Source organism: Maylandia zebra, linkage group LG2, assembly GCF_041146795.1.
Source record: "Maylandia zebra isolate NMK-2024a linkage group LG2, Mzebra_GT3a, whole genome shotgun sequence".
NCBI lineage: Eukaryota > Metazoa > Chordata > Actinopteri > Cichliformes > Cichlidae > Maylandia > Maylandia zebra.
Window position 1 is genome coordinate 16,319,647 of NC_135168.1, and position 117,415 is coordinate 16,437,061.

At 38.9% G+C, this 117,415-nt stretch overlaps 2 protein-coding genes across 2 annotated transcripts; one reads left to right on the forward strand and one right to left on the reverse strand.

The window, feature by feature from the left end:
* Positions 1-15,597: 15,597 nt before the first annotated feature.
* On the forward strand, positions 15,598-107,974 carry rxfp1 (relaxin family peptide receptor 1). The gene is made up of 18 exons (XM_004553638.3): positions 15,598-15,899; positions 21,784-21,921; positions 83,064-83,147; positions 87,525-87,630; positions 89,553-89,624; positions 90,656-90,727; positions 91,029-91,100; positions 91,254-91,325; positions 91,487-91,555; positions 91,682-91,753; positions 91,983-92,054; positions 93,805-93,876; positions 94,910-94,981; positions 95,608-95,679; positions 98,031-98,260; positions 104,468-104,878; positions 105,121-105,339; positions 106,229-107,974. Exons 1-18 carry the CDS (start codon positions 15,857-15,859, stop codon positions 106,636-106,638), a joined length of 2,358 nt encoding a protein of 785 aa, XP_004553695.2. The 5' UTR covers positions 15,598-15,856; the 3' UTR covers positions 106,639-107,974.
* On the reverse strand, positions 99,625-104,479 carry LOC143420889 (uncharacterized). Its single transcript, XM_076889520.1, has 2 exons — positions 101,758-104,479; positions 99,625-101,642 (listed from the first exon to the last, which is right to left on the reverse strand). Exons 1-2 carry the CDS (start codon positions 101,785-101,787, stop codon positions 100,662-100,664), a joined length of 1,011 nt encoding a protein of 336 aa, XP_076745635.1. The 5' UTR covers positions 101,788-104,479; the 3' UTR covers positions 99,625-100,661.
* Positions 107,975-117,415: the final 9,441 nt, after the last annotated feature.

Below are 117,415 nucleotides of genomic sequence, written 5' to 3' on the forward strand. Positions count from 1 at the left end.
GCTGTTCATTTTGTCTTCAGGAATAAAGAAAGCAAAAACATTTCTTGACGGCTTCCACCAATTTGCAGTTTTGTAAAAGGACAGCATGAAATGAGATGGTTAGAAAAGCCATTTAAAGTGCAGCATCAGCAGCATTCACTCCTGCTGGTGTGGCTTCTTATGTCTTTCTGCTTTGCATTTTAAAGGGCTGCATTTCCCTTCTTCCTAATGGTCAAGAATGCTGTTGAAAAAAGTGACAAGTGTCACCAAAGTTCAAAGAAAATATAACAGATTAGCCTTGTGGTGCATGAAAGGGCTGTTAAGTTGAAACAGTTATAGTTTTTCAGTACACTGAATATCAGAGCCAACAGCAGTCCCCCTAACTCTGTTGTTTTATCATAATAATTATCAGAAAATGTCACCAGAGGTAGGAAATATGATTTTTTTCTGCACTGCACAATATATACTATTCTTTATATAGTTTATATGCTTTTCTTTATTCCTTTATATAGAGATATCCCAGGGCTATGGGCTATGAGTACATGTGAGCATTTTAGAACTGAAGCCATACTGGCTTAGCCATCTCCTGGATTAACAAGGCCAGCATCAGGTACATGGTGCATGGAACGCCATAACTAGGTGGCTGGTATAGTATACTGGAACATCTTTGTCAAGTGTGGCCAAAATGGGATACACTCACTGGGTGGCTCAGAATGATGGCGCCTGTGGGGCTTGCAGATATAGACAGACAAATTGATGATTTGTGGCTAACCAACAACACATGATAGTGATAGACAAGTAGAGGAAGTAGGGATAAATGTAGTCATACCAACTGGTAGCAACATTGGGAAGAAAGAGAGATTTGAGAAATGTCAAGAGCTGAGAGAGAAACCTGATAAGATGTAGAGGGTTGGGGCAACAGTGCTTGCTGTGGTAATCAGAACACTCATTGCAGTGACACCCCTCAAATTGGGCAATTGGCTCCAGCAGATCCCAGGAACAACATCCAAGATCTCTGTCCAGAAAAGCCCTGTCCTAGGAACACCAAAGATAATGCGCCAGAACCTCAAGCAGGCCTAAACACCGACCACAGTGATGGATGGATCGATGGATGGATGGATGGATGGATAAAGCTTTCTTTTTCAAATTAGGTTCTTGTGTTAAAAAAAAATAATCCAGCAGTAGTAATTTAACACTGGTGGTGCCTTTCTGTTTTGATCTGTTTGACCACAGAACAGTTTTCTGTTTTGTCTCATTCCCTTAGCCCAGAGAGGACAGCTTCATTTCTGTATCATGTTGTGGAAGTTTTCCATTAAATAACGCCTGCAGACGAGCTGTGAGCCGTTACTAACATTCTTTAATCCAAACACACAAAGAACAGAAAACCAAGCTTGTGGAGAGCCTACATGACCGCGGGGCAGGGTCAGCAGAGTCCCACTGAGCCTAGCATGGCTCTCAGTTAAATACCTTCTTCAGAAAAAAAAAAAGCAGTACATAGCTGTTTCAGACCTTAAGGTTCACACTCCCTTGCTACCTCCCAGAGTCCTCGAAGAGACAAAAGACTCTTCCTGTGGAGTGTCTGCTCCCCCCAACTTCCTTACTACACCCCCACCATTTGTCTTACTGTATGAGTGTCAGACATGTTAAACTCCAGTGGCACCAAGGCATTATACAATAAAATAATGTGATTAATACATAAGTAAAAGAAATTCCTATACAATCATTTCCACACATGACTTCTTTGCATGACAGAATATTTGTAGGTGGTAGGTTGGGATTTCGATAACATCTTTTGTAATGCAGCGCAATCTTTGAGGACCCAAAGATCATGGTCATATTGATTTTCAACCTTGTCCTTTGAATCTTTCAATAATATTATACATTGTAGATAATGAGATATTCAGTAAGTAGTTTTATATTGAGGAACATTATTCTGAAATTGTTCCCAATAAGAATGTAGACATGGTGTTCTGTATATTGATGAAATAATATACAAAATATCAGAGCCATCTTTACTTCTGAGAATTTTTGCCTCTCTAAAGGGCTTTTTCTATACCTCCATAACAACATGTCATGTAACTGATATGTTGCTCCAACCTTTTTTTAGGCATGTTGCGATCATCAAATTCTAGATGACCCCATAAAGGAAATAATAAAATACCAGTTTGATGTTTTCTGTATTTGACTGTGTTTTGAAATTTGCCAATCATTGTATTCTGTTTTTATTCACATTTACAGTGGTTCAGCTTTTTTGTTCCAGTTCATTGTCCTTTGCATATTTCATTGTGGTTTTCTTTAGTTTACTGTAATATTGTGTCTCACACGGGGATAGTTTAGATCACACCACAGAGAAAAGCTGTGAAAAAGCTGGATAAGACTGCGATGTGCTATTGAAAGCCAAATGATTTACTATAGGTTTTTGATTTGAAGGATAAAGTCCTTCATATCCATTGCCTAGGGTTCTTTTGGGACTTAAAATTCTATTGCTGGCTCAATGAGATTTCTTTAAGTGTAAAATTAAAAACAAAACAAAAAACTAGTGACGAAGTTGTTAAAATGCAACATGCACCGATTATAAAACACTTGTTGCTTGTTACACAGAATTTGTTTGATATTTTGACATTCCCTGAATAAGACCTATGACTACCTGTACTTGGTGTCAACATCAAATCTCCAGTCTGACAGTTTCTTCTTTCAAGGACACTTCAGCGGGGAATGGCTGAGCCACATGAGCTTCAGTCTCCATCTTATATTTGAAGGATGACTTCATGGCACCCTGCTGTTTTTTTCACACTCACCATCTTTTTTTTTCTCTGTTTTTCATTCAAACGTTTTGTTTCATATTTTTGAGCATACCAACCCAAGTGTATCAGCAATCTGTCACTGCATACAGGCTTCTCCTATGAAGACATTTTAAATTACTTTTAAAAATGTTATGAATGCTCTTGATGTGACTGTGTTTGTCTCCAAGTCCCATTTCACCCTCATGAATTTTAATAGTATTTTTTTTTCATTTAATGTAACATTTTGTGAAACTAAACTTTAGTGATTGAGATTTAGCATAATGAGATTTTTTCTTCTGCAAACATAGCTGCCTTCAATCTCAGGAATGTTTATGTAACAAACAATAAAATCTCCAATGAATGGTCACTTATTCAAACCTAGGCTTTTGCAAAGTGTATTATTTCCCATTTTTGATGTAGATGGGAAAAAACCCAATGAAAAATAAGAAGATGGCAGTTAGTCTTGTCTCTGGACTCATGCAAAGTGTTATATTGATGTCTTTGCTTTGAAATTATTGAATAGCTTAGAGAGAAAGTTGAGAAACTGTGTGAATTTCTTTTTGGCATTAAAAATGTCAAAATATCAAAAATATTACAATATTTTAACACATTTTCAAAGTCTAAGACTTACTTATGTTTAGTTTGTATTAATAATGATGATCCAGTGGGAAGAAAACAGTGAACATTACACAGCCAATAACCATTTTTCACTGAACATCTTTCCAGTTGAATGCAAAAGAACGCACTTGGAGCTGATGTTAAAATAATAATTATAAACTAGTAAGTTAATAAATAAGTAACATGTGCCAATGCCACAGTATAATACTGAAGGTGAAGGTTGTGCTGTTTTCCCCATCGCATGTATTTTCTCTCTGCACCTCATTGCTTTCTACTGTTTTTTCAAGCGTCTTACATAACAAAAACTACTCAACAAGATTATTCTATCTGACTCTCAGTAAGACAGATGGAAACGTGTGGTCAAAGATAACAATAACGGAGAACAGCAAGAGACAGAGAAAGAAAGACTCTGCGAAGAAGGTGATAGGAAAACTTAAAAAAGAGAATTTTGCACATCAAAGACTCCCTGTTGAATATTAGGTAGAAAGTAGAAGAGTACACACTTGCATGTGTGGAATACTTATGACTTATCTCTGTGAATCTTGCAACGTCTTCAAAAGCAGGTATGCCAGTTTTTTATATATTTAAGAGTATCACTTCTGTTCTCTTACAAGTGATTAAAGTACACATCGCTCACACATCGGGCACACTGATAAAACAGCAATTAGTGTAAATTATGACATTATGAAATGTAGAAAATGTCCTGTGATGGACTGCTTGTTGTAACCCACCCCTTGCCCAATGACAGCTGCAATATGCTCCAGCAACTAAATTGGTCTGATGTCTTATTGTCCTACTATCAAATAAGAGACGTTAATGATTTCTGGTTTTATAATTTGGGTTTCTAAAATTGTAAAAAGTGGCATTTTAAGGGCACAGTCAGTGTCCTTGTGTTCACTTAAGATTAATTCCTATGCAGAAAAGTGGGCTGAAGCTGTAACACAATGCTTTTAAGTGCACTGTTACTATTATGTCTCTTGTTGATAAGTTATAAATATTTTTAAATATGAAATATGACTGTTTCTAAATTTCAATGGTTTCCAAGAAATGTACTGCTGTCTAAACAAAAACAACAAAAGGCAACATCTTAGCTAAATATAATCATAAAGTAAAATATTTTTAGCAAAGCTACCATTAGCCATTTACCCTCTTAATAAGGACTTTGAGTTAGCAAGAGGGGGTATAATCATATAAGAGTGTCATATACTCTGCAAGATAGGTCATTCTCCAATTCTCTAAAGCTAGTTTATTATGCTAATATATCTTTACTTCATTCACTTTCATCTCTTTCTGAATCCTTAGTTTCTCACGGTACAAAAAAATATCAGCAAACTGATATAATTAGTTATTTCTTGGTCAGCTCAGATAGATAGATAGATAGTAGGGGTGCAACGATACACAAAATTCACGGTTCGGTTCGATACTTTGGTGTAACGGTACAAAAAAATTTTCATGCTTTTTTAATTTGTCATTTATTAAAATTATAAATATATATTTTAACTCAAAAGTACAGTTTTTAAATTTAATGTTGCTGAAACAACAAAGTAATAAAAAAATAAATCTATCTGATTGAGAAATCACTCATCTTTGGAAAAGAGAGTTTATTACAGAGAAATGGCTCTTTCCAAAATAAAAGCTATACTATACGCTTCTTCTGGGGTATACTCTCAGCAGCATATTAAACATATCAGGTCCCCATAAGGAGAATCATGTGCTAACGGCTGTCTAAATGACTCGGGTAAAGTTTGTAGCATGCGTGCTTGTTGTTTTTGTCTGCTTCCACTTGTCTTTGTACTAGGCTGATGTCGGTGTAAATGTGCAGTCATATTCGTTGTGTTCCCACTAGTGCTGTCAGCGTTAATCTGAAATAACGTTAACACCACAACACGGTAAATCTCCGTTAACGAGCTACCGCGGATCGCCCGTGCGTGGGGTTGGACGGCGTCAACACATTAACGAGTAAACTGCTCTAATGCAGTAGTTCCCACCATGCAACTGAGCAATGCATCCGACATACTGTTTTACTTTTGTCCATGATGCGCTTACCTTCAGGGTCATACTTCACATGAAGACCAAAATAGTTCCAAAGGCCAGAGCTGAATGAGGGTGGGGGAGGTTCAATTTGCCATGTTGCAACGAGCTTAGCTTCTGTCTTGCTAGCTTGCGCTGCGCTCAGTGGATCTGCGCTCAACAGTGCAGCCTAGGCAGAGTAGTCGAACGCAGATCCACTGAGCGCTCAACACAGACAGCATCGTCAGAAGAGAAATTGATAAAATACATTTAAAATTTTGTATTGTTCGATACATATGCGTACTGAACCGAAAGCACTGTATCGAACGGTTCAATATCGATACGAGTATCATTGCACCCCAGATAGATAGATAGATAGATAGATAGATAGATAGATATTGTTAATTCTTGTGATAACTCTTACAAGTGTGAAAGCTTATTCAGAGCTGCAATCTGACAGTAGATAAACTGCAGTGATTCAAATGTTTCACACTCACAGGCTCCAGTACAACTCTTGCTGCATGACAAATGCACCATCAGTATACATCAGTGGAGTTCTTTGGGTTTAACTGTTATCTACTGCAGGTCTTGATCATTAGTTCATTGGTGAGTAAGTGTTTTAGTTATTTAACAGAAACTATAATGAGAGGCATTCAGCCTATGTAAACAATGTAGTCAATAAGATACCAATGCTGTCAAATGTAAACTGTTATTGCATCATCATAAACATGTACATATGACATCCACAGCCCAATGATGATTTGGATGTGCAATTTGGAGTGTTCAATATGTCCAGTTAATTTGCCTAAATAGGGCAATTTGGCTTTCACGGTTGAGAAATAATTTGCAGTGGAGTCATTTACTCCCCTGCAGTTTGACTCATATTCTTCCATCATTAATAACCCAGAGGGCTGATTCTTTCTGTAGCCTTCCACATAAAAACAAGTGAAATGGTATATAAATACGAGGTCACATAAAAAAACTAAAAAAACAAAACATACCTTTCTTAAACCTGCTGTCAGGAAGTGCTGTTCTGATTGAATGTACTTTCAGATTAAATGTGGACAGTTTGGTTTAGTAATTCATGAGGCTGATCCAGTTCAACTAACTGTGTCCCAATTCATTCAATCTAATGTTTTATTTCTCAATTTATTGCAGATGTCTGTATTTTTACATGACAGGTCTCCAATCGACTGTGGCAATATTTATGACAATATTGATTCATACAAACCCATCTAGAAAATGTGAATATAACTGAGCTGCAGCAGGTCTTGATCAATACTGGTGATGATTTTCAGCCAGTTATCACTGATCAAATTATTAGATGTGGCAGCCAGCTGGAGCCATGTCAAGTCTAATTTCAGCAGAAGACTACAGTAAGTTTTTTTCTTTGGCCATAATGTAGATTGTGTTTTTGTTTTTTTGAGTAAATGTGAGTATGTTGTGGTTAAGGACCTGTGTTTGTTACTATTATTATGATATTATGAGAAAACATAAAGCCTTTAAATGTGTTAAATGACTAACAAAGCCAGTTGTGTAATAGAAACCTTGCTCTCTTGAGGTGTTTTTCAGATTCTATTATATTAATTGCATCTTTGATGTCTTAGATTCTTGCCTTGATTTGGGGTTTTTTTTTGTTATTCTCAAAACCAAGTTTAATAACTTGTGGGATTGTGGTGTCTTTGATTTCTAATTGTTCTAACAAGCTGTAATTGTTTTGCAAAACTATGTTCTGGTTAATGCTTCCATTGTTCTTTTAGTAGTTTGAGTTTGATTTATTTATAATCTAGTTATTAGGAAAGTTTGATGCTTGTTAAGATGGATTTTTGTTCTTGTGTTTTGTTTCTAGTTCTGACAGGGATGTCATACTGATCTGTTGTGGTGCAGAGAAAGCCAAGCATGAAAGTGAAGATGTTGAATTGACGGTCAGTATTTGTTCCTACCCTCACCTATGGTTGCAAGCTTGCGGATTCAAGCACCAGAAATCTGTTTTCTTCTAAGTGTGGCTGGGCTTTCCCTCAGACATAGGGTGAGAAGCTTGGTCATTCAAGAGGTTCAAGTTTTTTTTAGTTTAAGTTCTAAACTCTTGATTTCTATGTAGTTTCAGTTTGTGTTTAGTTCCTTTACTGTTTCCTGCATTGTTCTTTCCTTTGTCACATTGTCATGTTCAGTGAAAACCTGCTTGTCTCCTATTTTAGATATTGTCTTTTGATTTATTACAGTTTACTTTGAAGGATGGTTTGCCTTCGTGCCATGTGTTAGTTTTACTTGCCATATTATGATTGTCCTGATTGTTGTCACTTCTGTAATCCTTTTCATACCCATACATCCTTCGCCACCTGTCTTCACTATCCTATTAAACCCCCCATTTATACATGCCTCGGGCTTCTCTTTGATCATATTTTTCTTTTCCCTGTAGAGGAGCCTTTGTCCATTAACTAGTCCTTGTGTTTTCATATGATTCACTTGCTTTTTTGGACTCCTGGGAAGTGTATACCACAAAATAAGTTCAATACAGCTTTCTGTGTCATAACTGGCTTGGATATACCCAAAGGTTATTATCAACTTTCTTTTTTAACCACTGTTAAAAAGGGGCATTTCACATGTCATTTAAATTCTTGCACACAAAATGATCCCTGTGAGTGCAATCTAATCTAATCTAATCAGAGATGTTACCACGTAGTGATGATGATGATGTTGATGCTAAAATTCTGATATTAATGCTGCAAAAAAATAAAATAGATATTCTTGGTGAGTGTTCTGTGTTCTGGTAGCTGCAGTTCTAGCACTGTAAAAAAGACTTAACAATAGGTTAGAACCAATTATGACAACATAACTATATTTTCTGCACTTAGTTTGTGCTTAATTCAGTTGGTTTAGTAAGGTATGGTAAATAGGTTGCACAGAAAACATAGTCCCCCAGCAGAGAATCTATATTTCTATGAGTCTGTGGTGGCCAGTGCGATCCTCTATGCTGTTGCATTCTGGGGGAGCAGGCTGAGGGTCGCAGATGCCAACAGACTTAATAAACTGATCCGTAAGGCCAGCAATGTTGTGGGGATGGAGCTGGACTCCCTCAAGGTGGTGTCGGAGAGGCGGATGCTGTCCAAGATAAAGACAATGTTGGATAACACCTCCCACCCACTCCATGACATGTTGGTCAGTCACAGGAGCTCGTTCAGTGAGAGACTGAGATTACCGAAAAGCACCACTGAACGACACAGGAAATCATTCCTGCCTGTGGCCATCTCCCTGTACAACGCATCCACTTAACACACTGTTTGCTGCTACAACTACACATGTTTCTTTTCCAAATATTTATTTATAAGTGACTTATGTATGTATGTATGTATGTATGTATGTATGTATATATATGTATATATTGTACTATTCTTAGTTATCGTATTGTCTGTCTTGTCTTAATGTTGGTTTAAAATGGAGCACTGTAACAAAAAATAATTTCCCCCAGGGATCAATAAAGTATTCTGATTCTGATTCTGATTCTGATTTCGCCTATAACACAACATTTGAAACACAAAACATAACAGCCTCCCAGCTTTTCTCTGTGTTTAGCATAAGATACCATGTTGATAGCACCATGTTTTGTTTGGTGGGGTTTTTTTGGTAGTCAAGTAATTATTTTATGCCATGTTTCTTTATGTCCTGCATTTGGGCCCTCCTCACAATACTCTTCATGACAAACTCAGACTTCCTAGATGCGATGACTAACCACAAAGTAGTCCATTTTCTGTAGCAGATAACAGCATGAAAAATTCCGCAAAAGGGACCATCACACACATGTTTAAGAGGTCCTGTTTTATGGTGTAAAATTATGAAAAGAAAGCCACTGCATGTTTGTTATGAAGGGGTAAATAAGTTATTTTTGTATGAACCTGCTTTAGTGTCTGTCATTATAACAATAGATATAATTTTTTCATCACTTTCTTGGCTGGTTCTTTAACTCATCAAGAACACTCATACTTATAGACTGATAGTAGTCTTGACCACATCATGGTTGAATGTGGTGAGAGATAAAGTATTTCAGTTTACATAAACAGCTGTCCTGACAAAAGAGCCAGAGCTGCAGCACAACTCCTTTTATGACTGTGTTAGTGTCGTACTGCATGTGTTTCTTCTGTATACCAAAACTGGATACTGCATGTTTATGCTGTAAAATGGAGAAACTCTAAGCTACTACTGTTTCTGAATTTCCAAGAGCAGGGAGTACTACAGTTTAAACAAAGATAACAAAAGACAAGGAACTTAAGTAAATATACACAAAAAAATGCTTTCATTTAAAGTTCAATACTTTAGTTGATTTGTTTTGTTTTGGGGATTTTTAATAGCTTCTTCTCCCAAGTTCTACCAAACAAATTAATAAGTATATTCAGACAACCTTGCTATCTTGTGATGACAGTTTTAGTGTGAGTAATATTCATGACAAGAATTAACAACAGAATTGGAAAGAAGAGACAACGCTAATACCAACAAGCGCCGCAAAGTGCAGGTCACATAAGGCCAACCTCTAACACAAAACAAAGCTGCTGCTCGCTCAGCTCTTAAAATTATTTTAAATCTCACATTTTTTATGTGTCACTGGATTTCTTTCATACTTCAGTGTTTATCCAGGAAAAAGAATAACATGGCATCTATCATTTATTAGCTATACTGACACCACACAGCTTTATCTAATCAGCCCGCTGGGTTTTGAAAATGATCTCTTCCTTCTCATTGAAATTAGTAATTCAATTTTCAGCCTGATGAACACTTCTTTGTTCTGTAGAAGATAACAACTTCAGTAATTTCTTTCATAGCAAGAATGACAATTTCAGTGTGCCAGAAATCTTCTTGGTGAAAAAAGGCATTCAAGTTTCACAGATAAAGTTTTAAGGTCATTTTTGTGATACAGTACTTGTGCTCTATAATAACTATTTATCTTTTAATAGGCATTAGGGTCCAAACTCATTTTATACATATTATGGAATCATATTAATATTTTCCATATATTTATATATATTTAACATATATTTATATATATTAATTAACTTTTACAATAAAGGAAAGTCACACTGTAGAGCGTTTTAAAGAACTGAGGTTTCAGTTTTTAATGCACTATCAAACGAACAGCATTCTGATTTAAAATGTCATGGTGATTTTCAGATATCTATCCAACCTTTACCTCTTTAAAATTGACACAGTGTCTATTTTTTATAAACATTCCACCAAATCAATACATGATAGCACAGGTCCACAACCTGTTCTAATGCTTTTTCTTTATACCTGTAATTAAAATCAAGCGCATTACATCAGCTATGAACATGCTAGAATTCAGGTTTGATAATAGAATAGAAACTTCCCTGGGTTGCTAAAACACTGCTCTTCAAGTCTAAAATTAATTCTAATTAAGTTAACACTAAGTGGGAAATAGTGACTTCCCATCTGTGAGAAAGTATACATGCCTCCCTTAATCCCCCTAAATCTAAATATGTAAAATCAGGGCTTATCATGCACCCACAAAAAGCAACTAAGGGGAAATTTGCATACTAGCAAAGCATAAAAATAAATATGCAATTTCCTTTTCAAAGAACAGCGAAAAGATATGAAGATGAGTTCCTTGAGGAAGCCGTCAGTGGTGTAATGTAAGTAATTCATTGACTGCCAAAATATTACATAATGCTGCAGCTTGCCAAGCACCCACAGCGCTTGTTTGTATCTGATCTTACAGTCTGAGGCTTGTTAGAAACCACAACACGGTTAAAAACAAAGATATTTAATGCTGTCAATGCTAAGTGTTGTGGTATTTTCTTTAACCTCCTAAGACCCAAACTCTTCCACGACATGCATTTTTAATTTCTCTTTGATTTCTGGGCATATTGGGGCCCGATGAATGTATAAAACCAAGAATTACCAGATTTTTTTTACCTTATTTTTGTTTTTAAGAACAATAAGAGCCACATATGAGGATATTCGTTTAAAGTTTTGATAGAACAGCAGCAGTATAATGTCCTCGTAAGTGGATATCAGGCCCATGTAGAGCAAAATTGAGTATTTTGGTCTAAATAACCCAAAATGGGATGTCCACATATGTGGACGACAGGTCCTAGGAGGTTAACAACCTCAATTTTAAAAAAAAACCTTTAAAAGAATTCACCTTCCTGTTTTTAGAAGTACAGTAATGCTCAGCAATTCCAGTACACCATAGCAAATATTGTTTATTCTTTATTTTTCCTGTTTGATGAAGACTTCTTACTGAGGTCAGGGCTGGTTAGAGTTGGTAGGTGGCTTCTTCTGTCTTTTTTTCCCCCAAACAGCAGCAATGATTGCTTAATCGTGAATGGTGCTGCCTTTCTTTTTAATTATGTTTCTGAGTAGAGATGTAACAATCAATGTCAGCCTTTGGATCAATTAAAGTAACTATAATAGGTTTATTTAACAACTTAGGGACAGCAACAATGCTTCTAACAAACACAGTGCAACAATATCACCTATTTTGAGTCATGTTTCTGGTTGTGTGAAGTATACCATTGCGGTCATGCACTCATCATGGACTTGAATGTCATGATAATTTGGGGCTTTTAAAGATGTATTTGAACTTTCTTTTTGCCAGTGTGTAATGACTGTGCTGCGTAGCTCTTTAATGATTTAAACAAATAAATGAAGTGCACAAGTTTGATTTTGAAAGTTTCTCTAATCCACACAGTTCAAATGTATATATGTAGGCTCAGGTTTATATATAAATACCCACTGATATTTGGTTAAATTAACAAGTTACACCTTGACCACAGGTAGGTCAACAAGCTTTGGATATGATTCTGGCTGTATATTTGACTAGTCCTTCTGGTAGAATTGGTAGATTTATTTATATTGGTTGGTTTCCTGGCATGGACCCAGATTTTAAGCGCTGTCCACAAATTTTCAATAGGGTTGAGGTCAGGACTTTGGCTAGAAGGCCATTCTAGAAGCACAAGGTTAACCTTGTCTTGTCCATTCAGATAAAGCAGTTTTGATAATTGTCTTGTTGCAACACCCAAATATGTCCACATTTCAACTACCTAGCTGTTGATTTCAGGTGAAGTTGAAAAACTTGGAGGTATTCCTTCTTCATTATTCTATCCACTTTGTGTAAATCAGTGACAGCACCACTGGCACCAAAGCAGCCCCAGACCATGATGCTACCACCACATACTTGACAGTGTGTGCAGTGTTCTTAGGTTAGAAAAACTCAACCAAGCATACACCTTATTATTGTGGCCAAGTAGCTCAATTGTCTCTTCTGACCATAAAATCTTTCTCAAATTTTTTTTATTGGCTTGTTCATGTGGAAAACTACAAATTTCAGTCAAGCTTGAAAGTGTCAGTTTTGAAGCCTGTTTCAGTCCTGTCTTCATCTACTCACCCCCAAACAGCCGCGCCAGCTGTCCACTCCTCCCTGAGCCTGGTTCTGCTAGAGCTTTCTTCCTGTTTAAAGGGAGTTTTTCCTTCTCACTGCTGCCAGACTGCATAAGGGGTGATATAATTTGGGGGGGTCTCTGTTTTCTTTGTTTTATTAAAGGGTCTTTGTAGGGTCTCTTACAATATAGAGACCCTACACTGAAGGCTGGACAGTCCTGCCTTGAGGCAACTATTGTTGTGATTCGGCACTATATGAGCTGTTAGGGTTAGGGCCTTGGAGACCCATCCACCGACCCATCCAAGGTGTACTCTGAGTGGCAGGAGAATAATATGAGTATAGCGCCACCATGGCTGGAGATTGAGCAACACTAGAAGAGCATATGGGAGAAGGACACAACTCAAAGGTAATGCTCAGTGGCTTCATAGTTGATCTATGAACAGACCACAGCAACCTTACTGAACAGGACCCAGTAACCATCACAGCAGTAGACATCCAACAAAGTGTCTCCAGTATGAAGAATTGTCACCAGGCCCTGACATGGCTCACACCTACTGGCTAAATGCATTTGGCGAGCATCTGGCAGCACAGATGAACCAGCTGCTATTTGATGAGGGACACCCGGAATGGCTAACTGAAGGCTGGACTGTCCTGATCCCCAAGGATCCCCAGAAGTGACAGCTCCCATACAAAGGAGGCTCCAAACAACCATGTGCTCACCTCAGACAGCAGAAACCCAAGAAAGAGGAGGAAAAGGAGCAACCATCATGGAAAGACAGGCCACGGTATGTACCACCAGCAGACAAAGGAAGTGGCTGACATCCAGAAGTCCTTCCAGTGAATGGACAAAAGAAAAATAGATAGCACAGAGTCAGCACAGGAACAAGCTCTGAGCAGACGATCCATCGAGGCTCGGATCTATCACACCAGGCAAGACCCCAGGTGCAGGCTGTGTACAGATGTCCCTGGGGCAATCCAGCACATAACAGCAGGGTGCAAGATGCTAGCAGGCCTAACATCTAGCACGCCTTAACCAAGTGGCCAGCATACAGAAAAATCTGTGCCGAATATGGCCTGGAGGTCCAGAGGTCAAAATAGGAGATGGGGTGGTGGAGAATGGCTGAACTAAGATCCTGGGGGAGCTCCAGATACAGATGGACAAATTAGTGGTGGATAACCAACTGCACAAAGTGGTGGCAGAAGAACAGAAGAAGATGGCTGTAGTGATAGGTGTAGCGATACCAAATGACAGCAACAACAGGAAGAAGAAACACGAGAAGCTTGTGAAGTTCCAAGGGCTCAGAGAAGAGCTCGAGAAGATGTGGAGGATGAAGGTAACAGTGGTCCCAGTGGTAATCGGAGCACTAGATGCAGTGACTCCCAAGCTAGGCGAGTGACTCCAGTGGATCTCAGGAACAACATTGGAGATCTCCGTCTAGAAGAGCGGAGTCCTAGGAACAGCTAACATAATGTACCAGAACCTCAAGTTGACAGGCCTCTGGTAGAGGACGCGAGTTTTGAAGGACCCCACAGGGGCGACTGCCCACAGGGGCAACTTCAACTCTGTGATATTCAGCAAAAGGAAAAAGAAATTCTTTTTTTTAAAAATCTATATTAGCTTGTATTTTGACCCTGTTTGCATGAAAGAAAATGCAAAATAAATTAAAACCGGTGCACCCAACCCTTGTTCCAATCCGTTTTTTTAAGCCACTGAAGATGTACACTGTGCAATCATTCCGAAGAACAAAGAAACCAGTAAAAAAGCAGTTACTGGTACATGGAATAATTATTAGAAAAGTCAGTAAAAAGTAAGCCCAAAATTACCATTACAGTCATGCCCATGATGACTTCTGACTACAAGTAAGTCCAGGATTTCTTTTAGCTCAGGCTTTGGTCTCACAAAATGCATAAAACTAAGACTCTTTAACAGCTGATCCGTTACATTCACGAGTGTCTGTTTGCCATCAGGCACCAGGCAAGCAGCATACAGTTGGTTCATTGGGGAGTTTATTAGATGAAAATAGCAGCTGTGTCTTGAAATAACACTAAAGTGAGAATGAATCGGAACAGCAAGTCACTACCTTTTAAAGCAAAAGAGTGAAGCATGCGGTGAAAGACAAAATGCAGCCTGCAGTGATAATATTCACAGGTTCTTATTCATTCATACATAATTTATATTGACTTGTTAAAACACACAGACATTAATATGTAAATCTACCCTACATATAATATCTTGTACATCTTTTACACTGGCTTTAACAAGCACTACTAAAAGTATACTTCAACTTACAAGCAAGCTGATGAGTTGTTGTTATTGTGTGACGAACGGCGTTAAAGCTAATAATTAAATCTGATATTTCAGATATTTGTTTTGTCTCTAATTGCCGGTTAGAGACAAAACAAATTCTAATTCTTTCTCCTGGTCCAAACATACCAACTTTTTTTTTTTTATTTCTATAATACAGGAAAATGTTTGGTGTGTGTGTGTGGGGGGGTGATTCGGGGAAAATCGTGTGCGCTATCCCACACTCAGACGTTTTTTTCAGTGATCTCACATACACTCCTCTGATCCTACTAACACATGAATTGTCATTGAGGCTTTTGTAGACTCTGCAGGGTGCTGTGCTGCACAATTAAAGTTTAGCGCTCAGTACAAACACCTACTGATTACAAATTTGATCAGCGAAACCGATTATTGCTTTTGGACTTTAGCTGTTCCTCCTATTCAGAGACCCAGACTGCACCCCCACCCCCTTTTCTCCTGCGAGCGCCCTCTGCGCGCTGCACCTGTACTGCTGCGGCTTGTGCGTCAGAAGATGGCAACTGATTCTTTAGACCCCTCTGCTAGTGGAGATGGCTGCAGACCTAGTCGACTTTGCGAAGTGGCAACGGGTTCTTCTCTAGCTGCATCTGCACCGCACGCGTTTGACAGTACCTCGGTCCACGCGTTTATTACGTAACAGGAACGCAAGGGCAAACTTTTGGTGACATTTTTACGCACAGATTCCCAGTTTGTTTCAACCGCGCGATATTCAGCAAAAGAAAAAAGGAAAAAAAAAAAACCCAAAGCGCCACGATGCAAGTTTATATAGCTGTGGCATTCGCTTACGGAGTGTGGGGTAAGTTTAACAACTTCTTTCATCACGAAAATATGGTCTGGCTGTAGATAAGTTATCTTTTTTCAAGTGTTCCAAAATCTATTGTTTTTCACACCAATTTTAAAGGGAACATATTTTCTAATAATGTCTTTTAAGAAGTAGCCGCCGGGTAAATCCAAGTAAATATCTTTCACATAAGCACGGACAACAAAAAGGGTAGAGAGGGAGAGAGAATAGTGATTTCCAGGGTTTCTATCGAATGCATGACAGAAGATGTAGCAGGATAATTCTGTTGCTTTCACGATAGCTTGAATTGGTCGTATTTAAAATCGTTTTCGGTGCAATGGCTATTCCACCCACTAATAACCACCTCCAATATTATACAATTTAAGCTTATCTAAATGTGGACGTAATTGTAATCAATAAACATGCCCAGTTAATGTCTTCAGTCCCATTTCATGTTATTATGCATGTGGGTCTGAGGATTTTTGTTTTGCATGATTATTACATTTATTGGACTGCAGAGAATTTGCCATTTGTTCGATTTTTTTTTTTGGAATTATCTTCGCTTTTCTTAATCTAAAGCATTCATAATCTAATAAAACAGCAGTGCATCCACTACTGTATCGGTAACTCTCTGCTACTTGTGTGGCATCCTGTATTAAGGTTTAGAGCAGTGGGAAACCTAAAGGGAACACCGAGTTAAGTCTGCCAGTTGTTGTCGCTGAGTGTAGTCCAAGCGGAGCCACTGCAAAATGAAGGCACCGGCCAAGAAAATGTTTGGGATATTAATATCTCCCTGATATTTTAAACCTATTTAGTGCATTATTTGGACTGATCACACACCACTCCATGTTCAGCTGTAGGTTTGAGACAGACGTGTTGTTTGAGAAGAAGCTTTTAAGACTGTCATACAGCTTATAAACTAATGACAGCAGGGCAGTGATAACCTGTCCCAGGATTTTCTTTGGGATAATTTTCATTCCTTTCCCCCCATGACTGCTGTCTTTGGTTCCCTTTGTCTCTCTTAAGGTTTCTTTGCAATGACTTCTTGTTTGATTTTGATAACTTTCTGCGTTTTCTGTTGATTTTTGCCTCATTTGTGATCCTCTGTCCACACTCATTAATTTCACCTGCGTTCAATTAGCTCTCTGTGTATTTAGCCCTGTGCATCCTTTGTCAGTTGCAGACTTGTCTGTTTCCCTTCCGCCCCAGTGGTTCTGTCTCTGTGTGACTCCCCAAGGCTTTGTTTTCCTTTTTGATCCTTCCAAGTTATTAGTTAGACTTCATTTTGAGTATGGTGCTCACTCTACAGTGCCTTTTGGTGTGTAGAATTGATTACATTAATTAATGCCAGCTTTGTCTCCATCCTGTTTTCTTGTGTCTGCATTTGAATCACCTCTGAACTTTACGCTAAAACTAGTCATGGAAGAAATGAGCTGCATTTTCTTTGATTAGATTCTAGATACAACCATGCACTGGAAGACAAAATGTCTATACTGTGTGCTGTATTGTGAAAAATGGATCTGTCGCATCAGAAAACAGCCCATTAAGAGCATAGTTCGTATGTTGTCACAGTCAAACTGCTGATTGGCTTTATCCCAGAATCTCACAGAGCATTGCCACAAAGCTCTTTGGAACCATAATTCACAATCAGTCAGTAGAAACTGTTGGACCACATCTGTGGCAAATCATCTTCTCTGAGTTTTTGTCAGTGTGCTTACCTCTTTCCTTATCAGCTTTTGTGGGGCTGCAGCATGTTGAAACAATCCCAGAGACAGTCAATATAGTATAAGAGCTGTCTGAGTAGTTGCAGATCAATTTTAGAGCATATTTAATGAATTTTCTCACATTTCTTTCACTTGAGTCCATGTTTGAACTTGTTATTAAATGCACTATTATTTCATATGACATATATACAACATATAAGTAAACATATAAGACATCCATTTGCATAAATGTTGAATATTTGCAGCTGGTCTTTGATGCCAGCTGAAAAGTCAGGGATAGTTAGTTAGGAAAGTAGTGAAACTTCCCATTAAATTTTGGGGAATATGCATATGCATATTAAAGAGTTATTTCCTCCATTTTTTCTTCATTATGCTGTAACCCTAACAGCAATTATCCGCCTGAAGGGTTTATGCTCAAAGTGTAAATATCACACTTTTTTTTAGATGAGCAGCTTATCTGTAATACAAATTGCACACTCATCTAAGTGAATGTACTTGTGTCAGTCTAAATATTGAGGAACAGCATATTGTAGCTGAACGGTTACGTGCAAATATTACAAATAAACAATGTTAGACAAACAACTGATGAAACGAGCTGATATAAGAGTGTACAATTAATAATAGAATAATTTTCACTGTTATTTGTGATATGCTTTATTATTCTTATACTGTGTAGTACAGTCACTGAAATGTCCAGTCCTGAAGAGTGATTAATGGGATCATTGATTAGTTCATGTTAACTAAGAATATAAGTAAGTGAATGTAGAGAAACCTTATATGTGTCCTAGGAAAGTAAGCAACTGATTCTCAAATCAAGTTATAATTAAAGTAAAACAACAAAAAACCAAATAACTGTCATATTTATTGGTATTTATAATGGCTCTAGACCTTTATAAAGAATTAACCATGTGAAAAGTTTTTATCTAGCTAAATATTACAGTTTGCTAATTACTTGGTACTTTTTTTTTAATTTTCAGCTTACTGAGGAAGTAAACTGAAAATGTAAAGTTCTGAAATGGCTTGTTGTGGCTGTTATTTGTGGATGTCACTTTTAACCAGACAAGTTATCACCAAGGAATTCATATATCATCGGCAGCCAAGTACGTTCAGAATATTTAATTCTCTGTTCAGTTATTATGAACATCGGGCACTGGCAGAGGCACAACGATCACGTCCAGACACTATCAGCTGAAGTTTCTTTTTCTTGCGTGTTGCACACAAAACAAGGCAAGGACATGTTTTCGCTACAGTAAATAGTCTGGTTAAGGGGTGTCAACAGAGCTTGCAATAGGGGTTTGGCAGAGACAAGACCATTTAATATCCAGCAATGTGAGCTGAACATTTGGCTTCACGTATACAATTCCATTGGCTAATAGCTAGAAACATTTAGGGATAAAGTGTGAAAAGTTTAGTCAGTAAATAATCTTAAATGGTAATGCAACAGAAGCATTCCTCCATGTGATTTCTAAAGGAATATTCCCTGCAAGTTATCAGAAAACTTATGTTGTGCTATATATTTTGATTGTATTTTATTTTCTATTTAAAAAAAATCTAATCTAATATATATTATTACAGTGTGTGATACTGTCATACTTTATAGCTCTCCACTGTTAAAGAGAGATTGTGTGCTATGTTTGAATAAAGTAGAAGTCATTAGACATTAGGGGATTAGGGGTTATGTGTTCAGATGCTGGTTTTCAAAGGAGAATTTAATCGTTTACTTTGCAGCCTTTATGCTGCAAGGCTAGCAAGTCTTCCTGTCTGTCTATAGCGAGTCTTTTAGAGTTAACCAGAAATGAATGTGTTTGATCACCCTAGTTTAACCTGATGCAGATGCTTATGTGACATATTCTGCCGTCGCAGAGGAAATAAATTCATGATGAGCAAGGAGAAAATCAGCTGTCACAGATGATGAGCTCAAATTAAATGAAAATATAAACCCTTCCCTGCACAAGTGTCTCAGAAGGCTTCTAGAAACCTAGGTTAAAAGACTAAAAGTGATAACTACAAAACTGTTTATTCAATTCTGGAACAGTGGATTCAATTGAATCCAATGAATTAAATAAACTGCCTTTGCTACTCTGGTTTACAAGTTCAGCAGCAACTAAATATCTGATATAATTGCCTTTTACTTGAGCTTAAAAATAAAACATGCTGATACATTTTTGATGAGTGGCTCATGCTCATTGTCAAATTTGTGTAAATGCACTTCTTTTGAAAAGTTCATTTAAAATTACAGCCACTCATATTTCCTACACCACCTATTTAAGACTGTTGGCAGTTAGGTTAAGTGACAGCACCAGCATCTACAGGCAAAAGCTAACGTCTAAGAATTGCTTTAATTTTCATTCTTTGAGGAGGGAAAAAGCAAGAAGCCAAACATCGGAGATTTGGGTTATTCTTATTTATGTATTAGACTTTAAACACTGCCAGCATGCCATCTTATTGTGCTGCAGTGAGTAACTACTGATGTGTGAGATCTATGTTAGTATTCCCAAACTGATTTAAATTACAGATTGAACTGTAATTGAACTGAACTACAGATTAAACCCCCCTGGGTTTTGAAAGCTAAATTTTAATATATTGTTCATAATCCATCACTAACATGGTGATTTAGGAAGAATCAAGAAAAGACTGATAGTGTTAGAGAGTAATATGATGATTTTAACTGTTTTAAATATTAAGGGCATATGTTTATTTTATGATTGCAGGTGCTGCTAACCCTGCCTGGTATTAGCGCACTGGTGTTGTATTAGTTCCTTTCAGGAAAAACAAAAAGGAGGCAGAAATGTTGGGCACACCAGGTGTTATCAAAATAAAAAAGAGATTAAAATGATTTCCCAGCATTTTCAGCATAATGAAACTGTCCAGCTTGATGTATAAAATTCAGTGACTTTTACTCGACAGAATCTAATTTCATGCCATCAGGTTTCAAGATGTGAAGCTGATATGGTTTTGTTTTTTTCACAGAAAATAAAGTGTGAGGGGACTTTATTGTAAACATAATCAGAAATACGAGCATGTGCAGCATGCCATGAGTGAAACCTTTTGATTAGTTTCCACCTTCAGCTGTTCAACTTGTTTGATACCTCAAAGGTGCAATGTTTCAAGTCAGGAGCAGGTCTTTTAGGCCTGACAACATGAGGCATTGTTTATTATCCCAAAATATTATTTAAAGAACACACACAAACACATTATATAAATAAAGCACCTGCATTTACTTTACTTTAACAGTTTGCGCTAAGGGCAAGAGAAAGGATTGAAGAAAAGGAGTAGATTGTGATTATAATTGGGTGTCAGTCCAGGAATGCCAGTATAGGTTTAATCAGTGTTGGGAAGGTTACTTTTAAAATGTATTCCATTACAGAATACACATAACGGGTATGGCAGTCCATTCTCCCTGCAGCACGGACTACACTGCCTATGATGCTACATTCTTTAGAGCTATACCGGTAGCATTCTGCCTATTAGCTTAGCACAACAACAACAAAAAGGCGCTCTCTCACCCAGGAAACACGCAGAGAGAGAGAGAGTGTCACCCTGTAACCATGGCAACCATAACGCTGCCGCCTGGAACAACAGAAGATAGCTGTCAAACAAACCCAAACAGTCCTGACCCACCACAATATGAAACAGGGAAATACCGCCGTGTAATCCGTTTATTTCAACAAAGTAACTGTATTCTAAATACCACCTTTTTAAACGGTAACTGTAACGGAATACAGTTACTCATATTTTGTATTTTAAATACGTAACAGCGGTACATGTATTCCGTTACTCCCCAACACTGGGTTTAATGTATAACCTAAAGTTGGGCCCACATACTGTTTTTTGAACCAAAGGCAGACTCAGTATGTAATTTTAATAGTTAGAGTGCGAATGAAAGAATAGAGAAGACGTCCTTGTTTCATAAAGCCCATTTTACATTTGATGCAGGCACCAGGTAATATATTTTGTTCTGTCTCTGAAGTACATCAGTTATTTAAGATTGCTTAATGAAGTACAGCAGCTCGTTATGGATTGCAGAAAGAACAGCAGCCTGGATGTTCAGGAGCTCACAAAAATATCAAGATGAGGTTGATAGATGTTACATTTTACTGACACATTTGACAGGAATAAAATAGAGTATCAGAAACTTTCTATTCAATCATATTGCTTTTCTGCTTTGTTTACAGCACTCAATATGACAGAGGAGAGGAGGACTTGCCCACTAGGATATTTCCCCTGTGGGAACCTGACCTTTTGTCTCCCTCAGCTCATGCACTGCAACGGTATCGATGACTGTGGAAATCAAGCAGATGAGGAGAACTGTGGTGAGTCATTGTTTCTACTTGAACACTTGTTAATAAACTCATATGCCCTGATGCATACATCTTCAAAATACCAGCTCCAGAAAGCCCTTAGGTAATGGCTGACACATACACAGTGTTTGAGATTTTCCTGGTTTATTGGTTCATGTGATAAATTACTGGTGTAGATGCTATAAACACACACACTCATACATACAAACACCCTTGCTTTTGAGTAATAACCACTGCTACTGTATTAGAGAACCTTGCTGATGCAAGCTGTGATTTGTAAATGTACAAACTTAGCTTTCCTTGTCACCTGCTGGTGGCATGGGCAGTGGTATTAATATGCATGCTGGCTGCTGTTTTTTAAAATATGTTAATTTACATCTATGATGTACCTTCGAGTCCTGCACTGGTAAAACTCAGTACTGAACTCAACCCGACCTGGACCCAGAAGCAAAGGTTCAGAGCTGGCTCGTGGCATAAGGACTATAAATACAGCTGATGGGTGTCAGGATACAGTAGGAATGAAGAATTTTGCTCAGAAATAATCATTATTCATAACACTAAATCATTTGCATTTTATGCACAGCTGTCATAGTAGCTCTTAAGCATTATATAATATTAAGTTTGAACTATAAAGTAGTTCGACAAATTAAATTACGATGATAACTAACCAAACTCCTCCAATGTATATATTTTTAAGTGTGTTTCTCATTTGCCTCACCCATTGATTTCCTCCTCTGTCCATTTTTTCTTTATTAACCTTGAAATTATATATACACAGGTAGCTCCATGCCCTCCTGGGTTTTAATTGCACCTTAGAACACACATGCATCAACACTACAATGAGCGGGTGGAGGGAGGTTTGGAGTCTTCTCTCACCCCCGTTCTCTGCGGCCTGCTGGAGCGGGGCGGCTAGGAGGAGTTGGCCGTCCGACTGCGGTCTGGAGTGTGGGGCCTCCCTACTGCTGCGGAGTCGGGGCGGTCTGCCTCTCCCCACCGCAGAGAAAAGGGTAACACCACCTGGGTCTGGGTGCAGTTCCCCCTCCAGGGGCAAGGGTACCTAGACCCGGTTCGTAGAGTACGCTTGGGGAGTGTGATCGTGTGTACAGCGTCTCTTTATGTCTGTCTCTGTCACGGGTCTGGGTCCGTTGGACCCAGTATGTGGAGTTTCATGTTTTTGTTATTCCATGTTTGAGGTTATTATGTTTTGGTTTGCATCAGGGATTGTTTTCTTGTTCTCTTGTTGTGTTTATGATGGTTATGATGTTTATTATTTGAGGTTCATGTTTAAGGATTTGTTCTCGGTTGTATCTCACGTTTAGTTTAGTTCAGGTTCCATGTGTCAATCTGTCTGTCTCTCAGTGTCAGGTCTGCGTCTTGGTGTGGTGTTCTCATTTCCTGTTCTATTGTGAAGGTCTGGGTCTCATGTAAGTGTGTTCGGTTTTACCTTTGTCTCGTCTTGTTGATTATTCCCAGCTGTGTCCACCACCTGTGTGTAATTCCCCTGTGATTCTCTGTGTATTTAAGTCATGTCTTCCGTCATTGTAGTTGCTGGTCCGTCTGTGTTTCCACCCTGCTTCATCTGTGTGTTTCCCTGCAGTCAACCATCATCTGTTTCCGCCCGCTCTCATTCATGTCCAGGTTCGTGTTCTGTAGTTAGTTTGTTCCCAGTTTAGTTTAGTCATTGCTCCGTTCGCCGTTTGTCCATTTCCTTTTTGTGTTTAATAAACCACCCTCACACCCATACAAGTGCCTGCGTTTGGATCCTCCTTTATTTTCCACACGGCTCATCTCACTCGCCGTGACAGTCTCCACGTTGGTTGAGTGTGGAGTAAGTGCATATGAGAGCATGAGGGTGGGAATGGATGTTTGTGTCTGTGTGTGCCTGTATGTCTGTGTCTATATGTCAGGTTGGGTATCAGACGCCACCTCTCTGGGGACATCTCAGGCCCTCCAAGGTTTGGAGGCCTATCTCCACCCACCACCACTTCCCCTGCCAGTGGCGGACTCCCTCAGGTGTCGGTGCGTTGGTGGTTCCTTGTGTCTGGGGGTGGGCGTCCGGGTACACACCGGCTCACTCCTTGGCAGCCGCTTATCGGGGCCTGGAGCCTGGGGCTCGTTCGGGCCACTTCGGAGGTGGGGTGCCCCCGGCCTCTCGGGCTGGGGCTCGGTCACTCAGGCACAGCTGGCTGCCGGCGGAGCTCACGGGCGCGTCACTGCAACTCCCCCTGGCTTCTGCTCCGCGGCTGCTGAGTGAGCCCTCATCTGGGACTCTCCTCAGCTCTTACTGGGACAGTGGCGCGGCTGCCCCTCTGTTGGTCTTCCTTGGTTTCTTGTGTTCTGGGGGCCTCTGGATGTCTGGAGTTTTGATCTCCTCCATACCTGCTTCATACCCTGGAGGACGGGGCTGTGGCCCCCCCACACCCTCTAGCAGATCGTTACATGGAGAAACCTTTGGAATGCAAGCATGCTGATCCACACAGGTATGCACACAGGTGTACACATGGGTATTCACAGACGCGGACTACAGCTTTCTTGGCTGCTGCCTCAAAGCACATTGTGCGCTGTCTATCTTGCGTGCTGCACAATATCGTTTATTACTTAGTATCTACTGATATCTACTGCTAGCTAGTTTATTGTGATGGTGCCGTGTTTTTTTTTTTTTTTTTTTTATTATGTTGCACTTTGTTGTTTGCTTTCTCTTCTGTTTTTTTTCTCCATACAGGTGATCCAGGTGTTTTTTGTTTTTTTTTTCTTTCTTCCCCCCCTTCTCACCGTCTCTTCTCCCCTTTGGTTTTCTTTCTCTCCCTCTCTTTCTTTCATTCTTTCTCCCTGTCCTATCCCCCAGTCATGTCTGTCCCGTTTGTAGCAACTGTAAATAAAATAAATTCATAATTATAATAAAGGTCAATCAAATGGACCAATATGGCAAGGCCATGATGATCCACTTGGTAAAATAAATCCGCTTGGCATCTTTCTTGGCCTTAAGACAACAATTCTGATGGCTAAAGATCCAAACGGGACACACACAAAAAAAAAAAAGAAATTATATATACACTAAATACCAAGACACAAGTCGGGTTATTAAATTTGCTTTAAAAATATGTGCTTATCTATTTATATCCTACACTGGAATTACATTACTCAAAGTGATTTTGCATCATAACTAACATTTATTGATAACAGAGTGAAAAGGTCCAAAGCACCATAAAGCATAGAAATGCAAACCTTTTAATGTTGGAACTTTCTCACGTGTGCTGATCTGCAGCTCAGAATGCTAGAGTAGGCTTATGTATGACTGATTTCAAGAATTAATCTTGAGGAGACAATCATCAATCATGACTCCTGTGGTGAAACAGGTGCAGCTTATAAACCAACTGTCACATTATAATGAATGACATTTTTTTTTCTTCATGACTTCCGTCCATTCCCCAAGCTTCGTTTCGTGATCCTGCAGGAAGAATTATGATGTGATGTCAGTTTTGTTTTCAGCAGGTGCTGGTGTGTAGAAGTTAAAACTATTTCACAGTATGCAATCACAGATTAGTACATTGCTAGATAACACAGTGGTACACTGTAGAAAGAATAGTCAGTTGGTTTGTTTTGTAATCCAGCACCTAACTGTTAAACATATAGTGTCCATAAGTATTTGGACATTGGCACAATTTATAAAAACTGTACAAATGAATCTACAGGGAGTGCAGAATTATTAGGCAAATGAGTATTTTGTCCACATCATCCTCTTCATGCATGTCGTTTTACTCCAAGCTGTATAGGATCGAAAGCCTACTACCAATTAAGCATATTAGGTGATGTGCATCTCTGTAATGAGAAGGGGTGTGGTCTAATGACATCAACACCCTATATCAGGTGTGCATAATTATTAGGCAACGTCCTTTCCTTTGGCAAAATGGGTCAAAAGAAGGACTTGACAGGCACAGAAAAGTCAAAAATAGTGAGATATCTTGCAGAGGGATGCAGCAGTCTCAAAATTGCAAAGCTTCTGAAGCGTGATCATGGAACAATCAAGCGTTTCATTCAAAATAGTCAACAGGGTCGCAAGAAGCGTGTGGAAAAACCAAGGCGCCAAATAACTGCCCATGAACTGAGAAAAGTCAAGCGTGCAGCTGCCAAGATGCCACTTGCCACCAGTTTGGCCATATTTCAGAGCTGCAACATCACTGGAGTGCCCAAAAGCACAAGGTGTGCAATACTCAGAGACATGGCCAAGGTAAGAAAGGCTGAAAGACGACCACCACTGAACAAGACACACAAGCTGAAACGTCAAGACTGGGCCAAGAAATATCTCAAGACTGATTTTTCTAAGGTTTTATGGACTGATGAAATGAGAGTGAGTCTTGATGGGCCAGATGGATGGGCCCGTGGCTGGATTGGTAAAGGGCAGAGAGCTCCAGTCCGACTGAGACACCAGCAAGGTGGAGGTGGAGTACTGGTTTGGGCTGGTATCATCAAAGATGAGCTTGTGGAGCCTTTTCGGGTTGAGGATGGAGTCAAGCTCAACTCCCAGTCCTACTGCCAGTTTCTGGAAGACACATTCTTCAAGCAGTGGTACAGGAAGAAGTCTGCATCCTTCAAGAAAAACATGATTTTCATGCAGGACAATGCTCCATCACACGCGTCCAAGTACTCCACAGCGTGGCTGGCAAGAAAGGGTATAAAAGAAGAAAAACTAATGACATGGCCTCCATGTCATGGAGGAGGAGGGGGGAACAACTAAGCTGTAGTGCCTCTTCACCTCACTGTACAATACCTTGTGCAATACTTTTTGTAAATAGTCAACAGTGCAATAGACTCAATACTTGAAATGTGCAATTCACTTGTATTTTTATTTTTTATTCCTATTTATCCCCTTTGTATATTTTATTTATATTTGTCTCTGTATTTATGTGTGTGTGTGTGTGTGTGTGTGTGTGTGTGTGTGTATATATGTGTGTATATATATATATATATATATATATATATATATATATATATAACAATTCTGTAACTGTAACGTCGGTCGTTGCTGTGCTTTTTTTTGGAAGTCGAATTTCCCAGAGGAACCCACCCGAGGGATTAATAAAGTTCTATCTTATCTTATCTTATCCTTGTTCACCTGATCTGAACCCCATTGAGAACCTGTGGTCCATAATCAAATGTGAGATTTACAAGGAGGGAAAACAGTACACCTCTCTGAACAGTGTCTGGGAGGCTGTGGTTGCTGCTGCACGCAATGTTGATGGTGAACAGATCAAAACACTGACAGAATCCATGGATGGCAGGCTTTTGAGTGTCCTTGCAAAGAAAGGTGGTTATATCGGTCACTGATTTGTTTTTGCTTTGTTTTTGAATGTCAGAAATGTATATTTGTGAATGTGGAGATGTTATATTGGTTTCACTGGTAAAAATAAATAATTGAAATGGGTATTTTTTTTTTTATTAAGTTGCCTAATAATTATGCACAGTAATAGTCACCTGCACACACAGATATCCCCCTAAAATAGCTAAAACTAAAAACAAACTAAAAACTACTTCCAAAAACATTCAGCTTTGATATTAATGAGTTTTTTGGGTTCATTGAGAACATGGTTGTTGTTCAATAATAAAATTATTCCTCAAAAATACAACTTGCCTAATAATTCTGCACTCCCTGTAAATCATAAGCAAGATGTGATTGAAGTGTAGACTTTCAACTTTAATCCAAGAAGTTTAAAAAAAGTTGTAACTTTTTAGGATACTTTAATACATAATACATCAAATGCTGTGTTTGCTCCCTTGAGAAGCTCTGCTAGGCCTTTACTGCAGCCACCTTCAGCTGCTGCTTCATTGTGGGACTCTGTGGCATCAGTATTATCTTTAATAAAGCATGCTCTGTTGGGCTGAGATCAGGTGACTGACTTGGCCATTGAAGAATATCCAACATTTTTGCCTTGAGAAACTCTGGGGTTGCGCTTCCAGTTTCTTTGAGTTGTTATCTATCTGCACAGTGATGGATTCTATCTGCACTTTAGAATCCATCCGGCTATTTCTATCAGCAGTCACATCTTCAATAAACACTAGTGACACATTTCCATTAGCAGCCATACGTGCCCCCGCCATAACATTGCCTCCATGTTTAACAGATCATGTAGTATATTTGGGATCAAGAGCTATTATTTTCATTCTAAATTCTTTGATCTTCTTAACTATGGTACAAGTTAATTTTTCTTTCACTTCCCCCCAATTTTATTTTTTAAATTTCAAACTGTGCACTTCTGGAGAAGTCTTTTGGTGTTGCTGAGCTGGCCAGTGCATTACTTTTTGTTCGTTTGTTTGTTTGTTTTTGTTTTTTCAGATATACCTGATGTTTGGCCATTGCTAAAGTTTTTGCTATCTGGTTTTTTGGGTTGTTTTTTTTATTTTATTTTGGTTTTTCAGCCAAATGATTCCTCCCTCACTTACAGTGACACCTCTTTGGACCTCATATTGACAATTCAAATTCTAGTAAACAGCTGTTAAATATAAATAATCAACACTATATCTTTTTTCTGCTTCATTTGACATGGAATACCAAACAAACAATCCTCTCCTGGCAATGAATTATTAATAATAAGTTATTCAGTTACTTTTGAGCCTCTGAAAACAGGAGACTGTGAAAATGGCAATTAATGCAATCTTGGTTTTAAAAAAGTCTTTAAAGATGGAAATCCAACACGTTGATCCACTTCTATCCAGGCAAATTTTTCGAATATATTTATTTGTACACTGTCAGTCAAATGTTTGGACACAACTTCTCATTTAATGTTTTTTCTTTATTTTTTTACTACTTTCTACATTGTATATACATGCTGAAGACATAAAATATATGAAGCTAGATATATGTGTGTGTATATATATATATATGAATTATTAAATTATTAAAAACTCTAAATATGTTTTCATATTTTAGTTTCCTTAAAGTAGTCACACTTTGCTTTGTTGACAGCGCTGCAAACCCTTGGCTTTCTCTCAATGAGCTTCATGATGTAGTCACCTAAAATAGTTTTCACTTCACAGGTGTGCCTTGTCAGGGTTCATTTGTTAAAATTCTTGCCTTCTTAATGGGGTTGGGATTATAAGTTGTGTTGTGCAGGGGCTTGTACACAGCTGACAGCCTTATTTGACACCTGTTAGAATTCATATTATGGCAAGAACCAATCAGCTAAGTAAAGAGAAACGACAGTCCATCATTACTTTAAGAACTGAAAGTCAGTCAGTTCTTGCTAAAACTTTGAATGTGTCCCAAAGTGCAGTCGCAAAAGCCTTCAAGCACTAGGATGAAAGTGAGGAGCGCCCCAGGAAAGGAAGACCAGGCGTCACCTCTGCCGCTGAGGATAAATTCATCCGAGTCACCAGCCCCTGAAATCGCAAGTTAACTGCACCTCACCTAACCCCTAATCCTGCTAAGAAACCACTACTAATGAGAAGCAGCAAGCAGAAGAGATTTGTTTGGGCCAAGAAACACAAGGAATGGATATTAGACCAGTTGAAATCTATGCTTTGATTAGTCCAAATTTGATATCTTGGGTTCCACCTGTTGTGTCTTTGTGCAACACACAAAAGGTGAACAGATGGTCTCTACATGCATGGTTCCCACCATGAAGCATGGAGGAGCAGGTATGATGGTATGGGGGTGCTTTGCTGGTGACACTGTTAGGGTATTTATTCATAATTGAAGGCACACTGAATCAGCGTGGCTACCACAGAACCCTGCAGCGACATGCCATTCCATCCGGTTTGCGTTTAGTTCAACCATCATTTATTTTTCAACAGGACAATGACCCCAAACACACCTCCGAGCTGTGTAAGACGGAGAGTCATGAAGTGCAGCGCCAGATGGTGTGACCTCCACAGTCAGCTCACCAGAACCCAGCCGAGATGGTTTGGGATAAGATGGACCACAGAGTGAAGACAAAAGCCCCAAAGATCTCTGAGAAACTCTTTCAAGACTGATGGAAAACCATTTTACGTGATGACTTCATGAATGCCATGAATGGATGCTAAGAGTGTGCAAAGCTGCAATCAAAGCAAAGGGCGACGGTTTTGTAGAATCTAAAATATAAAACATATACTCACTATGGAAATATGGAATATACTCAAGAATAACAAATAGTTTTGATGCCTTCAATGAGAATCTACAATGTAAATAGTCAAAAATTATGAAAAAACATTAAAAGGTCTCTCCTAACTTTACAGACTGCTCTATTAGTGGGTGTTCTGCCTTGCTGTCCATATTTTTGCTAGTCTGCAATGTTGGTCCTGATGGGACGTAAGCACAGATGTCACCAGATGGTCAACAGCTGCTTCTGACTCTTTTATTTCATCATCTGAAAGGCTGCCTCAAATTCATTGATCATTCAGTTCCATTTTTACTCTGATTCATGAAGTAACTAAAAAAAAAAAAAACTGTGATTTTCCATTTCACTGATACAACTGCACAATCAAAGGAAAACAGGCCTGGAAATGCCTCACTGTGCTGACTGTCTGATTAAAACATGTCCAAGGGAAAGTACACTCAACAAAAATATAAACGCAACACCTTTGCTACTGCTCCCATTCCCCATGGGATGGACGTAGAGACCTAAAATTCAGTCCAGATACACAATATAACCATCCCTCCCAAACAGTGGTCACAAATCAGTCCAAATGTGTGGTAGTGGGCACATCTGCCATATTGAGATAATCCATCCCACCTCACAAGTGTGCCACATCAGGATGCTGATCTGACATCATGAGTAATGCACAGGTGTACCTCAGACTGCCCACAACAAAAGGCCACCCTGGAATGTGCAGTTTTGTCTCACAGCAAAATGCCACAGATGCCACAAGCAATGAGGGAGCGTGCAATTGGCATGCTGACAGCAGGAATGTCAACCAGATCTGTCGCCCGTGCATTGAATGTTCATTTCTCAACCATAAGCCGTCTCCACAGGCGTTTCAGAGAATATGGCAGCACATCCAACCGGCCTCACAACCGCAGACCTCGTGTAACCACACCAGCCCAGGACCTCCACATCCAGCAGGTTCACCTCCAAGATCGTCTGAGACCAGCCACCCAGACAGCTGCTGGAACAATTGGTTTGCACAACCAAACAATTTCTGCACAAACTGTCAGAAACCGTCTCAGGGACGCTCAACTGCATGCCCGTCGTCCTCATCGGGGTCTTGACCTGACTCCAGCTCGTCGCCGTAACAGACTTGTGTGGGCAAATGCTCACATTTGATGGCGTCTGGCACGTTGGAGAGGTGTGCGCTTCATGGATGAATCATGGTTCACATTGTTCAGGGCAGATGGCAGCTGAGAATGTCCCAGACAGCGTGTACCAGTTCTCACGAATATCCAACAACCTCGCACAGCCATTGAAGTGGAGTGGACCAACATTCCACAGGCCACAATTGACAATCTGATAGACTCCATGCGACGATGTGTTGCACTGCATGAGGCAAATGGTGGTCACACCAGATACTGACCGGTTCTGGGTCCCCAGACCCCCAATAGCGCAAAAAACTGCACATTCCAGGGTGGCCTTTTGTTGTGGGCAGTCTGAGGTACACCTGTGCACTACTCATGATGTCAGATCAGCATCCTGATGTGGCACACCTGTGAGGTGGGATGGATTATCTCAATATGGCAGATGTGCCCACTACCACACATTTGGACTGATTTGTGACCACTGTTTGGGAGGGATGGTTATATTGTGTATCTGGACTGAATTTTAGGTCTCTACGTCCATCCCATGGGGAATGGGAGCAGTAACAAAGGTGTTGCGTTTATATTTTTGTTGAGTGTAACTGGCTTTGACACTGCCAATTGGGAAAGATTGTCCTTTTGTTTTGTCCACAGATGTAAAAACATAATGAGTGAATCCTAACTCTCTAAAACTGCACACTCACTACCACTAACTTCTTAAGGGAATATAGGTCTTGGAGATGATTGTAAAGGCGGCTGAGAAAACCTTTGCGGATAAAACCTGGTGGTGCCCAGGTATAAGGATAACAGGATTATCATTGCATTTGCTATGCAAAACCAAAACAAATACAAGCACCTTAACCAGTAATAAGGAGGAAACTTTATACTACATAGAAGCTAAACAAGGGCAAAAAACCACCAACACTCACATTTCCTGACATTTATCAATGCCTGTTTGTGGTGAGTACCAACATATCAAACTAATTAAAAATTATAAATCACTTCAAGCTTGCTTTCTGGCATGTTGGACTCTCGGCCACTGAGCTGTGGCTCTGTGATATATGGAGACAAAGATGTTTGTATAGTTTTTTGGGGTGTTTTACCTATTATTTAATGTTTTACTGGAACAATTTTTATGCTTTTTAATGATGTATTTCAGTTTTATATATTTTATTTCACATTATATCATATCACTGCATACAAACAGTACTATGATGTTTTACTTTGGTATTTAGTAATATAACATATATCATTGCCATCTATCCATCCGTTCGCTTCCGCTTATCCTTTTCAAGCTGTATTTTCAACAAAAGCATAAAGATTTTCTTTGATTTATTCACTCCAAGTTAAGTTAGTAACCCAGCAAGTTAACTGATTTATGTCAATGCTTTGAAAACTCAAACATAGAGTGCCCAAATAATAAATAAATTGAAGGAAGACATGGATACGCCTCCCCAGACCATCACTGACCCATTGCCAGACCGGTCATGCCGAATGATCTTAAAGGCACCATAGTTCTCTGTCTGTCATGTGTTGGTGGTGGACCTGCTAATTCTGGTGTTCTATGGTAAATGCCTCCACTGTGCCGGGCTGTGAGCAAAAGGCCAGCTGGAGGATGTGGGGCTCACAGGCCACCTTCATGAAGTCTGTTTTTATTTGTTTGGTCAGAGACATTCAGTGGCCAAGCAGATGCCAATCCTGCTGATGAGTTAAGGATCTTGCATGGCCCTGTCCAACTCTCCTAGAGTAACTGTCTATCTCTTAGAACCTCCTCCATATTTTTGAGAATGTGCCGGAAGTCACAGTGGAAAAGGCACGTGTTGAATCAAATCAAATCAAATCAAATCACTTTTATTGTCACATCACATGTGCAGGTACATTGGTACAGCACATGTGAGTGAAATTAATTCTTGTGTGCGAGCTTCACAAGCAACAGAGTTGTGCAAAATACAATAATGTAAACAAGCAAAATACAAGAATGGCTACATCTGAAACTAATAAATATATGTACAATATATAATAGTATATGCATTTCTGGATGTGTATACTAAATTTTTTTCTACGTGTGTGTGTGTGTGTGTGTGTGTGTGTGTACACATATTTTACAAATTAAATAGAGTAAACAATGACTAGAATATATAAAATAAATAAAATTAAATATACAGAGTGAGACATGTGCAAAACAGTGGCATTACTGTACAGTATGGAGTGCATAATGTTAAAGTTCCAGTAGTGAAGCTGAGGTGTCTATGAAGTGTTCAGCAGTCTGATGGCCTGATGGAAAAAGCTGTCTCTCAGTCTGCTGGTACGGGACCAGATGCTGCAGAACCTCCTTCCTGATGGAAGTAGTCTGAACAGTTTATGGCTGGGGTGACTGGAGTCCTTGATGATCCTCCCCGCTTTCCTCAGGCACCGCTTCCTGTAGATGTCTTGGAGGGAGGGAAGCTCACCTCCAATTATCCGTTCAGAGCACCGCACTACTCGCTGGAGAGCTTTGCAGTTGTAGGCGGTGCTGTTGCCATACCAGGTGGTGATGCATCCAGTGAGGATGCTCTCAATGGCACAGTGATAGAAGGTCCTGAGGATGCGGGGGCTCATGCCGAATCTTTTCAGTCTCCTGAGAAAGAAGAGGCGCTGCTGCGCCTTCTTCACTGTTTTGTTTGTGTGTACTGACCACGTAAGATCCTCAGCCAGGTGTACGCCAAGGAACTGGAAGCTGCTCACTCTCTCCACAGCAGCGCCGCTGATGGTGATGGGGGTGTGTACTTCTCTGCACCTCCGGAAGTCCACTATCAACTCCTTTGTCTTTGCGACGTTGAGGGTGAGATGGTTGTCTTGACACCAGTGGGTCAGGGCGCTGACCTCCTCCCTGTAAGCTGTCTCATCACTGTTGGTGATAAGACCCACCACTGTAGTGTCGTCCGCAAACTTCACAATGATGTTGGAGTTGTTAGTGGCTGTGCAGTCGTAGGTGTAGAGTGAGTACAGGAGAGGGCTCAGTACACACCCCTGTGGAGCACCAGTGTTCAGTGTGACGGGGGATGAGGTGATGCTGCCCAGTCTGACCTCTTGGCGTCTGTCAGACAGGAAGCTAAGGATCCAGCTGCAGAGGGAGCTGCTCAGTCCTAGATCCTGCAGTTTCCTATCCAGCTTCGAGGGAACGATGGTATTGAATGCTGAGCTGTAATCTACAAACAGCATCCTCACATACGTGTCTCTCTTCTCCAGGTGTGACAGGGCAGTGTGTAGTGTCAGGGCTATGGCATCATCAGTGGACCTGTTGTGGCGGTATGCGAACTGTAGAGGGTCCAGTGAGTCGGGTAGTGCAGAGCAGATGAAGTCCCTGACCAGCTTCTCGAAGCATTTGCTTACGATGGGGGTCAGGGCTACAGGTCGCCAGTCGTTCAATGAGGAGATGGTGGAGGATTTGGGTACAGGGACGATGGTGGCCATTTTGAAGCAGGCTGGGACTACAGACAGAGAGAGGGAAAGGTTGAAGATGTGCGTGAACACTCCAGCCAGCCATGACTTGAGGACGCGGCCGGGAATCCCGTCCGGACCAGTAGCTTTGCGTGCGTTCACCTTCCTGAAGCACCTCCGCACATCCTCCTCAGACACAGTGTGCGCACTGACGTCATCCGCGGTGCGCACACTGTCCGGTCTCATGGTGTTCGCTGTGTCGAATCTAGCGTAGAATACGTTTAGATCCTCACACAGAGAGGCCGTGGTCTGCGGTGTGCTGGTTTTCCCTCTAAAGTCTGTGATCGTGTTTAGTCCCTGCCACATACTCCGAGGGTTGTCAAACTGTTGCTCCACCCTGTCCCTGTACTCACGTTTGGCTGCTTTGATCGTCTTCCGGAGTTGGTAATGTGCGTGTTTGTAGTCCGATGTGTTCGCGGAGGCAAAGGCGGTGCTCCGTGCCGCGCGAACATCTCCGTTAATCCAGGGTTTTTGATTTGGGAAGGATTTAACTGTTCTGGATGGGACGACATCTTCCACGCATTTCCTGATAAATCCGCAGACTGAGTCTGTGTATTCATCAATGTCCCTAGCAGCCACGTGAAACATTTCCCAGTCCGCGTGATCAAAACAGTCCCGCAGCGCAGACTCCGATTGGTCCGTCCAACAGTGCACCGCCCTCCGGGTTGGAGCTTCCTGTTTCAGCTTCTGCCTGTAGGCGGGCAGGAGCAGGATGGAGCGGTGATCTGATTGGCCGAATGGGGCGCGGGGGAGGGCTTTGTATGCATCCCGGAAAGAGGTGTAGCAGTTGATAGGTTTGTAGCTTGAACCCATCCGCTGGAACGTTGAAGACAATATAATTACACTGCTAAGCAAGACACAAATAGGCAAAGTTCTTCATGTTACTCGTGCACGGGAGAGACCGGACAGAGCGCCGTCCCTTCGCTTGACCCCAGTCGCTCTCGTCCGTCCTCCCGTAACACTGTCCTTTTATTGAGGTTACATGAATATGCATAGGTTCATTAACATACGACGTCTACATACAAACAAAGAGTACCTTGCCTGTGTGTGTGTGTGTGTGTGTGTGTGTGTGTGTGTGTGTGTGTGTGTGTGTGTGTGTGTGTGTGTGTTGCTGATCAAAGGGTCAAACATCCTTGGTCAGGAAGAGGGTAGACTAGACCCCCCCCGGTGAGGAAGTCCAGCAGTTCATCTAAACAGAAAAGCACTTAGACTAGAACAGACGTAGCTACGTTAATCCTACCATAAAACAATTAAAACAAGATGCGACCTCTTCCCGTGCTCCCAGGATGTAGGTGTGCATTCTAGTGTGGAATGCACACCAAGCCTCTGTAGCCTGTTAAAGATCACACAACTTATCACTACACAATTGATTATACACCTCTAAGCATCTATGGGTAAATATTTCTAAGCATAAACAACAATCAACAATACAAACTCTAACAGCAGTGGTCGAGTAGCCGATCTCCACGAGTGTTAAAGTGGATGTGTTGGTGGAGTTTGGGTGAGACTTTCTTCAGGTTTCCCTTATTAAAGTCTCCGGCTGTGATAAACGCCGCCTCTGGATGTGCGGTTTCCTCGCTGCTGATCGCGCTGTACAGTTCCCTGAGTGCTCGGTCAGTGTCGGCTTGTGGGGGAATGTAAACAGCCGTAATAATCACTGCATTATTACGGTCCTCCACAGTCCTCCACAGTCCTCCATTATTGATGTGCAATAATGGAGGACTTAAGCTATTAGTAGTGGCACTGACCCTAGTCAAATACAAGGCAGGAAAAATTACATTCCTTTGTTACGAGTCGTCTCAGTGTTACACCTGTAGTGTACATGTTATTAATTTCAAATCAATTCAATTCAATTTTATTTATATAGCGCCAACTCATAACAGCAGTCACCTCAAGGCACTTTATATTGTACAGTAGATCGTACAATAATTGATACAGAGAAAAACCCAACAATCATATGACCCCTTATGAGCAAGCACTTTGGCGACAGTAGGAAGGAAAAACTGCCTTTTAACAGGAAGAAACCTCCGGCAGAACCAGGCTCAGGGAGGGGCGGGGCCATCTGCTGCGACCGGTTGGGGTGAGAGAAGGAAGACAGGATAAAGACATGCTGTGGAAGAGAGAGAGAGGTTAATAACAGATATGATTCAATGCAGAGAGGTCTATTAACACATAGTGAGTGAGAAAGGTGACTGGAAAGGAAAAACTCAGTGCATCATGGGAATCCCCGGCAGCCTACGTCTATTGCAGCATAACTAAGGGAGGATTCAGGGTCACCTGGTCCAGCCCTAATTATATGCTTTAGCAAAAAGGAAAGTTTTAAGCCTAATCTTAAAAGTAGAGATAGTGCCTGTTTCCCAAATCCAAACTGGAAGCTGATTCCACAGAAGAGGGGCCTGAAAACTGAAGGCTCTGCCTCCCATTCTACTTTTAAATACTCTAGGAACAACAAGTAGGCCTGCAGTGCCAGAGCGAAGTGCTCTAATAGGGTGATATGGTACTACAAGGTCATTAAGATAAGATGGGGCCTGATTATTTAAGACCTTGTATGTGAGGAGCAGGATTTTGAATTCAATTCTGGATTTAACAGGAAGCCAATGAAGAGAAGCCAAAACAGGAGAAATCTGCTCCCTCTTTCTAGTCCCTGTCAGGACTCTTGCTGCAGCATTTTGGATTAACTGAAGGCTTTTCAGTGAGTTTTTAGGACATCCTGATAATAATGAATTACAGTAGTCCAGCCTGGAAGTAATAAATGCATGAGCTAGTTATTTCAGACGCAGCTGAAACCGATTACGACCTCCCCTCCTACTTAAATGACCAATTCAATATTCCAGGAGTTGAATGTGATACTCTGATGTTTTTAGTTTTTTTTCCAAAATGTTTTTGAAGGTTCAGGATTTTCCTTCTTACAGCTGGTACCTAAGCTGGTACCTTTCATACATATAGTTTTCATACATTTTACAGCACAGCAGCTCACCACTCTAATGTCCACAATTCAACTTTAAGACCCCAAATTGATGTCTCCTCCTCAATTCCATGTGTATTACTCTACAGAGTAGTATACATGCTGTATAGACCCACTAGAACTATACACCTGATTAAAAACCTTAAAGGTTGAGTGACCTGAATCATTAAAAAAAGAACAGTGGTGTATTGCAATATAATTGATCTGAATAGAAACAGTGGTCAGATTCTTTTTTGTCTGTAGAATAACAGCATACAGCTGCCCCACTTGTTTTTATTTTCCACACACGTGTCTTATTTCTTGCAGACCCGAGCTTAAAAGAATTGAAAAATATTTACTTCAATCTGTGCATGTAACGATTTGCACCTTGGTTCCAGAAAGCAGACTCAGATAGCAAAAAAGCCAGAACACTGGCAGTGTCTTTTATTATTTCAACATGACAGGGTAGTTAAAAGGTTGGCAATCAGTTCTCAAAGTAAGTGATTGAAAGTGAAATATTTACTTTTAGGAAGAGGTTCTCTTTTTACAAAGATGTCATTTACTTCCTTTTTTTTAATCAATACACGTCTTAAATGTTATGCTGATAAGAAGCAAATGTTGTTCACCTTACTGTGAAAGATAAAATACTGTCTTTTTTTTTTTTTTACCAAGCATCGCCAACGCCAGTTATATGTTAAGGTCAATTGCATAAATGTCCTTAGAGATGAGGTGCACAACTGCAAAATTCCACCTGACAGAACTACAACTCCTAAATGTAGAGAACTAAATGAGATAAATAAAGGTTGTTAAATTTAAATCCACCTGCCAGACAGACAGATAGACCAAACTATAATTTGGCTTCGTTTTGAGTCAGCAGACTTTTAAAACATGTTGGAACATTAACCACAAACAACTCTGATTGTTTCTTTGTTCCATCATTTTGGAGGTGTTGGAGGAATTTAAATGGTGCGGTTATAGAAAACTGTCACACTCGGTCATAAACACCTGGTTAAAATAGCCACTATGATATGTGAAAAAAAAACAACACATAAATCTATGATGACATATATAACTGTAGTAAAGACTGAACCAGCATACCCATTGGTGCAGTAGGGGAATCTCTTCAGACTGAATTGCCATTTCGTTATCTTCAGTACTCAGTGTGACACCTTTTAGCCATTTTCAGGGGGAAAGCGTTGATATCCTGCTGGTTTGATGTCACTTGCAGTCAAGGCTGATGATGTTGCTCCTCGTTTGCTCGCTTAACCATGTACACTCTATCACAGAGCAGAACAAGCTTAGAGAAAACAGCTGTCAGAAAGCAAAGTCCCAATGCCACTTTCAGGTCAGCGACTGTTCCGTTAGCTTCTGTGACTCTTTGCAAACAAATGTCATTTATGAGTCCTTCTGGGACATGAATACAATTTTTCTTGGCAAATCTGTTCATATTGTTTATTTTCTTTTTAAACTATTTGATACTGGGTTAAGTATTGTAGGACAAAAAACAAACAAACAAAAAGCCTGTCCTGTGTGGGCACAGCTGCCAAAGGGAGTTCTAATTTAAAGACTAAAGGGATGAGTTATAAAAAAATCATCCCCATATATTTGTTTTGAAGGGGCAAAGAAAATCAAAGTCAGGTCAACCTTCAGAGTGTCCAGTTTTTGGCACATCTGTGTTGTTTTAATTTTTCAGTTGGGTGGTGGTCAGGTGGTTTTGCCATCCCTAGTTCCTCCTGTCCATGTATCTAAGTATCATTTGGATGTTCAGATCAGGGATTTACTTGGGGTGAACATGAAGCCTCCCAAGTTATCAAAACCAGTTAAACCTGTACTTCTTTTGATCTAATTAAGATCCTTGGATTACGGTTTGCTGTTTTTAATACAGTAATTATGATTGCTTTCATTACGGAAGATATTGAGACTTTTAAACTAATTAAGCAAAAGGCTCTATTCAATATTATCTTCTAACTACATTATTGCCTTTGTTCATCTGATTTCTCCTCCCACATTTAAACAGCAAGCCAAAATATTGTTTTATTCGTCTCCAAAAGTTGATTCTGTTCATCTGGACATAGCGTTTTGTGGGAGAAACGTTTCGTCACTCATACAAGCGACTTCTTCAGTCTCATCTGAATACAGCCTCTGTCAGTGCGCCCCAGGGTGGCTGTGGCTACAATGTAGCTTGCCTTCACCAGTGTGTGAATATGTGTGTGAATGGGTGGATGGCTGAATATGTAAAGCGCTTTGGAGTCCTTAGGGACTAGTAAAGCGCTGTACAAATACAGGCCATTTACCATTTACAGGTTTCCCCAATCTTATAAACAGTACATTTGCATACTGACTGAACCCAGCCCACTGAAGGAACAATGGGCTGTGAGGTCAGTTCCTTAATCTTAATTATGCAAATTCTTATGGCCATTGATCAACAACCACTGACCAAATACCACTGATCAATGGCCATGAGTACCATTCACAGAGAGTTGGGGAATGGCTGCAATCACAGCATTGTAAGATGGTGAAAGATGTACCCTTAGACCCCCTCCTCAATTCAGAGATGGTCTTTCCCTTTTCACATAAATGGCCTCCTTGACTCCGCACTCAAACCAGCGTCCCTCCCTGTCTAAGATGTGTACATCCTCATCCTTGAAAGAGTGTCCACTGGCCTGGCGCAGCATGTTTTGCGGTTTAAAAGCCACAGAGATGCAGTGTTTAGAAAAAATGCATTTCAACTGCTCCGATACTGGAGTATGCGTTGAGACGCATTTTTTCTAAACACCAGGTCTCTGTGAATCAACTTTTGGAGATTTACTTACCTGGATGATTGAGCATGCATCAAGATTGTTTTATTAGTACACAGACTGATGTAGTCCAACCACTTTTAGTCTCAGGAGCACACTGTACTTTTGTAGTTGTAATAATTCAAAGAATTGAACTCTAAGGTGTTTTTATACTGCCAAGAATGTCAGTATGGTTGAATAATATGCATATCGAAGTATGTATTTCGATAAGTTCAGGGACTTTTGAAATGTGCGCCTCCTACTGTGACTCTCAGCCTGGAAAGTTGACAAATATGTACTGTTTCAGCATTAAAATAGTGCTCACAAGATACTGAGTTAGAAGTTATCACTGCTGACAAAAGAGCAGTAATCCTAGTTGGTATCTTTTCAAAATAAGCTGAAAAAAAAAACCCACCACTTGCTTTAATAAATATAAAAATCGTTTCACAATTCAATGAAAAACCTTGTTTCCTCAAATCAGTAAAAACAGAATGCGTTGAGATTTAAAGCCCTTTAAAATCATATAAACTAACGAAATTGTTATTCTACCTCCTGCTTCTACTTTGCTCATAATCGAATCATCGTCTTGCTTCTTTCTGAGTTTTGCCAGCTGATAACTGAAAGACAAGGGATTAGAGAGCTTTTTCAGAGAGAATAGGAAGGAAAAAGAAGAGCCTGGGCTGTGACTGAAATGGCAAAGGGAAAAAAAAGGCTTAACTCTGACTTTGGATTTTGAGAAATATCTCTAAATGTCACACACATTAAAAGCAGCAGGGGCTTGAGTGGTGAATGTCATTTTAAAGAAATGTATAATATGTGGCTTTGTCAGTATTCTCTGACAAAGAGTGTCTGTATTTGAAGTGATGTAGGCGGTTGATAATAAAGAGGTTGAGTATATAAGAGGATAAATAATGTTTCACAAGATAAAATGAGAGAGGAAAACTTCTAAGCAAAGTAATGAATTCAGGAAGACTTCTAAATAAAACTCTTGGATGTTTGGAAAGCATCCACACCAGCTCTGTGTGCACAGATTTCTAAACTGAGCCAAACTCTGTGAAAGGACTTGCAATGCATAATGCATAGCTTTGTGTGTATGTGAATTAAACTGGAATTACACAGTAGCAAACATCCATTTTGCCAAATCCTGAATCAAGTGTATAGATTATTAATCCATCCAGATGTTTTCAATGCATTTGTATGAACCTGATATTATAAAAGCTAAACATCAGCATGTTCGTATTGTACTTGTGGGCATTTAAAAGAACCGAAGTTACATCAAAGAATGGTTACACCATATACTTGAGTTTCACAGTGTCATTTTCAATGGATTTAGTAAACCAAAAAGTGGCACCAGCTTGTCACAAGTTCAATAAGATGGAGGCAGCTGCCAAAGTTTTGGAATGTGTGAGTGTGGAAAACTAGTGATGGCTGTGTGAGCTTGATGTGGTTGACAGAGTTGGTCAGAAAGGTGAATGAAGGCAAGCAGAGGAATGAAATAGAACTTGGCAGATCACCACAAGAGAAGAATGTTAGTATAAATACGGCTGTTCGATATAACGATATAAAAAGATCTATCGTTTCATTTTACGCTATCGTTTGTTTCGTGGTGTCACAAAATAAACTGTTTAAGGCAATATTTTTTTCATCGTTTTGATGGTCACTGTAGTGGCTATATTAATTTCTTAAAGTTCTCTCTGTCTCTTATATTTAATATAACCACACTAGGGACGGACAAGCGCCTGTTTTTATGCATTGTCGTTAGCAACAACGACGGTAAAACCATTGCATGTCTGCTTGTTTATTTTCCACATAAACCTTTCACAATAAAGCTCAAGATCCTGTTGAGACTTTTCAAAATAAACTGAATCACATGATAGAGAATGCAGAGTATTTACGGGTGAGAAGCAAAAAAGAGCCGTCAGGTGCTAAAAAATAAACCTTAGACTCAAACGTTAGAACGGGCTTTTCCCCGCAGCACGCCGTGTAATTAATACTTACATCGTTAAAACACTCGACTCCAGGTACACGACGCCCAGCTGAAAACATTTCATGCAAGTCGAGCTGACTCACAGAATCTATAGAAAATGTTAAATTTGTGATTTAAATCGTTATCGGACGATACATATCTTATATCGGGATATGAGCTTTTCGTCATATCGCACAGCCCTAAGTATAAAGTATAAAGTATAAAATCACAAGGTGGTAATCAGCCTGTGTGGGCACAGAGGCCTAAGTATAGCGACCATCGTTGCAAGCGGAACGAGACTGGCAGAGAAGTACTAAAAATCCGAGCCAGGTGTTAATGAACCACAGATCTGTATGTTCATGTGATCAAAGCAGAGCCTGAAAGAATAGAAGTGCCAAACTTGCAACATCATGTTAACTCTCCCTGCTTCTCTGGTCTTTCTATTCCTTTTTTCTTTTTGACATTTAACAGTGAACATTTATATGTATAACAAGTGATTACAAGACTCCAAATTCAAAACTGCTATGAGATTAAAGCCCCATCAAAGAAAGTCTTTTAGGATGTATTATATCCTAGGATATATCCATATTTCCTTTTTCTTACAATTATATTCTGTAGTCATGGTCAAAAGAAGGTATGCCCTGTTTAAATTCCAACATTTTTCTTGTCAGGATAAAGTGAAGGTAAACTGATCAGTTATTAAAATGTACTAAATATGACAAATACTGTCTCATTGTTAACTGAAAAAAAGGAAAATGTGTACTGTTCTCTCTATGTGTTAAACTCCCTGAGTGTGAACATAGATAAACAGCCAGCCAAACTCCTTTTCAAGAGCCAGGAAGGTGAGCGTACTTGCTCCTTTAATGACTCCAAACATAGCAATCATCTTGCAATGACATCATTGAACTGGAGTGAAACTAGAAAAACACATAATACAAAACTCTTAATCGATTGACATATAATCAGCAGGTAAATATATTCAGGCACTTACACAGGAGACCATGAAATAAGTATACTGTAGATATCCAAACTGATATTACTACAAAGAAAACAAGCAGGTAGTAGGTGAGCGTACACTTGTATCATTAGCTCAGAAGCTACACCCTATAACTGCACTTCAAAGAAGGTACAAAATAATGTCTCAAAACACCCTATTATTAATTGCTTAATATACAAAGAACTGACAGAACTTACGACTATTGCTTTCTGAAGGACTCCTTTGAAGGATTGCTTTGGATTCCACATGAATGATTACAAAGTTGTAGCCATGCTTTTCCCACTGTTCTCTGCATTTCCTGCTTCCTGTCTATGCACATGTCAAAATAAAAGCCTTCCTGTCTATCCAGATGTCAAAATAAAAGATTCACAATTTTCCGATGTATAACAATAGAAATACACTTTACACTTATTTGTGTCATTAGCATATGAACATATTGAAAACAGAACACTCCCCGTCTGGCATTCCCAAATATGCCACTTCATGCTTAACTGTCTGTGGTTGAGGTCTGACTCTCTATTGATAAGAGCAAAATAACATCACTTATAGGCCTTGAGAAAGTCTTTACTTTGCCTTGTGATGCTGTTCTGACTTCCACTTTGCGCACCTTCCCATCACTACTTGGAAAGGTGGTAGTGACCAACCCCATCGGCCACTCGTTACGAGAAGATTGCTTCTGTTTGAGCAACACTACATCACCCACTTGTAAGTTGCGACATGCTACTTGCCACTTGCGTCTTGGCTGCAGAGTGTGTAGATATTCATTTCTCCATTGGGTCCAGAATTCATCAGCAAGTACCTGTACTCGTCTCCACTGGCACTTCAAAAGTTCCTTTCCAACAAACTCGCCAGCTGGAGGTGGTACACCAGGTTTCTGCGTTACTATCATAGCGGGAGTCAGCAGCAGTGGTGAAGAAGGATCGGAGGAGACTGGGATCAATGGCCTTGCATTGATTATAGCAGACACCTCTGCCATCAATGTACAGAGCACTTCATGAGTCAGGGAACTGTGTTTACCGTGAGACAACATGGAGTCCAGTATCCTCCTGGTTACACCAATCATGCGCTCCCACACACCTCCCATATGCGAGGCATGTGGAGGGTTGAACTCCCATGTACAGCCGTGTCCGTAGAGGTAACTCAGGATCTTGTCTTGACTCTGATCATCTTGTCTTATTCCTAATTCAGAACATGCTCCAACAAAGTTTGTACCACAGTCTGACCTCAGCTGCTTCACAGGCCCTCTTAAGGCAAAAAGTCTGCGTAGTGCATTGATGCAGCTGCTTGAGTCCATGGACTCAATGACTTCTATATGCACAGCCCTGGTACTCATGCACGTGAAAAGGATCGCCCATCGCTTACTCTGAGCTGCTCCACCTCGAGTTCTTCGGGTGATTACCTCCCACAGACCAAAAACATCCAACCCTACATATGTAAAGGGAGGAGACATGCTCAGACGTTCTGGGGGAAGGTCAGCCATTTTCTGGACTTCCAGTTTTCCTCTCAGCTTTCGGCAGACAATACATGAATGGATTACAGAGCTAATCAACCTTTTGCCGGCAACAATCCACAGGCCTTCCGCTCTGATTGCCCCTTCTGTAAACTGTCGTCCTTGATGTTTTATCTTTTCATGGTAATGGGTCACTACCAATTTGGTCACATGATTCTGTTTTGGGAGAATGATTGGATTTTTCATCCCAAGACTAACAGTGGAGTGTTTCAGACGTCCACCAACCCGTAAAAGACCGTTGCACATGAAAGGGTCTAGCTTGAGGATTGTGCTTGTCTTTGAAATTGCTCTATTCTCTTGCAGTGCAACATACTCTTCTGGATAAGCGTCCCTTTGGACCAACCTAAATATGGTCAGCTTTGCTGCCTCCAGTTCTTCTGGAGTATGAAATTTGTTGCACATATGCCATCCTCTACATGTATTTGGGGGGTTGGTACTGAATGATTGAGTCTGGTGGCTCAAGAAGGCAACTGCTCTCAGTAAAGACCTCCAGGTGGAGAAGCGTTGGAACCTATTTGAAGTCAACTTACCCTCGGTTATATGGGTAGCACAGGATGTCAGCTGTGGTCTTACCTCCACATCTGCATCTGGTTCCACCAGCTCAAAGGGCTCATGTGTTTCAGCCACAGGAGGCTTGTGAAGAAAATCTGGACCTGTAAACCACATAGTCTCTCCAAGCCGAGATGCTGGGACCGATCTGGTGGCTAGGTCAGCTGGATTCTGATCTGTTGGCACGTAGTGCCACTGCTGAGGAGAAGTTGTCTGTCGAATTCGGTGAACACGATTGTGCACATACACATAGAATCGTTTAGAATCATTGTGGATGTATCCGAGAACCACCTTGCTGTCACAGAAAAACTTCATAGTATCAGGTTTAAGATCGAGTTCCCTGAGGATTAGTTCTGCCACTTCGATGGCCAGCATTGCCCCACAGAGTTCCAGGCGAGGGATTGTGGACTCTGGTTTAGGAGCTAGCTTGGCTTTCCCAAGTACAAAGCCGACTCGACACTGTCCATCTGTAGTGATGACTTTCAGGTAAGCTACTGCTCCTATGGCCCAGTTTGAGGCATCAGAAAATACACACAGCTCAGTAGACATGGCAGTGGAGAGCGACTGTTGTATGTAGGCACGAGGAAGCTGAAGATTACTTAAATCCTGTAGTGATCTTCTCCATGTTTCCCATTCATTTAACTTGTTTGTGGGAAGTTCTGTATCCCAGTCGCATATGTCAGCTGAAAGTTCCCTTAATAGTGCTCGTCCTCGGATGGTCACTGGAGCAGCCAAGCCCAGTGGGTCGAAGAGGCTGTTAACTGTCGATAGCACTCCTCGGCGAGTGAAGGGTTTGTCGTCAGCTGCAACCTTGAATGTGAAGGTGTCAGAATCTATCCTCCAGCACAGACCAAGGCTTCTTTGTGCTGGGAGAACTTCCTCATTTAGCGCCAAGTCTTTTAAACCTGTAGCCAGATCTTCAGGGGTGAAAGCCTGCATCACTTTGATACTGTTGGAGGCAATCTTATGCAGTTTAAGATTAGATTCTGCCAGTGATGCTTGAGTGCGCTTGAGAAGGTCAATAGCCTCTGCTTCTGTCGAGAGAGAGATCAGTCCGTCGTCCACATAAAAGTGTCTCTCCACAAACTGGCGTGTGTCAGGTCCGTATTTGTGCTCACCCTCTTGGGAAGCTCTTCGAAGTCCATATATAGCGACTGCAGGTGACGGGCTATTCCCAAACACATGCACGCGCATGCGGTATTCCCCTACTTCCTTTGTCAGGTCATGATCTTTGTGCCAAAGAAATCTTAGATAATTTCTGTGGTCCTCTCTCACCATGAAACCATAGAACATCTGTTGGATGTCGGCTGTCACAGCAACAATGTCCTTTCTGAACCTGAGCAGCACTCCTAACAGGGAGTTATTTAGGTCAGGGCCTGAGAGCAGGACGCCATTAAGAGAAATGCCACTTTCTTGTGCGCTTGAGTCAAATACCACACGTATTTGATCGGGTTTTTGGGGGTGGTAGACCCCAAAAATGGGTAAATACCAACATTCTTCATGTTCTTGGAGAGAAGGTGCCTTCTCAGCGTGCCCATTTTCGAAGAGCTTCTTCATGAACGCAATGAACTGCTCTTTCATTTTAGGATTTTTGCCCAATGTGCGATCCAGAGAGTGGAGACGAGACAAGGCTTGAGCACGGTTGTTTGGTAGGCGTGGTCTGGGCGACCTGAATGGTAGAGGAGCAACCCAGCTGTGTTGTTCATTCTGACAGAACTCCTTCTGCATGATGTTCAGAAAGCTCTCATCTTCAAACGACAAAGCCGGTTCGTTATCACATGTCTGTCTTGTGAATACGCTTACCCCAAGTTTTTCCTCAGCAGGCATGTTGGTGGAGCCATAACTGGACAGGCAGGGGTAAATATCGGGTCTTTGCTCCCCGCCATACGCCAACTTTTCTTTCACAGATATTTCATTCTGACATGGCACCATGAAAGATGGACGTCCATTCGGCAGGACACTAGTCTTATAGACAGCTACAGTAGGCTTGTGTGTCCTGTTGATGCAAACTTCCCCAACTATCACCCATCCCAAATCCAACTGCTGGGCAAAGGGAGCATTGTGGGGGCCGTTAATTTGTTGCCTTACTTTGTGCACACGTATGAGATCTCTTCCCAGTAACATCAAAATCTGTGCTTCGGGATCTATCTCAGGAATGTAAGGCGCTATGGGCATCAAGTGGGCATGGGAACGTGCTACCTCTGGTGAGGGGATTTCAGACCTGTTGGTCATGATGTCATTACATTCAATGAGTGGAGGTAAGTCTAAGCACACTTCACCGTCTAAAGCCTCAATCTGGAAACCGACTGCCTTTCTCCCTGTCATCTCAGTAGTACCAGCGCATGTCTTCAGCAAGTACGGGGAAAGGTTGCTACTGATCCCAAAGAGTTGGAAAAACTCAGATTTGGCCAGCGAGCGATTGCTCTGGTCATCCAGGATGACATACATCTTGACTGAGCGCTCTCGTTGTCCCTTTGGAAAAACTCGCACCAGGCAGATCTTAGCGCAAGATCGTTCAAGGAGACCATCTCCACAGACTTCAGTGCACTTTGAGGTTACCTCTGTTGTGGAGTTGTTTCGCTGGTCTATATCTGACACTGATGCAGGAGGCGACGCTTCTGGAAGAGTAGTCTCCGGATGAAGAGCAGTGCAGTGCTTATCACTCTGACATTCGTTGCACTGTAGGTTCATGTGACATTCCCTCGCAACATGAGTAACTGAGCAGCACCTAAAGCACCGTCTGTGGTCCTTTAATAACTTCTTCCGTTCCATGAGTGATTTCGCTTTAAAGACCCTACATTTTTCCAGAGGGTGGGGTTTGTTGTGAAGTGGACAGTACTTAGCAGGATCATTTGCGCCTCTCCCATCTGTTTCTTCTCTATGTCTGGAGCTTGGATTAGCTACTGTAGACACATTTGTCTTTCGAACGGCTATGGCAGTTCTCCCACCATCATGATTTGCCATGGGTTTTTCATTTCGATTATAATAACGGCTGCTGTTTATCAAAACAAAACTGGGATCGTTTCTAGCCTTGGCTTCACTGTTGACAAAATCCACAAAAAAGGCAAATGGTGGAAAGCACACTCTATGCTGTTCTTTATACCTTGAACCACTGGAGAGCCATTTCTCTTGCAGGTTCACTGGCAGCTTTTCGACAATGGGGTTAATGCCTCTTGGAGTATCCTAGTAACTAAGACCTGGTAGATAACCATCTTCCTTGGCTGCCAAAAGCTCCATCAGTAGGTCACTCAATTCCCTTAGTTTTAAGTTTTCTCTCAACGTGAGGCGAGGGAAGCAGTCCAGTCGCTTAAAGAGAGCACACTCTATCACTTCTGGGGTTGCATAACATTCTTGAAGTCTCAACCATGACAAATTAAGCGCAGCTTCAGGGTTAGTGATATGAGCAGCACGGATCCTTTTTACATGTTCTGATGATTCCTTGCCGAGCCATTTTTCTAGTAGATCTAACTCTTCACTGGCTGTCAGCTCCAAATCCTGAATGGTGCTGAGGAAGGATGACCGCCAAGCTCTGTAGCCTTCTGGCTGATCATCAAATTTAGTGAGACCTGTGGTTACTAATTCCCTGCGTGCCAGATACTTTGCAAAGTCTAACATGCCTGTAGATGGAGTCTGAGAGTTTTGCTGTATGCTGTTCCTTTGAGAAGTATCTGAATGCCTGATGTGTGGACTGCGTTCTAAAGATGCCTTACAAAAATAGCGAGGGCTCAATGGAATGGGCTGAGGCGAGAATGGCTGCTGTCCTGTAGTTGGCTGATGCTCACTTAGCTGTGAGTAACCAGGGTTTGTAGATAAAGTGTTATATTCTACGTTGGATTCTGGGAGTTCTTGTTTTGTTGACAACGATGCTTTCTTAACATAGATGGGACTCAGTGTGGCTTGAGAATCTATGGCAGGTTTAAAACTGATTCGAGCTTGGTCTTCGAGGTATGCCTCGGTTTGCTGTTTTATGGACAAAGGTGAGATGCCACTCCTGTTGCCGTGTATATCATCACAGTCTATGGCTGCTGCTGCTTCTAAAACCTCAGCCTCAGCAACAGCAACGGCAGCTGCTTTTTCAAGTTCCAATGCTTCTAGATCTGCCTCAAGAGTAGCCTTTTCTAAATCCAACTTGGCCTTTTGTTTTTTTATTTCAAGCTCCCTCTGTGCAAATGTGGCCCTGGTGCGTGCAGCTTCAGCGATAGCTCTGGCTTTTGCAGCGGCGCTGGCTACTGAATGTTTTGAAGAAGAGGTGCGCTTGGAGCTGGAGACCGATGACACTTTGTCGTCCATTTTGGTATCCATAACTATGCTGGAGAATCCCTCTGACGAATATAGTCTTTCACTGTACTGTTCTCTCTATGTGTTAAACTCCCTGAGTGTGAACATAGATAAACAGCCAGCCAAACTCCTTTTCAAGAGCCAGGAAGGTGAGCGTACTTGCTCCTTTAATGACTCCAAACATAGCAATCATCTTGCACTGACATCATTGAACTGGAGTGAAACTAGAAAAACACATAATACAAAACTCTTAATCGATTGACATATAATCAGCAGGTAAATATATTCAGGCACTTACACAGGAGACCATGAAATAAGTATACTGTAGATATCCAAACTGATATTACTACAAAGAAAACAAGCAGGTAGTAGGTGAGCGTACACTTGTATCATTAGCTCAGAAGCTACACCCTATAACTGCACTTCAAAGAAGGTACAAAATAATGTCTCAAAACACCCTATTATTAATTGCTTAATATACAAAGAACTGACAGAACTTACGACTATTGCTTTCTGAAGGACTCCTTTGAAGGATTGCTTTGGATTCCACATGAATGATTACAAAGTTGTAGCCATGCTTTTCCCACTGTTCTCTGCATTTCCTGCTTCCTGTCTATGCACATGTCAAAATAAAAGCCTTCCTGTCTATCCAGATGTCAAAATAAAAGATTCACAATTTTCCGATGTATAACAATAGAAATACACTTTACACTTATTTGTGTCATTAGCAGAGGTGGGACCAAGTCATTGTTTTGCAAGTCTCAAGTAAGTCTCAAGTCTTTATCCTCAAGTCTCAAGTCAAGTCTCAAGTAATGTCAGGCAAGTCAGAGTCGAGTCTCAAGTCACTGGTGTAAAAGTCCGAGTCAAGTCACAAGTCTGAAACTTTGAATTTCAAGTCCTTTCGAGTCTTTAAAAAAAAACAAACGAAAAAAAAATGTTGCAGTTATGCTAAATGTAAATATTAGACCATGTAATTTTAAAATCTGTGTTTTTCTCAACACATGACAAAATAGTGAACTTAGAAAATATACACAAATTGTGAAATTGCACCTCTTTAAAATGCAGCTCAATTAAACTTAGCTCCAAGAATAATTTTCACCGACAGTTCTGAGATAAGCTGCATGTTATTCTTGGATGCGGTTGTAGGACCGACTTTAAAATCGCATGACAAAAAAATTATACACATTAAAAAAACTGTATCACCAACGTAGCCTGGACGACATTTGCTAGTTAGATGAAGTCAGCTATCTCATCGTAGCATATTTATATGCATATTTATAATCATACGGTTCTTGGAGTGAGTGCATACACTCATGAAGTTTAGTAACTTCCGGTCACTGCAACAAGCCCAGGTACAGTTTACTGACGGATGGGTACAGGACCTTGAAATGCACCGTGTAGAACGAAAGACCATCGTACGTATCATAAGTTTACCAGTCTCACAAATCGTCGTCATAAATACACATTCGTTAACCGTTTATTAATAGGACCTTTGAGCTCAACGGTAATTAATTAGTAGTGGAAATAATTTCTGGTAGCATCACAGAAATGTAGCAGTGACAATAATACTGTATGCTGTAATCGTACTGGGCAATTAGTGATACAAAAAACCTGTTTTATCCTGTGAATAAAAGTATATGTTTTTGTCAATGTACCATAATAACAGAAGCGAAACGCAATATTGTGTCAGGACAATTCACTATTTATGCACAATAAACAAAGGAGCATAGCGCGACAATTTCTGTTCAGCGCCAGACTTGCTTGTAACCTATATCACCAATTATGTTAAGAAAAATGACGCATTAACTACAACAGCAGACTGACCTTTGTGGAAATGCTTGGAGCAGACTAACCTGTGAGCTGGAGGGTTCTGGGACGTTATATTTGATCTTTGAATGGCTGCAATCCAGGCCATCCGTCGCCTCTTTGTTACTTCGGAAACATGGCTTGAACAATTTCTCTTCAACGACGTAATCCGATAACAACCGATCTCTTTACCCGTCGGCTTCCCGTGGCTGTCATGCGACCGGCTATTGCAGTTAATGATACAACAGCTTCTTGACATTTTTGTGTTTCTTTTTATCGCTGTATAACTAATTTTAATTGAAAGCCTGCGTGCGCTAGTACCGCTTGCCACGAGTTCCCAGAATCCTTTGCGGTTCTACCCGTGAATGACGTCACATTTTCAATCTCTATATAATATGCGTGTTAAATTTTATATTTGGGGTAAAATATCAAGTCTTTTCAAGTAAACTGGTTCAAGTCCAATTCAAGTCCCAAGTCATTGGTGTAAAAGTCCAAGTCAAGTCACAAGTCTTAGAACATTTTTTCAAGTCAAGTCTAAAGTCATAAAATTAATGACTCGAGTCTGACTCGAGTCCAAGTCATGTGACTCGAGTCCACACCTCTGGTCATTAGCATATGAACATATTGAAAACAGAACAAAATGTGTTTGTATAAAAAAAAATAAAAAAATAAGTAGACCTTTACTGCTTCTGTAGGGAATTAAGAGGGTTAATTGGGAGCCAGGTACTGCTAATTAAATGCATTCATATAGAAAAATTTGAGTGTGCCTCACATTTTATAAAAGCAGAAGTTTTGCCAGTTTGCTGGTCTAAAGCATTAGCAAGTGTGACACACTCGCAAGGAGGAAATGCATTACCAATGATTTTAAAGAAACATTTGCTCCTGCTCATCAAATAGGATAGGACAAACATCTCACGGTGACTATCAAGCATGGTGGTGGATGCATGATGATATGTGTTTGTTTTGAAGTCACATGATATAGGCACCTTAACGTCATTGAGTCAATCATGAACTGTATAACAAAGTATTTTAGAGTTAAATGTGAGGCCTCTGTTCAACAGCTAAAGCATGTCCCAAGCTGGGTCACACAACAGAACAAAGCACAGAAGGAAATTTCCGGTATTTGTTACCATGGCCCATTCAAAGTCCACATGCGCATGTGCATCAACGAATGTCTAAAAACCTCAGTGAACAATGGGTTTTTTTTAAAGTTATTGTTGAAGTTATTGCTGCACCTCAATCATTTCTATAGTTTCTACTATACAAGCTTTTGAAACACAGGATGTGCTTTATTATTCACACACACTGCTTCTGCATTTCAACTTACTTTTGTTAAATAAACAATTACAATGTGGAAAACATCAGAATCAGAATAGCTCATTAATCCTAAAGTTAAAGTAAGGAGAAAAAAGCTGGAAAAACCAAAACAGACTGCATGCCAGTTTATGCATGTGCACAGAGTTAACATCATGTGTTTATTATTATGTTCTGATATGTTAAATTTTAGAATTGGCACAGTGTTCTTTCTTTTTACCAAGGCTTTACATGCCTCTTTCCATTCTACCCACAAAATAAATGGATAGATTTAAAGTACTGGAAGCTCCTCAGTGATGACAAAATAGTTTCTGGGTCACAGAAGAAGACACAATCAAATATAAGTTAGCATAATCAAAAGCAAAAGAGAACAGACAGGACAACAAAACAAGCATATGACCCCTTTGGTTGGTTACTTAGCACAGGTTTATTTGAACTCCATTGTAGAGGAGATTTTCAATAAAAGACGATTTATCAGATTTGATGAAAAAGTCTAAACTACTGTATTTTTTGCACTATAAGGCACACTAAAAATCCTTTAATGTTTTCAAAAATCAACAGTGCACCTTATAATCTGGTGCACCCTATGGTCTGAAATATACTTGTAGTCTGTCCCTCAAAAAATGGCTCAAATGAATTTTGGTTTTGTATAAGAACAATAAACCTAATAAATGCATGACACACAATTCAAAATGTTACGTGCATGTGAGAATATTTCGCTTCACATGTGAGAAGCAAAATATTACAACAATCCATCACTTACTGTCATCTCTAAGAACATTTCCTGTCCTCGCTGTCATGTGTAGAATTAAATGACTTCCACATTCTGACATTCTGTGTGTCTGACGTCGTGAGAGCCATGCTGACTGAAAATATCCTGGTGCTGAGCAGCTCCAGACTGCCATGCACAATCACCTGCTCAAGAATTTCTGTCATTAATCTTTTAAGCAAGGTGAAGAGAAGTGAAAAGTTGCCACTGGTTACATTTTTGCTTTTTCCCTTCTAAGCCTTCACCGAACCAAAAGCCCTCTCTGCTGGCAGTTGATTCATGTCATCTTTCACAGGAATGGCTTTGCCTTCTTTCTCTGCTGCTAGCCAAAGTATCTTTCCAGTTGGGGCGATGGGGAAGGGTTACTATAATTTATAGGGTAGCAGCTGCTCAGTTGCTGAGATGTGCTGACATTTGGTTTTTTGCAGATATTATTTCCAGGAGTTTGCAAGATCTTTTTTTTTTTAACCCACATGGACATTGGTGTAAAGTACTGTCTTACTGGGGGTTTTTCTATTATTATTTTAGAAAGAGAATGAATATTTTTATCAGAACAACTTACTTTATATCATTTTACAAAATAGCAATTTGCTATTTTCTCATTCAGGGATGCTACTCATTCAAGATAATTCTCAGTATTTTCCTGTTTAAAAATCTATTTGAAATGATCAGAGTAGATGTGAAATATTAAAGTCTATAATCCTTCTTCTTTCACCCACCCATTGCCTCTGACTGCTCTTCCAGAGCAGTGGAGTTCCTGTAACACGATCATACTTACTTTACTTTTCTCCTTGATCACTGCCCCTGGCTGGTTAACTCTCCATCAGTCTCTCTGCTGGCACCTTTGGTTACAAAAGATAAGAAGTTATCATGGGTCTTTCTGATTTTTCATCCCTTAGGCTTGCAGCAGTAGGACAGAGAGGATGAACTGTCAGAGACATATCAGCCAAACATAAACGTGACTCAGGGCCAGACCTGAATGTATTCAGACATATACATCTAATGTAGTAAAAAAGGCTTGGCCTGGCTGCCAGCTAGATGCTTCAATAGCGTGAACCTTTCTCTGGTACCTGTGTTAGTGTTAGTGTCTAGTCAATAATAATAATAATAATAATGGATACTTTATTGATCCCCATGGGGAAATTACTTGTTTTTCTCTGCATTTGACCCATTCACTCAGTGAAGCAGTGGGCAGCCCACTAAGCAGGCGCCCGGGGAGCAGTGTGTAGGGACGGTACCTTGCTCAGGGGTACCTCAGGGTAGCCGTTAAGTGGATTCGAACCGCCGACCTTCCGATATGTTACAGATCAATTCCTCTGCTGTGAAGTCTCGAAAAACACGTGTTTCCGGCAGATGCACTGTATTTTCCAAAACTACACAATCTACCATCAATGCTATAATTAAACAACATGTTATATCACACACATTTATTTGTTCATTTTGCCCTAGATTATCCAACATAATAACTCTGTTCCTGTGAATTTCAATAGGGAGCAATGGATATTGTCACTGAATAAATTCCCATTTCAGTAGCCCATAGGCACATCAAAGCAGTGTACCCTGGTTTGTGAAAAAGCATCCTCAAATAGCATAGATCTAGACAATTATTGGCAAATTTCAAAAAAGAAGCTTTGGATTTCAGAAATCCAAAGCTTCTTATGGTAGGCCTGTCAGCAGTATTTTAACTGAAACCATTCGTACACGAGAGGCTGTAACAGTGTCCGATGACATAAGGATAAGCATCATTAGGAAAGAAAATGCAAAGCTGGATCCACGTTTATGAAGCAGCTCAGAGGATTAAATTAGTCTAAAAGCCAATACTTTTAAGCCATGTTTTCTAAGCAACAGCTCTTTTACGGAAACAATATATCCACTTGACTTATCTGTCAAAGACTAGTCAGCTGAATAGAATGAGGTACTGTGACAAAAATTGTGACTTTAGGCTGAGACAAGAATCTATAGAGAAAAGCGTGACATCTGTTTTCTTATCCAGCAGTCAGGGTCGATAGGGACTGGAGATAAATACTCTAAGATTCTTATGGTTCATTTAAAATGATCAGTTAACCTAACTAGTATGTCTATGGACTATGGGAAGAAACCAGAGTAGCCAGAGAGAACCCATTCAAGTGCATGCACCATTACTGCACCACTGCACTGGCCTTAACATCATGTGCTCCCTTAAATACCTTGACCCCAAGTCAATGGATTGAAGTGTTCTGTCACATATGTTACAATCCAGTGAGTGATTTATAGATCTTTGTCCATTTGTGGGCTTTTATTTGTTTTTGTAATTATCAAAGCAAACAAAACTTGCAGGCCAATGTAATTTACTAACATAAGAATAAGCATTTAATAAAATAAAAAATTAAAATAAAGCTGAACCTTTTTCTCTGAATAAAGCAGAAAAATGTGAATAATTAAAATAATTAATTAATTTAAAACAAATCACCCGACAATATTACATTCAAGGTAACCTACAGCCCTGATGAGACCCTAACCATAAGGCCACAAGCTCTTTCACTTACCTTAGAATTTAGTCAATATCTTGGATTGGTCTCTGCCTTATATTTCATTTATCTTGTTACTAATGGAACATGTTTTGCCATCTAATGGTTATCAGTACAAAAGCAAAACAAAGGAGGAAAATGAAAGACAACATGCCATCCAGAGAATTGAATAAACACTATGCCATACTTTTCCAATTACACACATTTTCATTTTCTCATTTTTAGACATTTGTCATTTTTGTCATAAGTTTGATGTCCAGTCCAGTAGTAACCAGTTGTTATTGTTACTGGTTTAGGTATCACAAGCACAGCCATATCCATATTTCGTCAACAACATCAAGGCAGTTACTGGAAATATTCCAAGCTTCTAAATTGATCTTTTCTTTTGTTTGCTATTTTTTCAAGTACAATACCACCATGTAAAACCAGGCCATTTCACCAAGTTTACATTTACTTTTTTTTTTTTTTTTATTAATATTTTTGGATGGACAGAAACATTAATAAATAAATATACAACTGCAATAATCATACTGTCAGTTCTCTGTCCATTTCTAAACCAACAAACAAACTAAGACAAGCAAACAAACAACACACAAAAAAAAAAAAAAAAAAAAAAAAAAAAAAAATTACATAAATAAATAAATAAATAAAATAAATAAAACCCAGGAGAAACAAAATAATACACCGCCTCCTGGAGAACATCAGCAAAAACAAAAACGAATAAGGGTAAAACCCCCTGGTGCAAAAAAAAAAAAAAAAAAAAAAAAAAAAAAAAAAAAAAAAAGACAACAACCAAAATACCAATGACACATGAAATATCCCTCTAAGAGACCATTTATCATAATGTCTAAGAGACATTGTCAATGTACCGCAAAAAGGGACCCCAGACCTGCTCAAAAATATCTTCTCTTCCCTTCATTCTATACATAACCCGTTCATATGATGCCATCCTAGACATTTGTTCGGTCCATTCCTTGAAAGAACAGGGGCTGGATGACTTCCAATGCCTAAGAATTACCCTGCAACCAGTTATAAAAGCCAGACGCATCCACAATCTCTGTTTTTTTGAGAGAATGTTATCGTCCAAGTTTACATTTACATACATTCCCCAATGGAATGTAAAGTTAACATTACTATACTAAGGTAAAGTTAGAAATATTTGAATTTGTTTATATAGTACATAGAAAAATCAACTGAAAAAATAAAACTGTTCTGCTTATTTACCAGTATATCATCTTCTTTTTTTTTTTTTACAGAAGTTATCATAAATAGAAATTCATTAGACAAATATAAAACATTTGTTCATTTTAAAACAGTACTGTACTTTAGACCCTTAAGCTCAAGTGTCTATACATCCATAAAATATTAAGTATTTAGTTTTTGGGGTTTTTTTTTTATCCTTGTTACTTAGTAAAGATAAGATAAGATAAGATAAGATAACCTTTATTAGTCCCACACGTGGGAAATTTGTTTTGTCACAGCAGGAAGTGGACAGTGCAAAAGTTATGACGCAAAAATTAGAATACAATAAGAATAAATACAGTACACAGCTGTACAGAATAGAATAAAATAATATACTATATACAGTAGAATAAAATAGAATAAAAATATACAATAAGATAAAAATAGAATACGAATGCTATATACAAGTGAGTAAAAATACAACGATGCCAGAAAAGATTATTGCACTTAGTGTTATTGCACATGTGTGGATGTGTGTGTTTGTTCAGTTAAAGTCTTTGTTGTGGAGTCTGACAGCAGTGGGGAGGAAAGACCTGCGAAATCTCTCCGTCCCACACCGTGGGTGCCGCAGTCTCCCACTGAAGGAGCTGCTCAGTGCTGTCACAGTCTGCTGCATGGGGTGGGAGACGTTGTCCAACAGGGATGACAGCTTAGCCGCCATTCTCCTGTCACTCACCACCTCCACTGGGTCCAGAGGGCATCCTAGAACAGAGCTGGCCCTTCGGATCACCCTGTTCAGTCTCTTCCTGTCCCCAGCAGAGATGCTGCCGCCCCAGCAGACCACACCATAAAAGATAGCAGAAGCCACCACAGAGTCATAGAAGGTCTTCAGGAGTGGGCCCTCCACCCCAAACGACCTGAGTCTCCGCAGCAGGTACAGCCTGCTCTGCCCTTTCCTGTAGAGGGCGTCTGAGTTATGAGTCCAGTCAGTATACAGCAACACTGGTACACTTAATGACTGGAACTCTTTTTCACTCCCTAAATCCATCTCTAGGCGAAGGTGACAATCAGATCTACAATAGGTTATAATCATTAACTTCCCTATAATGCAAACAGAGTTGCATGCGGAGACACTGATCCTACATAAAGATGATAAACAAGCATTTAAGTGAGCTGCATTATAAGCCGTTTATTTCTGAAACAAAATATATACATTGAAAAACTAAATTAGAGACAACAAAAAGTTATCTGTTATTTGTAAAAATAAAAGATTAATTATTCAGGTTTTCTTCATTTCCTGAGATCAGCTCTACTGGATCACCTGAAGTCTTTCCTTGTATGACAATTCCTCTGCAAGCTGGGGGCGGAGTCTGTGAATTTACTCTGTTGGTGTCATAGCCCCTCTAGGAGTTCAGAGTTAAGAGGTCAGGAGTTAATGTTTCCATTGTAACACCTCCAGATTTGACATAGAAACACTCATTTTTAACACTCGATTTTAACTACTATCATTTTACACCTCAGAGTTACATTAAAAGAATTTGACTCTACTTAGAGTAAAATTAACTCTACTTTTGCAAGAAGACTATTAACACCAAAACATTTAACACTTTTGAATTTGCTGTGTACAGCTAGCGCACAATGATAACTGTGCTGGATATGAAATAATTAAATTGACTGACTGATTGACTGCCTGAGGCTAAAAACAGATGGCAACAAAGCCAAAACTAAAAACATAAACTTTAGCATTCACCAAAATGTAAAGTCATGTAAAACACATATATGCCCCGTAATTTAAAATAAGCCCAGAAAGGACCTCTGACTGGTGAGTACAGAGTTGTTGATGAAAAACAGTTCTTTCTAAATAGAATTATGCTTTTGAGATACATTATTTTTTAATAAAAACTTTGAGTGTGAATGTGAGTGCGAATGGTTACCTGTCTCTGTGTTAGCCCTGTGACAGACTGGCAACATGTCCAGGGTGTATCCTGCCTCTCGTCCTAAGACAGCTGTGATAGGCTCCAGCCCTCCACAACCCTGACAAGGATAAGCAGAAGTGGATGGATGGATGGATGGAGCAAGGTTTTACTTCCTTGTTTGGTCTGTTGCTGAAAAAAGAAACATGCAACCAAGAACTGCTAAGTGAAGAAAAATAAAAGTAAACCTTAGAAGGCCAGAAGATGCAGGATAAATTTTAAGACATGGACACAGATTTAAATGTATTTTGTGTGTGTAACTGGGTCCAAATATTATTGACTTGATTCTTTGTTCAGCAGTTAGCATGGTCACCTAACACCTAAATAGTCCGTTGTTTGAACAACGTGGTTGGCTGGGGCTTTTCTGTATGGAGTTTTCATGCTCCCCTGTGCATGTGTGGGTTTCCTCTTCATACTCCAGCTTCCTCCCACAGACCAAAGACATTCATTATAGGTTAAATGCTAGGTCTAAATAGATAGCTAAAATGCTTAGGGGTATAGAATACTGTATACATGTGTGGTTGAATTGGGCTTGTAATATAAAGTGCTTTAAGTTTTCAGAAAGGCTTTGTATAAATGGCAGTCCAACACTTCATAACTTTACTTTTAATTTTGTCTGTAATTATGGTTAATTATGACAAGTGAAGTCGATCCCTCTTCAAAACCAATAGCATCTAAAGAAGTGACATCAAGTATGACTGTTTCACTAGGTCCCTGAGTTATTAAAAATGTGTTTATGCATCCGTGTCTAAGTGCCTTACTTTGACTTGTCCTGTGCCTGCAATAAACAAGTGTTCACATACTTTTTTCAATGTGACGCTGAATATTTGAATAATCCATAGGATCCATAACAGGATTTGTGTGCTGTTAGTTAAAATAGACCTTTTTTCTTATTAATGGTGACTCAGATGATGCTCTCACTGTATTCCAAGAGATTTGTTTTACATTAATGCAGATAATCCCATAATGTTCCTTTTTGTTTTCTTTATTTTCTTTTATTTTCTTATATTAAAAATAAAACCTTCAGAGTCTTGTTTTATTATCTTCCACAAACAAATATGGTTCCTACTCCCAGAAGCAGGGCCATCTAATTCAATTTTAGAGCACAATGATACCCAAAGCAGACTCATTCTTTTCTTTATAATGTTGAAGACCACAGCATAGTTACTGTGTGTACCTAACTGACATAAGGAGTAAAATCATTGTAATCAATTTGATGGCATTTTCAATGAATTTGTGATTATGCTTTGCAGTGAATACACTGCAGTTTTCATCTACACTCATCCTTTCAGTATGGCCTTCAAGTGTTTTGGTAATGTTTTCTAAACATGATAAAAGAAAAAAGAGAGGGGTGTGTACAAAAGGTTTTGGTTAGCTAGCAAGGTGCTGAACTATAATGAGCTACAAGAATAGCTTCAGTGAACTTTGGCATTTATTTCACTCTTTATTGTAATTTTAGGTTTGGGAACTCTGAACACTCTTCAAAACATATTCACTCATTTGTTGCTTTTATTTTGGTATCAAAAGTACTGCATTAACTGATCAGGAATCACAGGTATTTGTATATATAGTCCTTTATTTGTAGAGGCTCAAAACAATTGTCAAGCAGTTTCATGGACACAAAAGGTAACTGACTACATAAAAACAAGGAAATAAGAACTAGAAATGTAGATAACAAAACTCAGGTAGTAGGAAAATTAAACTCGAGACTAACTAATATAGAGCTTGAACATCAATTATTACATAACTCCAAGAGAATTCATGAGTCCGAAATAAAACTCAAAATGCAGGATCCAAACCCAGCGATCCTAACAGTCTCAAGTCATTAACTGCAGACGACTTACATGGGAATTTTAAAAATAAACCTAACATTCAATATCATGTTAGTTTGTCCATTTGTGAGGCTCTGAAAATGAGGGACTTTTGATACAAATGGCTGTTATCATAAACTTCATTATATGGTATAGACTATTACTCTGAATTGTGCATTAACTTGCAGTGGCCCTTCCTTTGTCTGCTTGTCCCCATCTGAGGGGCCAGACTATGCAAAACAAATGCCACATTGTCTCTAAAGGGGTCAAGCATTAAGGCCTAGTTTTCTTAGTGCAACAAATGCACTCACCTAACCAGAAAATATGCAGGATGCCTTATCTGACCATGCTGCTTTTCTCTGCATGTCTACAGAGCTGTTAGGATAGCTCCTAGCTTAAAATAGGTGGCTTGAGGAAGAGATGAGGTGCAGACCAACCACATGTTTATTCGCCAACAGTAACAAATGCCAAAAACAGAACACAAACTAAAACAATGTAGTCCAGTGGTGGGACATGGTCCCAGCAGCCTCTGACGTTTACTGGCGGCCTTTTATAGACTGCAGGTAATTGGTTCTCAAGCTACACCATTATCTGGGGTTACATGCTAAACTAAACTAAAAACTAGACAGGCATCTTATTTAATAACCTTTGTTAACATCAAACCAATATTGTAAAAATACTGTCAATTATTAAATAAAATATTTTCCCACTAGGCCTACCACCTACAACCACAATGAAAACTAATCTATTCAATCCCCTCTTCAATCACTTGGTGCTATCACCTTTAAAAGGCACTTAGGAACCCTGGGGACTCTTGTGGCTGGCATGCCATTGGGGAAAAAACACAGTTAAGACACAATCTCATCATCAAAATATTTACTTAGGATATAAACGGTCTATCCAACCCATTAGGATACGCATCAGGTAAAGGTTAAAGTAATATTTTCCACCAGCGTCACCACATTTTAGCAAATGAATTTCAGTTTCTGTTCCTAGGCAGACATTAAACAGTACCAGCTAATAGACAAATAACCTATTGACAAATAAGCAACAAAAACATGACTTTTTGTATGTGTGTCTTGTTTTACACAAATGTTAAACTTCCTCTCGTAATTTAATCTGGCTATGTAACAAAGGGTTTATCCCCTAAAGCATAGGTGTCAAACTCTGGCCCGCGGGCCAAATTTGGCCCGCAGCCTAATTACATTTGGCCTGCGAAGCCATACCAAATTACTATTAGAGCTGGCCTACTGGTATTATACAACTAATATATATATATTGTTTAGTATTAAGCTTTGCTTGTTCCATATTCAGTTTTCCAGCAAAACTTATTTGAGTCCATAAGAAAAGATTCATTCTTATATCTGGAGGAAGATTTTTTTTCAATAAATATTAATGTTAGCCCGCGACTTTGTTCCAGTTTTGAATTTTGGCCCACTGTGTATTTGAGTTTGACACCCCTGCCCTAAAGCCTTATAATCTCTATCTCCATGTAATTGTAAGCAAACTGCTCTTGCTGACACTGATCAAATCCTCTAGTTGCCTAAGGATGAGGTTTTTCTTTTCCTGCTGAAGGATCATAGACATCACAGTTGTGTGCTGTTGGCCACAGTTAACAGTTTTGGGAAAAGCCTGTTTCACTTTAATCACTTTTTTATAGATGCCAAGGGCAGGATTAGAAATGAGTCTAGTCCATCACCATATATATTTATGGTTTTTACTTCATAAATGAGTGGTATTGTAAGTTAAATGAACATTTACACATACAGTGGGGCAAAAAAGTATTTAGTCAGCCACCGATTGTGCAAGTTCCCCCACCTAAAATGATGACAGAGGTCAGTAATTTGCACCAGAGGTACACTTCAACTGTGAGAGACAGAATGTGAAAAAAAAATCCATGAATTCACATGGTAGGATTTGTAAAGAATTTATTCGTAAATCAGGGTGGAAAATAAGTATTTGGTCAATAACAAAAATACAACTCAATACTTTGTAACATAACCTTTGTTGGCAATAACAGAGGTCAAACGTTTACTATAGGTCTTTACCAGGTTTGCACACACAGTAGCTGGTATTTTGGCCCATTCCTCCATGCAGATCTTCTCGAGAGCAGCGATGTTTTGGGGCTGTCGCCGAGCAACACGGACTTTCAACTCCCGCCACAGATTTTCTATGGGGTTGAGGTCTGGAGACTGGCTAGGCCACTCCAGGACTTTCAAATGCTTCTTACGGAGCCACTCCTTTGTTGCCCGGGCGGTGTGTTTTGGATCATTGTCATGTTGGAAGACCCAGCCTCGTTTCATCTTCAAAGTTCTCACTGATGGAAGGAGGTTTTGGCTCAAAATCTCACGATACATGGCCCCATTCATTCTGTCCTTAACACGGATCAGTCGTCCTGTCCCCTTGGCAGAAAAACAGCCCCATAGCATGATGTTTCCACCCCCATGCTTCACAGTAGGTATGGTGTTCTTGGGATGCAACTCAGTATTCGTCTTCCTCCAAACACAACGAGTTGAGTTTATACCAAAAAGTTCTACTTTGGTTTCATCTGACCACATGACATTCTCCCAATCCTCTGCTGTATCATCCATGTGCTCTCTGGCAAACTTCAGACGGGCCTGGACATGCACTGGCTTCAGCAGCGGAACACGTCTGGCACTGCGGGATTTGATTCCCTGCCGTTGTAGTGTGTTACTGATGGTGACCTTTGTTACTTTGGTCCCAGCTCTCTGCAGGTCATTCACCAGGTCCCCCCGTGTGGTTCTGGGATCTTTGCTCACCGTTCTCATGATCATTTTGACCCCACGGGATGAGATCTTGCGTGGAGCCCCAGATCGAGGGAGATTATCAGTGGTCTTGTATGTCTTCCATTTTCTGATGATTGCTCCCACAGTTGATTTTTTTACACCAAGCTGCTTGCCTATTGTAGATTCACTCTTCCCAGTCTGGTGCAGGTCTACAATACTTTTCCTGGTGTCCTTCGAAAGCTCTTTGGTCTTGGCCATGGCGGAGTTTGGAGTCTGACTGTTTGAGGCTGTGGACAGGTGTCTTTTATACAGATGATGAGTTCAAACAGGTTCCATTTATACAGGTAACGAGTGGGGGACAGAAAAGCTTCTTACAGAAGACGTTACAGGTCTGTGAGAGCCAGAGATTTTCCTTGTTTGAGGTGACCAAATACTTATTTTCCACCCTAATTTACGAATAAATTCTTTACAAATCCTACCATGTGAATTCATGGATTTTTTTTTCACATTCTGTCTCTCACAGTTGAAGTGTACCTCTGGTGCAAATTACTGACCTCTGTCATCATTTTAAGTGGGGGAACTTGCACAATCGGTGGCTGACTAAATACTTTTTTGCCCCACTGTATGTATTGCTCTTAGACTCTTTGGTTATATTTGAGCTTTTATAGTGATAGTAATTTGGGGGGGGGGCATGCTATCTATGTTTTAATCATTCTGATTAAACCTTATTTTGTGAGGTAAACTCAAAAGCTGCTTGTTCTGTCATTCAGCAAAAGATTTTATTTCATACACAACCAATAAGCAGTGACCTTCATGTTTGACTCCAGGCAACAAAGTAAATAACCACTTGTTGTAACTAAGGAGAAAATGTACAATAATAGAGAAAATGTTTAGTCTGATGAGTCTCAGTTTCTGGTGTGAAATTCAGATGTTAGGAACTGAATTTGGTGTAAACAACACGAAAGCATGGATCCATCTTGTCTGTATCAACAATTTAGTGCTGGCGATGTGATGGCATGTGGGAGGTTTTCTTAGTAGACTTTGGGCCTCTGAGTAACAACTGGGCATCTTTCAAATACCACAACTGGAGACCATGTTCATTTTGTATGATCAGAGTAAACCCATCTTCTGATGGCTGCTTCCAGCAGGAGAGTGTGCCATGTCACAAAGCTCGGATCATCCCCTACTGGTTTCTCAAACATGTTAGTGAGTTCACTGCACTCAGTTTCCTCATGGATTTGTATCATGGATGTGCAACCAACATATGCATAGCAACTGTATCACACTATCATGTTTCTATAGACTAAAACCTCTGAGGAGTGTTTTCAGTACGTTTTTGAATATATGCCACAAATAATTCATGTACTGCTAGGTATCCAGCCCCAGTACTAGTATGGTGTGCCTAATAAATTGGCCTGTGAGTGTAATTTAAAATGTAACATGAATAATAATAATAATATATGAGCAATGAGAGAATAAAAGCTCAAGAATCAAAACCTTAACATAAATATTTTTCTTCCATCTGCTCTTAACAGTGCTGTTCGAAGCTCTCGGATGATGTATAAACAGTCTTCCACTTCTATTGTGGGCTTGAGGGTTTTTTTTAAACATTACGTCAGAGCTGTATGTCAGAGTTTGTGGAACATGAAAGCAAAAGATTCAGACATCTGAAAGAGGAGCGGTTGTTTTAACTCATGGGAGTGCAAAAAGTAGCGGACATGGGCTCAAAGTGAGGAGGATAAAAATGGGTTACAATGTTTGTTTGGTTTTTTGGGGAGGGGGTTTGGTATATATTTCAGGAAAAGGCTCAGAGAAATGTCAGGTTGAGATTATCAGAGAAAACATTGTGTCATCAAAGGGCTCTAGGCTTGATTGCAACAACCTCTTCCCAGTCCCACATGAAAAAAAAAAATTGTACCCATTTATAACTACTATCAGAACAATGTGCCGTATATACAATATGACAAACATATCATCTGGAATACAGCTTACTCCATAAACAAATCAAGTTGTAAAGTGGTATTAGACTGATATGTAACAAGCAGATGTGAAGCTGATTAATTGAAGGGTGCTGTTTTAGTAGGATTTGTTTTTTGTTACAGCCACAGTGAAATTCCCTGGAATGTAACATCATGAAGGGTTTTAACTCGAGTAATTTTTGCCACTGCTAAATCAAGTATCATTTTGTTCCCCCTAACTTTATTGCAAAACAATAAAAAGTAATTGGAGCAAACCAAAACAACTCTTACATTTCAGATTTAATTTCCATTAAACACTTAATACCCCAAGTTAATAAGAATGCGCAGTGTGTAATTGTGCTTGATGGCACCCTCTAACTAATGAATGTGCGTCAGTGTGATCTAACGAGTTGCTGTGAGATGGTGTTGTAAGTGCCAAATGAAGATCTGTACCAGCAGCAGTACACTGATGGATAAATAATAAATCATTTTAATTCCAAAAAGATGAAATATCTTGAAAGAATTAACAACAACAAAACTGATGGGCTATTGCTACAATGAAGCTCAGTGTACAGTTTGATGATGCTTCTGTTGCTTGTCCTTGGATATGTTTGTTAATCTTTTACCCAGTATTTAATTTGGGGGTATCACAAGGAATGGAACTGTTAAAATAATTTTGATGCTCTGGGTTATAAATAAATTATAATAATATTTAGCTCATTACTTTTCTTATTTGTTTTTATTTTAATTACATTTTCAGAATAAAGTAGTTCTCCCCCAATAGCTTTTTTGGGGTGGATATTTGGAGGTTTTGCTCAGTTAATGTGAGGCAAATCATTACTTTGCTTTAATTTGAACAAACTGGCAATATAGTAAAGCCCTTGCCATCCTCTGTAATGTGATTAATTAACAACTGACTAATATTGACTCAAACATGTCGCTCTCAGCATGCATTGTCTTGTTAGTCATGATATGCACACTAACAATCCAATTGATAATTACTGACAAAGAACACATAGTAAGTAAGCTTGCTGACTAGTGAGTCAGCTGCATTGTAATAAATTCACCACTTCTCTAAGCCATTGCCAGCTTATCTTAGAATTTCTGTAATCATTTACCATCAGCATCTCCAGAGGGAGACATATTGGTTGGTGTGTACATGTACATCTCTCTTACATCAAAGGTCATTCTTTAGCACATGGTCGGATATATAATTACACCTTAAAGTGCAGTAGTTACATTGTTCAGTCACTTCCCCACTCAAAGTAACGATGCCAATGCAGTCACTGACCCCCGGTGTCTGAACCCACAATCTTATTTAAGTATTTGTATTTGTTTGGGCAGCAGTACAACTTAGCATTCAGTGCTGTGATGTGTTAACACTGTGTAATGTAACACTTTACCCACGAGGCAGCTAATGTTGCCAAGGGGTGCTTTGATTTCTTTTACCATTATTTTTTTTTCCATATTTCTTTTTACTTCCTCTTTTTGCTGATAAAACCCTAAATTGGCAGTGAGGTGCAAAATATGTGTGATTAGCCATGGTGGATATTTGTCATGCTTATACCAAGCAAGACAAATACCCAATTTGAATTATATATTTTTTTTCTACTTTTGAATACTAGATGCTCATCAATGCAACAGGTATTTTAAGTGTGAGTAATTGAATTCAATCAATCAATCAATCAATCAATCAATCAAGGCTTTATTCGCCACGTGCAGGTTGCCCTGCAGTGAAATAGGACACCCCCCCCCCCCCCCCCCCCCCCCCCCCCCGACCTTACACACACAACACAGACATCACATGGGGATACAGGTCGGAGATCGGTAGCGTTACAGAAAAAAAACACTGAAATATACACTACAATGGGAAAGTACAAGAGGGAAAAAAAAGGAGAACTCTACTCATGCTGGGCTCCTGGGAGGACAGCATGAGAACAGAAAACCAAAAAAAACTCCTCTGCACAAAAAAGTACATAAATGTCCACAGCACAACAGTATGGAACACGTGACAAGCCACAGGGTCGGGTGGGGGGTGAGGAATAATCCGAAGCAAACACAGCAGCCATCCAGGCTCAGACCCGCCAGGAGGGAACAAGCATTGAAGGCGTTTGGAAAGGGAGGGGGGATGAGTGTATATGTATGTGTGTGCGTGTCCAGAGTTCAGCTGAGACAATGTCCTTCGCCCTGCTAGGCTAGTAAACAGTCTTCCAGCCAACCCAGGTGGCCTTGCATGGAATGGGAAGGAACAGACTAAACACAGTCGTTATCAGGGTGTTTTTGTTCGGCTCCAGCCTTGAGACCACAGCTGGCTCCGAAAGGGTATCCGCATGAAGTGATGGTGCTTTTTACTTTAGTGCGAACAGCTCATATGAATTTCAAAGCAGTTCTACAGTCCAACACTGGTCTCTCAATCTCCCATTGGAGAGCCGCAAGTTATCTAGTCTGCACTCACAGATCTTATTCTCAGTATTCACGGCAGCTGTAGCCTTTCCAAGATCTTATCCGTGCTGCACTCAATGAGCCCATTTTGAGAAACTCACGCCTCTTCCCATCGTTCCAATCCCAGCGGGCAGCCTTGTAGGGGTTTGAACAGCCGGTTCCACTTTCTTAATTCTTCGATAAGTCAGGGCCAAGCCAGCTCCGATCAGCCAGGACCCTGTTATCATGGTTCCGAATAGGTAGATATCTTCAGCACTCAGGCTCACCCAAGCCCAAACTTCTCGTTGAGAAAGGGGTGTCAATTGCATTTAGGGACCAGTTGATCAAATCCATAATTCCTCTTTTAGGTTTTAGAGAACAGACTGTGAGAGAGTGTTCCAGGGAAAAGTAATACAAAAAACACGAGACTAGACAAGGACATAAGAGGCTAAGCAGGGAAGCTAAGGGAGAGGAGGAGGAGGAGAGGAGAAAAGTGCGACCGCCTTCGTCAAGAGCAAGAGCAGAATTTAAGAGGACACTTGAAATTGGTGAAGTTCCACAGCTTATCCTTTTTAGCAACAGGTCCCAGAAATATTTTATCGCTTATTAGCTTCAGTTGAAACATCATCCTGAGGTGGATCATTTCAACATCATTTCTGGAAGGTGCCACATGAAACAAAAACCTGAGCTCTGTAAGTCTATCATTTAGACACATATTCGTCATTTGTTGCAAACTCCAAATTAATTTAGATTTTTATTTCGTTAAACTTTCATGCCAGTGCTCCAGTTTGCTGGTCTGATACCAGGTTAATCCTTCTTGAGAAGATCAGATTGAGTCTAATATGAGCAGGCAGACAGAATAGTGTTCACCCTATGGAACATCTGATTTTAGGCACGTCTTTGATACAATTTGATTGTAACACAACGGATCAAAATGAATCAAAAGTTCCAGGTAGGATTAAAAGTGTCTTGAGTTATCAATGTCAGTGTCCCCACTCTCCTGCTGAGAGATAGAACTTGCACAGATTCAGGGTTTTTTTTAACTGACTGTATTAACTGTCTGCTTCAAAGCATTATGCGTGTAGAATAACACTCTGCCCAATTAAGCATTTACGCATTCAAAAGCTGCATATATGCTTTGTTTATGCTGTAGCTCTCTTGAGATAGCCACAACTCTTCTAAAGATCCTATGATTTTTAAGTGTGCGCAATTATAATAATGAATTGTTACGCATGTCCTCTGAAGTAATTTTCAATCCCTGCCCATGCTACCATGCTGCGGAGCTAGTTCCTTTGTCCTACCAATTACCTAATTACATGTGCTTGGCATCACAGGTAGCAAATAATTAGATGACTAGAATCAAAGCCACTAAAGACTCCATGTCGTGAGAACCTGAACTAAGGACTGAGAGCCACCACTTTACTGTGTAATTGTAATTCAGGGCCAATGCTGCATGCAGCAATGTAGGTCAGAACTGTTGTTTGAAATCATACTTCTGTACCTTTTGAAAGCTCTTGAACAAATTCATTTTAACACATTCAGTCGTAGTCTGTAGAGGAGCCTCTAAAGTAATTCTGCCTTCTTTGAGAGACTGACAGATGGTTGAAAAAAGGGGTCGTTATCAGTCAGATTTTTTATTTTTTTCCTCTAAGTCCAGTGTTTGTATCTGCAGGGTGCCGCGTGTGTCCCTTTGAGTGACTTCAAATAGTGCTTTCACAGATTGCCTCTCCCTGCTTATTTCATATCATTGTGACTGTTCTCTGAACTGCAGTGGCTCCATTTGAATTATTGGTCTGATTGAGCATCAGTCTGTTTGTGCTTTTTAGCTTGTGTGTATCATCATGATCATATAATGAGTCACAAATTAATCTGTTTTGAAGGCCAAGTTCAAAGTAACTCAGTCAATTTTTCCCAATTTCACTTCCATGGTTTATCAAACGTGGAAATTCATAATAATTCATACATCTATAGTTTTCTTCTAAGAACTGAAGTTTTGTCTGAAGAAATATTGCAAACATAGTTTGGAGTGGATGCGGTATCAATGTTGTATTCTACAAATGGAAATTCTGATATTCATTTTTTTGATGGACGAATTTAAAGAAATTTGCAAACTTTCAACCAAGAAATGTAACCAGTTTTTATGGTACAGATATTACAAATTAAAACTTTTTCTAATGCAGAACCCAAACACAACTGTCCTGTCATTGAATGTTCTTGAGCGAACAACGTGAATCTGAAAAGAGAATCAAACAAAGGCATTGTAATGCTATGAAAACAGGTTCTAGTAATAAAAAAATAATACCTGTGCATGCTTTAGCTACAGTAATATGTTTAAGGAACATGGTTTAATTAAAAAATAAATACATATTCACCTTTCTCTCAAGTTTCACTTCCACACACAGCATTTACATTTTCATTTGCTCAGTTAAACTGTGTATCACGCTACAAAGCTTGGCTAACATACCGATATATTATAGCAATCCCTCATTTTTTCTGCTTCTCCATTTCTGTGTATGTTCATGCACTTAACCATTTGGATTTCCATCAAGTTATAAAAAGAAATGCAAGAAATCAAGGTCATATACTTGTTTACCAGGTGTTCAGCCTCCACTAAGTTTAGGTATGTATAGCATGCTCCTTGTTGTATTATAAAGTATATATATTTTGGGAGCTTGCGAATTGTTTGGTTTGCAGCGTTTCATAAACACCTTGGTAATAAATTGATAGTTTTCAAGCTTATCTTTTTGCACAGCTTTCCAGAGACATTTTCATGTTTCTCCTTTGCCTCAGTGCTTCTTAGCACATTCTCTGCCTGATGGTGAAGTGTTCCAGTAACCCTCCATCTGTTTTTTCAGTGGGTGGTGAGAAAGAAAGAACTGTTTGGTATGTCACATTGCCCTTTGTGAACACCCCAAAAGACACTGTAATGCTTTTTCTGTCATCTTGTGTATACTTGACGCAAGTGTCCACTATGGATGGGAACTGATAAGGATTTAGCGATTCCAATTCCACTATCAATATCGTTTATCACTTCAATTCCTGGCAAATTCTCTTATTGATTCTTATTGGCTCTGTTTTGAGAGTCACCACTATTGCTAAATGTTATGACCCGGCTCTGCTATATCTGAGTCACTATTTGTGCACAGTATTTGCATGCTGTATGGTCAAATGTTTGGGCACACCAGAGGTATTTCCCCCTTTTGTTCTGATCACTGTTGGGGTTGTAACTCAAAAAAAGTATTATACATATTACTCAGAACTCTTTTTTTTTTTTTTTTTTTTAATTTTAAGTAATGCAGTACATGATTACGCCCATGAGAAAGTAACTTGTTTTACCACTCTCTACTTTCACAATTCTCCATAAAGAAGTTCAGGGTCTGTTTGCTGGGCTGGGGTCAGCATTAACTCAGCTTTACCATCACTCTGGGTTCTCGGCTAGCTTAACTTTAGCATGCTGTCTGTGCAGATGCTTGCAAAGAGCTGAAGTTGTGTTAGCAGCATTATGTGGTTCTTTCTGTCCTGAAGTTTGCTTTTCCTTGTCGTGCTCTTGTACTTTTGTGCATTAGAAAAAGTAAAGCCCATATCCACTATGCAGACTGTGCCATTATTTTCCTCCTCTTCCACATAAACTAAAATCAGCTGATTGTAATGCAAGTTCAACCGGAACCAATAAGTGGGATCGATATGCCAGCTGACTAACAGTTCCAAGGAATTGAACTCAATTCACATCCCTAGTGTCTGCTGAGTTACTATTGTGAAAAAGGAAAAATATATTCTTCAGAGTCATGTTTTAGTAAACAAAAATATAACCCCAGTAACTCAGTACGTTTGCCAATCTGAATTTACTATATCTGAATATACAATCTGAATGTTGCTCAACTCAGGTAAAATGCAGGTAAGCATATCTGCTTTATGTTTGGTAACTGTAATCTTTAGACTGTAAACTTTAGAATAGATTGCCCAAAACTATGCATGCTTGAAAAGAGTTCCAGTCAACTACTGGCATTATGAAAATGACCTGACCCTGATGATGCACTGTGAAAAATGTGAGTTACTTTACTTGGGGCAGGGGTGGAGAAGGAGTGTCTCACGATTAGTCAATTATATAAGACCTTAATAAATATTGTGGATCATTTTTAGTAAGAAACAATGATGTTTTAAGTGTGGCGATTATACTTATCACTCTGCTGTGAAATTTAAGCTTGCCCTATTTTATAGTTTATTTGCTGCTCTTTGTGCTTACTGGGTTAGTAGAAAGTCTGCTGTTTATTTAGCAAACTAAGTTGTCTGTCATTTCTTTCTGCATAACCAATACACACATGAACATTGCATTGACATTCTGCTGCAGGTGTCAGAACATAATGCTCTCTGGAGCCAAGGCTTAGAAAGGCGCTTCTTTGCAAGTGTCTGGTAGCTGGGCTTTATCCCATGCAGGTTAGGCTAAGTCTAAATGAGCCACATGTGTTCTCCTGTGGGTCCATCCCCCATGGGAGAAACATGGTTACATTTTGCATTGGGTCACAATCAAAGGCAGACGTCCCAGAACAAAATTTTTAAATTGTATTGTACTATCAGGTCTTCTGTCATATTGTATGTTTTGGACAAGGTGACAGCTTTTGACCACCTGTTAGCAGGAAAGGAAGCTGTCAACCAGATGTGCCAAAGCATGTAGTTCAGGTGTGTGAAGCCCTAGTTTTGCAGGTCTTCAACTCTTACCTCTAACACAGCCTCAACAACATTATGACGGATGCTGCTAACATTGAATATAAGTGGACCATGTTACTATGTCTATGTCGTCTATGCTCTCGTGTCAGGCGCTTCAGTAGATTCGTGCTATTAACAACGGCCGATAGTTTTTTCTCCCCAGGACATAGCTTACATATTACTGTAATGGTCTTGTCTGCTTGTTTCAGAAAAGTAGAGACGGGAATATGTCCATTTCTCGCTTCAGCCGAGTCCGACATCTTCCGCTTTAGAATACGACTATGCAGCAAACTGGCGCGAAATGACATGCACCTGCACTACAGCATTGTTAAAGTGGCTGAGTTTACTTCTACGTTTAGAAGACAAATTATTGAAATTAAATAATGATATTCAGCGAGTTTAATTATTTGATAATGTAACGCAAGTACATTGTAAGTAACTGTAATTAAAATACCTAAAAATGAACAGTAATCAGTTACTCTACTTTTTCAGTGCAAAAGTAATTTAATTAAAGTAATGTGTTACTTAGTAACACGTTACACCCAACACTGGCTGAGACTATACAGCAATGGAGTAACTAGTTGTGCGAACTACACAAAACTGTGGCTTAACTCTTTCCCCCATAAAGATGACATTTGATGACCTCCTCTGCACCTTTAACACTAAGTTTTGACACTTATTATATATAATGATAACTCCTCAGGCTTGGCAGGACCCTTGCGTGCCTCCTCCTCCAACTCCGGCTGGTGACGTATATGAGCCGGTGGTGGGCCTGTCGGTTGTTCAGCGGCCCTCCTCTTGGGAGGAGGAACGGGTGCAGGCCCCGGGCACCAGCTGCTCCTGCCCGAGGAGTGGGGATGGGTGCGAAGGCAGGCTGCGTCCTGGCTGGTCTCACCCTGGAGGTTGGCACAGGTGCCGTGCAGTCAAGGGTCGCGGATGGGGGTGGCGATTGTGTCACCGGGAACCGATCTGAGCTGCCAGCCTCTCGATCATCTGCCTGCGGCACTCAATCTGGTCCTGCAGTCCACCATTTGGGCCAGCTCCTTCCCTGTCTGGCCCAGTCCTGGGTCTGCCGTGCTCCTGTCCCACGGCAGACCCATCCACACATTCATTCTTTTCAGCATCTTGTTTTTATTTACCAGTACACACGTGACCATGCTGCACCACATATATCAATATATACACTTAACAATCTTGTGTTTGAACCAAATGGTGGACAACAGAGTTGTTGGGAGATTGCTTCGCTTGTGGGACTGGTAACTGGTACTAGCAGGCCAAGCAGAGTACAGCTCTCACGATGGCTGGATCAAAAACTTGAATGTGGTTTGACCAGGATGCTTCCTGGTCACCTCCTGGTGAAGTATTCTCGACATGTCGGACAAGAACAAGGCCCTGGGGCAGACTCAGGAGAGGGTGGAGAAATAAATTGTTTCTTAGCTGGATTGGGAACATGTTTGTCCAGAAGATGTGGGAGCTCATCAGCTATGAAGAAGAAAGTCTGAGCATATCATCTTAGACAAAAACCAGGATCCAGATAAGGGATGGATGGAGTAACTATTTAGTAGTCCATTTAACTAATTTATCTGTATTTGTCCAGAGTAAATTACTACGTTGATGGAACAGAATACGATATAAACACAAAGAAATACCAAAATAGTCTTACAAAATAAACTTACTCTCAAAGTATAAATATTATTTTGCATAATTTGCATAGCTGTGCAGAATTCACTGTTTTCTACCCCAACAGGGCAGATTAAAGAAATGATGCAATGTTGTAGAAGCTCAAATTATGCTCAGCGACTTGTGGGTTTACATCATGTTGTAAACAGCCCTTTAAAGGATTAAATAGAAACATTCACATTGCCTTTTGTACTGATTTAGCTTTTCTGAGCTTGGAGTGTTCATGGACACTGAACTCTAGTTACAAAACACTTTATAATCTGACTGAGCTAGAATACAAGAGATAAAACACAAGTCAGTGGCTGATAGAGCTAAAGTGGATAGCTTCTCCGAAGGGATAACATCTTTCAACTTGAATAACTCGCTGACCATCTGGGTATTTGGCATCCCTTGGCTTCAAGCTCAAAGCTGCTTTCTATACATACAATAACTGACAACTTGTAACTGAAATTAACACATGAACAGTCATGTGTGGCCAGGATTTAGGCTGAAGAAAGTCGATTTCGGAGGCTGCCTCAGGCACCCCTTACCAAGCTTAAACTAGAAGACGTCTGCAGTAAATACATGATTATATGCTTTACTGATTTTTTTTAATTATTATTTTTTACAGTACATTGTAATTTTGACTATTTAATTTAATTAATAATCATTGCAAATAAATAAATAAATAACTGACATTTTAAAACTTTAAAATTATGCTTTTTTGTAGGACATTTCTTTGTAAATGTGATAGTGTTTAATGCCTAAATCTGGTCTTTTTGAAAATGCTGCACTACTCTAATTTATTTGTCATAATCCTTTGCCATATTTGAGCTCTTACAGTGCTTGAGGATCCGTCAAGCAGTTTCTAGTTGAACTTTGCTTAATGCAGCATTATAATGAAGACAGAGATAAATGAAGAGCTGATAATGAGAGCAATCAATATGAAAATCAATACTGGTTTGAGTTAGCAGTCTTATCTTGATCAAAAATGAACAAATCGTTAGAGGAAATTGTGCTTCAAAGGCATCTTTGATCATCAGGAAATAGATTCGTCCAATAATAGTCTAAGTTTTACAAAGTTTTACAAAGTCTTACACAAAACAAAAACCAACTCAACAGGTGAGTAAAAATACCAAACAGGTAACAGGATATCACCAATTAAAACCATAAGTCACTTCAGAATCACATGCCAGTTATGGAGTCATGCCATCTGGTTTCACAGTTCTCACCTTATCAAAAATTATTGCCCTTCAAAAGACAGCACAATCTGCACTTGTAACAAATGTCATTATAACTTTGTCCTCTTCAGATTGTGAGACTATGTTATGAGTAGTGCAGTGCTGTCTGCCTTTACCTTTTGTAATTAAAGTGTCTTTCAGCTGTCACAGAAGCCACTGATAGGCTGTGGCATCAATTTTCTGCAGCGGCTGTATAATGTTGAGTGGCGAGCTGCAGCACAAGTGGCAAATTAGCTCATTAATCTAATCTCAAGCCGGAAACTCATATCCACAGCGCCATAGTGCGTGATTATATGCACTGTGGCGCTTTAAATTATCCCTATAGAGCTCTTCGCTCTCAGATGGGGGCTTACTTCCTGAGAGTTACCAGTGGGAGGTAAACTAAAGCTATCAGGCTCGTCTTCTGTGGTGCCAGCTCCTAATTTTGGTTTTGGAGACAAACATACTCTTTACTTTTAAGATTAGGCTTTAAACTATCAGGTGGCTCCTTAATTATGCTGCTATAAGTATACACATGCTTTTTTTGTGTGTTATTCCCCATGTATTTAAATGTCACTACTGCAGAGAAAAAGTAAAATATTTTCAGTCTTTTGAATAGAATATCAGTCTTCGCTCCAAGGCAAGATTAAAATGTCTTTTTTTTTGTCCCTTGATTTCTCTCTCACTCTGATCCATAGCAAGAATGACCCAGAAAGTCATTAAGTGATTTCTGCTTGCTGGTAATCCTATTATCAATGTCAAGCAGAGTGGCTTTCTCCTGCATCTGTACAGATAACTTATTATCTGATCATTGTTTGTCCTGAAATTTAAATTCTTTTTTGGCACTTCCTTGAAAGTATAGTATACTGCCATGTTCAGCGACATTTCTCTCAGTGGCTGTGAGTTGGGTTTACACTTGCACCAGAATATTTAATCAGAAGAATTACCGTTTTATCAGCAGATACCATATCTTTATGGTACAGTTGACAGTAGTCACTTTATATTCTTTAAGAGTCTGTATTGAAAACAAACTCTCTGCAGAGTTCCCTTCAGCTTGGAAGCCATTATTCTTTGGAAGTGCATATTAGCATATTTACATCAAGACAAAGAGCATAAACAAAAATATTGCAATCAGAAAATTTGATCAAATTGTTTACATGTTAAAAAGTTTCTGTAGTTTAGTTCATAAATAGTTTCAATGGAACCTTTTTATTCTGTGTGGGCTTTTCACATGCTTTCAAATCCCTCTGTTGTTAAGTGTTCAAAGATGAATAGGTAGCACTTGCAAAAGACTTTGCTCAACTACTTCCCTGAAGTTTTGTGCAACTGCTACCTGTTTATATTTAGAAACCCAAATTGGAGTCATATATTTGTTTATAATCACGGATGAATGTACTAGGAAAGAGCATCTTCTTCACAGACTAAATTAGTGCTCTGAAATTATGTTGACATGTACAATCCATCAAAACTTCGTTGCAGACAATACAGTACATGTCAGTATCATTTGTCTACAGCTGCAGCCTTCAGTAATCCTGCCAGAACCCCAAAAGTGCTCAGGAAGTACTTGAAACGAATGACAAAATACCACAAGACACTGAATTTGCCTCCAGACTTCCCGTATTTCAAGCCAATTTATCCTCATTCTGTCTTTCAAATGGTTTTCAATGTTTGCTTCATGGAACAGCCTAAAACCCAGACATTTTCAAATAATCTATTTTTAAAATGCATTTTAGAGCCCCTCGCATTATGTAGCTCAGGTGCTTCAAAATCTTGATTCCATATAACTTACTGTGACAAATACAGCAGATGGCAAAGTGTAGCAATTAGCAAAAATAATTACCAATAAATAATATGGTAATCTAACTAATTTCTTTTGTGAGAAAATGTCAAAATGCACAGCCAGTAATCACAAGAAATAAAAAACAGATGAGATTAGAAATCTCTAAGAAAAACAAAAGGTCTCATGTTGGGTTTTTTTCTCTGAATCACTCGGTATGTGATTATTACTAAATCCCTTCCAACCCTGGCCAGTAAGTAGACAATCAACCCAATTATTATGAATGTTTTAATAAATTGTTGTTGTTGTTGTTGTTTTAATCATATACCTGACTTGTATCGCATTTAAGTTATATGGGATACATTCAACAGAGAGGGGAGGCTCTTTTACCTGCCATAATTTGTTCTTCTGGTTCACTAATCTCTGCAGTTAAATATTAATACATTTTATGTGGTAAATAAAATACTTTTGCATGCTGATTGAAATTTTTACCACACACACGACAACAAACAGGCATTGTTACATTTGGAACCATAGCATAACCGGCTTAACTGTTGTCTCTAATAGAGACAGGAAGGCAGAGGATGCCATCTAAAATGAGCAGATCATAATCCTCACAGGTTATGTAGACCTGTATAAATGGTGCGCTGCATTTGAAAAGTGTCTGTAAATAATATGCTGTTATCTAGTGTTTTGTGTCACTTTACTCTCGACATCCTTTCCTTTGCTCATTATTTGGATTTTGTAAGTTTTGTATCCAAACACACATGTGCTAAAGCTTCTCAATTAGAGAACTCTTCTTTTATTGTAGCTGCTTTTATTATAGCTCATGGACGAGTCACATCAATTGCTCTTTGTGAAATTTGCACTTCACACAAAAACTGCTGTGAATATGTGTGGACCTCCTACCTGCTTTGAAGTGCTGCTGCCCACTGAATTGTAACATGCTAAACATAAATCTTAATGGCACAGTGTGGAGAGGTTTCACTGCCCCAGTACTGTCTGCTGTTGCTTTGATCTGAAACCTCAGTGAGCTCTTTAGCACTGCTGCCTAATCCTGGTAGGTTTCTTCTGTAAATACTGACTAAGAAGGCAAGCAAGAACATGTTTATCAATTTATTTAATTGTGTAAATATATTTATTCTTGGGAAAATTTGTTTTTTTAGAGGGCTCCCTATTCTTCAAACATGATGGCTCAAGTTCCAAATACTGTCACATTTCAAAGAAACATATCTAATAATCTCTTACTATTGCAGAGCATAGTATAGACCAGGGGTCGGCAACCTGCGGCTCTGGAGCCGCATGCGGCTCTTTAGTCCTTTTAGTGCGGCTCCGCGTGGTTTGGAAAAATAAATTAATTTTTTTAAGTAATTAGCTGAAGTATATTTTATTTATGTTAATTCTTTTTTAACTTGTAGTTCTAAATTGGAAGATTATTGTGATATTGAAATATAAATATAAAATTATATTCTATTAGTTTTTGATCGCTCAAAATAAGTGTCACACTCGCGGAAGCCGGTATACCCGCCGAAACGCCGTGCATTTATCGAAACTTTCAACCCCAGGTAGGGGGTCTTCGGATCCACATTATTTCAGCAGCTATTCTCCACCGTGAACTATGTTAAAAACAAACACCGCTCACGCCTCACAGATGAAAGCTTACAGTCCTGCGTAAAGATGAAAGTCACTTCGTACAGCTCCGAAGTCCCATTGTAAACATATCACGGCAGACCCGACGATGTTTCCATGAACATGCTTTTCAGCATCTCTTTATTGACCACTTTTCACACACGGTTGCTATACGTATACAGCCGGTGTTAAAGCTCACAGCCCGACACACCAACACAACAGCATAGATAGCACAGACGTTAAGGTGGCGAGGTGTGATTGCGGGTGCCGCTCAGGTGCATCCGCATCCCCTGCAGCGGCGCTGCAGACCACGCCCCGCCACACACATTAACCAGGTAAAATACATATTTAGGCAGAATTTTGCAAATATCTATTTTTCATTTTTCAGCAGCATAGTGCTTTTTTTCCAATTATTTTTTTTTAAAAGCCAGGTCAAGGCTCCAAAAGCCCAAAGGCGATATATCTGTGGTGGCTCACAACAGTTTTTGTTTGCTGGATCATTTTAGTTCAGCTGTGTGTCTTTCCTTTTGTTATATTTCTTTAAGAGTTCAAAATGTGTTAATTACATAAATAAAATGTAATTTTCTCTGTAGCACTTCCTGGATTTAAGCAGCACGCCTTAGTTGTTCACACAAAGCATAAAGGTAAAAAAACAAACAAACAATATATACAGTGTTATCTTCATTTTAGATGTCAAAAAGTATTTGCAGCTCCCAGTGATTTCTTTTGCATGGAAATCGCGTCCAAATGGCTCTTTGGGTGAAAAAGGTTGCTGACCCCTGGTATAGACTCAAGGTGTAAATCACAAGTTACTGATTTTAGTCAATGCTTTGCAACAACTATGGCTTTGTATACAATCACACAGGTGTCAGTGATATGTTATGAGATTTCATAGAAGATTCATTTGGACAAAACCATTTACTGTATGTCTCAAACACAATATATAACCATTGAACTGTGCGATAAAAGAGGCAGCAAACATTCGGAGAGCACGTTAACACCAAATTTAGATCCTCGTGATAACTAGTATTTGTAAGGAACTGTGCCTTTACAAACAATAGGAAAATATTCACCTGTTATTGAATTTCATATGTTATTGAAGTGTCTAAACTAAAGATATTTCACAATATATGCAGTCTTAATGCAGAGAAAAAAAAAATTAACAGTCAAATACTGATTGATGTAAAATGCATATTCTTAGCTTGTGAAGATTATTTGATTTATACAGGAAGGAACTGGATGGATGGGTGGATGTTTTACTACGACCACTAAAACTGAATGTTTACAGGATAACATTTAAAGGGATTTATGTGGGGGTATATCTTCAAGATAGTCTGAATACCTTACCACTGTAGTTGTGAAGTTATTCAAATAAAACTTTGTGGTAGTTATTCTGAGCAGAACTTGATAAAGTATTATATCAGGGGGGATGGTGGAAGCCCAACTCAATCAGACGTAACAGCGGGGCTCGCTGGTGTGTTTATGGAACGGACCCAAAAGCAGACATGGAAGAAAGGAAGTGACAATAAACAAAAAGCGAGCCTTTATTCCGGGGGATACAAAACAGAAAAATGGGGCAAAGCGGAAAACTAAAACCTAAACTGGGAAAACTAAAACTAACTATCAAAATGATGACAAAAGACAAGAACATGAAACTGAAGGGGAACATGCGAAAACGTAAATGTGAAATAATCCCAACATGAGCATTAATATGTACCTGAATAGTAGAAAGCAGAAACTCTGTGACATAATGAGACTTGACATAAGGACAAACAGACGACCCAATGCTGAACAGAGGAAGACAAGACAGACGACTTAAATACACAGTAATAAGAAGAAACACCTGGGGAGACACAGCTGACACAAATGAACCTGATGCCACAGGGAAAAGTAAAACTAAACACGCTGGACATGGAAAGACCAGACTCGTCAAAATAAGATAGGAAACATGGAGAGACGTGGACATGAAAGCACAGGCAGAACGAAAGTAAAACAGAGGACAAGATAGACTTACACAGAAGACAGGAAAGACACGTAAACAGGAGACATGGACAAACCAAAAACTAGAATAAAACTAATAAATAAATAAAATAAGATTAGCTATGGCAAAAGAAGTAGTGAGCATGAGGTCTCTGTAATTACTAAATTGGTCATTCTTACTTGTGGTCCGAGGGCAGGAAGTGAGGAGGTCAGTCTGCTGGCAGACACACTTCCAGAGTAGGAATAAGAAGTACAGCAGAGAGTGGGTGGGCAGATGCAAGTCCAGAAGGTATGGAGTTTCAGGAGCACCGTAAGGCAATTGTAAGCACCTTAGGGCAACTGTTGTGCATTACTGAATTGAAAAAGAAGCCAGGAATTAGGACTGGTTGAGAGCTGAAGAATCCACGGGATTAAACTGGAGAGTCTTCTGATGGGTGAGAAGATTGTAGGTCTGGGATTCTAAACAGGATGTGAGAAGCAGGAGTTAGAACAAAGCAGGTTAAGGAAACCAAAGACAAAGAATGGGGCCAAATAGTACAGCCTATTGAGGAATCAGATATTACTGCACAGCCACCTTGTCTGCCCTGAATCCTGACAAATATTTAATAGAGAAAATATGCAGTGGTTGATATCAGTATTTATGGATACTCTGTTTTTTCCTGCTTATCCCTGAATAAGCAGGAAAAAGATGAGGATGGATGGATGTTTTTTTAAGTAGCCAAAAAAGTTGTAAGGTGATTTCAAATGAATTTTTAATAGCTTTCTTTTGTCACAACAGCCTGTGTCAGTTGTACTATGTAGTGGTTGTGGGTTTTGTTTTTGTTTTTTTGGGGGGGGTGGGGGGGGTTGCCTCCAGCCTGTTGGCTGCTTGTTTGTGCAGTCACATTGCAGTTTTTTTCTGTTTTTTATACTTACAGCTGTGGTTAACTCTCTTCTTAGAGCCATTTCTTTATTTGTACCCATTGACCTTGGGTCTGTACAATGAAACAACTGAAGGATACCCAGAAAAAAAAATCTGAACTTGTGAAATCTGAACACCTTCAAGAACATTCAGAAGAAGATAAATAACGCAGGAACAAACATCCTGCTATGTAATATAGACCACTTGTATGGACAAGGATGTGCAGATGTTTCCCAGAATGATACCCTGAAGTGATGAATTAATTCAAATTGTATGTCAAATAGCACACTAACTATAATTACAAATAGTGCAACCACTTATGTGTATTTATGTGATCTATTCATGACCAAAAGGTAGCTATAAGAAAGTGAGGATGGGGTGGAGTTACGTAATTGAGGGATGCTGTAATTCTGTAATTGTATGCCATCTTGTCAATGTATTGGCTTTTCCACCTCTTTAGCAATTTGTGGCTTAAAGGGAAACTGCAAAGGGTTGGCAGAGTTGATGTGATAAAAGCATCACGTTGGCAGAGTATAAAGAAAAAGGTTTAGCTCCAAACCAGCCAAAGGTGCATGCAACTAAAAGGAACACCTAGAAGCACAGTGCTTGTGTTCAAAATAAATATTAATGACATCACAAAGAGGGAACAAGGAACATAGTAGATAGGAATTGCACCAAAAACAAACAAACAAAAGAAACCCTATACCTTCACAAAAAACAATATGAGATAAACTGTTTTACATTTATTGACCAAAAAAATCACACAGTTACAATAATGTGGTACGAGGAGAACGCTGCAGTATCACTGAATAATCTGGAACAGGTGATTATTATTCTGACTTCCAAAAAACACATATTTCACAAACGTACGCAGTCAAACTGGTGGTTGTATAACAAGACTGCTCGAAGCATGCTCAAGGCCTTTTATATCTCGTGTAGGCTTTTGTATCTCATAGCATCAATGGTGGGAAAAAATTTTGCCTTTTGTGAATCTGAAATACTTGATTTACCTCAAATTACACGTTTGGTTTTTGAAGGTCAAGAGATGACTCATAACTTTCTGGTGTGTCTGTCATATACTAATTTACAGGAGATAATAATGGATGGCCCCATCTTTTTGACAAGTATTTTGGAATGCCGAGTCATAACGCCAGGACCAAGTCCAATGTATGCTGTGAGTACCTTCATTTTAAATGTTAGAACTTTGTCCTTAAATCGATTATTTGTTTTTCACAATGTTTTATAGCAAATAGTTATTAATATATCAGATGTGCTTTCATGACAGTATTTACTTTCTGCTTTCGCTTGAAATTAAAACAGTAGACATTCCCTCATTACCGCATTGCAGGAATATCCTAGATGCGTGTCTTCGTTTGCCACTGAAATGTTTACATTATGTTTTGTTACTGTGATAAAATAGTAAAAGAGATGGAGTTCAAGGCAAACATGTTTAATGTTGCAAACTGTACAATAGGGCTGCCACGATTAGTCGACTGGTCACGATTACGTTGACTATTAAAATTGTCAACGACGAATTTAATAGTCGATGCGTCGTTTGAAGCTTTGTAAGATTCCAAAAGACACAGGAATAAGTAGTAGGATTGAATAGTGTAATAACGGACTGAAACAGAAGATGGCAGCACTGCATGTACAAGGATGCCAGCTGCCATTAAACCCTGAAGAAGTAGTAGTGTCCAGTATCATAGCTGTGTCCAAATTCAGGAACCGCATCCTCCTGTGCCCGCATTTGTAGGGCGATTACGTTACAGCGACACGGCGAAGACTGTCCAAATTCGAAGACTCCGACAAATGCAACCGACAAATGCTGGGACACATTTTGTGGGATTGACCGATTTACATAGTATGGGCAATAAAATGTGTATACCAGACTTATTTGAGTGTTGGTTTGATATAGCTTTTTTATTCTATTTTGCTGATGTCTTTTCATCTTATTCCGTTTCATACATGTAAAAAAGGAATTTTATGCATCATGACAGCTGCAATTTTAGTCTATTGTTGGTTTTGTCAAAATCTTTCTGTTTAACGATCAATCATGCATGCATGACCAATCTGTTTATGTAATTATTCTTTTAACTTGCCATCCGTACTATAAGTAACAAAGGCTTAAGCATGACAGTCTTAAGAAGATGAAATCAAATTGTCAAGCTTCGATTTTAGTCATCCAGTTTGGATTTTTCTTTTCCCATTATATGCACCTCTTTCAGTTCATGCTTTTTAATCTGCCAGTTGTTTGAAAGCTATCTATTATCCACACTGTGCTCACTGACAAGCAGTGTATTTTCTATTCTACATAGAATAGAAAATAAAGACTAGATACATAACTTTGTGTCCCCAAAAATGAAGCCTTGCAGGCTAAGTTCCTTTTGAGAATGAGAATCAGTAGGATGATAGCTAACGTGACAGCTAATTAGAGATGCACTACTGCACTGACCGGTGACCGCCAGTCAACCTCCCAGATGACTCCCATATGGGCATGTGTTACGCACGCACAGCAGTGCAGGCAAATAGTCACATATATATTTTTTGTCATAACACATTGATGTCAGGATCTGAAAGCAGAAGGCTCTGCCTCCCATACTACTATTAAACATCCTAGGAACCACAAGTAAGCCTGCTGTCTGAGAGCAAATTACTCTATAGGGGTGATAAAGTACTGTGAGGTCTTTAAGATTACATGGGGCCTGATTGTTTAATATCTTGTATGTGAGGGGAAGGATTTTAAATTTAGTTCTGAATTTAATAGGGAACCAATGTAGAGTAGACAATATGGAAGAAATACCCTTCTCTTTCTAGTCCCTGTTGCCACTCTTGCTCAATCAACTCAAGGCTTTTCAGGGAGTTTTTACAACAACCTGATAATAGTGAATTACAATAATCCAGTCTAAGTAATAAATGCATGAACAACTCTTTCAGCATCCCTCTGAGACAGGATGTTTCCAATTATTGAACAAATGGAATAACAATGTCCTATATATGTATTTAATGTGCAAACTACAGTACTACTATAGCATACAGTACTATGCTATAGTACATAGTCAAAAATTACTCCAAATTTCATCACAGTGTTACAAAAGCCAAGGTAATACCACCCAGAATAAGTATCTGGTTAGAAACCATATTTCTAAGACTTTTAAGGCCGAGTACAACAACTTCAGTTTTCTAAATTTAAAAGCAGGAAATTGGAGGCCTTCCAGGTCTTTATGTTTTTAAGACATTCCTGCAGTTTAACTCATTCATATGTGTCACCTGTTTTCATAGAGAGATAAATGCATAGCTGTAAAAATGTATTCTATGCTAATGATACTGCCAAAGGGAAGCATGTCTAATGTAAACAGAATTGGTCCTAGCACGGAACCCTGTGGAACTCCATAATTAACCTTAGTGCATGAACATGAACAAACTGGAGTCTATTAGATACATATGATTTAAGCCACTACAGTGCAGTACCTATAATACCCACAACATGCTCTGTGATAAAATATTATGGTCAACAGTATCAAACGCTGCACTGAGGTCTAGTAGAACAAGCACAGAGATGAGTCCACTGTCAGCGGTCATAAGAAGATCATTTGTGACTTCACTAATGCAGTTTCTCTACTGATGAGCTCTACTGTTTTACAACTACTCTTTCAAGAATTTTGAGATAAAAGGAAGGTTAGAGAATTGCCTATAATTTTCATGTGTTGGTGTCTGTGGCTTCTATACTTTAAGCAGTCACTGACAGCAAATGATTTTCACTGAAGCATTAAAAAGTATCCTCATGTTTAAAATGTTTGTATGTGCCTTTGTGTATTTAATTTTGAGTGTCTGAAAATAGAGGACTATTTATAAAAATGGCTGTAAACAGTTAGTGCATTTTTTGTAAAACCCCTTTAATTAAAGCTGAACTTTATTTTTCTTTATTATTTAAAATCCACTGCTGCAAAGCTTTAAAAAAATGTGCCCAACAAATTATGTATCTAATTGTAGAATGCAGCACAATAACAAGTCTTTTTTTTCAGCTGCATAATAATTTAACTAACCTCTTTTGAACAATTATTTAGATCAGATTTGCCACTCTGTTTCCCCATCTGCTTAGTCCAGGGAGCACTGTTTCAGGATTGTGATCAGTGTGACCAAACGGCTTGTGAATATCATCACATAAATCTGATATTTCAACCCAGAACATTGCTTCAAGTGTTAGTAATACACCTAGCAATGAGCTTAACCAGTAATACAATCTGTTGTTGAACTAGCACATAGCTACATTAAAATAATGATAGTGTGGTTCACAATTTTTATCAGTTATTATAATTTCTTCTTGAATAATTTGCAGAGCCATTTGCAAGGTATCATAGGGATATGGGGACCATAATTAGACTAATTGTTTTCAAAGACATTGTCACAATTACTGCAATTATAAAGCAGAAGTAAACAAATTACTCTTGTTGGGTTTTCTTTGAAATTAGCTGTTTACTGATAAAAAAAATAATCAAAATGTTACAGAACTAAACATTATCTGTGTGGAGACTGTATTACCTGAAACAGATATAAACACGCCTGGATGTCATATTTCTCACAGTTTTTCACAGTTAGAGACTTGACACCCTCTGTGAATTTGCATCTCTTAATTTCCTCACTTCCTTTACTTTGTGATTTACGGAGAAGACAAATATGTTTTATATAAATTTTGGCCATACAGTAGCTACTGTGACCTCATCTACTGGTTTATGGATTGATAAACCCATGGATTATCTTAGATTATTTGATGGATAACTTGATAAAATTGTTCCATATTGCACAAACACCATAAAGAAGGTTCAGCGTTCGATGGTTCAAATTAATTAAGGTGCCTCTTAGCTGACTCTTAGGTGCCGGCATCTACATGCAAGTGTTACTCAAAGATGTCAAACCTGCATGCTAATACATCAGCCCATCTGTGGTTATCTCAAAGGGGACAGTTAGCTGTCTAGACCAAAACAATTTGTAGCAGGATGTAAACATGTTTATTTCTGGAGTGGATCTAAACATTGGGTCCCAAATGGCCACTTGAGGAACTGCAACTTAGGCCACTTTTGCTTTGGCTTAATTATTCAGCCCTTAAGGCTGCGACTTCTACAGAATCCATTTCAAAATTTTCTCTCACCATCTCTCTGGTTGAAAATGTGTTTTCTCTCACAGGCAAGCTTTTCATTGACTTCCTTTTATGGCTCATTTTGACACATCCTCAAAATATAATTTAAATTCATTGGAGCCGGTAAAGTCTGGTTAGACAATTTTATCTGCTTCATTTAATCACATCTTTCATATTCAAATTGGAATTTAATCAAAGGTAATCACAGCTGGCTTATCCTGGGAATATTTAGTAAGTCTTTTATTAATGATTGCCCACCTGTTCATCCCAAAAGTCACTTTTAATAAATTCTGCTTTCATTTTCTTTTTCTCTCCTGCTTAATCCAGCAGGATTGTGTTGTTGTTCTTCAAAACAGCTCCACTATTGACACTTTTGACCATTTGTTTATCCTTCCCCTGTCTCCTCCATTGCTCTAGTGCTTGGTGTGGTTCCTGAGCTCTGCCTGTGCCGGGACCTGGAGCTCGACTGTGACGGGGCTCATCTTCAAGATATCCCAGTGGTAGCAATGAATGTCACTATGATGTGAGTAGAAAATAACCCCTGTTTTTCTTCGATACTTTCAAACTCAAGCAATGTCCAGAAAGACAGTCATCAGCAGCGATTACTGTCACAACTTGCGAGAATTTTTGTAGCAGACATTTGCCACTTCAAACATCACTTGCCACTGTGAATACCTGTCATTGCCACAACTTGAAAGGTAAAAAGTGAAAATTATTGCCTGAGACATGGCACTCAAAGAACTCAAATCTGTTGGACAATTCTCTGAGAGCAAAGATGGTGGTAGAAGTAATCCTTCTCTGGGCAAAAAAAGTCTTTTAAATTTTTTTTCTTTTAATTTATTCTTTACATGAAAGTTAAGTTCAGCAATATACTACTTTAAACAAAATGCATGGATATATTTCAACAAGACCACTCAGTGTTGAGACTTACTGTTAAAAGCTATAAAAGCTAGCCCGTACTCATTTAAAATATGGCTTTTTTATCAGTACAATGTACAACATCCAGAATCAGATCAACTATGCTACCATAAGCCCAACACCTATGTTACAAATTTAGCCTTCAAAATGTGACATTAAGACAACTATAATGTATGTGGAATAAATAATAAAAGGCTCATTAATCACATGTCCTCACAGACTGACTGGATGCATCGCAAGCACACTCATTTATAGAATTCCCTGTTCAACAGTTGGACCAGCTTCTAAATATATGACACATACAGCACATCTTAAGGTGTGAGTGTATATTCTGAGCATATTCGCAGTAAACATGTTGCAATGATTTACAAATGTCAGAAGGTACAGAAAGTACAAAAATGATAATAATTTAATACTAGTAATATTTCCATAATGTGGAGGGGCCCTTTTGCCAGATCTCAGCCCAAAAGAGCATCTTTGGGTTGTAGTGATCCTGGAGTTATACATTATGGAAGTGCAATCAATACGTCTTTAGCAGCTGCTAAATGATGATGCTGTCAAAGTCTCTCATAACTAAAATCTCAGAAGAGTATTTCCAGCAATTCCTTGAATCTATTCAATGAAGAAAAAGCAATTTTAAAGGCAAAGTAAGGCCCAACCCTGTTAGTAATCAAGTAATTTTGTAATTTTGTTTAGTTTTGTTTTCATTTCTTTTAATGGATTGTCAGTTCAAATAAATAACACTGACTTTTTGTTCTAATGAATCATCACCTCGCTTCCTTTCATGAGCCCATTATAATTATCTTGCCCACTACAGGGCTATGAAACAATCTAACTAGGAGTCATAATTAACTGCTTGCACAAAGAGCCTCTGGGAGAAGACGGTCTCTACTTGCCAGCTATCCAAGAAAAACAAAGTTAAAGTAAACAAAGTTAGAGAATGGTGCACCAAAGGGGATTGCGTTAATAGTAAGACGTTTTCCCAAATGTGAAAAAACTGACTACTTCTGCTTGATAGAATAGTGCGTGAGAAGATGAGCTTTTAATCATCCTTTAATCCTTTAAAAGGCTTGGAATCAGCAGCTGAATCAGTTGGTCAGTTCAGGGTCTCTTGACCCTGATATGGTCTCTTGGCAGAATTTAAAAGACCACTAAGCTGTAGCTTGTAATGTTTACAGATTAATGTTTCTGGTAACTGGCTTAGTCAGAAAAAGTAAGTTGGACATTATAGGGAGTTTTTGTCTTTTTATATGTATTTTATGTGGATAATCCAGTTAAGATATTAACATATTAAAATATTAAAATCTGTATATCAAAAATCTTCTTTGAGTAAATTAAAATGCCTGCTATGTAATAAATAAATAGAATCAGCGTAGTGATGTTATGTTTTATTTTAAATCGTTTTTAAGATTCACAGCCACAAAATCCCATTAATCATAGTCAGAAGAAACATGCTGTCCAAGTGTCCAAAGGTGAGTGGTGCTTTTGGTTTCAAGCAATAAACATGTAAATGTCCCTGTCTCTCAGGTCCCTACAAAGGAATGGGCTTCAGAAACTTAGAGCGAACATATTCTTTAAGTACCAGAGCCTGCAGAAACTGTGAGTGTTCCATTAATTGTGGATTACATGCTATTTATGTTCTTTTATTGCATTTGTAGTCTTATTGTCTTTCTACAATATTCTTTTCTGTTTTTTATATTGTTTGTTTTTTTCTTTAAAAAATAAAAAAAGCTCCACACACAATAGATCAGGTGCTATAACCCTACCCTATTCATTGAGTAAAGCATCTTCACTCTACCTTGACCTGGCAAATGCAACAAATAAGCATCACATCTATAAAGCTGGTATGTGTAAGCTAAGAGGACTGCTGGGAACGTTGACAGATTTGTTCTGCTTTGCATACAAATTCATTCATTGTCCACTTGTGTTGTTTATCAGCCTCACACAGTCACACTGACAATGGCAACATGAGAATAGGTCTTATCCCTCGCCAGAAACTATTTGGTAGCTTTTGCTGGACTGAAAACTTCCCTGAGATGTGTATAAACAAACATTAGAATGAATTGCCGTGTGTGAAAACACAAGACAAAACACAACTGTCAGCAGGGGTTTGTCGAGCTCGTAGTGTGCAATATGGTAAATGGCCTGTATTTGTATAGCGCTTTTCTAGTCCCTAAGGACCCCAAAGCGCTTTACACAACCTGTCATCCACCCATTCACACACTGGTGATGGCAAGCTACAATGTAGCCACAGCCACCCTGGGGCGCACTGACAGAGGCGAGGCTGCCGGACACTGGTGCCACCGGGCCCTCTGACCACCACCAGTAGGCAACGGGTGAAGTGTCTTGCCCAAGGACACAACGACCAAGACTGTCCAAGCCGGGGCTCGAACCGGCAACCTTCCGATTACAAGGCGAACTCCCAACTCTTGAGCCATGATCGCCCCAATATAAAGGAGTATTCTTGGAAGAGATTATCATTATTTGATGTGAACGATTTCATTTACGCAAAAGTTGCACTTGAGCAAAGGCATTCGGGCTTTATGGCTTAGTATGTCTGTTTTGTTTTGTTTTTCTGATAGCTATCAAGTAAAAATAAAGAAAATATTTTGTGCTTTATGTATGGATAGATATCTCCAGCACAACAAGATTCAAGATGTGAGTCCTGATGCATTTAGAGGGCTGTATAACCTGACAAGACTGTAAGTTTGTTACATTTTTGCTTTACGTGTAATTTGATAATACACACTCTGAGTTGCATTGGTTTCTTATCTGTTCTTAAAATGCAGAAAAGCATTAGTTCACTTGCAGTAGTTCATTTTTGCAACCTAGCACATCCTGCTTCTTGACATTAACAAGGTATGCTTGTATATGAACATTCACTTTAAGAGGATAGATTATATAAACTGACCAATGATGAACTGCTTTTGGAAGGTCAACACCACTTACAAACTGTTATCAGCATCTGGTGCAGGTAACCTTCCATTGTCTTTCTGTATGTAGATATCTGAGCAACAACAGGATATCGGTTTTAATGCCTTGGGTGTTCAGGGATCTGCACAAACTGGAGTGGTTGTATGTATCCAGCTTTTATAACATATATCACCTTTTATTTCTTCTTCTTGCTTTGTGCTTTTTTTAATTACTTTCAGGTATGCACGTCAGTGAATGCAGTTTTGTATTGTGCAAAACTATATTCTATTTTTGATGTATTTGTTTTTACTCTAGGATTCTTGAAAATAACAACATCCATCAAATATCCCCCACGACCTTTTCAGGACTGAACTCCCTTGTTCTATTGTGAGTCATTATTTTGACTTTTTTGTGCTGCAAAGGCTTTCAGATCATCGAAAGTGGTGCTATTAAGAGTGCTTGGCAGCTACGAGCAAATGAGTGTTCTTTCTTTGAACTTTAAGAGAAAAGCCTTTCACCTTCTTTTATTTTGTCTTGCTGATTGACAGGGTTTTGTTGAACAACTCTTTGACAAAGCTGGATGACATCTGTCGAGAAATGCCCAGATTAAATTGGTTGTAAGTAGAATGTCAAAAAAAAATCTAAACTTCTCCTAACATACAAGTGCCAATTTGCGATCAATCTGTTCTTTGTGAGCAGTTTGGGTGCATTTGTCTGTGTTCATTTGATAATATGTTGTGCAGGGACCTGGAAGGAAATCTCATTGAAGTGATTGGCAATGCCTCATTCAGCTCATGCACCATGCTGACAGTTCTGTAAGTATAAATCTACATAATTTATTACATGGCTGAGGTGCAGTCTTTGCATTTACATTTTTTCTTTTGCTGCAGTTCCTGTTAGAGGATTGCAAATCAACCTTAGTTTCATACAAATTGATGAACTGTACTATCCTAGGTGTGGGATCAATTCTGGCAGTTCATTAAATGGGATTAAGGTAGGAAAAATAGTCATATAATTCTTTCTGTGTCTGTTGCCTGTCTCCAGGGTTCTGCAGCGAAATAGGATCAGCTACGTACATGAACAGGCTTTCTCAGTCCTGCAAAAGCTTGGAGAATTGTAAGTAAAAATATTTTGCACAAACAAACTTCAAAAAACAAAACAAAACTCTCTGGATTGTGCCAAAAAAAAGCTGAATTGAAGCCATGTAAGATGTGGATTTTGAAGATTCATTGTGATTAATGACTCAAGAAGTTCCAAAAGAACAGAAGGAAACGACAGCATTTAAAAACACTATAAATGCTCTGTTCTATTAAAAAAAGCACTGAAATAGCCAGATCTATGCTTTAATCGCTTCCAAAGATTATCCTAGACGTCATTAAAACCGTCTGTAACACCTAAGATACAGCAGCTTCCTGTCTAAGAAGGACAAACATCAAACACTGCTCAGTGCAATAACCGACATCATTTAAGGACGTGTCTAATAAAGTAACATTTAGCTCAAGGGTTTGTAGAAAACCCCTGTGGAAAGGCAGGGTGCACCCGGGACAGGTTATCAGTCTCACAGAGACAAACAACCATTCAAGATAATATTCACTCCTGTAGCCAGTTTACAATCATCAGTTAATTACAATCAGCAGTCCTTGCTGCTCCATCTACTTGACTAACATCTGTATAGACCACTTCAGGTCTCACTTGTATTCTGATACGTTATGGAATTTGCACAGGTGTCACATGAATAGAACTGAGTGATTTAGAAGGAAATTTGATTGAGATCAGCGGTTATAATTGAGCATTTTATAGTCATGTTGATGATCCATGAACTTCACATTTTTATTGTGTCTGTGCTTTAATTCTAACAAGCAACAGTCAGTGGCTTTAAATGTGGAACTTCTTAATACTTTTTGACAATGGCAATTTGATCTATATAGCACATTCAATTATATGTAGAGTTCAGAAGATATAAACCCAGTGTAGGTTTTATATGACTTAATGCAGTTAAAACAGCAAAATAAAGCCCCCACACCAATGTCAAAATCATGAATAATCAAAATCACTGACTTTTATCTGGTATTGTTATAGTAGCAGTGTGGATAGAAAGAGTTAATCCATGACTGGGAAACCTCCTGTGTACGGTTAACATCAGTTAGTCTTTAATTCTCTTCAAAAACTGTGAGTTCAAACATCCAGTCATCCACCCATTCACACACTGGTGATGGCAAGCTACATTGTAGCCACAGCCACCCGGGGGCGCACTGACAGAGGCGAGGCTGCCGGACACTGGCGCCACCGGGCCCTCTGACCACCACCAGTAGGCAATGGGTGAAGTGTCTTGCCCAAGGACACAACGATCAAGACTGTCGGAGCTGGGGCTCGAACCGGCAACCTTCCAATTACAAGGCGAACTCCCAACTCTTGAGCCACATAAGAAACCACTTGGACATAGACATTTATATTTAATGATGAAGAGGGATAGTAGGTTAAATATATAATGCATTAAAGCCATACAACCACAACATTCACAGTGCTGCAGTTGGTAACACTGAATCTTCAAAATAGGGTAACTGTGAATGTATTATATTAATGCAGTCTGGGAAACCTGCTGTGGATGGTCACTAATGAAAAACGTGGCTACAACAACCCACCATAAGCATAGTGTCAGTATTCAAAGGACTTTACATTTTTTGTTATTGCTGTTTTTCAGCTTGCCTGTCATTCTATCCACCCCCTCTCCCTTAACAGAGTTACTGAGGGTGGATCTTCCTTTGAAGATCTGTATGCATCCATCAAATGCCCAGTGTTGTACATCAATATTTATTCATTGTTCTTTATTTTTGGAGAACTGATGTGGATTTGTCTGTGCACACAGGGATCTATCCAGAAACAGACTGGCAGGAATCCCTCCGAATCTCTTTGTCTTACTTGAGGATTTGCTCCAGCTGTGAGTTCTCTTTATACAAATACCCACAGACACATAGTTCTGTATGCGGATACCTTTCCCATAGCCTTCTCTATGGCTATTTATATCTTTGTAGTCATCGAGAATGACAGCAGACTGACAGTTTGTCATTTTGCAAAAACTAGACATAGTTTCATGTTTTCAATGAAAAGTGTGTATACAGACTTTGACTAAACTGTAGTAAATTTTGCTGGGGGTTTTGTACTACCTTTTAATTTTTAGAACTTATGTAATGATGAAAAATTGCAAATTGCAAAGATAATATATGATTGTATCAGTTTTAAATTAATGTTCTGTGAAGGGGTTATGTACGGCTGGTTAGTTTAATATACAATGACAAGTCATAATTTATTGAGCAAGTACATGTTATGTAAGCATTAATTTTATGAAGAGTTATTAGAAGCTGAAGCTATGAAACACATGAAAGAGTGAAGTATTTACCTTCTTTTAATTGAAAAATGATAAACTGGTAATAACTAAATTGCTCAAAGAATGCAAAAGACAATTCCCTTATAATAAATTATAAATAGCAAGGATAATATCATTGTGATATTATTGTGTTTAACATTGTTATACAGAATAACTGTAGATTAAATACAGAAAATACTACAAAAATAGTGTCAAACTGTGGTATAGCATCTTCCTAGGGATTATAAATTTTAAGCAGAAGACAGTCAATACACTGATTCCCTAACCACTAATAAATATGCTGGTGGGAGGATAACAAGCTAGAAAATGAACAGAGGAAGGACACACCTTTAAGATGTGAAGCAGGAGGTAATGTGACAGTATGACAGGAAGATAAACATGTGGGAGGCAGCTGACATGCATAAAATGCTTCTAGACATATTTAAATGTCACTGGTGTTCTATTTGTTTTCATGAAACTGCATCACTGAAGATTGCTGTGCTTTGTTTCCGTCCTCCCATGCATAATGTACAATGAACTGTAATTTCATTAATCATTTATGTGTGTGTGCTGTTCATTGTTGCTTATTTTCCCCTTTTTTCTGCAGAAATATATCGTACAATCCCATCATGGAGCTGCAAGTTGACCACTTTGATAAGTTACATAAGTTAAAATCATTGTAAGTATTTGATGATGCATCCTTGATAACATTAAAATTTTAAAAAAATCAATGTTTAGCATTAAATAAAACTGAGTTAATCAATAAATTGATATCAAGTAACCACACAAACTCGGTTTACAATCAACCTTTTATGTAAATATACAGGTTTTTTATTCTAATTCATTATTTTTTTACTATATCATATTTATTTTACTTTCATATTGATCTTATCTTATTGATCTTATCTTTCATGTTGGTGCCTGTCCAATTACTTTGGTCAGCTCCAGTTTTTGATTTGATTAGTTTGACTAGTTTGAAGAAGGTTATCATTTTTTAATGTTTTTCCATTTTTGAGAACCTCAGTATATTCTGCATATTGCTGTTTGAGACATTCCGGCAAGTGATTGTCATACTTCTTCTTCATACGCACAAGCTTGAATTCACAAAAGTCAAAATCTAAATAAACAGAAGACTAAAAATGTCTCTTTCTAGTAGAAATGTCCCCCAGTTAGGCCTTGAAAGGCCATTTACCAAGAAGAAGATTTGGTGAAAACACGTTTTCACGTTTTTGTGTACAAAACAAATCAGCATACTGTATTGTGTGTGGCATCAAACTAAGACAAAATCATCTTTATATTTGTTAGGAGCATAGAAGGAATAGAAATTGGAAACATTCAGCGAAGGATGTTTGAACCACTCAAATACTTGACTCATATGTAAGTACTCCATTGTGATGGTCTATGTTTAAACAGTAAATCCTTATTGTTCAGTCTGGACTGTCATAGAGACAATGTGTTACTCACACATAGAAATATTATCCTAGTAATGAGCTTTGAGCTGGCCTTATTGAGACTGTCAGACTCCTCTTCCAACCAGGAGATGATTAAGTCAAGCTTAGTGTAATCCTTCTTTTCTGTTGCTAAAACAACTCAAGATACATCCATGTAAGTCCTGAAGAGATGCAACAAGACAGAGAACATGATAAGATGAATGCCTCTTCACCCTTGGATACAGTCACAGAGATTCTTTAACGTTCCCTTTGTAATAGTGCTTCATACAAGTTTTAGTAAGTGTCAGCTGCATTCAAATCTATCTTATTTTGCAGAAGTAAAATGCATTTTAAAGCAGCAGTGCTCAAGCTACTTCATTCATAAATATTTTGATATATGCCAGCACCCTACCTTAGACATGAATGGAATAGCATTTTTATTTCACAAAGCAATTTAAAAAATAAATTTAAAGTTGCATCTCTATTTGAAGAAATTGTTGCACCTATTATTCAGAAAACTCCAGAAGTAAAGCAGTGAACTGTTTTCAAAGGGATTGTTTCTTTATAAGAGTGCATTTCCATAAAACATGTGCATTAACTAAAGGGACTTAAAAAAAAATAAAAAAAACATAGTTAATTTTTGAACATCGTGATTTGATCGCAATTTAATTGTCCTAAAAAGGTCATTCCGCTTTGGTTTTGAAGAGCGAGCACCAGCATGTGTTTGACATTTGAGAAATGTGAAACAAATATTGGCCAATTATTAATTTTGCACTCAATTCATATTTTCCTGGATGAATTCTAATAGCACTGAGGATGCTCTGACTTTCCAAATAGAGACTACTGTCAATACTCTGTAAATTATTGCCATTCCTTTAATACTATAGCAATAAAATAACTGATTAACATATAGTAAGCAAATTAACATTGTAAGGACAGTAGCATGTTCACTTTGACATTTAGCTATGGGCAATGTTGGAAGCTGGAAAATAGTTTGATTTGTTGAAATGTCATTTTTAATTACTGTAAGGACTAGAGCAGGGCAATATGACCAAAAATATTTATCACGATATACGTTTGAAAATTTATAATGATATAACTGACAATATAATTGACAGTAGACAAAATACTTTACAACTCCACAACTTTATTAGTGGAAAAAAAAATCAATGTATTTTCACTTAAACAAGCAGCAGTTTTTTATGTGCATGAAAGTTATATAAAAATTTAACAGTGCAAATGCAAATTCCTTGCTGATATTATGTTGAAGCACAGTACGTATCACTCCGCGAGGCTCCTGCCTACGATAGCCACAATGCTCCGACAATCCATCAAGCGGTGCGGGTTTCTTAGCTTAGCAAAGTCGTACTAAAACATTTGACAGATTTTTGAGCGCCGTGTAGCACATAAAATCGTTTCGAGGTCAGTAGACACAACCAGAATTCATACATAAGGCACACGGGATTATAAGAGGCTCTGTCGATTTTCAGAAAAATCAAAGGATTGATTTTAAGTGTGCCGTATTTTCCAAAATACGGCCGTCGCTAGCATGCGCTACCAAAAATAGTGCTTTGTTGTGTATCTGATGGACGAAAGCTAAACCAGTTCGACATCACTGAAGTTGCAGCATTTTTAAAAACCAATTCTGGTTCATCTGTTTCATTCAACGATCCGCTTTCGTCCTTCTCATTTTCCGTCGCCAGCATGCTTTTTCCGCCATGTGTGTATGAAAACAAAGGCACTGCGCATTCGCATTTTACCCATATTCTATCGCGATATTTCATTTTCTTATCTTTGCCCAATATTACACCGGTATTACCGTGAACGGTATGATATGGCCCAGCCCTAGTAAGGACCATAAATGACATGTCAATTTCTATACAGGGGTTGATGGTGGGAGATGGGCAGATAATTCAGCTGAATAAACCCTTTAATTCTTTCTTTGGATAAAATGATTACTGTTAAACTTTTGCAGGTCTCCACCTGGGTAGAAAGACAAAAGACAAAAGCACTCATTTTAATTTAAGTTGGCTTCTTGATTAGGTTTACCACCTTTAGAGTCTCACAGCTTCGGGTGCTATTATTTCCGTATAAAATTGGCACTTCAGATCACCAGAATACCCCTTCTTGCTTTATTCCTCTCTCTTATTTCTGCACCTGCCAGTATGTATAAAAAGAAAAGACATTTACAGTGTGGAATTTTCCTGTTGCCTTGATTGACCCAGAACCTTTTTGGTTCAAATAAACAATCTCCTTTTGTCTGTTGCTTAACCTTACACTTTTTTTGCGTGATTACAGCTACTTCAAGAAATTCCAGTACTGTGGCTATGCTCCTCATGTGCGTAGTTGTAAGCCCAACACTGATGGAATCTCATCCTTTGAGAACCTACTGGCCAATATTGTGCTGAGGGTCTTCGTCTGGGTTGTGTCTGCTACCACCTGCTTCGGCAATATCTTCGTCATCTGCATGCGGTCGTACATTCGCTCAGAGAACAAACTACATGCCATGTGCATCATCTCCCTCTGCTGTAAGTCACGTTACTACATTTAAAGTGGAAAACTCGTATAACTTTTAGGATATAACTTTTACTGGCTACAAAGATTTTATTGTTTGCTGTTGCAGTTTCTAGATTACAACTGACATATTCTTCCAACACTGTGTCCTTCTGATAGCCTTGAATGTCAAAGACAGCACAAAGCATGAAATTAGTTTCCACCGTGCCTATCACCATGTTTCAATAATAAAGGTTTAATATTAAATACACTGGCAATCCTCATGAATACTACTAAATGCAAAAAGCTGGCAGTTGATTAGATAAGATATTCTCATCATCCAAAGAAATAAAAAGTCATTAAGATAAGACATGATTAACATGATATGTAAAAATAGTAAATATATATTCAAACTTAACTCTTGTCATAAAACTGCTTTTATATATGATGCATACTAAGTGGCAAAAAACAGTTTTGACTGAGATACAGCTGAACTACACTCGCCAGTCACTTTGATGGGTTCAGCTATTCAGCTGCTTGTTAACACAAATCAACCAATCAAATTGCAGCAGCTCAAGGCATGTAGACAGGTTGACTCAAATTGACATTCGCTATAACCAAGGTATCTAGACGTGCATTTCTAAGTGCACAACAAATCACAAATCATTGTTGCTGATCATGCCGACCCGTTTATGATCACAGTTTAGCATTTTCTTTTATCTACTCACAAAAGGATAACAGCCCATGACACACTATGTCACAAAGCTCAAAACATCTCAAACTGGTTTCTTGAACATGACAGTAAGTTCACTTGTTCTCAAATGGCCTCTACAGTGACCTGATCTCAGTCTGTTAGAGCACCTTGGGACTGGAATGGGGAAACCGCATCATGTATGTGCAGCCAACAAATCAGCAGCAAATCTGGTATGATGCTATCATGTTGGTACAGCCTAAACTCTGAAGAATGTTTCCAGCATCATGTTGAGTTTGTGCCACAACAAAGTAAAGCCGTTCTGGAGGCTAAAGAGGATCCGACTTGGTTTAAATTAGATTTAAATCTTTCTTTTTGATAAAGCATATAGTAAGGGCTGGATCAGGTGACATGTAATCTTTAGTTATTATTAATCTTTGGCTTTCTCCCACAGCATGTCTTTGTCCTATCTTCCTCCCCTTACCGGTAACCGGTCGCAACTGATGTCCTGAGCCAGAGCCAGAGCTGTTAGTAAAAAGCTGTTCACGTGTTTTGTGGTTTCAAACACAGTGGAAAAGTAAATCCAGTCTTTTTGTGGAGTGCACTGGTGTGTGAATGTGATATGAGAACTGTTTTCATTAGCAAGTAGATTTTTGGCCAAAGAAAGTCAAAAATGAAGCTTATGATGATGAGAAAAGTAAAGCATTTTAAAAATGACTTATTCTTTGCTACTTTAGCTGAAGAGTTTAAAAAGAGTATCTTAATGCAAGCAGGATGTGTTTGCATATTGCTTTTAATATGGCTATTAAAGGAGCGGAAAGAGTCAAGGAAGAAATGAACCAATAACAAAGTACAAACATGAAAGTGTTGAGTCATCCGTACTTAGAACTGGAACAAGACTTGACATGAATTAATTATGCTTGTATCAGCCATTGCCTTTTCCTAAGAAAGCCAAAGTATTCATGATCTTTAAGTGACTATATAGGAGCCCCATCACACAGTCGGCAAGTTTAATTTTTGTACCCTTACAATCTTTCTATGACACATTATAACATAAAAAACCCCAAAACATACAAAAGAAAACTTAAAAGCAATGTTTAGTTATTTTATTCCAGGTCCACAATTAATGCCTTCTAAAGAGCTTTGGTCTGATTCAGCATCAAAAGAATTACTAACAGGACTAAGGAGGAGGATTTGAGTAATGAATTCACTAAACTATCAAAGAAATAAACATTAATCCATGACTGATGAAGCAGTGGGCAATTCATCAGAGGATATAAGTTGTGAATTAAATCACAAATTTAAGAAAAAAACATTGTGATAACTTTGCAAACAGAATTGAAAGTAGGTATAAAAGAAAATAACAGATGGGGCTGGTAGTTATCTTTTAATTTCAGTTCTTTTTCTCTCCAAGAGTTTCAAGCATGAAACAATGGTTGGTGTACGATGCATAGTCATGTTTTGTATATCAAATTCCAATTATTCCAAGAGATGGAGATTGCACATTGAACAGTCTTTTAAGACAGATGTATAACGTCTCAGCTTGCTTTTTGAACTTCTAACCTTTTGTTAGTCAAAGGAGCTTGCAAAGAAAAGCGTCTGGACTTCTTTAAGTTGCTTGAAGACGTTTCACCTCTCATCCGAGAAGCTTCTTCAGTTCTACGGTCAAATGGTGGAGAGTCCCAGATATAAACCTAGTAGGAGTGACCCCCCACAGAGGGACAAAAGGACCCCCTGATGATCCTCTAATCGCCTGAGCCAGGGTGGGAAACTGGGCATGGGTCCCAATCAGCCAGAGTTTCAGGTGTGTTCATTGTGAAACCTGGCCCCACCTTATCATGCGAATTCCTGAGGTCAGATGGCCCAGGATGTGAGTGGGCGTTAAGGCGTCTGGGAAGGGATCTCAAAACTGGATTATAGATGGCAGAGAGTTGGTGTCGTAAACCCCTGCCTCTGTTCAAAGATGGTCGCTCACAGTGGACATAGATGGCTTCTTTCACTCCTCTTTCAAACCATCTGTCCTCTCCGTCCAAAATGTGAACATTGGCATCCTCGAAAGAGTGTCCTTTGTCCTTTAGATGCAGATGGACTGCTGAGTCTTGTCCTGTGGAGGTGGCTCTTCTGTGTTGTGCCATGCGCTTGTGAAGTGGCTGTTTGGTCTCTCCAATGTAGAGGTCTGAGCATTCCTCGCTGCACTGTACAGCATACACCACGTTGTTAAGTTTGTGTTTAGGAGTTTTGTCTTTCGGGTGAACCAGTTTTTGTCTGAGTGTGTTGCTGGGTCTGAAATGCACCGGGATGTCATGCTTGGAGAAAACTCTCCTGAGTTTTTCTGACACACCGGCTACATAGGGGATGACAATGTTGTTGAGTCTGTCCTTCTTATCCTCCCTCGCTGGTGTCTGATCTTCTTTTCTGTGCATCTTTGCTGACTTTATAAACGCCCAATTAGGATAACCGCATGTTTTGAGTGCTTCCTTTACATGGGTGTGTTCCTTCTTTTTCCCTTCAGGCTTAGAGGGAACATGTTCTGCCCGGTGGTGTAGGGTCCTAATTACTCCAAGTTTGTGTTCCAGAGGGTGATGGGAGTCAAAGAGGAAGTACTGGTCCGTGTGTGTGGGCTTCCGGTAAACTTCGATGTTGTGGTTGCCATTCTCTTCAATGTGCACAGCGCAGTCCAGGAAAGGCAAGCTCCTTTGACTACGATGACCTGGATGACTGAGAACCTTCACAAACATAACCTTTTGTTAGTTTGTTAGTTTTGAAGAGAAAGTTACATGCTCTCAAGAATTTCTGCCCGAGGGGGTACGCACAAGTTTTTGAGTGCATTGTCCTCCTCACCTTACTTGCAGCAAGCTGTAATGGGCTCATTACGGCAACCTAACAAAGAGACCCACTTCTTCTTGAGTGAAGGCTGTGAAGTGCATTTTTCATCAGTTGTCGCAAGGGGTGACAATCAAATTCCACACTGAAAAACGAACTTAACTAAGCAACACAAATTTGAGGTTTGGGCTTTAAATGTTGCTTTTTCTAACGTTTATATAAAGAAAAATGTTGTACAGTAGGGGTCAAAGTCTTAACAAGAAGGGCACCTCAGTGTCAACTAATTTATTTGTGTAATATACTGGGATGTTTATAATTTGGAGCTATTTGCATAAGAGGTATTTTGTTATATTTTATAATATTGTAATATAGATTGTAGTAATTACTTTAGTTTATTTAGTTACTGTTCTTACTGTCTTGGAGTAACTGTGACCACATAATTTCCTCTGGGATTAACAAAGTATTCTGATTCTGATTCAGAAACTCTAGTAGGTCTAGTGATGATACCTATAGTTTGTATTTGTTTAGACTTTTTATCATAAAAAATATTGGCTCCGCAGCTTATATTTACATTTGTAATCACATGAATATTTCGAACCCTGGAATCTACAGGTTTGTACAAAACTTCATATCCCATATTATACCATCTCACAACATCCCCAAAAAGTTTCTTGTTTTATCGAGAAAGTTTTCTTAGTCTTCAAATGCCCCCACAAACGTTCCATGGGGATGAAGGTGGGTGGCTTATAGAGCAAAATCAGTGACAGTTGATGTTTTTTCTTTCGTAGCTCTCGGAAAGCTTGTATTGTGGTCATTATTCTGCTGCTGAATAAATTCTTTTCTAAAAACAGGAAAACCAAAAGATGTCTCTGATAAATGAAGTGTTGCTGTTGCAAATAGAACACTTTTTCCAATCAGAGAAATGCTGGTGAATGTTAATATATCCCCCAACTGTTATAGGAACTAATACTAATGCACTTATGCTGATTGGAGTCTTGCTTTTTCTTCTATAGCAAAATCTGTATGTGTTCATTTTTTTTCCCCAACTCTCAGTCTACTGAGCCTTATTATTGATCTTCTTATAGTCCGGTCACTCTAATTCCATTTGATCGTGCTTTGAATGTAAATAAGCAGTTTTACCAGTGCATGTAAAATGTCATAACCTCTTCAAAGGTTTTACTCTAATCATCATTTCACACAGAAAAAGCCCTTCTTTACTTTGGATAAAATCAATTTGACTTTGGACACCTCCATTAGTTGATACTGTGTTTCATTCTATTAAAATGTTGCTCACTGATACTTGCAGTGTGCTTAGTTGTGTTTTGCTGGAAATCTTGAGCAATGTCTGCAAGTTCATTTACTGTATTTGAAAAGGTTTCTCATGAATAGATCAAATCCACTTGTATTACATTTGAATGTTTTTTTAATGGAACAGATACTGTCATTGTCACTGTGCTTCTGCCTTGTTTGACCGCCATGTCATCAGCCAAAATAAAGGCTCGCTTTTCGTTTGAACTCCGTTTCGTGTCTTCGCCTGTGTCTGAGTCCTCCACACACTCTCCACTCAGTCTGCCACTGCGGATCGTGACAAGATACAACTGAAAGAAATGAACCTTTTTTTAACATGAATAACATGACCTATTTTTTTCAAATTAGACTGAGAGACCCAAGAATACTCTGCAATATTAAATATTTCCCCATTTTACATGTCAGAATTTAGATTGCATTTAAATGTTAATCCTCAAACTCCTTGAACATTTCTTGGTTTAGATAAGATGTTTAAAAGTTTTGAAATTCAAGTGTAAAACTCAGCTGTTTCATTTTTGTTCAGAATCTATAAATATGCAGCACTGTTGTATGCTCCATCACGCCTGTGACCCTAAACTGCGGTTAACAGGATGGATGGATGAATGGGTATCCCTTACATGTTCTTTAATAATACGCAACATTTAAAGTGTGTGTCGATTTCTTCAAAACTGGCTTCTAACTAGCTGTGATATCATAAATCATTCTCCCCTCAAGTAAAATTTAACTCGGAAGAACCTTCCTCTTTGAGTAGAAGAACATAAAATCAGCATTCTAGTTTAAAACACTGAACATACATTATTCTGTTTCTCTTTCATTAGTTTTGCCTTGAGTTCTCTAGTTAATGTGTCAGTTTTGTTTCCCTTGAACAGAACAGAGCTAGTTTTTTTTTCCTATTCAAAGTCTTAATGCTAAGTTAAAATGAGCCCAGCCGCTACTCCTTTTCCTCAAGAGTTTCAGCAAGAATGCTAATGGGTCTATTTTTGCACCATTTCAAACTGATCATATCATTCATTTCCTTTTCATAACAGTTTAGACCGCATGAAAGACTGATGTTAGCCTATAGTATCCCTGGTTCCTCTTAATATGCATGGATTTCCGAGGTTGAGTGGCTGCTGTCAGCATGTTATCATTAATCTCCTTCTTACAGATTCAATCCTTTCATGTTGACCAATTTTTGAACTTGTCTTTTTTTTCAGAGCACTGCAGTGTTTATTTGGTGTTAAAATAAGTCCAACTGACATTGTGCTCACATTTCTTAATTAATCTAAAGTAATGAAACTACATTTTCTGAAGCAAAGCAGCCCAAATACATCGTTATAGCTACAGTATATGTTCAGCCAAATACTCCAGAAATATCAGGATGTAATCTTATACCAAAATCTCATAAGTAATTTGTAAATCAGCTGCTTTTTCTTCGCAGGTGCAGATGGGTTGATGGGCATCTACCTCTTCATGATCGGTGCATATGACCTAAAGTTTCGAGGCGAGTACAACCGGCATGCCCAGGCGTGGATGGATAGCAGCCAGTGTCAGGTCATTGGCTCTTTGGCCATGCTGTCCACTGAAGTATCTGTCCTGCTCCTCACATATCTAACGCTGGAGAAATACATCTGCATAGTCTACCCTTTCCAGTACTTGACTCCTGGCTGGCGACGAACTGTCACCATCCTTCTTGGGATATGGGTGTTTGGTTTTATTATTGCCTTCCTCCCATTAGTTTGCAAGGGGCTGTTTCGCAACTTTTACGGGACCAATGGTGTCTGCTTTCCACTGCACTCTGAACAACCAGAGACTCTATGGGCTCACGTTTACTCCGTCGTTATTTTCCTGGGTGAGGATTTGTTCTTGAAACAGTGCTTTGAAGATTTTTGTTCATGTTTTCACTTGTTTTTTTTTTTTGTTTTTACTTCTTCTCCAAAGGTAACTGTAAAAGTACAGGTTCTGTATTTAGTATATGTGTTTTATATGTGGGGGGTTTTGCATTTATTTATTTGCTCTGGATGCAAAGATTTATTATACATGTACATTCAAGTACTGCAAATTTAAACTTGTTTGTATGAAATCTTTCCATAGGTCTTAACCTGGTGGCATTCCTCATCATTGTCCTCTCCTATGCAAGTATGTTTTATAACATCCAGAGAACAGGCACTCAGACCACTAAATATAGCAACCACATCAAAAAAGAGGTGACCATTGCCAAAAGATTCTTCTCTATCGTCATTACTGACTCCCTCTGCTGGATCCCCATTTTCATCCTCAAGATCCTCTCGCTGCTGCAGGTGGAGATTCCCGGTACAGTAAAAGAATGACAAGCATTTAAACAAACACTTTGATGAAAAAGAGCATTTTGAGTAAAATACTACCTAATTAGCCTCACAGTTTGCCTCTACAACATTTTTGGCCTCTTAACTCAGCTGTGTCTGCTGCAACTCACTAAAAGAAGCAGATGATTTGATGAATGCAGGCAGGTCTTTATAAGGGTTCAGCAGAATGTAGCTGCTAGACTTTTAACTAATGCCACATGGATACGATGATGGATGTGACTGATTACCTGTGTATAGATTTTATTATTTTTAATGACTTTTTTTTTTTTTATATCCTACTGTTTTACTGATTTTTGCTTTAAGATTATTCATGACAGGCTTCATTTTATTATTCATTATTCATTTGATTTTTTTTTTGTGACATCATCATTGACCAGGTCATTAGCAGTTTGTAATCACACGTCTTTGGCAAAAGAAAGTGATAATGTGTTGCTGATTTGTGTGTGATGAAGTAACTGGTTTTTTGGGGGGAGAAGTGGGTTAAGAATACATTTAAATGCCACGTGATGTGTTTTAGATGATTTTTGAAATTGATTACAGTGAATCAGAGCTGGCTACAGATACATTCTCTTGCAAAGCATCAGGTTGTAAAGTCCTGCCTTTTAAGGTCAAACGGAGCAAAGTGCTCCCAATATGGATTCATTCTGTGTTTTCTTAAAGTGTTTCCCATAAGTTTTACTACTGCATAAGAATGCCATTATGCATTAGATTATGCATGATGACAATTTATTTTGAGGTTAAGGATACTATTTGTATATCATTTTTAATTTGTGATGTCAGTAGTTGTTAAATGTAACAATCTAGACAGACTAAGTAATTAACACTGTAATTGTATTTCTTTCTCTGTTCTCTGACAGGTACCATCAGCTCCTGGGTGGTCATATTTATTCTCCCCATCAACAGCGCACTTAACCCCATCCTTTACACACTAACAACACGGCCTTTCAAAGAGACTATTGTGCAGGTGTGGGCTAACTACAGGCAGAGGAGGCCCCTCCTTAGCAGACACCCAGCTCATCATCCATCGCTCACTTGGCAGGAAATGTGGCCCCTGCAGGAAAACAGCCATAGTGTCAGCGTGGGGCAGGAATTTGAAGCAAATGGCACAAAGCCCAAGCTCACGCCTGTGGAAAATACTAATGAGGGGTACAATGACATTAAAGCATCAACCAGAAAGCAGGAAACACAACATACAGTGCTGTCAGTATGTTCTAAGACTGAAACACCACCACATACACACATTCACACAGGCACACAAACAAATTAACTTATGTAACTGTCTAATGGTAGAGGTACATGTACATGTTTGTATTGTCAACAAAACCTCACCTCAGTAAACTCAATTTCATTTAAGTTCGTTCATCTCAGCAGTTCATATTTACCCTCAGTTTAGTCACTTGTTAGTGTCTACATTCTTTGCAGTTTAAAAGGATTAGTTCTGGTATTTTTTTTTTTTTTTTTATTTTTTGTCTTTTTCCCTCAAAATGTAACAGTGCATGTGTGCATGACCAGCAACGGTTACAGCCATCACAGCAGATAGGGGGACATACTTCATAAAATAATTTCTTAAATTAAGAAAACATGCTCCCTATGAATCCTGTTAAAGCCAGGCAAGTAAAATCTGGGGAACAGAATCTGTTATCAGTGACAAAAAGCTAATAATGATAATAACAATGGATTAATATGCAAACTGAATGATTCCCATCAATGACTTGACTGAAGCTCTATTCAATGGGTGAGACACATTGAATATTCCATAGGATTAAAAAGAGTATAAACATTTAGGATATTAATAGATAGGGCAATGAAGGGCCTCATAATTATGACCTAGTGGCAGAGGCTGGAAAAACAAGGGGGTGATTGGTACAGTTAGACAGACATAAATCTTAGATAATAGTATTTGACTGATTCTTATATAGCACTTTTCTACTCTCCCAGAGTACTCAAAGCACTCTATACAACATGACACATTCAACCAATCTACAAGCACTTTCTCTAAACTGAGTGCTTTCTAACTACATTCACACTCCGACAGATGCATTGGAGAGCAACTTGGGCAATTGATACTTGGCATGCAGACTGGAGGAGCCAGGGATTGAACCACCAACCTTCCAATCAATAGGCGACCTGCTCTACCCACTGAGCTACCGCCACCCATTTGAATTTGACTTTATTTTTATTATTTAATTTGATTAAATTATGTGACATATTCGTAACATCCCAAACAAGGGTAGTTGAGAGAATCAGGAAATGCACAGGATGACATTAAGGAAAAGAATGGGCTTGGGATTTCAGCCGCTCAGGGCCATTGAGATCCAATTGTTTGACTAGGATGGCTTTTTTTTTTTTTTTAAATATGTAGGTGAGTATCTACTGAAACAGTGCGCATTTGGCAGAAAAAAAACTTTACTTACTATTTTACTTTCCTCACAGTTGCTCAGCAGTGATTTTTATTGTCAGGAACTCCACAACAAAAGAGACTGTTAAGACAAAAAAACAGTATTGCACGACTATTAGAATAAAAGGCTTGCTATATCTCATTTCCATTGGTACACTAATTGACATTTATAAACAAATAACTGTCACCAGCTTACCTGTATACACTTATTTGTCATCTCTATGGCTACAACAGCTCTCTGCCATTCAAAAAAAAATATGCCCAGCTGGAAATTATTAAAACTTTTATTAAAAACTATTTACAAACTTTAGCTTCCGGAAATCTGGAAAGAACAGAGAGATATTTTAACACATTAGTTATCCTGATCGTGTCCTTGGAGTAATAAAAGCTTATAGCACTTTTCTTTCCCTAAAGCAAATTATTTTTTTTATTGGGGGGGTGAAAAGATAAGGAACTATACATACAGTATAGTACAGTATATGTCTGTCACATTATGTCCACACTGCTTGATGCTGCTGCGCTTAGAATTGCAGTTGGTCACATTTATTACATTGCTTACTATCTGCCTCGTTCAAGATTTATCTTGGTTAAGACCCATTGGCATGCCACACATTTCTAAAGTGTAGCTAGGTCATTGTTATTATGTGTCTCGATACCTTTTCCCTTCAGGTCTAAGGTGCCAGTGACAACTAAGAAAGATACTGCATACTCCACAAGTTTTTTCAGAGTTGCATCCACCTTTGAGCCATCTCTTGTGATGAGCATCTGTTGGACTGCAAATAAATGAGATGAAAATAAACCTGCATCCTTGTTTTGCTCAGATGAAACAGGAGATGAGTATTCCAAGCATATTCACTGAGTGTTGCAGTCCTTTTGTTATTTTCTTGGCTCAAGTAGGCCACTCATGCAGCGATGAGTGGTTTGTGATGCAATGTGAATTTGATAGTCCCCATACGTGTATGATATATATAAAACTAGCTGGGTCCCCATGAGTCTGTCACACTCACACACTGTTCTTAGGTTTAGTCAGCTCCTCATTATTATGTGTCCCAGTGTCTTTTTCCCTGGGATGTGCCATCAAAATAAAGAGAAATCCCCAATGTCATTCTGTACATGCCCTCACTTATACCACAGTGATTGTGATTTTACACTTAGTCGCTGAGAGATTTGGTATTTGTTATTGTATGAACTGAAGAGTTGCCTATATTTTTATTCATTGGCTTTTGACACAGTTTGACCCTGGTTTTACTGCTTTAATTCGATCTAAGGTGCTGATTTTATTGTTTTTATTTAATTTATTTTAATGTGCTTTTCGTTTTTCATGTTAGGTGTACGACACTTTCAGCTGGGAGTTGTCTGGAAGTGCTATATAAATTGCTTGCTTGCTTGCTTGCTTGAAGCAAACCTTTCAGGTTTGCATTAACAAGTTAAGCTTGTAACAGTCAGAAAGCTGGAAATGAGATTGATCAGGTCAAAATAAGATGAAATAGAGACAAAAACAACTCACTAAACTTCTACTTTCTGATATAAAGAAGCACGTATCTGTGCTGCAGTTATGCCATTTTAAATCTACAAGCAAAATAAAACCCTGGACTGCTTGGTTTTGTTTGGGGTTATTTGTATTTATATCATTACAGTTACATCATGGGTTGGAGGCTGCCAATGTTTCTTGGTCAAGACTCCAGTTTATTGGTACATCACTCAGAGTGAGAAATGGGTTATGTACAGCCATTGATGTGTTCAGAGGACAATACTGGTGTCCACCCTAAACGTAAATAAACAGAAAAGGTTTCACTGACATCACAAACTGAATTCACATGTTCCAAAATAACTGCCCCCACTAAGTCCTGGACTTTTCAGGATGGCTGCCAGGATGGCACAACACTTGCTTCTAGAAGAAATATGCTGCTGATTAGGAATCTTAGCTCACAGTGGCTCAAGATAGAGAAATGCGACAACAATAAGCTACTTTTATTGGAGTACTTGTTCTGTTTGTTTAGTTTTTTATGCTTCCTTGTACCCCTGGAAACCTTGTGGAGCATAACTGTATGTTGTTAACTATGGATAATTCCTTTAAGGCAAAGCAGAGCCTTCATGCTAATCCCATTGTAGAAAACGTGGCTGCAATCCCACCAAGGCTGCATCTGGAAGTATTTGCAAGATAGCTCACAATGAACAGGAACAAATGGAGCTACAGACCTAAAATAATTATTTGCACTTTCCTTTAGACAAAAACTGCATATTTATTTAAACAGAGGCCACCGCAGTGAATCATCTGCCTCCTATTACACTGTCCTCTGTCACACCAACCTCATCCTTCCTCATCCAGTACATCCATGAAACTCCTCTGTGGAGTGGACTTCCTCTTTTGTTCCTCCCTAGTAGCTTCATACTTCATACTGTTCAACATATTCACTATTTCTACTCTGCCTTGCCTCTCTATCTTGGTCTCCAAAACTCTTAGCTTGACCCGTCCCTTCAATGTACTCATTTCTAGCCCCGTCCATCCAAAATTAAAGACTCTACATCTTTAACTCTGAAACTCTAGCTCAACCTCTTATTTTTTGTTAGTACATCACAGCAGTTCCACAGGGAGGCTATAAGCCTGTGTGCTCCTAGGGTTTCATCAGAAATAGCGTCAAGTGTAAAATCTTTTCTAAATCAATTGTGCAGATTGAGAAATGTTCTACTGCTGCTTGTTTCATGTGTGAAATCAAAATGACACGTGCTGTAAAGTAGCTGAAGGTGTCTGTCCCTCTTAAAAAGGTATTTTACAACAATAAAAATTCAAAATCAAAAGCAATAATCTCTATTGTCTCTAGCACATTCTGTGTTAACTCTTATGACTATTTCTGGAAGACATGATTTGCCAGGGAGACAGCCTAAGTGTGAGGTGTGGGAGCACAATTCTGTGAAGCTGTGATGTGGACACTGGCACTGAGGCTGAGAATACTAATATTGTGATTCTCCAGCACTACTGCCAAATTGCCTTTTTTTTTTCTTAATCAAACATCGCACATCATATTGTTAGCAAGTTAGCATGTTGACATGATGCATTTAAGACAAAAAGCACCACTGTGCCTAAATAAAGCCTAACGTTAGGCGTTAACATTGCTGTGGTGTTGGCCTGTGAGCATGCATTTTCAAGTGTGCAACTTAAAACTTGCAATAGATCTGTGATTTGAACTTGTGCATATTTCCTGCTAAAGATGATTGCTCAAGGGTGGTCCAAGTGCAGCAACAAAAATTTTCTTTGCGTCTAGGAGCCATTATATATATCTCTAGATTGGCTGCTAATCATTTTCTTTCCTGTAGCTACGGCAGACTGGCATGCTTAAAGCTCTTCTTAAAATAACGGCACAGCTCCCCTTACGCAGAATTTAAAACTAGCTAGAGATATCTGCGCAAGTTTCCTTTAGTGTTGCAAATTGTAATCAAGTATTTTTGTTGACTGACAATAATGCATTCTGAAATTGTCAATTCCAGTCATTTCAAAGCATTCTATTTAATAAATAATACAATTTGCTATTGTTTATTCATTGTCTACAAGAAGCTTTATTGTTTCATGGGTAATGTATGAATGTTTGTGTGTTTAGTTATAGCTATTACATGTTTACTGTAGCCAGTGGTTTCCTGCAAAATTTACTGAGTATATTGTGGCAGCTGACTGTAATGCAAATGCTGTAATAACATTGTCATATAGTTTTATAAATACGTGTTTGATACATTTCTTACTGTAAAATTTGCCATTTTGTTGATAATAATGTACCACCCAAAACTTTGGTATCACGATGACCACAAGTTGCATTCATTCTTTTGTCAATTGCAAATGCCAGGTTCAGTGCTCTTTAGGGGAAATGTTCATGTTTCGTATTGTATTGTAATAAAAATGTCCTCCAGTTTTCAAGAGTGATACGTTATAGTTCATTTTGTGTTTTGCTGTTTGTTTGGGGGGTTTTGTTTTGTCCTTGTGTGTTTTCTCTGTCACATAAAATAATTTTGGGAAAATATTGAATGTAATATACTGTATTATATAGTTTCTTTGCAGTATGTTCAACAAAGAATGTATTTAATTTGTATATTTGTGAGCGGGATGCAGCCTCACAGGGAGTAGTGGTAAGTCATCTTTTCTGCATCTTGTCTAGAAATTCCCCAGCTGGTCTGGGAGTTTGAACTTTGAACCGTCTCCACAAACCCTACATCATTTTTTTACACTGTGATCTATAAATATATTTGGACAGTGATGAATATGATACAATGAGTGATACAGTCATAAACTCTTCTGTGCATACTTTGTTCAGTGCAGTGTGGATTCTTATAAAACTGACTTATTTGTAGTAAATAAATAGTAAGCAAACCTATGACTGTATGATATAAACATAATACATCATAACAATTACTTGTGGATACATTGTATAGGCCAGTTTCTATTTACATTGCACAATGACTGTGTCTTACAATAAAATTAGTTATGAAGTTGCCTTTGTGGTTTCATTTTTCTTAAATTAGGTCTAAAATTGGACCTAATTTAAGACTGGACTGGACTACTGTAATTCATTATTATCAAGATGTCCTAAAAACTCGCTGAGAAGCCTTCAGCTAATCCAAAATGCTGCAGCAAGAGTCTTGACAGGGACTAGAAAGAGGGAGCATATTTCTCCTGTTTTCGCTTCCCTTCATTGGCTTCCTGTTAAATCCAGAATTCAAAATCCTGCTCCTCACATACAAGGTCTTAAATAATCAGGCCCCATCTTATCTACCATAAGTACCATATCACCCACTTCGCTCTCGCACTGCAGGCCTACTTGTTGTTCCTAGAGTATTTAAAAGTAGAATGGGAGGCAGAGCCTTCAGTTTTCAGGCCCCTCTTCTGTGGAACCAGCTTCCAGTTTGGATTCGGGAGACAGACACTATCTCTACTTTCAAGATTAGGCTTAAAACTTTCCTTTATGCTAAAGCATATAGTTAGGGCTGGACCAGGTGACCCTGAATCCTCCCTTAGTTATGCTTAGGGATGGGTATCGTTTAGGTTTTATCCGATACCGGTGCCAAATCGGTACTTTTGAAACGGTGCCGGTGCTCAAACGGTGCTCAAACCGGTGCTTAAAGAATGGAGAACACAAAATTGGTCCAAAAACCTCTCATGTTCAGCTGGTTTTTGTAAAAAGATAACAATGTTAGCCTTTTCTGCAGCTATGGGGCATATATGGTATCACTCTTGGCTGGAAGCAGTGCTTAAACAATGTAAAAAGCACAAACTTTATTCAAAAACCTCTCATGTTTAGCCGTTTCCCTTTTTTTCTTTGGTCATTTTAGCCTTTTTGGCCAGGGTGAAGGGAGTATCTGCCATCAAACAAGAAGACAGCCGCATGTAGCTATGATGATGTTTGCTAGTTCACCTTACATGCATTAATGTGATAACGTGGTTAGCCTACTCAACGTAAATTACACACAAACAACATTAAGCTACTCACGCAGAGAAGAACGGCTGCTGCTGCCATCATCATCCGTCATCATTTCTGCTACACTGGCAGGGCTAGGGGCCAGGACTCTCCTCTTCGTGTTTTTGGGGATGTTGCTAACTCCGGGTCTGATAACAGGCACCACACCCGCAGTAGATGTGCTCGGTGTGAGGTCTTGCAGCAAGCTATCAAATACAGCGCATTTCTGGGCTTTAAAAAAAACGCTATGCGTCGCCAGGTGTTTCATCGGATTCGAGGTGTTACCTCCTTTGACAGTATCACAGTATCAGCTTAAAGCACTTGTTGCTGCTGAGTTTGCATATTCTGCTGTGAAGTACAGCCAGACTTTTGACCGCTTCGCCTTGGGCATTTTTAATCTGTAGCTCTGCTCTAAAAGAACGTATGTACCTGGACCCGCCTACTATCCTCGGAAACGTAAAATGATTGGCTAGAAGTGTATCACAGCTCAGGAAAAAAAAGCACCGAAATAAAGCACCGAAATGTGCGCTGCTTTTCGGTCTGGTTACTACCGTTCCCTAGTTATGCTGCAATAGACGTAGGCTGCCGGGGATTCCCATGATGCATTGAGTTTTTCTTTCCAGTCACCTTCCTCACTCACTATGTGTTAACCCTTTAAGACCTACCATAGAACCAAGTTCGCCAGAGCTTATATTATATTTTTACATGCTGTGGAGCCATTTTTGGGAGCATTTCAAGTTGCTATACATCAATACAACCATTATAGCCCAAACTTTAATAATATGTCTGCATTAGGTGCATAGTAATTACATAAATTGCAAAAAAGTGCAATAAACTAAAAAAAAAATTGAAAATCGTTTTTGTTTTTTTAACATATATTTCTAGTTAGAGAAATTTAAGAGGCTTATCCCTCAAAACTGTAAATACAAAAAAGTTACACAAACTAGTTTCCCACCACAGGAAATTTATTTTGAGTGTCTTCATAGTTTTATTTTTGAAATACACCAATTTTTATATACTGCAGGAAAAACGAAAATAAATATTATAGTGCAAATTTGCAAAATAACAGCATATGCATCAAAATAAACTATTTCCAGCAGTGCAATATGAGTCTTAAGCATCCCAGAAACGACACAGAAAGTCATAAAGTCAAACATAACTTTTTAAAACACATAACAAGTAAAACACAAGCTCATAAGGCCCCGATCGTAAAAAACTACATTTCCGCAAAATGACGTCACTTCCGGTTTCGGGCAGGTCATGCGGTCATGTGATAGTTCGCGCTGATGGACGTAGGAAGTGTTACAAACAGCTGATGGATCGGCGAAGCGTGTTTCTGGAATATCATGTTTTTGTTGCTGCAAGTGATTTTTATGCAGTTTTTGCAAAGCTATATGTGGAAGGAAACTGTGACCTAGGACAAGCTGATGGCATAAGATGTAAGTACAACTCCTCCAGTTTCATATGCAAAAAAAATTATTGCGCTAGCTTACTTGGTTGCAGAGCTACCGGGATTTAAAAATAGTTACGCAAAACAGAGCGTGCCCGCTCCGATCGGCTGTAAAGGGTTAACAGACTTCTCTGCATTGAATCATATCTGTTATTAACCTCTGTCTCTCTTCCACAGCATGGCTTTTATCCTGTCTTTCTTCTCTCACCCCAACCGGTTGCAGCAGATGGCCGCCCCTCCCTGAGCCTGGTTCTGCCGGAGGTTTCTTCCTGTTAAAAGGCTGTTTTTCCTTCCCACTGTCGCCAAAGTGCTTATAGACCTTGTTTGGGCAAATAAATAAACTAAGACTGACATTTATAAGTGACGAAATGGCAAAGATGAAGAAAGTGGAAGAAGATTTGGAGGAGATTAAGCATTCACTTAACTCGCTGACGTCTGAAATTGAAAAAGTAAGCAACGAGGTCGATGATGATCGATGATCGACCAAATCAAAGAACTAAAAAACCTGATTAAGGAGAAAGACAAGACAATCCCATTTTTGGAAAGGAAGGTGGACGGTAAGTGATTATTACGGGTCTGGAAACTAAACACAAGAGTTATGCGAGAGTCACCAAGTCTGGGACCGATGCAAGAAGAGGAGAAGACGAGCCCCCGACGGAGGAGCTACAGTCGTTGGAACGGCAGGTTGTGGAATTCTTTTCGAATAAAAAAACTTCCCCTGCATAGAATAATATATCTGCATGCTATACCATTCCTAGAAGGCACACTAATGCTCCTCCAGCAATTGTAGTGAGATTTGAAAACTGTAAACACAAAGTTGACTTGCTGAGGCGGTCCAGCCTTTTGAGAGGAAGCGGAGTATATTTGAATGAACGTCTTACAAAAAGAAATGCAGATATTGCTAGACAAGCTCACATATTACGGAAGGAGAAAAAGATTCAAGCAACCTGGACCAGGAACTGTAAAGTGATGATTAAACTTAATGGAACACCAGAAGAACCCAAGGTTAAAACGGTTAAGGATCTTGAGGAATTGGACATTTATATGAGATAACATTACCAAGATAGGCAGACGGTTATGACCATGGCTATGAGCTTAAAAACTATTGGTTCATCCTTTACAAGAACAGATGCTACTTCGGGTGGAAAAGGACAAGAGGAAGTTGTAAATTGGACATGGAAGAAGATAAGATCAACAGACTTTAAAATATGTCGATAAATAAATGTGCAATTGTTAAGGATCCCTTTCTTTTTTGAGGTCAATAGATATTCTTAGAATAATTATGGATAATGCTCGACGGCTCTGATCATAAACCATATGATTTTGAAGCAGCTATTGACCCTGAAAGGATGTCACATGTGAATATTATACAGAGGAGCAATTCAGGGATAAGGTTGAAATAGCTAATACATTTTCATTAATTCATATTAATTGCAGAAGTCTTTATAGAAGTTTTGCTTCGATTAAAGATTTTCTGTATAGTTTGAGAGGCAAGTTCCAAATAATTGCTCTGTCTGAAACATGGTTAGATGAGACTAGGGGTTGTCATTTTTGTATGGAAGGGTGCGATTTATACTTTGTGAATAGAACTAAGAAGGAGGCAGGAGGGGTGGCACTTTTTGTTAATTGTGATTTGAAATGTAAAAAAGTTGAATATATGTCTGTGGCTATAGACAATTTAATGGAGTCTGTGAGAGTGGAATTGGACATAGAAAGAAGAAGTAATATAATTGTAACGTGTATATATAGGAAACCGGGGTCACAGATTGAGTTATTTACAGAGGTAGTAGAAAACTTATTGAGTAAGGCTAAGGGAAATAAGACTTTATGTTTGTGTGGCGATTACAATATTGATCTTTGTAAAGAGGCAAATGAGAAGGCTGCGTCACATTTTTTTTAAATTATTATTTGGAAAAGGATTTTATCCTTTAAATATAAAGCCGAGTAGAATAATGGATAAATCAGAAACACTAATTGATCATATTTTCATTAATAGCTTGGAGAGTAATATTATGAGTGTCCTCATCATAAATGATATAAGCGATCATCTACCAGTCTTTTTTACTTTTGATTTAAATATGAAAAGAAAGGAAGAAGTTGGTTTCGTGAGTAATAGAAGGTTAAGAAATAATGAGGTAATTAACAAGTTTAGACAAGATCTCATGGAAGTGGACTGGAAGGAGGTTTATGTTTGATGTAAATAAATTATCTTTGAATCTGACAAAAACGAAATTCATGATATTTGGCAATCGTGTCAAGGAGGAAGACGTCATTATGTCCATTAATGGAGAATTGATTGAAAGAGTTACAGAATTTCGCTTTTTGGGTGAAATAGTAGATGAAAATTTGATGTGGAAATCACATATTGAGTATATTAGAAAGAAGATGGTTAAAAACATTTATATTTTGGGAAATGTAAGAGATTTATTAGACTACAAAACAATGCGCATTTTATATTTTTCATTGTTTTTCTCATACTTTAGTTACTGTGTCGAAGTTTGGGGGACTACATATGAGAATACTATAAAACCTCTAAACTTATTACAGAAGAAAGTGATACGAATGATTCATAACATTAAATATAGAGAACATACAAATAAATTATTTAAAAAATCGAAATTTTTAAAATTAGGAGATTTAGTGAAACTACGGACACTATTAATTATGTTTAAGGCTAAAAATAATATTTTGCCTTTTAAGTTAGAAAGAGCATTTTTAATGTGTTCGGGGGGAGAAGACAGCAGAAGAAATTTTT

Excerpts from the sequence above, each read along its gene's own strand:
- rxfp1 (XM_004553638.3), top strand. The coding sequence starts at position 15,857 with ATGCAAGTTTATATAGCTGTGGCATTCGCTTACGGAGTGTGGG. Across the intron at positions 15,900-21,783 it reads ATTCGCTTACGGAGTGTGGG|CACTCAATATGACAGAGGAG; the intron begins GTAAGTTTAACA and ends CTTTGTTTACAG. Across the intron at positions 93,877-94,909 it reads CTTGAGGATTTGCTCCAGCT|AAATATATCGTACAATCCCA; the intron begins GTGAGTTCTCTT and ends TTTTTTCTGCAG.
- LOC143420889 (XM_076889520.1), bottom strand. The coding sequence starts at position 101,787 with ATGAGCCCATTACAGCTTGCTGCAAGTAAG. Across the intron at positions 101,643-101,757 it reads TACAGCTTGCTGCAAGTAAG|GTTCTCAGTCATCCAGGTCA; the intron begins GTGAGGAGGACA and ends ATGTTTGTGAAG.